The sequence below is a fragment of the Mirounga angustirostris genome, unplaced genomic scaffold, assembly GCF_029215605.1.
Source record: "Mirounga angustirostris isolate CCGP_5_RB_7025 unplaced genomic scaffold, mMirAng1.0.hap1 SCAF_16, whole genome shotgun sequence".
Taxonomy (NCBI): domain Eukaryota; kingdom Metazoa; phylum Chordata; class Mammalia; order Carnivora; family Phocidae; genus Mirounga; species Mirounga angustirostris.
This window is the reverse complement of record NW_026991724.1, coordinates 44,812,815-44,927,788: the sequence shown is the minus strand read 5'-3', so window position 1 is coordinate 44,927,788 and position 114,974 is coordinate 44,812,815. Positions and strand designations below refer to the sequence as shown.

The 114,974-nt window shown below is 38.0% G+C and overlaps 3 protein-coding genes and 1 pseudogene across 8 annotated transcripts; 1 reads left to right on the top strand and 3 right to left on the bottom strand.

The window, feature by feature from the left end:
• Nucleotides 1–4,377: 4,377 nt before the first annotated feature.
• Nucleotides 4,378–14,141, bottom strand: LOC135362853 (zinc finger protein 501-like; annotated as a pseudogene).
• A 5,030-nt stretch (nt 14,142–19,171) lies between these two features.
• Nucleotides 19,172–83,379, bottom strand: LOC135362851 (zinc finger protein 383-like). Its single transcript, XM_064581361.1, has 5 exons — nt 83,320–83,379; nt 82,395–82,469; nt 25,135–25,261; nt 24,748–24,846; nt 19,172–21,273 (listed from the first exon to the last, which is right to left on the bottom strand). Exons 2-5 carry the CDS (start codon nt 82,425–82,427, stop codon nt 19,787–19,789), a joined length of 1,746 nt encoding a protein of 581 aa, XP_064437431.1. The 5' UTR covers nt 82,428–82,469; nt 83,320–83,379; the 3' UTR covers nt 19,172–19,786.
• LOC123840378 (zinc finger protein 345) lies at nt 55,945–83,384 on the bottom strand. The gene is made up of 3 exons (XM_045870094.3): nt 83,320–83,384; nt 82,395–82,469; nt 55,945–58,643 (listed from the first exon to the last, which is right to left on the bottom strand). The coding sequence occupies exon 3, from the start codon at nt 58,562–58,564 to the stop codon at nt 57,125–57,127; it is 1,440 nt and encodes a 479-aa protein (XP_045726050.1). The 5' UTR covers nt 58,565–58,643; nt 82,395–82,469; nt 83,320–83,384; the 3' UTR covers nt 55,945–57,124.
• Nucleotides 83,385–87,812: 4,428 nt separating this feature from the next.
• ZNF790 (zinc finger protein 790) lies at nt 87,813–105,857 on the top strand. Of its 6 annotated transcripts, none has more exons than XM_064581324.1 (7): nt 87,813–87,988; nt 88,127–88,225; nt 95,771–95,852; nt 96,688–96,712; nt 97,018–97,141; nt 97,438–97,533; nt 102,094–105,857. In XM_064581324.1, the coding sequence occupies exons 1-7, from the start codon at nt 87,967–87,969 to the stop codon at nt 103,767–103,769; spliced, it is 2,124 nt and encodes a 707-aa protein (XP_064437394.1). In that variant the 5' UTR covers nt 87,813–87,966; the 3' UTR covers nt 103,770–105,857. The 6 variants fall into 6 exon arrangements, with proteins under 6 accessions (XP_064437394.1, XP_064437393.1, XP_064437397.1 ...); XM_064581323.1 differs by having other exon boundaries at nt 97,015–97,141; XM_064581326.1 differs by lacking the exons at nt 87,813–87,988; nt 96,688–96,712 and having other exon boundaries at nt 88,168–88,225.
• Nucleotides 105,858–114,974: the final 9,117 nt, after the last annotated feature.

Below are 114,974 nucleotides of genomic sequence, written 5' to 3'. Positions count from 1 at the left end.
TTCTTTTGTCTACTGGCTGTCCTTATTGGATTTGGCAATTATGGATATTGATGACAATGATCATGAATATGAGGTGATGACTGCTAAGGTAATGTTTGCTGGCATACACATCAGGGTGGGGACGCTGTTCTAGGATGGTCCAAGGTATAGAAAGAAACCACAGAGGCACTCAGGGACCAGTTGTGTGGTGTAAGACATGGGGAAGGTTGGAAAAAGAATGAAGTGATTGCTGCAGAGACTGGTGGGGGACCAATCATATAGTTGTAGAAAAAAAGGAACAACTCTCTGTGGGGAGAGAGCACTTTAGACCCTTTGAGGTCTGGGTAGAGGTAAGGACCAGTGATCCTTCTCAGCTCTTATCCCTGCCTGGCATTTGGCCAATTTATCTCAAACTGCCATCATCACCTCAACTTAACTGTTGACCAGTAAGTGATAAACGCAACTACTGACTTCAGAAAGTAAGAGCCTCCGCTTGAGATGACAGAACAAGGCTATCATTCTGGACACTGATATGATTTTCTTTAACCTGTTCTCAGACTCTTTTCTTGTTTTTCAGACTGTTGATGGTTCTAAACACTCTAAGATGAGTGGTAATGACAATTGTATTGCCCTGGACTTCCTGCCGGCCAGTACAGCCGATACGTGGGCAATTTCTAACATTTCTTGCTACAGTTGATCAATGAATAAGGAAAAACAGAGCAACCCATTTTCACCTTAGAAAGTAATGCGGCTCTCTAAGGTTGATCCTGATAGCAGCTGGGGCATATTTAGCTGACTTGGCCCCAAACTGGAAGTTGTAGTTGTGGTCACTATGTTGCTTAAGACAACGGAACATATTTGGTCCAAGCCCCTATCTGTAAAATTAATTAGAGTAGCCCATGGGGTAGCCTGCAATCCTGAGAATGCTTAGCTGGATACTGAAAGGTCAGAGGGTAGTATTGTAGGGAACAGCCCCACCATGGCAACATGGCCACCTTGCATGTACCCATGCAGGCAAAGGCTAGAAATATAGCTTATTTGAGTCTTGGCAGAATGTCTTATGATTCTCCCCAAACATGAGAGAAAGGGAAACCATTAAGGAGCTGCTACAAGATCATCTCCCATATGCCTCTATATGTCAGACATTGGGAGACTGTTTTGTGATAGTTTCTCATCACCATTCAGGTTCTGGTGAAGTATGGGGCTTTCTTCCCAACCTCCACCCCTCAGAATAGAGCTGAAACAAAACAAAACAAAACAAAACAAAAGTTATTATAAAAATATTGAACTGCTTAGCTGCAGTCTAGGACTGACTCCTCAGCAACTGGGGATAACCCATTCAGTCACCTGGCCCCTTTGGCTTAATCCAGGTGTTAGCTGGCCTTAGTTCTCACTTAGTGGATCTGGAGAAAAATCTACTTCCAAGCTCACTCTTTTTGGCAGACTTCAGTTCCTTGTGTTGCACGACTGAAGTCCCTATTTCCTTAGGCTGTGAGCTGGAGACCACTCTCAGATATTTTCCAAATGGCCCCCACAGGCAATTCACAACATGTATGTTTGCTTTCTTTCAGGCCAGCTAGAACACATCTCTCTGACTTCCTTTTTTGCTAGTAGTCAGAGAAAACACTGTTTTGTTTTGTTTTTTTAAGATTTTATTTATTTATTTGACAGAGAGAGACACAGCGAGAGAGGGAACACAAGCAGAGGGGGAGTGGGAGAGGGAGAAGCAGGCTTCCGCCGAGCAGGGAGCCCAATGCGGGGCTCGATCCCAGGACCCTGGGATCATGACCTGAGCTGAAGGCAGACGCTTAACGACTGAGCCACCCAGGCGCCCCTAGAAAACACTGTTTTTAAAGGGCTCGTGTTAGATTAGATGAGGCCAGCCCAAATAAACTATCTTAAGGTCTCTGATTAATCACTTTAAATACATTCACAAAATCTCTTTTGCCATGTATTATAACATTATCAAAGAAGTAACAGCGGGGAGTGTTTATCATGGGGTCCTTCTTAGAATTCTACCTACTGCAGCTATGGTAATCAGAACAGTGTTGTATTTGTACAAGGATAAAACATGGACAAAGGGAATGAAATAAAAAAAATAAAAAGATAGCCACTTTTTAGAAAAATACCACATTAACTCAGTGGAGAAAGGATAGTCTTTTCAGTAAACGGTGCTGGAACAATTAAACATCCACAAGGGAAAAAAAGAATCTTTATCCTTACCTTACATAGTACACAAAATTAATGCAAGATTTTCTTTGACAAAATGCCTAATGTGAAGTTTTCACTTAGCTGTAAAATTAAGATAATATAACTTTAAAAGAATACATATGTAGAAAAACATCTTCATGTTGTTGGGAAAAGGAAAGATTTATTAAACAGAACATAATAAGTATGTCCTATTATGGTTTACAAATCCATAAAAGAAAAAGTAAGTAGGACTTCATTAAAATGAAGAAATATCATTCATCAAATGACACAATGAAGAGAGTGAAAAGATAAACCACAGACTTGAAAAAGGCCTTTGTAATACATTATAGACTTGTATTATAAATATAAAAACAACTCTCCTACAAATCAATGAGAAAAAGGTGACAAACAACCCAATAAAAGTGGGCAACAGGCTTGCACAGACACTTCACTAAAGAGTATATTTAAATGGCACAGGAAAGGATGCTAAAGGTCAGTACTTCTCAGAGAAATGCAAATTAAAACTGCAATTTAATCTACTACATACCTAGTAAAATAGTTAAAATTGAAAAGACAGGGGCACCTGGGTGGCTCAGTCAGTTAAGCATCTGCCTTCAGCTCAGGTCATGATCAGGTCCTGGGATTGAGCCCTGTGCAGGCTCCCTTTTCAGCAGTTCCCCCCCCCAACCAAATAAATAAATACAATATTTAAAAAAGAAAAATAAATAAAATTGAAAAGACATTATCAATTGTTGATGGGATATGAACCAAATAGAATTCTCATACATTGCTAGTGGGAATGCAACATACTACAGCCACTTTGCAAAACTGGCAGCATGTGGAAGGCAAGACAATGTCCCCACAAAGATGTTTACAGCTTGGATGTAAAACAGGCTTCTCCAGTAAAACAGAACCACTAGAGACCATATATATATTCTGTCAACTGAGAATTTTATGCCCCAAAAATATCTTCCAAAAATTAAGTACTTATTTTGACAAAGAAAAGCTGAGATAATTGACTAGCAGGAAACCTGAACTAAATAAATGCTAAATGAAACTTTACAATCCCTATACCCAACATGTGGTGCAAACTCATCACCCTAAGATCAAGAGCCACATGCTCCACCAACTGAGCCAGCCAAGTGCCCCAAAGAAAATGTATGATGTAAAAACAAAATTATACCAAATGGGTCAACACTTTTTTTTTTTTTTTAAGATTTTATTTATTTGACAGAGAGAGACACAGTGAGAGAGGAAACACTAGCAGGGGGAGTGGGAGAGGGAGAAGCAGGCTTCCTGCCGAGCAGGGAGCCCGATGTAGGGCTTGATCCCAGGACCCTGAGATCATGACCTGAGCCAAAGGCAGACGTTCAATGACTGAGCCACCCAGGCGCCCCTGGATCAACACTTTTAAAAAGAACCTTTTGGACTTTATATTAAAGTATAGAAATATTGTTCAACTTTTTTGGAATGAACAATCACCTAGATTTTCCTGAATAGATTTGTGAATTGAAATGACCAATTTATTCAGGATGTTACACAAATATTCATATTTGTTACCGGAAGTTTTGTCTTGCCCTTTAAATGTAAAATCAAGGTTATGCAAGAGTCATAAAATTAAATGTCAAACTTGACGTTTAGATAAACTAGGAGGAGCTCCTCAAAATTTTGGGAATTTTACCTATAAAAAAGATCAGGTACAGGGCACCTGGGTGGCTCACTTGGTTAAGCATTGGACTCTTGATTTTGGCTCAGGTCATGATCTCAGAGTCCTGAGAGTGAACCCTGTGTCAGGCTCCCTACTCAGTGGGGAGCCTGCTTCTCCCTCTCCCTCAGCCTGCAGCTCCCCCTGCTTGTGCTCTCTCTCTCTCAAATAAATAAATATAATGTTTAAAAAAAAAGGCAGTACAGTTTTATTTGTATTAAGATACAAAAAAAGTAAAAATAACAAAGAAGGTACAGGTATAATTACAGATATATAAATATGTATATACATATATAAACATACACATATGAATGATATTTAAATTGTTGCCCTGAAACTTAACTTTATAAAAAAAACTTATATAAATTAGAATATATCACCAAAATGGCAGGAAAAGCAACTGGAAAGGATAAGTAGTGATAGGTTCAAAATCCTGGCAAAAAAGAAGTCAATCCAGAACTGTAAGGACAATTAACAATTTTATTTATTTATTTATTTATTTATTTATTTTTAAGATTTTGTTTATTTATTTGAGAAACAGAGAATGAGAGACAGAGAGCATGAGAGGGAGGAGGGTCAGAGGAAGAAGCAGACTCCCTGCTGAGCAGGGAGCCCGATGCGGGACTCGATCCCAGAACTCCAAGATCATGACCTGAGCCGAAGGCAGTTGCTTAACCAACTGAGCCACCCAGGCGCCCCTTATTTTTTTATTTTTTTAAAAAAGATTTTATTTATTTATTTATTTGACAGAGAGAGACACAAGAAGAGAGGGAACACAAGCAGGGGGAGTGGGAGAGGGAGAAGCAGGCTTCCTGCGGAGCAGGACCCTGGGATCATGACCTGAGCTGAAGGCAGACCCTTAACGCTTAACGACTGAGCCACCCAGGCGCCTCAAGCACAATTAACAATTTTAATGACCAGTAAATATAAGTAAGGCAAAAATACCTAGAGTTAAATTAGGAAAAGTAAAATGAAATTCTAGGATTATTCCTTGATAAATCCTCTGATATTTAAGGTTGACATGCACCAAAGTTTTCGTTTTCTTCCTTCACAGTCATAAATTCCTGATATTCAGGAGTGAACTTCTGATGATCTTCTGATATTTACTATATTCTTAGGCAATTTAGGCTGTAAAAAACAAATAAAAGGCTCTTCATACTAATTATAGGATCTAACCAGCATGAAGTCCTATCTCAAATTAGATGAAATTCATAATTAAATGCCTTTCCCATAGATTATTTTCAGAGCGTCTTACCAGCATGATCTTTCCGATATTAAGATTTGAACTACGTAAAAAACCTTCCCACATTCTTTGCATTCGTAAAGTTTTTCACCATTTTGAATTCTCTGATGTTGAGAAGGTTCTGAGGAACAATGAAAGGCCTTTTTACACTCCTTACATTCAAAGCATTTCTCACCAGTATGAATCCTCTGATGCCGGATAATGGCAGGGCTACTACTAAAGGTTTTCCCACATTGCTTACATTCGTAGGGTTTCTTACCCATATGAATTCCCCAATGTTGACTAAGGCGTGAAGGGTGATAAAAGGCCTTTCCACATTCTTTACACACATGTGGTTTCTCACCAGTGTGAATTCTCTGATGTTCTGTAAGTATAGAACTATTACAAAAAGTCTTTCCACATTCGTTACACACATATGGTTTCTCACCTGTGTGAATTCTCTGATGTTCTGTAAGTTTGGAGCTGCTACAAAAGGCCTTTCCACAATCTTTACATATATAGGGTTTTTCACCAGTATGAACTCTCTGATGTCGGTTAAGGGCTGAGCAACTTCCAAATGCCTTAGCTGTTTTTACATTCATAGGGTTTCTCCCCAGTATGAATTCTATGATGTATAAAAAAAATACAATGCACTCTTAAAGGCCTTGCCACATTCCTTACATTCATAGGGTTTTTCACCAGTATGCGTTCTCTGATGCCTTTTAAGATCTGAGGAATAATGAAAGACTTTGTCACATTCTTTACACATATAAGCTTTCTCACCAGTGTGAATTCTCTGATGTTCTGTAAGTATTGAACTGCTTTGAAAGGCTTTTCCACTCTCCTTACATATATATGGTTTCTCACCAGTGTGAATTCTCTGATGCAGAGTAATGGCTGATTTACTACTATAGGCTTTTCCACATAACATACATTGATAAGGTTTCTCACTCGCATGAAGTCTCCGATGATAAGTAAGGTCTGAGGAATGATAAAAAAAAAATCCCACCTTCCTTAACTAGACAGGGTTTCTTACACGTGTAAATTCCCTGATGTGATAGAAATACTAAGCCAGTACCAAAGGCTTTTCCACATTCTTTACCTTCATAGATTTTCTCCTTAGTATGAATACAGTATAAGGCCCTATCACATTCCCTATGTTCAGTTTTCACCAGTGAACATGATCTGATGTTGAGTATGTTTTGAACCTCTACTAATAACCTTCCCATATTCCTTATGGTTCCTGAACTTCTGGCCAGTATCAATTCTCTGATGTGTAGTTAGTTGTAAGTCATGTACAAAAGCTTTCTCACAGTTCTTGCATTCATAGTCTTTCTCTTCCATATATGATTTTTGATATGGAGATGTGTTATGACTGAAAATGTATATATTTTCATAGTTGAAAATAACTTGATTAAAATTTTTCTCATGAGATCCTTGTTTTTTGTCAGTCTTTCTTTTACATTCCCAGTCATTCTGTAACAGGAACACTCAAGTCCATGTTTTTTAAGACTTCCCAATATAAACCACTGGGGTGATTCTATTTCATAAACTTCCTTCTTCAGAGATAATTCCTTGGTTTTACACCAAGATTCATGTTCTGAAAGAAAGCATAATAGAAAACATTCACTTTTTCCCCCCTGGAAGAAACGAAACTTTTATGGTATAAATAGGGGAATTAATTTGAAATTAATGTATATGAGATGTAAATGATTTATACAGTGATCAAATATACTGGTGGAATTTGATAAATGCACAAAGCACATGAATTGATGGGAAGTCATACTGGATGATGAGGTGATTAGGAAATTTTAAATGGATAATTTCCAAATTTTGAAACAAATTAAAACTACAAGGAGGTAACATTTTTCAACCGTCAGAATGGCAAAAATCTAAATGTTTGACAACATATTCTTTCAGGAAGCTAAGGAGAAACAGGTTCTCTCATTCATTACTAGTTGGATGACAATATGGTATACCCACTGTGGAGGAGGCTTCAGCATTCCCTAACCAAATTACATATTTACTTACCCTTTTATAAACTAGCAATCTGAGTGACATGACTCAACTCTCAAGATATACTGACATAAATTTTAAAAGATTTACATACAATGCCATTCAGTGAAGCACAATTTATAATAACAATTACTGGAACCAACCCAAATGTCCATTCTCAGATAACTGGCTGAAAAAATATGGTGCATCTACTAAGTGGAATATATTTTCCAACTATAAAAAGGAATGAGGAAAACCCTTTTTTTAAAGATTTTATTCATTTATTTGAGAGAGAAAGAGAGCAGGAGTTAGCACAAGCAGGAGCGCAAGTTAGAGAGCACAAGCAGGGGGAGCAGCAGAGGGAGTGGGAGAAGCAGACTCCCCACTGAGCAGAAAGCCTGATGTGGGGCTCTATCCCAGGACCCTGAGATCATGACCCAAGCGGAAGGCAAATGTTTAACCAACTGAGCCACCCAGGCACCCCTGAATGGATGAAAATCCTTATACCTCCCTGAAGTTATCTCCCGGACATACTGTTAAGTGAGAAAAGGAAGGTGGACTAAATTGTATATAGCATGCTGCCATGAAAATAAGAAAGGGAGGTTAAGAAGATATATACAATTGCTTTTATTTAGAAAAAAAATGGAAGGGTAAACTCACTGGAGAGAGAGATGGAGAGCAATGTACAATAGACTGGGATAAAAACTAGACTTCCCTGAATATACACTATTTTATGGATTTGCCATTGGAATCTTGGAAATATTCCATATAATTATAAAACAAAATCAAAAGAAACCTCAAACTACCAAAAACAAATTAAACATGATTTTAGTTTTATAATCAATTTGGTACACTCCAAGTAGAACTATTGGTGATCATTTCAAAATTCAGAAATCTACCTGTATAGCACCAGTGGATCATAACCCATAGTTCCAACAAAGAAGCAGGATGTGAGAACTTGCATGACTAGATACCAAGCTGTGTACCACAGTCAATTTTATTTCAAACCCCATAGTGAAGAAAAAACAGTAACTGTAATTGAGCACAGAAGGGGCCTAGAAGGTACTTGCAATGTTCTATTTCTTAAACTAACAGAGTAACAAGATGGGTCTTCACTGTATTATTACTCAGACTGTGCAATTTGGTTTCAAAATTTTTATACGCATGAAAATGTTATGGGTTGAATTGTGTCCATATGTTGATGTCCTTACCACCACCACTACCATGCCCCTACTTCAGAAGGTGACCTTATGTGGAAATTAGTTAAATTAAGATGAGATCATACTGGAGTAGGATGAGCCTCTAATATAATATGACTAGTCTTCTTGTAAAGTGAATCTGGAAACACACACATGCAGAGAACATGTGAAGATGAAGACAAAGATCAGCGTGATGCAGGAAAAGACAAAGAATGCCAAAGATTGCCAGCAAGTCAATGGAAGCCAGGAGAGAAGCATAGAAAAGATTCTCTTTCACAACTCTGGCAAACAAATACAACATATTTCCCAAAAATATTTGAAAAGGGTTTTTAAAAGGAAAAAGACTTTTGAACATCTTTTTGTACCAAAAAGTAAGTGAGCACTTAAAAAATTATGTCAGCATGTTGGAAAGACCTAGAGCTACCTGGAAGGGGTTCTGACTTGCCAAACCTGGGTGGTTTAGGCACTAAAATAATTAATTAATTGTAAACCTTTGCAAAAAATACAAAACCATGAGGCCTCATCTTTTGATGAGGAATACAATATTACCATGGTGCCTCCCCACAGATGACCGATAAGTTGCAGAAAAAATAAAAACTATACAATAGAGAAAGTGGACAATATTTGGGACAGGTAATCAAAATTAACATAATCAATGAGGGGCAGAAGCAAATCATATACTTTTAGATATGATGTCCTGAGGAGGACAAAATATCACATATTTGGTATCCTGACAGGAGAAGAATAACTTGAACTTAATCATAAGATAATACAGAAAAGCTAAATGAAGAGCATTCTATTAAAAAAAGAAAGTGGAGGGGCACCTGGGTGGCTCAGTCCTTAAGCGTCTGCCTTCGGCTCAGGTCATGATCTCAGAGTCCTGGGATCGAGCCCCCCATCGGGCTCCCTGCTCAGCGGGAAGCCTGCTTCTCCCTCTCCCACTCCCCGTGCTTGTGTTCCCTCTCTCACTGTGTCTCTCTCTGTCAAATAAATAAAATCTTAAAAAAAAAAAAAAGTGGACTTTATTCTTCAAAAAATGATCATGTAATTATAAACAATGAAAGTCTAATAAACTTTTGCAACTTAAGAGAAAAGTAAAGAGACAGTAAAATGCAAAGCCAAAACAGACTGAATCCTGTACTAAATGGGGAGAGAAAATGCCCTAAAGACATTATTGGGAGAGTTGACACAACTGGAATGTGAATGGTCAATTAAATAAAAATATTTTACCAATGTGACATTTCTTAAATGTTACTAGTGATGTTTTAATAATGTAAGAGAATATTCTTGTTCTTTGGAAGTACACAAAGAAGTATTAAGGACTAAAAGGCCATGATGTTTACAATCTATTATTAAATGGTTCAGGAAAAAAATGATATGTATGAGTGTATGTGGGTGTGGAGCAAGAAAGAGACAGGGATGGGCGCCTGGGTGGCTCAGTTGGTTGAGCGACTGCCTTCGGCTCAGGTCATGATCCTGGAGTCCCGGGATCGAGTCCCGCATCGGGCTCCCTGCTCGGCGGGGGGTCTGCTTCGTCCTCTGACCCTATCCCCTCTCATGTGTTCTCTCTCTCTCAAAAAAAAAAAAAAAAAAAAAAAAAAAATTAATAAAAAAAAAGAAAGAGACAGGGATGGGGGAGGGGGAGAGAAAGAATGATAAAGTAAATGTGTTAAAATATTAAAATTGGAAAACTGCTGAGTCTAGATAAAGGATATAAAGGAGTTCTCTGATTCCTGCAACTTTTCATTGAAATTATTTTCTACAACTATGTATATACATATATACGTGTATGTATATGTATATACACATGAAGAAACACTCCTACACTCATTTAATGAAGCTAATAAAGTCTTTAAACAAAATGAACCAAAAATTGTATGAGGAAAGAAAACTATAGGCCAATCTAAGTTACCAAATAGATATGCAAAATCTGAATAAAATGTTAACAAACTCTATCCTACAATGTCATATAAAATAAACCAATATGACCATGTTAATTTTATTCTAGGAACACAAGGTTGCCATTATAAAAAGATTATTTCTAAAGATAGGGAAAATAATTTGACAAAATTGAACATCTAATCATAAAAATCAACTCTCAACAAGCTAGGAATAGCTTCAAAGACGAAAGGTCATTATTTAGGTTAGATGGAGCTTCAGTCTCAGCCCCGGTAGAGCTGCACATATTCAACTCTACAGAGCTTAAGCTTTCTCTTTGGCAACAGGGAAATGGAATATACAGGATATTTGAAAGGAGCTAAGAAATTCACAAGGGGAGGAGCAAATATCCCAGAGGGAAGACTGAATTTTTAGAGACAGGTATGCTTAGCAACTGAGATCAGGTTGTTATAGCTTTCCAAAATCACATTTCTGTACAAATCCCTCTGATCAGAATCCAGGCATCCCCACTCCTCCTGAGAAAAGTCTATAGACACATCCTTGATCACCCCAGTCCCTGAAAAAATAAATCTGTGTATTAAGGTTATAATAAAAACAAAAGCTTTTAAATGGGAGGAGAAAAGAAAAAGGTGAAAATACAGGTGATAAAGAGAGTGTTTATAGGAAAGGACAGATAGAACAAACAGGCTGGGTCTGGAGGTCTGAATGTCAGTATGATTTAATTTATGTTCTCAAACATTCCAGTTCCTGAAGATAGATCAAACCACCCAATCACAGTAGGGACATTTCCAGTATCCAAGCAGGTTTGGGATGTACAAAGGCCAGCTAAGTAGAGTTTCTCTATTATGTGAAATAGTATAAGCCATCATCTAGTCTAATAACATCTGGTATATAATTGTCAGTAATAGGTAATTCCCTCTGCCTACTGTTGACCCACCTCTACAAAATATCTTAGAATAAAATTTGAGAATAAAAGAAATTAAGAGAATATCCTTTAAAAAATTAAGACAGAAAAAAAGAGGTTATATATAAAGTATCAGAAAAGTAATGTACTTCTAAATATCACTGTTAGAATGAAGAAAATGGTATAAAGACATGTTTAGAGGAGAGTTTCCCAGCCTTAGCAATGTTGACATTTGGGGCTGAATAATTCTTTGTCATGGGGGGTGCTGTCAAGTGCACTGTTTGTTGGATGTTTAGCAACAATTCTGACCTCCACTAGATGCTGGTAGCACTCTCCTCCCAACTTTGACAACCAAAAGTATCTGTAGATGTTGCCAAATATCCCTGGAGGGGTGAGGGTAGGAGCAAAATTGTTCCTGGTTGAGAACCAGTTTAGAGTCCAGACAAGCAAAGGTTCAAAAGATTCCCCTCCTGCTTCTATGCATCTTTGCTTGGAAGTAACTGGTTGTGCTCCATAAAATCTATAGAGTAAACCATCAAGAGGTATATTAGGCATCCAGATGATGGGAAATAAGAGTCACAGGAGAAAGAGAACAAAAGAGTCAGTGTTACTGTGAAAGAAAAGTACCAGGATGACAGCTGTGTAGCAAGTCTGCAGCATAACCAATGGAGACAGGAGCAGTAACACAAAGGAAACCAGAAGAAAGTACTGAAGAACTAAATGACTGATGATTGTGACAGTATGGAAAATATTATTGATAGTCATGTGACAGTGATGTTTACACATTTTGATAGGTTAGCAACACAAATGTGGAAAACTGAGCAAATAACTTTAAAAGATAACTAGCTCCAGGGGCGCCTGGGTGGCTCAGTCATTAAGTGTCTGCCTTCGGCTCAGGTCATGATCCCAGGGTCCTGGGATCGAGCCCTACATCAGGCTCCCTGCTCTGCGGGAAGCCTGCTTCTCCCTCTCCCACTCCCCCTGCTTGTGTTCCCTCTCTCGTTGTGTCTCTCTGTCAGATAAATAAATAAAATCTTAAAAAAAAAAAAGATAACTAGCTCCAGGAAAAAAAAATTACTCTAGAAATAATATGTCTGCTTAGTATACTACTTGGCTCAGCTCTAATACTTACATAGTAATAACTACATATATATACTATAGAGTTAAGTAAAAATCATGTTATAACCCTAGTGGGGAAAAGCTAATTTACCACTCCAACACACACAGAAGCCAAGGAATAATGACTACACTTGATTCCTCCACAAATAGTAAAATGAGAATAATTGGAAATACCAGTATAAATATTGAAGGCAGTTAGTTGGCTTAATCTTTCTTCTCATTTTGGTATTTGGCACTAATAAGACCTTTAAGGTCTGTCGGTCTGGGCTCTAACAATAAGGTTCTCAAACTACTTAGGCTCTGGTATAATTCAACCTGTAACCAGGCATCACTAAACTGTAATAAATGTTCCTGGTTCCTGAGTTGCCAAAAATCTGATGAAAATTGATGAAGATTCACAAAGAGGCTGAGGTCAAATGAAGACTGAACAACACCAACTCTCATTTTGTCTTACAGTCTGTGATGATCATGATTTTCCAGATATGAGCTCCCACTCAAGTGCTCAACTTGACCTCATCACATCATAGTCCAGGTAAAACAGATTCATTTAGCAAATAATATCCTCATTTTCCTCCCTGTGCACTTCTGCTCAATCAACATTCCTGACCCCACGTGGAAAAAGATAACGATTTATAGAAAAAAAGTCGTGAACACTTGTTGCCATTCGGAAGGGGCCCCTAGGCAACACAGCTGAGTAGACGGGATGGAAGGAAATGGTCAGGAAGTCCTGAAAGAGATGTTCTTACCCAATAAAGGGTAGGATAAGGAAGGCAAATGCTCATTGTGTTTCAGGAAGCATCACCTCGGGTCATGGCTTTCAGTCTTGCCCGAAGCGCAGTCGTCCTCGGGGCTCCCCTTCTGGAAAAGGGCAGAGTCCTGACACTGCAGAGCTAGCAGACCAACGCTGGCCTCGGTTCCCAGAACAACCCGGTTCAAAGGGCAGTCCTTTACCCTGCTTCCCCATTGTCAACTCTCTCCACTTCACACAGATACACTGACAGGGATGGGAGAGAGAATGGACTAATTCCGCCCGAGACCAAGGCTCCGGCTGCAGCAGAATGGCCTCTGGGAAGCTGGCAGTGTCTGGAGAAGCGGGCACGAATGCCCCCTACCCCGCACCACCTTGCTCTGAGCATTCCTCTGTCCCTCCAGGAGCAGGACTCCGGAGACTAGACTTACAGCAGAAAAGCCCGCCTCAGACAAGACCCTGAGCCAGAGACGTGCCCCAATTCAGGTCCCATATCAAAGACCCGAGGGCGCCTCTGTCCTCAAGAAGGCGGTGGCTCCCGGAAGCACAGCTGGTCAATCCCGGTCGCCCCCACACGTAAATCAACCTCCAGATGTTAAAGGTGCAGGTCGCTGATAACTGAGCCCAACTTGCTAACTCCGCGGCGAAAAATGCACAAGCTTACCGGATATAAGGCCTTCAATCGCAAGGTTATGCTTATGCCCATTCGGACCAGTGAGCCTTTCAGCCCCAAGAAGTCCGGCGCCCCGGTGCGAAGAAGGGATTGGAGCTCAGCAGACCCCACAAGCAATGGTTTCAACAAGGCCAAAGACAAAACTGATTCCACTTTACCAAATGGCATGTGCGCCTGCGCGACTTGGAGGCGTTCGCGAGGCCTGAACTACAACCTCCAGAATCCTTTGAGCGCTCTCTACCCTTGACAGCGCCACGGCGGCTCTTGCTGCCTGTGCCTAGGGCCAGCTGCCCTCCTTGGTGAACCAGCGCTGTGGGATGGGTCGGTGTTCTCCAGAGTACTGTTGCTAATCAGAAGTTAATGTTACTTAGTGACCACTGCCTGAGTGGCAGAAGGCTGCCAATGCCCTTGGCTCACTCGATCCCATCTGGGGAATCATTACTCTGTTCTATAGACTTTGAAAACCAGAGTCAAAAAAGTTTAGTGACAACCAGAGACTAGAAACGGATTACGACCCAAGACTGATTCTTTTTAATGATTTAAAATTTTTGTCCATGGTTGATTAATTTTTGCATAGGCTAAATAAAAGATAATTATATAAGTCTTGTTGACCTTCAGGCTAAATATTTTTTAAAATTTATTTTTATTTATTTGACACAGAGACAGAGATGGTGAGAGAGAGAGCATAAGCAGGGGGAGCGGCAGGCAGGCAGAGGGAGAGGGAGAAGCAGGCTCTTTGCTGAGCAAGGAGCCCGACGCGGGGCTCCATCCCAGGACCCTTGAATCATGGCCTGAGCCGAAGGCAGCCGCTTAACCGACCGAGGCACCCAGGGGCCCCTAGGCTAAATATTTTGACAAGAATACTCCATGGGTGATATTGTGTCCTTCTTAATGTATCATATCAGAGGCCACTTGATGTCACCTTTTTCCCGTTCCCGATGTTAATTTATTTCCTTAAGGCTGTAGTCAACAGTCCTATTTAAAGCTATATCTTCTCTTTTTGTTTTTGAGTAAACTATGGAGTGGCGCTTTCAGACTGTTTGAATAAATATGGATACAAATTTGTCCTATCTTTGCCATGTGGCTACTAAAAACATCTGTTGAAAAACCTATATGTAACATATACATATAATACATCCAACTCCTCAAGATTCAAAGGATATTAAATGATCCAAAATGCCTTCATTATCATATACTATCTTTCCTATGTGTTTGGATCTATAGCTGGACTTTTAAGTAGTTCTAGTGTTCTATTATATTTTTGCTAGAGCTATACTCCTAATTATTATAGAGTTATAGTATGTCTTAATATCTGATGGTTCCAATTATCCAATTCTTCTCCTCTTTCAGAATTGTACTGGTTATTCTGATTTCTTTATTTTTCCATATAGACTTTAGAATTATCTCATATATCTAAAAAAATTCCTGGGTATTTTTAATTGAGATTGCATCACATTTATAACCTAAGGAATTATGATTTTTTAACGATGTCAGTACTGCAATCCCAGATGTTATATCCTTTTATTTTTTCATTTCCCGATTGCTTTGGAAAATTTTTATTTTCCACACTTAAAAAGTGTTAGGCAGTTGGTTAGGCATGAGCAAGGAGGGATTAGTATTTTTCCATAATGATTATGGACATTTCTATTTAATTTTATTTCTTGATAGCTTTTTTTTTTGTGACTACCATAAAAGCAGTTTTTTTTTTTTTCTATTGGATCTTCTATTTTTTAAGAATATTTGTACATGAGGGCACCTAGGTGGCTCAGTCGGTTAAGAGTCTGCCTTCGGCTCAGGTCATGATCCCAGAGTTCACATCCACTCGGTGGGGAGTCTGATTCTTCCTCTGCGCTCCATCCCCCCCCTCATGCTCTCTCTCTCGCAAAAATAAAATATTTTTAAAAATTAAAAAAAGAATATTTGGACATGGGTTTGTTGACTTCTCTATGTTAATTTTCTACCAAGGCAACTTCAGATTGGTTTCTCATCATAGTTTAATGTGCAAAAGGGTGATAAAATAGAACTTTTTTTCTCCTGGATCTAGATGAAGCCACAAAATAACTGGTGCCAACTCTGTCTGTGGATATCACTGCAGGGTATGCAACAGAGCCAATGAACACCAAGTTTTCTCCTATAATTCAATAACTGAAAGGTCATTTATGTCATAGGACTGTGCGGTATAATTTCTTGCAACAACAGAAATGTTCTATAATATGCTGCCCAATACAATGGCCACTGGCTGCATGCAGCTGTTGAGCACTTGAAACGTGCCTATGAGACAGAGAAAATGAATTTTAAATTTTATTACTTTAAATCTAAATTTAAGTAACTACATGTGTCTACTGGTTAATGTATTGGACACTGAAGAGTAAAGATGTCAAAGATGATGAAAAGTGGGACTGTCTTTGAGATAAGAATTACTTAAAACTGTTAGGCAGTTGGTTAGGCATGAGCAAGGAGGGATTAAGCAGATGCTGGGCAGACCCTCGGAGCCACCCCCAAGAGTTAACAGCCACACCTTCAGAGCCACCACCAAAGGCTAACAAAACAGGAAAGGCCTAGCCACAGAGCTGGCTCAAAAGCCACAAGGGGACGTCCAAGAACTGAGCATGAGCACAAAAGGTGCAACTTTCCGTTAAGTAACTTTAAGTTCACAGCAAAAGCTCACTAGAAACTCATACATTTGTAAATAAATACAATTATGACAGACTGCATCATGGGTAGGCACATGCACAGAAGCCAGAATGTTCTATAACCACCAGCTGTCAATCAAAGCCAAATTTACCTATGCAGAAAACAGGCTTAAAAGGATGCAGCTAGAGTTTCTCGGGGCCATTGCCACTCTTGCTCCGGGACTAGCTCGCTTTCTCTCTTGAGTGTTCTACACTTATCTACTCAATAAACTCTATCTCCCCATTCTGGTCTCAGGTTTCCCAATTCTTTGGTGCATCTGGGACAAGAACCAAGGGACCCAGTAACAAAAATTGTTGTTTTGTGTGCTGTATTCCCACTTTCACGAAGGAAAAGATGGTTGCTTTCCCCTTGCCTCAAAAACAAGCAATGAGGCCACTGAAGTAGTATCTTATCTCCATACTTCAACCCTAACACCTCCATACGCTGCTTCTAATGAATAAAATGTGGCAAAAATGATGGTATGATGGTATATCATTTCCATAATTATGTTAAGTTATATGGCAAAGGTGAAGGATTTTGGCAGATATAATCAAGGTCCCTAAACAGTTTAAGTGGGTCAAAAGGGAGATTATCCTGAATGGGCAGATTCTGAGAGATGTGCCTTTTAAAAGATCTATAGGTCAGAGACAGAAGTAAAAATGTCTTCTGCCGCCCTTGAAGAAACAAGCCAACATTACTATCGCTTCAAGGAAATTAATTCTGCCAACAAACATGTAAATTTGGAGGATGACCCTGGGCCTTCGGTGAGACACCATCTCCAACTGACACCTCAATTGCCACCTTGTAAGACGCTGAGCAAAGGACCCAGCTAAGCCAGGCCCTCACATGTACCCATGAAAACTTTGAGATAATAATTGTGTATTGCTTTAAGCTGCCAAACTTGTGGCAATTTGTTATGCAGCAACAGAAAAGTGATAAGCCCTATTAGTGGCCATAGTTCCCAGTAGAAGCTGTTGATTCTAGTTCGTAGTTGTTCCAAACTTCTCAGATCCACCTGTATCATACCTCCACAGAGACACCAGCACTAGCCAAGCTAAACCCCACTCTAGAGGCAGTCTGAGTCCCAGATACATGGAAGCTTCCTCTACATCCCTGTAGCACCAGGGCCAGATTTCAAGTATTAATTATTGTAATACATGTCTGGATTTATTTTTTTATTTTTATTTTTTTACATGTCTGGATTTAGAGTTATAAGTTCTGTGAGTAATTCTGCCCACCTCCCACAGGTTTTGCTGCGTAGGATACTCAGCAACCTTTATGTTCAAAAAATTGCAGTTTGTTCATATTTCATCCTTAGACAAATGTTGGCTTAAACATGCATTGGATCAAGAGTCAGATGTTCCTACAATCCAATATTATTTTTTAATCAGTCAGATAATGTGGGCAATAATATTCTCAATAATGTTGCATGCTGACATAAATTTTAGGATTCAACATACAAGGTTAGATACGAATAAAGGCATTATTCATTATATTCTTATGTTTTTTTTCTTCAGGATGGATCATCTCACGCCCAAGAAGGAATGAATGATGATGACTTTGCTATATTCACTAGAGGCTTAACATTCTTCTCCAATATTAAATTTCTGATATTAAATAAAATATACACCATAGTTAAGAGCCATTCCATAAATAATAAAATAGACAAAGGAAAAAAATAATTTTGATAATGGATTATATTTACTGAGCATGTTAAAGTCTTAATTATAAGCATTTGTGTAAATTAACTCATTTGATCCTTACCAAACCCACATATACTAGTGAATATAGCCATGCCATTTCACATAAACTATAATAACATATAGGAATGTGTTTTTAATATAAATATGTTGAAATGGAAATGAATTATTTTTTAAAAAATTAAATGTCCCTACATTATATTTGGGCAAAATCATTAGGAAAAACTCCACAAGGATAAGTAACATGGAGGGAAGGAGAGAAAAATGGCATAGTACAGTATGGTCAAAAAGGAAGCCAGTTTAATCTGTCATGTTTAAAATATGTACATGTCAAAAGGTATGTAGAGATTTCAAAAACAATGAAGAGAAGACAACCAAGTACAGTGTGCCAAGTAGGATGCTAAACATGGCATTCCTTACAAACAAAAAAAGTGGAGTCAGTCATATTATTTGACCATAGATGTTTGGTAAAAATAATGGTACAGTCATATATATTAACATTATTAATGCACTTAATCACATGGAATGTCCTATATGACATATCTTGTCATTAAGAAGACAATTTATGAGACAATTTGAATAATATGATTACATTTGCTTTAAAAAATTATAAAAGGATTTGTTCCAACAATTTGACCATAGTTATAGCCCCTTTGGGGGATGAAAGCTAACTTTATTGGCTTCTTTGTAGAATTAAAAAATTTAGAGAAAATTATTACAATAAAATATCACATTTATGAAATAAAAATATTAATTTATATATACAAATAATCACTTTACCAATATTAAAATATATATCTTAAAGTAATGATATTTTATTTTTAAAAGATTTTATTTTTAAGTAACATCTTCACCCAACATGGGGGCTCAAACTCACAACCCCGAGATCAAGAGTTGCATGCTCCTCTGACTGAGCCAGTCAGGCACCCCTTAAAGTAATGATATTTTAAATAAAACAGTACAGGGGCGCCTGGGTGGCTCAGTCATTAAGCATCTGCCTTCAGCTCAGGTCATGATCTTAGGGTCCTGGGATTGAGCCCTACATCGGGCTCCCTGCTCGGCGGGAAGCCTGCTTCTCCCTCTCGCGCTCCCCCTGCTTGTGTTCCCTCTCTCACTGTCTCTCTCTCTGTCAAATAAATAAATAAAATCTTTAAAAATAAATAAATAAATAAATAAAATGGTACAGATGCAAAGATATGCAGGTATAAATTTATTATAAAAAGATCAAGTAAAGAGTTTCCAAATTGGATGTCGGGGTATAAAAAGACTCATTATATCCAAGCTTATAACATTAAAAATATAAAATGTCCAAAACTGTGCATAAATAGCTTCAGAAAATAGTTACTGAATAAGTTGTGCTGTAATAAGAGTTTTGGTGAGAACAAAATAAATTCAAAAATTTAATGTACAACATAATAATATAGTATTTTAGCTATGCATAAACCGAACTACTTACAGCTATATAAAAAATAAAGTGGATTTAAAGTATTTTAAAGTATGAAAAATGCAACAAAAAAGATTTTTCACTTTTCTCCACTCATGATTAGAAAGTTTTTAAAATTTAGAAAGGAATGAGCTATTGATAGAGAACTTCCAATATTCATTTTATTCTTATGGTAGTTAAGCTGTGAAACACATAAGGCATTCTCATATTAATTATATTTCTATATTTTCTTACCAATAAATTTTAGGATTTCTCCTATTACATTTCTAAGATTTCTCTTTCATGTCATGTTACCTGAAAGACATGCTTAAAGGTCTTACAAAGCTTACTTTCATACTATTTCTTACCATTATGAACTTTTTGATGGCGATTAAGATTTGAGCCTCTTGCAAAAGCCTTCCCACATTCCTTACACTCATAGGGTTTCTCACCAGTATGAATTCTTTGATGCAGAATAAGGTCTGAAGAACGAAGAAAGGCTTTTCCACATTTGTTACAAGTATATGGTTTATTACCAGTATGAATTCGCTGATGCCGGGTCAGGTATGTTGCACAAGTAAAAACTCTTCCACATTCATTACATTCCCAGGCTTTCTCACCAGTGTGAATTTTCTGATGTTGTATAAGTATTGAATCTCTACTCAATATCTTTCCACATTCCTTACATTCATACAATTTCTCATCAGCATGAATTAACTTGTGTCGAGAAAGTTCTGATGAACGACGAAAGGCCCTTCCACATTCCTTACACTCATAGGGTTTCTCACCAGTATGAATTCTGTGATGTTGAGTAAGGTCTGAAGACTGACGAAAGGCCTTCCCACATTCCTTACATAAATAGGGTTTCTCACCTGAGTGAATTCTCTGATGTGCTGTAAGGATTGAGCCAGTACTAAAGGCTCTTCCACATTCCTTACATTTGTAGGGTTTCTCACCAGTATGAATCCTCTGATGCCGAATAAAGGCCGAAACATTACTAAATGCTCTAACACAATACTTACATTTATAAGGTTTCTCACCGGTATGAATTCTTTGGTGTTGAGTAAGGTATGAGGAATGACGAAAGGCTTTTCCACATTCTTTACATTCATTGGGTTTCTCACCTGTGTGAATCCTCTGATGTACTCTAAATATTGAAATAGTGCTAAAAGCCTTCCCACACTCATTACACTCATAAGGTTTTTCACCAGTATGAATCCTCTGATGACGAATAAGGGCTGTACCATTACTAAATTCTCTAACACACTCCTTACATTTAAAGTGTTTCTCACTTGTATGAATGCTATGATGTAGAAAAAACTGTGAGGCATTAGTAAAGGCCTTCCCACTTTTCCTAAATTCATTAGATTTCTCCCTAGTAAAATTTATCTGATGTTGCATAAAGTCCGAGTCACTATTCAAAGACCTCCTACATTCCTCACATTCATAGGGTCTCATACCAATATGCACTGAATGATATGAACTAAGTTTTGAAGTTCTACTAAGGGTGTTCCCATATTCCTTATAGTCATAGAATTTCTCACCATTATGACCTTCTTGATGTGTAGTAAGTTTTGAGTCCTGTCCATAGGCATTTTTATGTTTTTGGCATTCATAAGATTTCTCTTTGGTATTAAATGTTCGATGTAGAGGGAGAGATGTTTGCTGAATGAAAGGGGATATGTCTTCAGAGGTACATGAGATTTGGCTAAAATGTCTTTCCTGAGATCCCTGTTTAAGTCCATGCTTTGTAAATCCTTCCATTATAACCCACTGGGATGAATCTATTTTATAGTTACCCTTTTTCAGAGATAATTTCTTGTTCTCACACCTAGATTTATATTCTGAAAGAAAACACAAAAACATTCACTTTTTTGGGAGGGAGAAGACACAAAACTTAGAAAAGGCAGAATTACATTGACATCAATGTTTATAATGTAAATAGGATTTACAGTTCTTATATGGTGGTGCAATTTGAGAGATAAAGTATAGAAATTGAAAAGAGACATAGAAAGACATGGGGGAAGGGGATCAGAAAAAGACGAAGTCAATGATTCTTAAATTTTGGAATAAATTCAAAGTATACTTCGGCAAAAACCCAAAAATCTGATAACCTAATCTGTTAGAAGGCTATAGGCAAGTAACCTCTTTCACACATTCAGTGTAGCAAATAAAAATGGTACAACTACCATACGGGGATATTTGCCAGTTTCTAGCAAAATTATATAAGTATTTATCCCTTGAGCAAGCAATCCTAATTCTAGGAACCCAAACTATACTTTCTGGAAAGAATCTGAAGAGATTTATGCAGAAGGTTATCCACTACAGAACTATTTGTGTAAGAGCAAATGACTATAACAAACCCAAATAGCCACCAACTTAATACTACTTGAACTCAGTATCGTAAATGCACACAATAGAGTTCTAAGTAACTTAATAAAGAAATGAGAAGTATCTATATATTCCTATTGAATGATCTTCATGACTTTTTAAAGTAGAAGAACAAGGTAGGAGTAAACTGTATGTATATGCTGCTACCATTTATAAAAGAAAGGGGATATATGAAGATATATACATAAGGGCTCACATTAAGCAAAACAAAGAAAGGATAAATCATGAAGTTTATGACAGATATACTATGTTGGAGGGAATTAAAATGATGGGGATGAGGTAAATTCAAATATGCCACAAAAATGTAGAGGAAATTGATATTAGGTGAGGAATATAGGAACTCTCTATACTATTTTTGCAACTTTTTTGGTAAATATAAAATTATTCCAAAACTAAAAAAAAATTTTAGGGTGCCTGGGTGGCTCAGTTGGTTAAGCGACTGCCTTCGGCTCAGGTCATGATCCTGGAGTCCCTGGATCGAGTCCCGCATCGGGCTCCCTGCTTGGCAGAGAGTCTGCTTCTCCCTCTGACCCTAACCCCTCTCATATGCTCTCTCTCATTCTCTCTCTCTCAAATAAATAAATAAAATCTTTAAAAAAAAATTTTTTTTTAAAAAGAAGAAAAAGTCATGCCCATAAAAATCATGAAAAAAGATGAAAACACATAGTAGTGCTATTTCTATTGAACACTTCCTGAACAGTGCAGCCACAGCAATAAGACTAAAAGGAGTATCAAAATTGCAAGCACAGAAAAGCAAGAAACAAAACTGAAAATACTTACAAATTTTGTGACTGTCTGCTTGGAAACTTTACTATTAACAATTCCAATAATTAATGAGATATGGCAAAAATCAACACATAACACCAAGAAAGATTAAGTCAATTTTATACATCTTTTTTGTTTTTGCCAACGTATCTATATGGAATGATTTCCACAACAACTTGTTAATAATTATTAAGAGAAAACCAGAACGGGGTGCCTGGGTAGCTCAGTTGAGCATCCGACTCGATTTCGGCTTAGGTCACAATCTTAGGGTTATGAAATGGAGCCCAGCATCAGGCTCCACATTGAGTGGAGCCTGCTTAAGATTTTCTCTCTCCCTCTGCCCCTCCCCCCACTTGCATGTGCACACGCGCATGCGCTCTCTCTCTCTCTCAATCAAAAAAGAAAAAAAAACAGGACAGTAAAAAAGAGTGCAGAGAGCGCGCTTGGGTGGCTCAGTTGTTAAGCGTCGGCCTTCGGCCCCGGTCATGATCCCGGGGTCCTGGGATCGAGCCCCGCACTGGGCTCCCTGCTCCGCGGGAAGTCTGCTTCTCCCTCTCCCACTCCCCCCTGCCTTTGTTCCCTCTCTCACTGTGTCTCTCTCTGTCAAATAAATAAATAAAATCTTTAAAAAAAAAAAAAAAAGAGTGCAGAGAGAATACTATCCTATGTACAAGAGGGAAGGAGAATTGGGAATATAAATGTGAACATGCTCTATTTCTGAAAAAATAAAGGCAGAAAGGATTAATCAGACTACCTCAACCAACCCCCTCCCCCTACCACCAAATACCTAGAGTGAGGATGGCAATGAATGAAGCAGATAGGGTTGCAAACATAACTTCTCTAAGTATATTTTTATATTGACTTTTAAAGCATATAAATGTTTTATATATTCCAATTCTAAACTAAAAATAATCTAAACTTAACAGTTAAGATAAATGGTGTATTAAGGGCACCTGGGTGGCTCAGTTGGTTAAGCAAGCTAGCTTCGGCTCAGGTCATGATCCCAGAGTCCTGGGATCTAACCCCACATTGGGCTCCCTGCTCAGCAGAGAGCCTGCTTCCCCTTCTCCCTCTGCCTGCCACTTTGCCTATTGTGCTCTCTCTCTATCTCTCTGTCAAATAAATAAAATAAAATCTTTAAAAAAATAGGTCATAATACTTAATATGACTTTAAAAAAAGATAGGTATATTAAGTTGAAAATGCACAAAAAAGAATTAATCTAGCAACTTTATGAACTGTACTCTGGAAATCCTTGGTGTAACCTATTCTAAGGGAAAAAGGAAAAGGAAACTGTAATAAATCTTGAACATGACTTCAGGTAGGTTTTTCAGTCAGTAGTTGTGCTGGTATTCTAATTTTGAAAGTATTCTGTGGCATTTGGAACAGAAGGCTTGAACAAATATACTCGTGTTGTGGGAAATAGGGTTTTCCACTGTTCAAGAAAAAGTTACAAAACTGAGATGTAGAAAAGTGAGACAGAATCTTGTCTTTTGGACTTCAATTACAGTTATTAGTATGATTCACTTATAAAATATATGTTCCCTGTCTCTTTGTACTTAATAGATATAAAAGCAATGAAAATCCAGTAGCAATGAGTGCACTGAACACTGATATTGGTCAATGAACACCATTCCCTATTAAGAGAAAATAGGCTTCTTTTTTTTTTTTTTTAAGATTTTATTTATTTATTTGACAGAGAGAGACACAGCGAGAGAGGGAACACAAGCAGGCGGAGTGGGAGAGGGAGAAGCAGGCCTCCCGCAGAGCAGGGAGCCCGATGCGGGGCTCGATCCCAGGACCCTGGGATCATGACCTGAGCCGAAGGCAGACGCTTAACGACTGAGCCACCCAGGCACCCCGAGAAAATAAGGCTTCTTAATGAGCTGGCTAATTCCAAGTTGGGGAAAGAAAAATACAAGATGAGACTGAAACATATTTTTGTGCCAGAAAACAAGAAGGTCATTAAAGACTCATGCATACATGAAAAAGGTTGAAGGTGAAGGTGTGGGCATTTGGAAGTTCATGATGAGTTTACTTTTCTTAATAGTTGTAGGCCTTTGAGGGGAGATTCCTCCAAACATCGCAAAGATGTGATCTCCTTACTGAGCAGCTGGTTTATATCCTACATTCCTCTTCCTTTGTATAATCATCAATCACTTACCTAGGTACAGGCCTCTTGTCAGCTCACTGTCAAAAACACTCCAAGGCTCCTTCCCTTGCTCCAATAAAGAGATCACATCTGGCTTGGGAATGCAAAGACCTACTCATAAGAGAAGAAAGGAGACTTTTTATGTTGTAGGTGTCCCAGGACACAAAGCCTATCCTATGATCAGCAAATAAATTGGCAGGGCCACAAAAAAGGAGAGAAGGTGGAGTTTTGGCCTTAGGCCCAATGAAGCTACACAGTCCCAACTCTACAAAGCTCAAGCATGTCTTTAGGAATAGGGAGAAGAAACGCATAGGATATATGAAAGGAGTTGAGAAAATCTTCTCAGGGGAAGCATATATTCCAAAGGGCTCTAGAGTTTTTAGAGAAAGGTATACTTACCGACTGAGACCAGGTTGCTATAATTCTCCAACATTACATATTTGTACAAATTCCTTTGAGTTGAGTCCAGGCATTCCCACTCTTCCTGAGAAAAGTCTATAGACACATCCCTGAATAGCACAAATCCCTGAAACAAAAATCCTGAGTTATACTCGTGTAATGAAAATAAATGACTTCAAGGTAGAAGGAGAGATGAGAAACATAAAAGAAGAAGTAAAGGAGAGTTTTACAGGAAAGGAGAGAAATGGATCACAAACAGGTTGGGCTCAATACCTGTGATGTGGGTGAAAACTAGAGTTAGTGTTAATCAATGAGCAGGCCTCACACAACCCAACCCCTGCAGATAAAAACTCCTGTGCACAATGAGGGAATTCCAAGATCCATTCTCATTTAAAAACATACTAAATCTAATTAAGAGGAATATCCAATTAAACAGCTAACTGTATATAGTATATTCTCAGTAAAGAGAAGTACACTTATGCTTCCCTTTCCCCCCTGAAAAATCAAGTTATAAATAATTGGTAAACTCTTGGAAGTGTATCAGAGGATAAAATTTTAGAATAATAAGAATATAAAGAAGATCTTGACATTTTCAACAATCAGAAAGCAGGTCATGTGAAAGGTACCAGAAAATAGAAACACATTGCCCTGCTCAACAGTGCCCTGAAATAAAGAAACAAAACAAAATTAAAAATGTAACAAATTTTGCAATACTGAGAATGAACCCTTGACTAGAGTCATTTATCCAGCCAAAATTCACACAAATGTATGGCTGTGTAATACATTTCTAGAGAAGCAAAGAATCAAATATGTATCTCCTATGTACCTTTTCTCTTTTGTTGTTTTTTATTCTTTTATTCTTTCTTTCTTTATTTTATTTAAATTCAATTAGCCAACATGTAGTACATTATTCTTTTATTTAAAACAGATTTTTCAGCTTATTGAGGTATAATTGACAAATGGATCCTATATGTTTAAGGTATACAACGTGATGATTTGACATATGTATACTTTGTGAAATGATTACCACAATTGGGTTAATTAACACATCCATCACCTCACATGGTTACCTTGTGTGTGTGTGTATGTGTGTGTGTGTGTGTGTGTGGTGAGAACCCTTAAGGTCTACTTTTTTTTTTTAAGATTTTATTTATTTACTTGAGAGAAAGAGAGAGAGAAAGCACAAGCAGAGGGGAGGGGCAGAGGGAGAGGGAGAAGCACACTCCCTGCTGAGCAGGGAGCCCAAGGCAAGGCTTGATCCCAGGACACTGGGATCATGACCTGAGCCAAAGGCAGATGCTTAACCAACTGAGCCACCCAGACGCCCCTAGGTCTACTCTTTCAGCAAATTTCAAGTACAAAACACAGCCTGTACTCTTTGACCAGCATATCCCTATCTCCTCCAACCCAGTCCTTAGTAACCTCCACTTTATTCTGTTTGGGTGAGTTGGACTTTTTTTTTTAATCTCACATATAAGTGAGATCATTACAGTATTTGCTTTCCTCTGGCTAATTTCACTTAGCATAATGTCTTCTAGACACCATCCATGTGTTTGCAAATGGCAGGATTTCCTTCCTTCTCATGGCTGAATAATATTTCACTGTCTGCCTATCTATCTATCTATCTATCTATCTATCTATCTATCTATCTATCTAGATGTCTATAAAGATGTCTCACATCTATTTTATCCATTCATCACTCATCACTGGTGAGTGGACACTTAGGTTGTTTCCATAACTTGGCTATTGTAAATGATGTTGCAGTGAAAATGAACATGGTAGTGCAGATATCTCTTCAGTATACTGATTTTGATTTCTTAGGATATATATCCAGAGGTAGGACTGCTGAATCATATAGTAGTTCAATTTTTAATTTCTTGAGAAATCTCCACACTGTATTCCATAGCGGCTGTACCACTTTATATTTCAACCAACAGTGTACAAATGTTCCTTTTTCTCCACTTCCTCACCAACACTTATCTGTTATCTTTTTGGTAAAAGCCATCCTAACAGGTGTGAGATGATATCTCATTGCAATCTTCAACTTCCCCTAGTGATTAGTGAGGTTAAGCATCTTTTATATGCCAGCTGGCCATTAGTATATCTTTCCTGGAAAAATGTCTATTCAGGTCCTTTTCCCATTTATAAATCAGCGTATTTGGGGGTTTTTTGCTGTTGAGTTATAGAAATCCTTATATATTTTGGATATTAATGGCTTATCAGATATATGATTTGCAAATATTTTTTCTCATTCCATACATTGCCCTTTCATTTTATCAACTGTTTCCATTACTATGCAGAAGCTTTTTAGTTTGATGTAGTCCTACCTGAATTTTAAAGTTGGAAAGAAATTTCCAATTGACCCCTATTGAGGCAGTACCTACCAATTCACCCTGCCCACCAGAAGGGTGTGAGAATATTCTTCCCCACACTATAGCTGGTATAGTTAATACCTAATTTCTATATCTTTGCCAATATGAGTAGTAAAAATGGAAGTTCTCATTTATATTTCAAATTATACTGATAATTATTTTTATAATATTATAAGGTTGATTACTTCTGCCTAGTTCTTACTGCAGTTCTTATAGTATGAATTATTTTTTTTAATATTCTGGCCAATTCTTAATGAGGTTAATGTTTTTCTCTTATTGAGATTAGTAGTAAGTTATAATTTGCTACAAATGTATCATAGTTCGTCACTTGTAGGACAGGTAAAAAGTGATACTTGTCAATCTTTTCCACAAGGGACTCCTGGACTTGCATTATTAAAAAAAATTACCTTCTGGGCGCCTAGGTGGCTCAGTTGGTTAAGAGACTGTCTTCGGCTCAGGTCATGATCCTGGAATCCCAGGACTGAGTCCCACATTGGGCTCCCTGCTCAGCGGGGAGTCTGCTTCTCCCTCTGACCCTCCCCCCTCTCATGTGCTCTCTCTCTCTCTCATTCTCGCTCTCTCAAATAAATAAATAAATAAATAAATAAAATCTTAAAAAAATATATTACCTTCTATTCAAGCTCACATGGAACATTCACCAAGATAGACCACATTCTGGGCCATAAAATATACCCTAACACTTAAAAGAATAGAAATCATACAATGTCTACTCTCAAATAACAAAGGTATTAAACTAGAAATTGATTAACAGAAAGGTAGTTAGAAAGTCCCAAAATATATGAAGATTAAACAACACACTTCTGATAGGTCAAAGAAGAACTTTCAAGAGAAATTTAAAAATATTTTAACTAGATGAAAATGAAAACACAGACTATAAAAATTTATGGGATGCAGCAAAATCAGTGCTCAGACAGAAATTTATAGCAATTAATGTATATATTAGAAAAGAAGAAAGATCTGAAACCAAAAATCTAAGTTTCACCTTAAGAAACTAGAAAAAGAACAAATTAAATCCAAAGGAAGCAGAAAAAGAAAAATAATAAGAGAGCAGAACTCAATGAAATTGAAAACAGGGAATCAATATAGAAAATCAACAAAACCAAAAGATATTTTTAAAATATCAATAATATAAATAAGCCCTCTAGCTAGGCTAACTAAGAAAAAATACAGAAGACATAAATTACTAATATCAGAAATGAAAGAGGGGACAGCACTACATATTGCATAAATATTAAAAGATAATAAAATAATACTATGAACAACTATGCCCACAGATCTGATAACTAGACGAAATGGAATAATTCTTTGAAAGATACAATATACCAAAACTCATACAAGATGAAGTAGACAATCTGAATAGGTATAAATGTATAAATCAAATTGAGTCAATAATTCATAACCTTCAAAAACAGAAAGCACCAGGCCCAAATGGATTCACTGGTGAATTCTATCAAACAATTGAAGAAGAAATTGTTCCCATTCTCTATAATGTCTTTCAGAAGATAAATGCAGAAGGATTACTTCCTAAATCATTCTGAGGTCATTATTACCCTAACACCAAAACCAGACAAGACATTACAAAAAAAAGAAAACTGCAGACCAGTATCTCTCATGAACATAGTTGTAAAAATCCTCACAAAATAATAGCAATTGAATCCAAGAATATATAAAAAGAATTATTCACCATAACAAAATGGGATTTATCCCAGGTACAAAAGGCTGGTTCAAACTTTGAAAATAAATTAATGTGATCCATCACATGAACAGACAAAAAAATAAAAAAAATCACATGATCATATCAATAGATGTAGAGAAAGCTTTCAACAAAATCTAACATTCATGATAAAACTCTCAATAGAATCACAGACAGAGGAAGATGGTGGCACTGTAGGAGGATCCTAGGCTCACCTGGTCCCATGAACACAGTAGATAACTATCAGATCATCCTAAATATCCAGAAATCAACCTGGAGACTGACAGAACAAACTCCACAACTAAAGGGAGAAACGAGGCCATATTGAACAAGGTAGAAGTGTGGAGACATGCTTCATGGGAGAAACAGATCACTGGTGCTGCAGAGGGGAGGGAGCCATGATTATAAAGAAGGGTGAGAGAGAGGAGCACACAAGGGAACACATAAGGAGAAAGTTTCCCCAAAGCCATTGGCTTGGAAAACAAGAGGGGCTGAATTTCAGGAGTTCTTGCAATCAGTGGGGCTTAAAGCCTGGAGTTTTAAAAGTCAGCAGGCTTGGTTGGGATAGAGCCTGGAGGGCACCATACTGCTCCTGGAGAGAAGGCAGGCAAACAAGGCAGGGACAGACAGCATGGAAACAGTGACTTGAAGAACACCTGGGGCACAGAATGGGGAGATTATTCATTCTTCTCAGAGTGCATCAATAAGACACAGCATTCACAGAGACACCTCTCTGTAAACAAATGGCCGGTACCATTTCCCTCCCCTGCCCCTCAGCATAAACACAGAGCCAACCGTGGGAAGCACCACAGCTCTACTACTGGCTGCCTAACTTGAAAACACCAAGTCCTACCCCCTGTGCTCGGGAGAGATTGCCCTTCTCAGTCATGTCTGCCTCAGTCCTAGTACAGCAGGTCCCTCCCGCAGAAGACCAGCACAGACCCCTGACCACACCATGTCTCCCAACCAGAGAGTTCTGTAAGACATCAGCTCTGGTGGAAGTAGTGCCAGGTCTGATTTCACAAGCACACCAGGGGACACCTAATTAAAACTCATTACATTGAGGCCAGGGGCCAAACACTGCTCACAGCAGGCAAGGAGAGCCTCTGCAGATGACTGGCCTGAAGGATAAAGCAGCCAAAACACAACAGCAGCGCATACTCAGCACACCCCAGAGACCTCCCTGAAGCACCAGGCCCTAGGCACTACATGACCTCTTTCAGAAAGTCATTACTTTCAGGAGAAGGAGATATAACTGGCTTTCTAACAATGGACAAGAAGGCAGAGACCTAGACAAAGCACAAAGATAGAGGAATTTATCCCAAATGAAAGAACAAGATAAGGCCAGGGAAAGGGATGTAAATGAAACAGATATAAATAATATGCCTGATGGAGAATTTAAAGCAACAATCATAAGGATACTACTAGGCATGAGAAATGAATAGAAGACATCAATGAGACCCTTACCACAGAGATAAAGAGTTAAAAGGGAATTGATCACAGATGAAGAGTGCAATAAATGAGATTAGAAACATGCTTGATGTAATGAACAGTGGGCTGAGAGAAGCAGAGGAATGAATTAGTGATATAGAAGACAAAGTAATGGAAAGTAATGAAGCTGAACAAAAGAGAGAAGGAAGAATTATGCAACACAAGAATAGACTTGGGGAACTCAGTGAGTCCATCAAATGTAATCACATTTGTATTATAGCAGTCCCAGAAGAAGAAGAGAGAGAAAAGGGGGCAGAAAAGTTATTTGAAGAAAAAAAGCTGAAAACTCCCCTAATCTGGCGAAGGAAACAGACATCTAGAATCAAGAGGCACAGAGAACTAACATCAAAATCAACAAAAGCAAGCCAACACAAAGACATATTATAATTAAATTTGCAAAATATAGTGATAAAGAAAAAATCCTAAAAGCTGCAAGACAAAAGAAGTCCTTAATTTATAAGGGAAGACCTATAAGACTAGCTGAAGATCTCTCAACAGAAACTTAGCAAGCTGAAGCAAATGGCATGATATATTCAACATGCTGAATGGGAAAAATCTGCAGCCAAGAATACTGTATCCAGTAAGGCTACCACTCGGAATAGGAGGAGTTCTCCAGACAAACAAAGACTAAAAGAGTTCATGACCACTAAATCAGTCCGGCAAGGGACTCTTTGAGTGGAAAGGAAAGACCAAAAGTGACAAAACCAAGAAAGGAACAGAGAAAATCTCCAGAAACAATGACAAAACCAGTAATAAAATGGCGCTAAATACATATCTATCAATAATTACTATGAATGTAAATGGACTAAAATGCTCCAATCAAAAGACATAGGGTGTCAAGATGGATAAAAAAAATAAGACCTATCTATATGCTGCCTACAAGGGACTCATTTTATTTATTTTTAAAGATTTTATTTATTTAATTGAGAGAGAAACAGAGAGAGCACAAGCAGAGGGAGGACTGTAGGCAGAGGGAGAGAAACAAGCAGACTTCCCAATGAGCAGGGAGCCTAACATGGGCTTGATCCCAGGACCCCAAGACCATGACCTGAGCCAAAGTCAGATACTTAACCAACTGAGCCACCCAGGTGCTCCCAAGGGGCTCACTTTAGACCTAAAGACATGTGCAGATTGAAAACGAGGGATGGAGAACCATTTATCATGCAAATGGCTGTCCAAAGAAAGCCAGTATAACAATATTTATATCAGATAAACAAGACACTATTTATTTTTTTAAAGATTTTATTTATTTATTGGAGAGAAAGAGCATGAGCAGGGAGAGGGGCAGAAGGAGAGGGAGGAGCAGACTCCCCACTGAGCAGGGAGCCCAATGCAGGGCTTGATCCCAGGACTCAGGGATCATGACCTGAGCCGAAGGTGGATGCTTAACTGACTGAGCCACCCAGGAGCCCCACAAAAAGACTTTAAAACAAAGACTGTGGGGCACCTAGGTGGCTCAGTTGGTTAAGCGGGGTCCTTTGGCTCAGGTCATGATCCTGGAGTCCCCGGATCAAGTCCCTCATCAGGCTCCCTGCTCAGCAGGGAGTCTGCTTCTCCCTCTGACCACCCCCCCATCTCATGCTCTCTCTCTCATTCTCTCTCTCTCAAATAAATAAATAAAATCTTTTTAAAAAATTAAAACAAAGACTAACAAGAGAGGAAGAAGGGCACTATATCATAATAAAGGGTACAATTCAACAAGAAGAACAAACAATTACAAATATTTATGCACCAACATGGGAGCCCCCAAATACATAAAATAATTTATAACAAACATAAAGGAACTCATTGATAACAATACAATAATAGTAGGGGACTTTAACACCACACTTACAGCAATGGACAGATCATCTAAGCAGAAAATCAACAAGGAAACAATGGCTTTGAATGACACACTGGACCAGATGGACTTAACAGATATATTCAGAACATTTCATCCTAAAGCAGCAGAATACATATTTTTTCCACCTGCACATGGGACTTCTCCAGAATAGATCAAATACTAGGTCACAAATCAGGCCTCAACAAGTACAAAAAGATTGAGATCATACCATGCATACTTTCTGACCACAATGCTATGAAGCTTGAAGTCAACCACAAGAAAAAAAATTGGAAGGACCGCAAATACATGGAGGTTAAACAACATGCTACTAAATAATGAACAGGTCAACCAGGAAACCAAAGAAGAAATAAAAAAATACATGGAAACAAATTAAAATGAAAACCACAGTCCAAAACCTTTGGGATGCAGGAAAAAATGGTCCTAAGAGGGAAGTATATACCAATACAGGCCTACCTTAAGAAGCAAGAAAAATATCAAATAAACAACCTAACCTTACACCTAAAGGAGGTAGAAAAAGAACAAACAAGACCCAAAGCCAACAGAAGGAAGGAAATAATAAAGATTAGAGAAGAAATAAATGAAATAGAAACCAAAAAACCCCACAGTAGAACAGATCAATAAAACCAGGAGCTGATTCTTTGAAAAAATCAACAAAATTGATAAACCTTTAGCCAGAGTCATCAAAGGGAGGGAGGGAGGGCAAGGGGAAGAGAGAGAGACAGAGGGAGAGATAGAGAGAGAGAGAAAGAGAACTTAAACAATCAGAAATGAAAGAGGAGAAATAACAATCAATACCACAGAAATATGAAGGATTGTAAGAGAATATTATGAAAAATTACATACCAACAAATTGGGCAACCTAGTAGAAATGGATAAATTCTTAGAAACATATAACCTCCAAGAAAGAAAGAAGAAAGAAAGAAAGAAAGAAAGAAAGAAAGAAAGAAAGAAAGAAAGAAAGAAAGAAAGAAAGGGGGGAGGGAGGGAGGGAGGGAGGGAGGAAGGAAGGAAGGAAGGAAGGAAGAGAAAGGGAGCGGAACCTCTCAAAACTGAATCAGGAATAAATAGAAAATCTGAATAGACTGATTACCAGCAAAGAAATTGAATCAGTAATCAAAACTCTCCCAACAAAGAGAAGTCTAGGACCAGATGGCTTCACGGGTGAATTATACCAAACATTTAAAGAAGAGTTAAAACCTACTCTTCTCAAACTACTCCAAATAATGGAAGAGGAAGGAAAGCTTACGAATTCATTCTATGAGGCCAGCATTACCCTGATACCAACATCAGATAAAGAAACCACTAAAAAAGAGAACTACAGGCCAATATCCCTGATGAACATAGATGCAAAAATTCTCAACCAATACTAGCAAAGTTGATCCAACAATACATTAAAAAAATCATTTACTACGATCAAGAGGGATTTATTCCCAGGATGCAAGGGTGGTTCAATATTCACAAACCAATCAACGTGATACATCACATCAATAAGAGAAAGGATAGATACTATATGATCATTTCATTAGATGTAGAAAAAGCATTTAACAAAGTACAATGTCCATTTATGATAAAAAAAAAAACTCACAAACTAGGGTTAGAGGGAACATACCTCAACATAATAAAGGCCATATATGAAAAACTCACAGCTAACATCATCCTCAGTGGGGAAAAACTGAGTTTTTCCTTTAAGATTAGGATGTCCACTCTTGCTACTTTTATTCAAGATAGTACTGGAAATCCCAGCCACAGCAATCAGACAACAAAAAGAAATAAAAGCATCCAATTGTTTTTTTTTTTATTCTTATGTTAATCCCCATACATTACAACATTAGTTTTAGATGTAGTGTTCCATGATTCGTTGTTTGTGCATAACACCCAGTGCTCCATGCAGAATGTGCCCTCCTCAATACCCACCACCAGGCTAACCCATCCTCCCACCCCCCTCCCCTCTAGAACCCTCAGTTTGTTTTTCAGAGTCCATCGTTTCTCATGTCGTCTACCCCTCCGATTTCCCCCGCTTCATTCTTCCCCTCCTGCTACCTTCTTCTTCTTCTTCTTTTTTCTTAACATATATTGCATTATTTGTTTCAGAGGTACAGATCTGAGATTCAACAGTCTTGCACAATTCACAGCACTTACCAGAGCACATACCCTCCCCAGTGTCTATCACCCAGTCACCCCATCCCTCCCACCCCACCCCCCACTCCAGCAACCCTCAGTTTGTTTCCTGCAATTAAGAATTCCTCATATCAGTGAGATCATATGATACATGTCTTTCTCTGTTTGACTTATTTCGAAAAGCATCCAATTGTTAAGGAAGAAATAAAACTTTTATTCTTTGCAGATGACATGATACTATATATAGAAAACCCTAAAGACTCCACCATAAAACTGGTAGAACTGATAAATGAATTCAGTAAAGTCCCAGGATTGAAAGTTAATATCGACAAATCTGTTGCACTTCAATGGAAGTGGAAAAAATAACAACAGTGTAGCAATACTTATATTAAACAAAATAGACTTATAAAAAAAAAAAAGACTGTAACAAGAGACAAAGGAAGGGCATTATGTTATGATCAAGGAATCAATCCAACAAGAGGATATAATATTCTAAATATGCACCCAACATTGGAGCACCTAAATATATAAAGCAAGTATTAATGGACATAAAGGGAGAAATTGATAGTAATACAATAATAGTAAAGAACTATAACACCCCACTTACATCAATGGACAGATCATCCAGACAGAAAATCAATAAGGAAACAATGTCTTTAACAGTACATTGGAACAGATGGACATAATAGATATATATAGAACATTCCATCCCAAAACAACAGAATACACATTCTTTTAAAGTGCACATGGAACATTCTCCAGAATAGATCACAAGTGCTGGTGAGACCGCGCTGAAAAGTAAACCCTTATACATTGTTGGTGGAAGTGTAAATTGATCCAACTACTATGGAAAACAATAAGGAGGTTCCTCAAAAAATTAAATATAGATTTACTATATGATCCAGCAATTCCACTTCTGGGTATACAGCCAAAGGAAATGAAAACAGGATTTTGACTGTATATACACAATCCCATGATTACTGCAGCATTATTTGCAATAGCCAAGATATGGAACCAACCCAAATACCCCTCAATAAATAAACAGATAGAAAAGATGTGGTACATATACACAATGGAATATTATTCAGTCACGAGAAAGGATATCCTTCTATTTTTTTTTAAGATTTTATTTATTTATTTGACACATAGAGAGAGAGACAGCGACAGAGGGAACACAAGCAGGGGGAGTAGGAGAGGAAGAAGCAGGCCTCCCACTGAGCAGGGAGCCTGACACGGGGCTCGATCCCAGGACCCCAGGATCATGACCCGAGCTGAAGGCAGACGCTTAACCGACTGAGCCACCCAGGTGCCCCAGGATATCCTTCTATTTGCAACAACATTGATGGACCTTGGGCACATTATTCTAAGTGAGGTAAGTCAAAGACAAGTACTGTATGATATCACTTTTATGTGGAATCTAAAAAAACTAAATGTGTAAAAAACAGAGTAAAATGGGTACAAGGGAATGGTGGGGGTGGATAAGAACAATGATGTTTAAGGGTACAAACTTCCAGTCAGTAGTAAATAAGCCACAGAAATCCAATGCATAGGGCGCCTGGGTGGCTCAGTTGGTTAAGTGACTGCCTTCAGCTCAGGTCGTGATCCTAGAGTCCCTGGATCGAGTCCCGCATTGGGCTCCCTGCTTGGCAGGGAGTCTGCTTCTCCCTCTGTCCCTTCCCCCTCTCATGTGCTCTCTCTCTCAAATAAATAAATAAAATATTAAAAAAAAAAGAAATCCAATGCATAGAATAATGAATATAGACAATATTATACTATAATTATGTGATAGATATTGCTACATTAGCCATCATATTACAATATATAAATGTATGAAAGTAATACACTGTACACCTTAAACTTAGGCAATATTACATGTCAAATTTATTCAATAAAAAAAGATCAATGGAACAATATAGTCCAGAAACAGTTGCACATAAATATAATTGCCAATCTTTGAGAAAGGGGCAAAGGAAATATAATGGACCAAAGACAGACTTTTAAACAAACGGTGCTGGAAAAACTACACATCCACATGCAAAAATGAATCTAGATAGAGCACCTTGCACAAAAATTAACTAAAAATGGGCAATAGATCTACATGTAAAATGTAAAACTATCAGACTCCTAGAAGTTAACATAGTAGAAAATCTAGAAGACTCTGGGTTTGGTGATTATTTTCTAGATACAACACCAAAGATGTGGCACATGAAAGAAATAACTGATAAGCTGGACTTCATTAAAATTAAAAACTGTTCTGTTGAAAGATGATTTCAAGAGAATGAGAACACAAGCCACAGAGTGGGAGAAAATATTTGCAAAAGATACATCTGATAAAAGACTATTGTCCAAAATATTTTTTAAAACACTAAATTCAATAGGAAAATAAACAACCACATTTAAAAATGTGGGCCAAACCTTAATAGAAATCTCATCAAAGAAGATAGGCAGATAGAAAATAAGCCCATGAAATAATGCTCCACATCATAAGTCAACAGGGAAATGCAAACTAAAATAACAATCAGATACTACTACACAGTTATTACAATGGACAAAGTCTTGAACACTGACAACACCAAATGCTGGTGAGGATGGAAAGTGACAGGAACTTTCATTCATTACTAACGGAAATGCAAAATGGTTCACACACTTCAGTGGTTTCTTATAAAATCAAACATACTTCTAATATATGATCAAGAAATTGGACTCTTGGGGGCGCCTGGGTGGCTCAGTCGGTTAAGCGGCTGCCTTCAGCTCAGGTCATGATCCCAGAGTCCTGGATTGAGCCCCGCATTGGGCTCGCTGCTCAGCGGAGAGCCTGCTTGTCCCTCTCCCTCTGCCTGCTGCTCTGCCTGCTTGTGTTCTCTCTCTCTGTGTCAAATAAATAAATAAAATCTTAGAAAGAAAGAAAAGAAAGAAGAAAGAAAGAAAGAAAGAAAGAAAGAAAGAAAGAAAGAAAGAAAGAAAGAAAGAAAGAAAGAAAGAAAGAAATTGGGCTCCTGGGTATTTACCCAAAGGAGTTGAAAATTTATGTCCACACAAAAACCTGCAAATGGATGTTTATAGCAGCTTTATTCACAACTGCCAAAACTTGGAAACAACCAAGATGTCCTTCAGTAGATGAATGGGTAAATAAATTATAGTACATTAAGACAATATAATATTATTCAGTACTAAAAAGGAATGAACTATCAAGACAGGAACAGACATGTAGGAACTCTAAGTGAATATTACTAAGTGAAAGACTTAGCCAAAAGGAAAAGACTTTATTCTGTATAATTCCAATTATATGACATTCTATAAAAGGCAAAACTATAGAGACAGTAAAAATATCAGTGATTACCAGGAGTTGTGGCAATGGGAGAGAGATGAATAGGCAGAACACAGATTTTTAAGGCAGTGAAAATACTCCATAGGATGCTGTAACAATGGACATGTGTCATTATCTATTTGTCCTAAACCACAGAATGTACAACACCAAGAGCTAACCCTCATAGAAACTGTGGACTTTGGGTGATAGTGATATGGCAATGTAGGCTCACTAATTATAATGAATGTTCTACTCTGGTGAGGGATGTTGATCATGGGGGCAGCTATGCATGTACGGCAGGAGAATATATGGGAAACATCTGTACTTTCTTCTCAATTTTGCTGTGAATCTAAGACTGCTCTAAAAAAATAGTCTTACACACACACACACATGCACACACACACACACACACACCCCAGCAGCAATAGGTGGGTGTGAATCTATGAAGAAGCCATGTGCCAAGAAATAACAACTCAAATTTTGTCACCGTAAGACCTGACTTACAAGAAATGCTAAAGGAAGTTTTACAGTTTTAATGAAATGATATTAAAAAGCAACATGATACAAACATAATGATTCGAAGGGGCACAGGGACCCCAATGTTTATAGCAGCAATGTCCACAACAGCCAAACTATGGAAAGAGCCCAGATGTCCATCAACAGATGAATGGATAAAGAAGATGTGGTGTGTGTGTGTGTGAATATTATGCAGCCATCAAAAAATGAAATCTTGCCACTTGCAATGACATGGATGGAACTAGAGGGTATAATGCTAAGCAAAATAAGTCAGTCAGAGAAAGACAAATACCATATGATTTCACTCATATGTGGAATTTAAGAAACAAAACAGATAAACATAGAGGAAGGGAGGGAAAAATAAAATAAGATGAAAATTGAGAGGGAGGCACACCATAAGAAATGCTAGACTCTAGGAAACAACCTGAGGGTTGCTGGAGGGGAGGGGATGTGTGTGTGTGTGGAAGGGATAATTGGGTGATGGCCATTAAGGAGGGCACTTGATGTAAGGAGCACTGGGTATTATATGCAACCGATGAATCACTAAATTCTACCTCTGAAACTAATTTTAAAAAGCACATGAAAATGTAAATCTCACTGGAAAAGACAAAGACAAAATATTGCAATACTGTAATGGTGCCATGTATATTTTAACACCAGTAAAATAGTTAAAAGATATAATAAGTATTAGAATAACCATAACAGGGCGCCTGGGTGGCTCAGTTGGTTAAGCGACTGCCTTCGGCTCAGGTCATGATCCTGGAGTCCCTGGATCGAGTCCCGCATTGGGCTCCCTGCTCGGCAGGGAGTCTGCTTCTTCCTCTGACCCTCCTCCCTCTCATGCTCTCTGTCTCTCATTCTCTCTCTCAAATAAATAAACAAAATCTTTAAAAAAAAATAGAATAACCATAACCACATAAATTTGCTAATGGAAATACAATATAAAAAAAGCAAAATCTAACATCAATTACATAAAGTGTGTATGGAGAGAATAAAGTGTAGAGTTTATGTATGCAATTGAAGTTGTTAGTAGCTTAAAATAACTGTTATAACTATAAATTATTTGATTTAAGCCTCATGGTAACCACAGAGGAAAAACTTATAGTAGATAAACAAAACTTAGAGAGAAAAGAATTATAGCATATCAGCACAAAAAATCATCAAACTACAATGAAGAAAACAAGAGAGGAACAAGAGAACTACAAAACAGACAAAACATTAACAAAATTAAAAGAAGTCCTTACCTATTAATAATTACTTTAAATATTATGTTCAGTTAGCCAGCATATAGTATTAGTTTTTGATGTAGTGTTCAATGATAATAATAAAATAATTTAAAAATAATAATTACTTTAAATGTAGATGGACTAAACTTCCCAACCAAAAGACATAGAGTGGCTGAAAAAACATAGACTGAAAAAAAGAAAAAGAAAAACAAGACCCAAATAAATGCTGTCTGTAAAAGACTCACTTCAGAATGAAGGACACACATTGGCTGAAAGTGTGAGGTGAAGAAAGATATTTCATGCACAGGGTAACAAAAGAAAGCAGGGGAGACTATACTTATATCAACAAAATAGACTAAGACACAAATGTTCACAAGAGATAAAAGGGACAATACACAAGAATATATAACAATTATAAATATATATGCACCTAATATCAAAGCATCTAAACATATAAAGCTAATATTGACAGATCTATAGGGAAAAACAGCAATATAATAATCATTGGAGGCTTCAACATCCCACTGTCATTAATGGATAGATCATCCAGACAGAAAGCCAATAAAAAAACGAACTGAACAACAAAATAGACTAAATGAATCTAACACAAGTATACAGAGCATGCCACCCAACATCAGCAGATTACTCATTCTTGTTAAGCATATATGTGACATTATTCAGGATACATCACATGCAGTCATAAAACAAGTCTTAATAATTTTTTTTAAAGATTTTATTTATTTATTTGACAGAGAGAGACACAGTGAGAGAGGGAACACAAGCAGGGGGAGTGGGAGAGGGAGAAGCAGGCTTCCCACTGAGCAGGGAGCCTGATGCGGGGCTCGATCCCAGGACCCTGGGATCATGACCTGAGCCGAAGGCAGACACTTAACGACTGAGCCATCCAGGTGCCCCTAAGTCTTAATAAATTTAAGAAGGTTGGAAATTATTCCAAGCATCTTTCCCTATTACAATGGAATAAAACCATATATCAGTAATAGAAAGAAAATGGGAAAATTTATAAATACATAGAAATTACAGCCAGTACAATCTCTATCAAAATACCAATGGCATTTTTTACAAAAATAGGAAAAAAACAATTATAAAATTCATTTGAGCCACAAAAAACACTGAATAGTGAAAGCATTTTTGAGCAAGAACAACAAAGCAGGAGATATTAAGCTCCCTGACTTCACAACACATTACAAAGTTACAGTAATCAAAACAGTATGGTACTGGCACAAAAACATGTGCATAAACCAATGGAATAGAATAGCCCAGAAATAAACCCTCACATACACGGTCAAGTAATCTCTGACAAGGGCACCACAAATATAACATGGGGAAAGGATAGTCTCCTTCAATAAGTGGTGTTGGAAAAATTGGATATCCACATGCAAAACAATGAAACTGGACCTTTGTTTTACACCATAGACAAAAAATAACTGAAAAAGGATTAAAGATTTAAACATAAACCAGATGGACTTAACAGACATACAAAACATTCCATTCAAAAGAAACAATGCACATTCTTCTCAAGCACACATGAAACATTCCCTAGATCATATGGTAGACCACAATACAAGTCTTAATAAATTTAAGAAGACTGAAATCATATCAAGCATCTTTTCTCACCACAATGTTATGAAACTAGAAATCAATTACAAGAAGAACACTGGAAAATTCACAAATATTATCAAGTGGGATTTACTCCATGGATACAAGAATAGCTCAACATCCAAAAAATCAATGAGAAACACCATCTCAAGAAAATAAAGGATAAAAATCATATAATCATCCCAAGAGGTGCAGAAAAAGCATTTGACAGAATTCAACATCCATTTATGATAAAAATTCTTAATGAGGGGGGTATAGTGAAGAAATACCTCAACATAATAAAGGCCATACACATATACATAAAATATAATTTCTCCCTATTAATTCAAGATATGTGATTTTATTTTTGTATAGATTATAAATTTTTAAACTTAATTCTAATTGTATTAATATAATTGACTATAATACTGTTTAAGGTGTACAACATATTGATATGATACACATATATTATGAAATGATTAGCATCAGGGTTAGCTAACACCTCCATCATGTAACATAATTACCATTTCTTTTTTGCAGTGAGAAATTTACTATCTACTCACTTAGCATCTTTCAAGTATATAATATAGTATTTAGTTGCCAAGCTGTACATTAGATCCCTAGAACTTATTCATCTTATTACAGAAAGTGTGTACCCTTTGACCAACATCTCCCCATATCCCCCATCACTCTGTGGTAACAACCACTATACTGTTTCTATGAGTTCACCTATTTCAGATTCCACATATGAGTGATATTCTATAGTATTTTTCTTTCTCTGGCTTATTTCACTTAGCATAATGCCCTCAGAGTTGATCCAAGTTGTCACAAATAGCAAGATTTCCTTCTTTCTCACAGATGAATGATACTCTACTGTATATATACCACTTCTTCTTTATCCATTCATCCATTGACTGACTCAGGTTGTTTCCATATCTTGGCTATTGTAAATAATGCTGCAAGGATATGGACGTGTACATATATGGAATTTAAGAAACCAAAGAGATGAACATAGGAGAAAGAAAAAAAAGAGAGAGGCAAACCATAAAGTAGACTCCTTTTTTTAAGATTTTATTTATTTATTTGACAGAGAGAGACACACAGAGAGAGGGAACACAAGCAGGGGGAGCGGGGGAGGGAGAAGCAGGCTTCCCGCTGAGCAGGGAGCCCGATGAGGGACTCCATCCCAGGACCCTGGGACCATGACCTGAGCTGAAGGCAGATGCTTAATGACTGAGCCACCCAGGCACCCCCATAAAGTAGACTCTTTAAGTATAGAGAACAAACCGAGGGTTGCTAGAGGGGAGGTGGGCAGGGAAACAGGCTAAATGGGTGATGGGTATTAAGGAAGGCACTTATTGTGATGAGCACTGGGTGTTACATGTAAGTGATGAATCACTAAATTCTACTCCTGAAACTAATGTTACACTATATGTTAACTAACTTAGGATTTAAATAAAAATTTGAAACAGAAAAGAAATATAGCATTAAAAAATATATATAGCATTTAAAAAAAAAGAATATGGAAGTATAGATATCTCATTGATATCTGTTTTTATTTCCTTTGATATACCCAGAAGTGGGATTGCAGGATCATACGGAAGTTTTATTTTTAATTTTTTAAGGAACCTCTATACTCTTTCCCATAGTAGCTGTACAAACTTACATTCCTACCAACAGTGCACAAGGATTTAGTTTTCTCTACATCCTCACCAACACTTGTTAACTCTGGACTTTTTTTGTTTTTTAAGATTTTATTTATTTATTTGACAGGGAGAGACATAGCGAGAGACAGAACACAAGCAGGGGGAGTAGGAGAGGGAGAAGCAGGCTTCCTGAAGAGCAGGGAACCCAATGTGGGGCTCGATCCCAGGACCCCAGGATCATGACCTGAGCCGAAGGCAGACGCTTAACAACTGAGCCACCCAGGCGCCCCTAACTCTGGACTTCTTGGTAATAGCCATTCTAACAGGTGTGAGGGAATATCTCATTGTGGTTTTGATTTGCATTTCCCTGATGATTAGTGGTGTTGAGCATCTTTTCATGTACCTGTTACCTATTTTATGTATTCCTTGGGAAAGTGTCTCCTCGATTCTGCCCATTTTTTAGTTAGATTTATTGGGTTTTTTTAACTACTGAGCTGTATGAGTTTATATATTTTGAATATTAACTTATTTTGAAATATGATTTGCAAAAAAATTTTCCATTCCATGGGTTGCTTTTTCATCTTGTTGACTGTTTCTTTTGCTGTGCAGGAAACTTTCACTTATTTAGTATTCAATAAATAAATATATTTATTTTTGCTTTTGTTTGTGCTTTTGGTGCCATACCCAAATAATCATTACCAAGACCAATGTCAAAGAGGTTTTTTCTGTTTTATTCTAGGAGGTTTAGGATTTTAGTTCTTATGTTTAAGTCTTTAATCCATTTTGAGTTAATTTTTGTGGGTGGTACAGATATGGGTCTAATTTCATTTTTTTCCCATGTGAATATCCATTTTTTCCAACACTATTTATTTATTTATTCATTTAAAGATTTTATTTTTTTGACAGAGAGAGACATAGCGAGAGTAGGAACACACGCAGGGGGAGTGGGAAAGGGAGAAGTAGGCTTCCCGCAGAGAGGGGAGGCCGATGTGGGACTCGATCCCAGGACCCTGGGATCATGACCTGAGCCGAAGGCAGACGCTTAACGACTGAGCCACCCAGGCGCCCCCAACACTATTTAATGAGGAAACTATCTTTCCCCCCAGTGAATATTCTAGGCTCCCTTGTCAAATATTAGCTGACTGTATATGCAAGGGCTTATTTCTGGGTTCTCAATTCTGTTCCATTGGAATATATGTCCATTTTTATGCCAGTACCAACCAGTCTTAGTTACTATAGCTTTATAGTATAGTTTGAAATTAGGCAGTATGATGCCTTCAGCATTGTTCTGCTTACTCAGGATTACCTGGGCTATTCATGGTCTTTTGTGGCTCTATACAAATTTTAGGATTGTTTTTCTATTTCTGTGAAAAATGCCAGTTGAATATCGATAGAGATGGCATTGAATCCATACATGGCTTTGGGTGGAATGGACATTTTATTTTTTTATTATTTTATTTTATTTTATTTTATTTTATTTTATTTTATTTATTTTATTTATTTTATTTATTATTTTATTATTTTATTTTATTTTATTTTATTTTATTTTATTTTATTATTTATTTTATTTTATTTTATTTTATTTTATTTTATTTTATTTTTATTTTTGACAGAGAGAGACAAAGCGAGAGAAGGAACACAAGCAGGGGGAGTGGGAGAGGGAAAAGCAGGCTTTCCGCCGAGCAGGGAGCCTGATGTGGGGCTCAATTCCAGGACCCTGGGATCATGATCTGAGCCGAAGGCAGACGCTTAATGACTGAGCCACCCAGGCGCCCCATGGAATGGACGTTTTAACAATAATAATTCTTCTGATCCATGAACATGGGATATCTCTTATTTGTGTCTTTTTTTTTTTTTTAATTTTATTGTTATGTTAGTCACCATACAATACATCATTGGTTTTTGATGTGGTGATCCACGATCCATTGTTTTCGTATAACACCCAGTGCTCCATGCAGTACGTGCCCTCCTTAATACCCATCACTGGGCTAACCAATCCCCCCTCCCCGCTCCCCTCTAAAACCCTGTTTGTTTCTCAGAGTCCATAGTCTCTCGTGGTTCATCTCTCCCTCCAATTCCTCCCCCCATTATCCCCTTCCTTCTCCGAATGTCCTCCATGCCATTCCTTATGTTCCACAAATAAGTGAAACCATATGATAATTGACTTTCTCTGCTTGACTTATTTCACTTAGCATAATCTCCTCCAGTCCCATCCATGTTGATGTAAGAGTTGGGTATTCATACTTTCTGATGGCTCAGTAATATTCCATTGTCTATGTGGACACATCTTCTTTATCCATTCATCTGTTGAAGGGCATCACAGCTCTTTCCACAGTTTGGCTATTGCGGACATTGCTGCTATGAACATTGGCGTGCATATGGCCCTTCTTTTCATTACATCTGTGTCTTTGGGGTAAATACCCAGGAGTGCAATTGCTGGGTCATAGGGTAGCTCTATTTTTAACTTTTTGAGGAACCTCCACACTGTTTTCCAAAGTGGCTGTACCAATTTGCATTCCCACCAACAGTGTAAGAGAGTTCCCCTTCATCCACAACCTCTCCAACATTTGTTGTTTCTTTCCCTGTCCATTTTTGCCATTCTAACTGGTGTAAGGTGGTATCTCAATGTGGTTTTGATTTGGATTTCCCTGATGGCTAATGATGATGAACATTTTTTCATATGTCTGTTAGCCATTTGTATGTCTTCTTCAGAGAAGTGTCTTCATATCTTCTGCCCACTTTTTGACTTGATTATTTGTTTTTTGGGTGTTGAGTTTGAGAAGTTCTTTATATAGGTCTTGGATACCAGCCCTTTATCTGTAGTGTCATTTGCAAATAACTTCTCCCATTCTGTGGGTTGCCTCTTTGTTTTGTTGACTGTTTCCTTTGCTGTGCAGAAGCTTTTTATCTTGATGAAGTCCCAAAAGTTCATCTTTGCTTTTGTTTCACTAGCTTTTGGAGATGTATCTTGGAAGAAGTTGCTGTGGGAGATGTCAAAGAGGTTACTGCCTATGTTCTCCTCTAGGATTTTGATGGATTCCTGTTTCACATTGAGGTCTTTCATCCATTTTGAGTTTATCTTTGTGAATGGTGTTAGAGAATTGTCGAGTTTCATTCTTCTGCATGTGGCTGTCCAATTTTCCCAGCACCATTTATTGAAGAGACTGTCTTTTTTCCATTGCATGTTTTTTCTGCTTTGTCAAAGATTATTTGACCATAGAGTTGAGGGGTCCATATCTGGGTTCTCTATTCTGTTCCACTGGTCTATATGTCTGTTTTTGTGCCAGTACCATGCTGTCTTGGTGATCACAGCTTTGTAATATAGCTTGAAATCGGGCAACGTGATGCCCCAGCTTTGTTTTTCTTTTTCAACATTTCCTTGGTGATTCGGGGTCTTTTCTGATTCCATACAAATTTTAGGATTGTTTGTTCCAGCACTTTGAAAAATGTCATTGGAATTTTGATCGGGATGGCACTGAAGGTATAGATTGCTCTGGGTAGCATAGACATTTTAACAATGTTTATTCCTCCGATCCATGAGCATGGAATCTTTTTCCATCTTTTTGTGTCTTCTTCAATTTCCTTAGAGTGTTTTGTAGTTCCTAGAGTATAGATCCTTTACCTCTTTGGTTAGGTTTATTCCGAGGTATCTTATGGTTTTTTGGTGCTATTGTAAATGGAATCGTTTCTCTAATTTCTCTTTCTACAGTTGCGTTGTTAGTGTATAAGAAAGCAACTGATTTCTGTGCATTGATTTTGTATCCTGCCACATTACTGAATTGCTGTATGAGTTCTAGTAATTTGGGGGGGGGGGAGTCTTTTGGGTTTTCCACATAAAGTACCATGTCATCTGCAAAAAGAGAGAGTTTCACTTCTTCTTTGCCAATTTGAATACCTTTTATTTCTTTTTGTTGTCTGATTGCTGTTGCTAGGACTTCTAGTACTATGTTGAACAATAGTGGTGAGAGTGGGCATCCTTGACGTGTTCCTCATCTTAAGGGAAAGGCTCTCAGCTTTTCCCTATTGAGGATGATATTCGCTGTGGGTTTTTCATAGATGGATTTTATGAACTTGAGAAATGTTCCCTCTATCCCTATACTCTGAAGAGTTTTAATCAGGAAAGGATGCTGTATTTTGTTAAATGCTTTTTCTGCATCAATTGAGAGGACCATATGGTTCTTCTCTCTCCTCTTATTAATGTGTTCTATCACATTGATTGATTTGCGAATGTTGAACCACCCTTGCATCCCGGGGATAAATCCCCCTTGGTCGTGGTGGATGATCCTTTTAATGTATTGTTGGATCCTATTAGCTAGGATTTTGTTGAGGATTTTGGAATGCATATTCATCAGGGATATCGGTCTGAAATTCTCCTTTTTGATGGGGTCTTTGCCCAGTTTGGGGATTAAGGGAATGCTGGCTTCATAGAATGAGTTTGGAAGTTTTCCTTCTGTTTCTATTATTTGAAACAGCTTCGGTAGAATAGGTATTATTTATTCTTTGAATGTTTGGTAGAATTCCCCAGGGAATCCATCAGGCCCTGGACTCTTGTTTTTTGGGAGGTTTTTGATCACTGCTTCAATATCGTTACTGGCTATTGGCCTATTTAGGTTGTCAATTTCTTCCTGTTTCAGTCTTGGCAGCTTATAGGTTTCCAGGAAGGCCTCCATTTCATCCAGATTGCTCAGTTTATTGGCATATAGTTGTTGATAATAATTTCTAGTAATTGTTTCTATTTCCTTGGTGTTAGTCGTGATCTCTCCCCTTTCATTCATAATTTTATTAATTTGGGTCCTTTCTCTTTTCTTTTGGATAAGTCTGGCCAGTGGTTTATCAATCTTATTAATTCTTTCAAAGAACCAACTTCTAGTTTCGTTGATCTGATCTACTGTGTTTCTGGTTTCTAATTCATTGATTTCTGCTCTAATTTTAATTATTTCTCTTCTAATGCGTGGCTTAGGCATCGTTTGTTGCTTTTTCTCTAGTTCTTTAAGGCGTAGAGTTAGTTGGTGAATTTGGGATTTTTCTATTTTTTTGAGTGAGGCTTGGATGGCTATGTATTTCCCCCTTAGGACCGCCTTTGCAGTATCCCATAGGTTTTGGACCGATGTGTTTTCACTTTCATTGATTTCCATGAATTGTTTAAGTTCTTCTTTGATTTCCTGGTTGACCCAAACATTCTTGAGCAGAGTGGTCTTTAGCTTCCAAGTGTTTGAATTTCTGCCAAATTTTTTCTTGTGATTGAGTTCCAGTTTTAGAGCATTGTGGTCTGAGAATATGCAGGGAATAATCTCAATCTTTTGGTATCGGTTGAGACCTGATTTGTGACCCGGTATGTGGTCTATTCTGGAGAAAGTTCCATGTGCGCTCGAGAAGAATGAGTATTCTGTTGTTTTAGGGTGGAATGTTCTGTAAATATTTATGAGGTCCATCTGGTCCAACGTATCATTCAAAGCTCTTGTTTCCTTGTTGATTCTCTGCTTAGATGATCTGTCCATTGCTGAGAGTGGAGTATTGAGGTCTCCTACAATTAATGTATTGTTATCAATATGACTCTTTATTTTGGTTAACAGTTGGCTTATGTAGGTGGCTGCTCCCATGTTGGGGGCATACATATTTACAATTGTTAGATCTTCTTGTTGGATAGACCCTTTAGGAATGATATAGTGTCCTTCTGTGTCTCTAATTACAGACTTTAGTTTAGAATCTAATTTGTCTGATATAAGAATTGCTACCCCAGCTTTCTTTTGAGGTCCTCTGGCATGGAAGATGGATCTCCATCCCTTCACTTTCAGTCTGGATGTATCTTTAGGTTCAAAATGAGTCTCTTGTAGGCAGCATATGGATGGGTCCTATCTTTTTATCCAATCTGCAACCCTGTGCCGTTTTATGGGAGCGTTTAGGTCATTCACCTTGAGAGTGATTATTGAAAGATGAATTAATTGTCATCATGTTGCCTGTGAAGACATTGTTTTTATAGATTGTCCCTGTAAATTTCTGTTGTATATCACTCTTGGGGTCTTTCTCCTTTTATAGAACCCCCCTTAATATTTCTTGCAGGGCCGGCTTAGTGGTCACATATTCTTTCAAATTCTGCCGGTCGTGGAAGCTCTGCATCTCTCCATCCATTTTAAATGAAAGCCTTGCCAGATAAAGTATTCTTGGCTGCATGTTCTTCTCATTTAGTACCCTGAATATGTCTTGCCAGGCCAGGCCTTTCTGGCTTGCCAGGTCTCTGTGGATAGGTCTGACGTTATTCTGATGTTCCTCCCTCTGTACGTAAGGAATCTCTTCCCCCTAACTGCCCTTAAGATGGTTTCCTTGGTTCTAAGATTTGCAAGTTTTACTATTACATGCCAGGGTGTTGGCCTGTTTTCCTTGATCTTGGGAGGGGTCCTCTCTGCCTCTAGGACGCGAATGTTTGTTTCATTCCCCAGATTAGGGAAGTTCTCAGCTACGATTTGCTCAAATACATCTTCTAGTCCTCTCTCTCTCTCCTCTCCCTCCGGGATTCCAATTATTCTGACATTGGAATGCTTCATGGTGTCACTTATTTCTCTGATTCTATTTTCATGGACTCTGAGTTGTTTTTCCCTGGCCTCCTCTTTTCCCTTTTTATTATATTGTCTTCCAGGTCGCTTATTCGTTCTGCTGCCTCAGTTACCCTAGCTGTTAGATTATCTATATTGGATTGGATCTCATTGATAGCATTTTTAAGTTCTGCCAATTCACCTTTTATTTCTGCCCTTAGAGACTCTATGTTGCCATTAATTGATTTCTCCATTCTAGCCATTGTCTTCACAATTGCTAGCCTGAATTCCATCTCCAACATCTTGGTTATATCTGCATCCATTTGTAAATCTGCAGCATAAGTCATAATCTCTGAGTCTTTTCTGTTTTGGGGGCTCCTCCTCCTAGTCATTCTGTTGATGGGTGTTTGAGGGAATGTATAGCGTCCAAATTATTGACCAGAACCCAAGCAAGATGCACCTGTTTTCTTGGGACCTTAGGGTTGCTGGCCTCTTGTTTTCCCAGCCTGTCTTCTGCGGGAGGGGTCTGCCGCGCTGTTACTCAGGCAACCCTGTTTGGGTGGAGTTGCCCTGCCCCCCTGTGGCGGGGGATGGGCTCAGTGGGAATCAGTCTTTGGAGCTCTTGTTCTCTGGCGGCTTTCCCTGGGGGCTTTCCGCGTCTCTTGCGCGAGTCAGAGCAGAAGAGACCGTTTCCAACCCTCTGCCTCAGAGCAGAGAGATTGCAGTCTGTTCTTCAGTGAGCTCTCCAGGTCACACCGTCTCTGCTTCTGTCCGTGCTATAAACTGCAGCGTCCTGCGTTGTGCACCCATCCGCAGCACTCCCAGTCCTGCCTCCAGGTCGGGGCATGTCTCTGCCCTTTGTGCTTCTAAAACCGCCAGCCGCTCCCAGTTCGTGCACGCCCGCAACCCCGCCTCTCTGGCTTTCTGTCCCAGCGGCTGCCCAAAAGTCCTTTCCCCACTGCTACCGGGCTGTGAGTCTGTGCCCCGTCCACAGCGTGCGAGCCTGTTGCTCACCGGCTGTGTAGGATCCCCACGGCCAGGTACCCTCCCGCTGCCGTTTATCCTCCGATATCTGCCCGCAGAATCAGGGCTCCCTGCTTCATACCTCAAAACCAACCACCTGCGATATTCTGTTTTTAAAGATCCAGATCTTCTTACATCTCAGGCTGGTTTCATGGGTGCTCACAGTGGTCTGGTAGATATCCAGCTCAATTCTGGGGACCAGTTGAAATAGGGTCCCCTACTCCTCCGCCATCTTTCCCCCCCGCCCTTGTGTCTTCTTCAGTTACTTTAATCAGTCTTGTAGTTTTCACCATACAGATTGTTCACCTCATTGGTTACATTTATTTCTACATATTTTATTATTTCTGATGCTATTGTGAATAAGATTTTTTAAAATTTATTTTTCAGGTATTTTGTTGCTAGTGTATAGAAACACAACTCATTTCTGTATGTTGATTTTATATCCTGCAACTTTAGTTTTTTCTTAGCTCTTAACAGTTTTAAGGTGGAGTCCTTAGGATTTTCTCTATATAAGATATTATCTAAACAGAGACAATTCTACTTCTTCCCTTCCGATATGGATGCCTTATACTTATTTTCGCATATGATTGCCCTGGCTAGAAATTCCAGTACTATGTTGAATTGGAGTGGTGAGAGTAGACATCCTGGTGTTATTCCTGAACTGGAAGGAAAACTTTCCACCTTTCACTGTCAAGTATGATGTTAGCTATGGGTTTGTCATATTTGGCTTTTATTGTTTGAGGAATGTTCCTTCTATACTCAAATTTGTTGAGTGTTTTTACCATTAAGGGATGTTTCATTTTGTCAAATGCTTTTCTGCGTCTGTTGAGATGATCATATGATTTTTTTTTTTAAGATTTTATTTATTTGAGAGAGAGAGAATGAGAGAGAACACATGAGAGGGGGGAGGGTCAGAGGGAGAAGCAGACTCCCTGCCAAGCAGGGAGCCCGATGCGGGACTCGATCCAGGAACTCCAGGATCATGACCTGAGCCCAAGGCAGTTGCCTAACCAACTGAGCCACCCAGGAGTCCGATCATATGATTTTTATTCTTCATTCTATTAATGTGGTATATCACATTTATTGATGTGAATATGTTGAGCTATCCTTGTATCTCAGGGATAAATCCCACTTGATCATGGTGTATGATTCTTTTAATGTCCTGCTGAATTCAGTAAGCTAATATTTTTCTTGAGAATTTTTGCATTTATATTCATCAGGATTATTGGCCTGTAATTTTTTTCTTGTGGTGTCCTTGTATGGTTTTGGCATCAGGGTAAGGCTAACCTTTTGAAATGAGCTTGGGAATGTTCCCTCCTCTTCAATTTTTTGTAAGAGTTTGAGAATTGGCATTCTTCAAATGTTTGATAAAATTCAACAGCAAAGCCATCTGGTGCTGGGCTTTTCTTCATTGGAAATTGGTCTCTCCAGATTTTTTATTTCTTCGTAATTCAGTCTTGATAGGTCATATGTTTCTAGGAATTTATCCACTTCTAGATTATCCAATTTGTTAGCATACAAGTGTTCATAGTAGTCTCTTATGATCTTTTGTATTGCTGTGATATCAGTTGGAATGTTTTCTCTTTCATTTCTGATTTTATTTGGGTCCTTTTGCTTTTCTTCTTTTTTTATATATAATGTGTTGTTAGAATAATTTTATTTATTTTTTTAAGATTTTATTTATTCATTTGAGAGAGAGTACAAGTGGGGGTGGGGGAGAGGCAGAGGGAGAGAGAGAAGCAGACTCCCCACTGAGCAGGCCCGATGTCAATCCCAGGACCTGGAGATCATGACCTGAGCCAAAGGCAGACACTTAACCATCTGAGCCCCCCAGGTGCCCTTTTGCTTTTTTCTTAGTCTAGCTAAAGTTTTGTCAATTTTATCTTTTCAAAAACAGATTTTAGCTTTGCTAATCTTTTCTATTGGTTTACTAGTCTCTATCTCATTTATTTCAGCTCTGATCTTTATTTCCTTCTGCTAACTTTGGGCTTAGTTTGTTTTTCTTTTTCTAGTTCCTTGACATTTAAAGTTGTTTATTTAAAATCTCTCATTTTCCCTTACACATGCATTTATTGCTATAAACTTCCCTCTAAGAAATGCTTTTATAGGCGCCTGGGTGGCTCAGTCGTTAAGCATCTGCCTTCAGCTCAGGTCATGATCCCAGGGTCCTGGGATCGAGCCCCACATCGGGCTCCCTGCTCCGCGGGAAGCCTGCTTCTCCTTCCCACTCCCCCTGCTTGTGTTCCCTCTCGCGCTCTCTGTCAAATAAATAAAATCTTAAAAAAAAAAAAAAAAGAAATGCTTTTATAGCATCACTTATGTATTTGTCTGTTGAGTTTCCACTTTCATTTGTTTGGGGATTTTTTTTTTTTTCCTCTTGATTTCTTCCTTGGCCCATTGGTTATTCAGGAGTGTGTTGCCTAGTTTCCACATATTTGTAAAATTTCCAGCTTTCTCTTGTTTTTTGATTTTTAGTTTCATACCATTGTGGTTGGAAAAGATACTTGGTATGATGTCAGTCTAAATTTCCTAAGAATTGTTTTGTGACCTATCAGATGATCCATCTTGGATAGATGTGTATTTGAGAAGATGTGTATTCTGCTGCTGCTGTTGAGTGGAATGTTCTGTTAGGTCCAGTTGGTCTAACGTATGATTCAGGTCAAATGTTTCTACATTGATTTTCTGTTTGAATGATCCATCTGTTACTTAAAGTGAAGTATTGAAATCCCCTACTGTTCTTGTATTGCCTATTTCTCCCTTCAGATCTGTAAGTATTTGCTTAACATATTTAGGTGTTCCAATATTGGGTGCATAAACATTTATGATTGTTTTATCTTCTTGATGAATTGACCTCCTTATCATTCTATAATGACATTCTTTGTCTCATAATAATTTTTGGCTTAAAGTCTATTTTGTCTTATATAAGTATGGGCCAACCCTGCAAGGCCAATCCCACTTTCTGCTTCCACAGAATATCTTTTTCCATCTCTTCACTTTGAGCCTATGTATGACCTTAAAGCTGAAGTGCCTTTTGGTAGGTAGCATATAGTTGAATTTTATCCATCTGGCCATTCTATGCCTTTTGATTGGTAAATTCAATTCATTTACATTTAGAGAAATTATTAATATGTAGACTTACTAATTCCATCTTATTAATAACTCTCTGGCTATTTTGTAGTTCCATTGTTCTTTTTTCCCTCTCTTTTCCCTGGTGGTATGCTCTGACTCCCCTCACTTATCTTTTGTGAATCTAACAGATTTTTGCTTTGTGGTTATCGTGAGACTTACATAAAACATAGGGGCACCTGGGTGGCTCAGTCAGTTAGGTGGCCGGCTCTTGATTTTGGCTCAGGTCATGATCTTGGGGTCCTGGGATCGAGCCCTGTGTCAGGCTCTGGACTCAGTGAGGAGACTTCTTGAGAATTCTTTCTCTCCCTCTCTCTTTGCCCCTTCCCCTGCCCTCTCTCTAAAATAAATAAATCTTTTAAAAAATCTTTTAAAACAGTCAATTTTAAGCTGATGGATAGCAACTTTAATCACATACAAAAGCTCTACTCTTTTACTGCCCCTTTTATGTTTTTGATTTTACCATTTTTTTACTTTTTATATTCTGAACAGTAGTTATTTTTTATATTCTTGTTTGTTTTATGGTGTCCCACACATCTTGTAGGCTTTCTTCACTCTCTTTCATTCCTTTTTTCTTTGTTCTCCTCTGACTGGGGTATTTCAAAGCCCCCATCCTCTATCTCTTTGATTTTATATTTGCTTGGTCTATTCTCCTGTTGATGTTCTCTATTGCATTTTTCATTTCATTCATTCTTCAGCTCCAGATTTGTTGGTTTGTTTTTATGATTTCTCTTTGTTGAATTTCTCATTTTACTCATGTATTGCTTTCCTGCTTGTTGAGTTCTATGTTTTATTGTAGCTCATTGAGTTTCTTTAAAACAGCTAATTTGAATTATCAGGTAAATCACAGAATTCTGTCTTTGAGTTCAGTTACTAGAGGATTATTGAGATCTTTTTGTAATGTCATGTTTCATTGATTCCTCATGTTTCTTGGAGTTTTGCATTGCCGTTTTCTCATTTGAAGTAGTCACCTCCTCCAAATATTACTAGATGCCTTCAGGTCAGAGATACTTTTTATTGGTCCTGCTTATAACTGAGGCTTTCTCTGTCCTTGTAGGAATACATGTGCTCCCTGCTTCTTGCCCCCTTGTGGCAGAAATCTTAAGCTTCTTTGTCTTCTCTCAACCTTACAACTCACCAGGTTGGCTGCTGGAAACCTCTTTTGTTTTTCCTAAGATAATACTATAGCTCGTTTGTGATTTCTCCCTCACCACAGACTCTGGCCTGTTTTCTGCATGCTCTCTGTCTACCAAAACTGGCCCTTACTGCCATACTTGGGAGCATACACAAAGAGCTAGTTGAAGAATTGAGGGAGCTGTGGGCTTAACGTTTGGGGCACTGGGGGTGCCTGCAAGCCAAGTGGGGGATCCTTGTGCAAGGTTTTCCCAGCAGCTTGTGGTGGGCTTCCTGCTGGCATCCTGGATGCAGCTGGTAGGAATTGTATTTCTTTAATACATTCTGATATTCTTATATCCTCATCTCCTCTACTTGCAGTCATGCAGGTACTGTCTCAATACTGTGGGTGCTGCAGGAGAGAAACAAGTTTCTTTAGCAGTATCCTATACAGGTTGGGAAGCTGGGCAATCACCCACTGTTTTCCCCTACAGAAGAAGTCATTGCTGGCTAGTTCAGCTCCATGGTATGCCACCTTGGGGAAGGGGTGGCATTGGTAAAGTTCATCTTACCCCCTCCTTTTTTTTTTTTTTTTTTTCTTTTTCTCCAACACAGTGCTAGACTCTCTCCTCAGGAAATCTGGAGTTCTACAAAGGCTCTCTCATTTGTGAGTGGCTGCTCAAATCAGCATTCTCCAGATTTGCCCTTAATGCAGCCAAAAGGGGCTGGGGCTGGTTCAGACTCCTGCTGGTTTCACAGCCTGTATCAAGGACTGTCAGCTTATTACTTGATGTGGGTGAGACTCCTCTCAGGGCTTATGGTGTTGGATCCCACAACAACCACAGAGGGGCCAAATGAGGGTAGGCATCTTATGCTGTCATGATGCTGATGTCTTTCCTCAAAATTCAAATTTCTATGAAGAATTTTTATTTTCACCTTGGTATGAATTTTTCCTTCTTACACTTTACCATCACATATTTTTCTTTAAGATGAATTATCTCTTGTCATAAGAAATACATGTTGGTCAAACTTTTCTTATATTCATTTACATGAATGTCTTTTTTCCATTATAATGTCTTCGATGTTCAGTAAAACATGGATACTAGTTAAAAGTTTTTCCATAACAAAATTGAAAAGATAATAATAATGACAAAGGCTAATACTAAGCAAGTTTTATTATGTGATAGGCACAATTGTAGAATCCACATAACAAGCCTCTGAAATGAGCTAATTATGCCCACATTACCATAAGCACATTATATATGCATATAAAAGGACCTGGAAGAATAAGTAAGTTGGTTAACATTGGGGAAATAACTAGGGTCACGAATGTTGGTCAAGGGAAGCAGAGCTTATACATTATGGTATAAATCTTTAAAAGCAGAAAAGACCCCATACATTTTCTCTGAAATGAACAATAAAAAATAAAGACACATTTAAAAGGAGTCATCAAGGTAACTTTATAATGGCAAAATTTTCCATATTTGACAAAATAGGGGCTTGAAAAAGACAGGTGAATACCTTCAAGCCAATAGAAGAGTAACAATATATTTACAAAGAATATTAAAGGCTGATTATAGTATAGCAGAATCACACTTTCTTTCAAAAACCATGACATAGTCTTAAAGGGTTTGCTACAAAAGTTCGACAGTGATTGTCTATGGTTGGTATGATTACAGATAACTATTTTTGTTCATATCTACATTAATATAGAGAAGAACTATTTTGCAAAAAGAGTATAGACTTTATAAAAGTAAAGTAAAACAATATTCCAAAACAAAAGATACAGATCCACAAGATATTAAAGGATACTTAAAAGTAACAGTAACAACACAAACAAAATGGAACACAGATACACAGATATGCAAATTTAGAAAACGAAGACTGACCTGATATCCATGCTTCATATGTATAAAAATATAACTCATCATCAAACAGGCAATAAAAAATACAAAAATAGATATGGTTATTAAATAAATGGTATTCAAATGAGAAACAGGGAGGGACAAATTTAGACCCTCAATAAATAATTTAAAATAATTTTGAGATGGATCAGTAAACAAAAGTAGCAGGGTGAGCCCCCAAATGAATTTTTTGATGTTTAAAATAAAGGCAAAATACAATAAGCAGTTTTTTAATTTTTAATATTCACAAGTATGAATTTTCTAAAAATAATGAAAGAATGAATATAGATAGAGTTCTTCAGAATGGTTTTTCTTTTCCTGTATAAATTCTCTCAGATGAAGTGGTAAAGCACAAGTAAGGCATCTGTACCTTAGTTACATTTGTAGTGACACTCCCTAATATGAGTTTTCTTATGTGTCCTTCCTTAACCACATAATTCTAACATAAATTTCCAATTCACAGAGCTACTCACCAGTATGACTTTTTTTATGTTGCTCAATCTCTGAACCCCTCCCAAAAGCCTTTCCACATTCCTTACATTCATAAAGTTTCTCACCACTATGAATTTTCTGATGTTGAGTAAGGCTTGAGCCAGTACCAAAATTCTTCCCACATTCCTTACATTCATAGGGTTTTTCACCAGTGTGTATTCTCTGGTGCCGGTTAAGAGCTGAACCACTACTGAAGGACTTTCCACATTCTTTACATTCATACGGTTTTTCACCAGTGTGAATTAGTTGGTGTTGGATAAGTTTTGAGCCACTACCAAAGGCCTTGCCACATTCTTTACATTCGTAAGGTTTCTCACCAGTATGAATTCTCTGATGTTGAGTAAGGTCTGAACAACTACTAAAGGTCTTCCCACATTCCTTACACTCATAGGGTTTCTCACCAGTGTGCATTCTTTGATGCTGAATAAGTTTTGAACCACTTCTAAAGGCCTTCTCACAATCCTTACACTCATAGGGTTTCTCACCAGTGTGAATTCTCTGATGTTGAGTGAGATCTGAGCCACTATTAAAAGCCTTCCCACATTCCTTACATACATAAGGTTTCTCACCAGTGTGAATTCTTTGATGTCGAGTAAGGGCTGATCCAAAACTAAAAGCCTTCCCACATTCATTACATATATATGGTTTTTCACCAGTATGAATTCTCTGATGCCGAGTAAGGGCCGAACCACTACTAAAAGCCATTCCACATGCTTTACATTCATAAGGTTTCTCACCAGTATGAATCCTTCGATGTTGAGTAAGGTTTGAACCACTGCCAAAGGCCTTCCCACAATCCTTACATTCATAAGGTTTCTCACCTGTATGAATTCTGTGATGCCGAGTAAGGGCTGATTCAAAACTAAAGGACTTCCCACATTCCTTACACTCATAAGGCTTTTCACCACTGTGAATTATCTGATGTCGAATAAGGCCTGATCCAAAACTAAAGGCTTTCCCGCATTCTTTACATTCATATGGTTTCTCACCAGTATGAATTCTCTGATGATGAGTAAGGTTTGAGCCACTACCAAAGGCCTTTCCACATTCACTACATTCATAAGGCTTCTCACCAGTATGAATTCTTTGATGGTAAGCAAGGTTTGCACCACTACCAAAGGCCTTGCCACATTCTTTACATTCATAAGGTTTCTCACCAGTATGAATTCGCTGATGTCGAATAAGGACCGATACAAAACTAAAATCCTTCCCACATTCCTTACATTCAAGGAGTTTCTCATCAGTATGTATTCTCTGATGCTGGGTATTGAAAGTGGGCATGTCTTCAGAAGTAAATATCATTTGACTGAAATGTCCTTCCTGAGATTCCTGTTTTCTCCCAAACTGGCTTTTACATTCCCAATCACCTCTGAAACTTGAACACTCAATGCTGTTTTTTATAAGTCTTTCCATTATCTCTCATCAGGATGATTCTATTCCATAAATATCCTTTTTCAGAAATAATTTCTTGGTCTCAACCTTGATTCACAGTCTGAAAGAAAATATAAAAGCAAACATTCACTTTCTTTGTGTTCTGGGAGAAAAAAAAACTTTAATAGAAATGAAAAGACTTAACTGAAACTAATTTTCATAAAAAGTGAGTAGCTTATACAGTTCTCAAATATGATTGGGCAATTTGATCAATTGAAAAGCAAAGTAAAAAGAAGTCACACTGGAAGGTGAAGGAGATATTTAGGAAAACAGATTAGTCAGTTGTTCCTAAATAGTGATTTAAATAAAAATCCCCTTCAAACACGGGGAGCTTGATAAATATAAAGACATCTAGGCTCTACCCCAATTTTGTTAGAGAATAAATCTAGTGTCATATACATTTTAAAATGAGGGTAATTACCATTTAACCCATTTCTTAGGGTTGTTTGGAGCATTAAGAAACTACAACTAGAAGGAAAAATCTAGGATAAATAATCAAGCAACAAACATAAATTGCATATATATATATCTGAAGGAAATAGAAGAGACTGTTACTCCAGATATAGCAGTATCCTGATGAAAGATTAATGTGATGAATGAGCACTGCAGAAGGAAGAATCTATGGTGGTTAGAATGTGGCTTATTTATGCCATTTCATAAAATCCACGTTTGCCTAGGAAGTCTATGAGGCTAAGCTTGGGAGAACAAAAAAGGGGACTCAGCAAAAGCTACTGTAATTGAGAATCTAGTTTTAAAGTCTGAGAGAAGGAAAGAGCAGACAGAGGTAATGTGATACTATTGGCAGACTGCAAGGACGCAAACAGATAAGTATTCTGAACCCCAGCTCCAATGATTATTGAATGATTCTGAAATCACACAAAATATATTTATGTAGTTGTATAAAGTAACTGCCACAGTGTTTAGTAGCTATTATTTTGGAAGACCTTTGGAAGATCAGAAAAAAGACTAGGAAAAAGAATGGATTTAAAAATATCAATTAAGTCCTTGAGCAAATACATCAAACCCCAAAGGTGAAAACATCTGAGCTCCATTCTCCTCTTATAACACTTACACAGCAAGATTGTTTGGGGTAGGCCTAAATATGTCCTGAAATTGTTCTTTCCATCTCCACTGTCAACAGATGATCCAGGCCAAAATTGTCTTTTATTTGGGCACAAAAGCAGCATTTTATTTAGTTGACTGCCCTTCCAGTTTTACACCCTTAGCAGCCAGAGTGATCAGCCCGGCACTGTTCTGTTAAAAACGCTTCAGTGATTCCCCATTGTCCTTAGGATAAGATCTGTATTCCTTAACTTGGTCTTAACAATTCCTCAGTAATCTGCCTCCTGCCTGCCTCTTCAACCTGATACTTCTCTCCCCTCAACAATAAGTTATAGCTACACTGGTCTTCTCAGTTTTTTAAATGCACTAAACTGTAATACTTCCCCCCACACACACATACACAAAATGATTTCCTCTACCCTACATATTAGTCCATACTCTGGGCCTTACCAGTTCCTAGACATTGTTCAGGTCTCTGCTACGTGGCATATCCTAATAAAGACCTTTTCTGAATACTCAATCTTAATTATGCATATCCCACCATTACCTCTCAAAGCACTTTCCCCCCTTTTTTTCCTTCCATTCTTTGTATTTTGTTTTGGTAAGGGTTGATTACACATTTGTCTCCTACAATTGCAAACTTCATATTTGAATGTTTGCTTAATGTCTGTCTGCTACAGTAGAGCCAGCCTTCAGGAAGGAAGGATAACCAAGGTCTGTTACTTTAATCGACTTGAATTCTGGCACATGCAAAAAGATCAAGATACATTTAATGAATGCCTAATATAATAAATTAGTTTCAAAAATCATTATCCTTGAAAATAAACATGTAAAAACAAGATTTCTCTAGAAAGAGAATACTTTCTCTCAAAGAGGACAAGTGGATCACATACAGTTTTTCCTGTCCTTTTAAAAGCTTCACTAAAACCAATGAAATGGATTTTTAAAAAAGGACCAAATGCTTAGGCAAAGAGAATTAAAGAGGAGTTAGAAGCAACAAAACTTCTGAAGTTCGAAAAATAAATGACTAACTTAACAAACCAAAGAATGATGAAACCTAACTCAAAAAGTAAAGAAAACCCAGAGGAGGAGGATTTATGCTGCAGAACCCCCAGAAAGGCTTAAAAAATGGGGGCACTATGTACTTACGGAAATTTACCAGTTGGCATACAAAAAGTTAAGTCAGGTTCATAATGTCTGCTCTAAACTACAGAGAGGCAAATACCATCACATATTTAAGGAAAACCTATATGTAAAAAAAGATTAAATAAACAAACCCCAAGGAACGTAGAAGAGAAACTACATAAGAAAACAAGAAAGGGGCGCCTGGGTGGCTCAGTCGTTAAGCGTCTGCCTTCGGCTCAGGTCATGGTCCCAGGGTCCTGGGATCGAGCCCCGCATCGGGCTCCCTGCTCAGCGGGAGGTCTGCTTCTCCCTCTCCTACTCCCCCTGCTTGTGTTCCCTCTCGCTATGTTTCTCTCTGTCAAATAAATAAAATCTTAAAAAAAAAAAAAAAAGAAAAAGAAAACAAGAAAAATTTCAGAAACCACTATTAATATCCTAAGAGGGACGTGAGAAGTTATTTTACATGGTAGAAAAATAGGATGACATAAAAGGAATGAGATAAAGAAAGAATCTTAGGAAATGAAAATATAATGTGGGAATAAAAACAAATAATTACAAAGATTAAAAGATAAATGAAAAATCTCTTTAGAAAGTACAAGAAGATATGGAAATGGAAAACAAATGAAAATTGGAAGGTCATGCAAGGCAGCTCAATATCTAATGGAAAGAGAACATTTTTGTAAGTGTGCTAAGCATCTGCCAAGTGTCAGGCAGGGTGCTAGAAGGAATCAAGAAATCTGAAAATTATTATTTTGAAAACACCAATCTAATCTAATCTAAACACTAATTCAGGCAAGGATTCTCAGTAAATCCTAAAACCAGAAAGTGAATGGTTGTTGAGAAAAAGGATACTCACTGGTCTCATAGTATCACTCCACAGGCTATTTACTAATTGTAAAGGGAAAAATATACCTTTATACTGGGAAGATTTAGTATTCACTACCTTTAACCTTAAGTTAAAAAAACTGGGCATCACCAATAGTGCAACAACCTGTGTCTCCCAATGTAATGCAATAAAAGGTACACCATCCAACATCCTATGCCTGCCAAATACTTAAGCTGAATCTAAGCCTCCGATTTCCATGAGAAAGCCATCAGACAAATGGAGGTTGTTAAGACAATCTATAAGACAACTGTCCTGAATTGTCTAAAACATTCAGTGTCATATTAAACAAACAAACAAACAAAAAATGAAAGCCTGTTCTAGATTAAAAGAGACTAAAGAGACCCAACATCTAAAATAATACATGGGGCGCCTGGGTGGCTCAGTTGGTTAAGCGACTGCCTTCGGCTCAGGTCATGATCCTGGAGTCCCGGGATCGAGTCCCGCATCGGGCTCCCTGCTCGGCAGGGAGTCTGCTTCTCCCTCTGACCTTCCTCCCTCTCATGCTCTCTGTCTCTCATTCTCTCTCTCTCAAATAAATAAATAAAATCTTTAAAAATAATAATAATAATAATAATAAAATAATACATGAATCTTGATTGGATCCTAGATCAAACAAACAAGTGACCAAGTAAATGAACAAAAAACATTACACCAGCTAAAAAAAACTTTTTTGGGAACCACTGGAAATACTTGAACATGAAATGTTTGAGGTGATATTAATGAGTTAATGTAAATTTTCAGATTTGCTATGTCATTGTTATTGCTGGAAAAATGTCCTTATACCTAGGAAATGCATGCTAAAAGTATTAAGGGTAAAATGTCCAGAGTCCCCAACCTATTTTCAGATGATTCTGGGGGGTGGGGAATATGTGTGTGCGTGTGTGCGTGTATGTTTAGAAAGAGCAAATGTGGCAAAATGTTAACAATTGGCAATTTTAGGTGATGACTAAATAGGGTATATAGGGTACACTGGAATATTCTTTCAATTTTGCTGTCTATTAGACAATTTTCAAAGAAAACAGAAATTACAGATTGTTTTAGAAAGTATTTAAGAAATTTTCCAGACTTGAAGGACATGAATCTCCACATTTAATGGACTCACTTGATACCTAGAATAAAGAACAAAAATGATTCACACTAACATAGATGTTACATTGGGTTCCAGGACACTAGGAACAAAGAAAAGACCATAAAAGGTTCCAAAGATTAAAAATAGGGCATAAATAAAAATGCAGGAATGAACATGGCTTTGGAGTTCTCAATATTCTAAGCCAGAAGTCATAACTACAAAATTCTAAAGAAAAGTAATTTCACGTAGAATTCCTATCCTGCAAAAGAACCAATGTACTGGGTGAAAAAGCCCTTTTCAGATATACTAGAACTCACAAGTTTAACACATTCATCCATTCTTATATGCCACCTATATCAAAAACCAATTTTTGTAAAAGACTTTATTTGAGAGAGAGAGTGTGTGTGTGCACTAGTGGGGGGTAGTGGGAGGGACAGAGGGAGAGGGAGAAGCAGACTCCCCATTGAGCAAGGAGCTTAACACAGGGCTCAATCCTAGGACCCTGGAATCATGACCTGAGCTGAAGGCAGACACTTAACCGAGTCACCCAGGCACCCCAAAACCAATTTTGACAATTGAAGTTTTCTTGGAGTCAGTCAAAAAACAAGAAGACATGAAATCCAAGAAATAAAAACTCAACACAGTAGATGAACACAGAATTCAAAAAGGCAAAATTTAAAATAATAGTTGGCAGAAAAGAACAAAGGATTGTAGGAGGGCTGTCTAAACTCAGGAACCTGACAGATTTACCAAAAATTTATTTTCTGAAAGACTTTGAGTATAAATTAGAGACAGTTATATGGACAACCAGGAATCACCCTCCCTTAAAAAACAGGCAATATTAATTACTTAGAAAATAAAGTTGTAGAACAAAGTACACACGACTCATACCTCAGTTATGAATAAATCCATGATAAAGAGTAAAGAAATAAGCCTTATAATGGGAGAAGATATTTATAAAATAGTTATCAAAAACCTAGTATCCAAAATATAAAGATCTTTTTCAAATCATTAATAAGAAGCTAAATGATCCAAGAGAAAAGGAACCACTAAATAAATAAGAAGATATCTGTTATATAATAAAGAATTTGTCTGGTCTTTGTCCCAGGTTTCTAGATCATAGTTTCTAAAACCCTTGGAATTTCCCAAGTGATAGAAGTGTCTTTGTTATTGGATCACACCTGAGTTTATGCTAATGATGTAACTCATGGTGTGCCTGTGTAGGTAGCTTGAGCACTGGAGGTGGTCAACCCAACCTCTGGGAGAGGGGAGTGAAACTGCAGATTGAGTTCAATCATGCAGCCAATGATTAATCATTCATGTCACATAATGGAGCCCCAATAAAAAGTCTGGACACTGAAGCTCTGTAGAACTTTCTGGCTGATGAACACACTGATGAACCAGAAAGGTAATGTAATCTAATTCCACAAGAAAATTCTACAGAAACTGTATTTGGGCTCCTTCCCAACTTTGCTTATGTATCTCTTCATCTACTCCTGATTTATATCCTTATTATTTATAATACAACTTTAATTTTGAGTATAGTGCTTTCCTGAATTCTAAGAGTTATTCTAGTAAACTTATTAAACTTGGTGGGAGGGGGAAGTCTTTCTTTTTCTTCCCAACCAGATTTGTAGCCAGCTGGTCTAAAGAAGGGAGAGTAAACAGTTAAAACCTGTGGAGTCTGACACTAACTCAGGGTGGTTAGTGACAGAATTCAACTGAAGTAACCACTTGGGGTTAAAACAGAATAATATCCTACATGCATGGACTGGAAAACTTAGTAGTGTTAAAAGATGGCAAAACTCAAAGCAATCTGCAGATTCAATGCAACCTCTATCAAAATTTCAATGGCGTTTTTGGAGAAATGAAAAGATGATCCTCAAATTCACATGGAATGGGCCCTGAATAGCCAAACAATATTGCAAAAGAAAAACAAAGTATGAAGATTACATCCTGATTTCAAAACTTACTAACAAAAAGTTATAGTAATCAAAATATTGTGATACTGACACAACTAGCATAGATATATAGACCAATGGGATAGAACTGAGAACCTAGAAATAAACCTAAATGCCTATGACCAATTGATTTTCAACAGGATGACAAGTCCATTCAAGGGAGAAAGAAACATTTCTTTAACAAATGGTGCTAGGACAACTGGATAAACATATGCAAAAGAATGAAGTCAAACCCTCAATCTCACTTCATATAAAAAATTAACTCATGAAACTGGACCCACTTTCTTAACCTATACACAAAAATAAACTCAGCATCGATTAAGGACCTAAATGTGAGGCCAGAAACCATAAAAATCCTAGAAGAGAGAACAAGCATAATTTCTCCAACATCAGCCACAGCAACATTTTTCATGATGCTTATCTCCTGAGGCAAGGAAAATAAAAGCAAAAATAAACTACATCAAAATAACAGCAAAGTAAACAATCATGAGAACTAAAAGACAACCTACTGAATGGAAGAAGATATTTTCAAATGACATAACCAGTAAAGGGCTAGTATCCAAAATATATAAAGGACTTACACAACTCAACACCCCAAAACAAAATAATCCAATTAAAAATTGGGCAGAACCCATGAACAGACATTTCTCTAAAGAAGACTTATAGATGGCCAACAGACACATGAAAAGATGCTCAACATCACTCATCATCAGGGAAATGCAAGTAAAAACCACAGTGAGATATCATCTCACACCTGTCAGAATAGCTAGAATCAGTAAAAAAGAAACAAGTGTTAGCGAGGATGTGGAGAAAAAGGAACCTTCGGGCACTGTTGGTGGGAATGCAAACTGTGCAGACACTGTGGGAAACAGTATGAAGATGCCTCAAAAAAATTAAAAGTAGAATGACCCTATGATTCAGTAATTTCGCTACTGGGTATTTAACCAAAGAAAACACTAATTCAAAAAGATCTATCACCTCACACTAGTCAGAATGTCTAAAATTAACAAGTCAGGAAAGGACAGATGTTGGCGAGGACGCAGAGAAAGGGGAACCCTCGTACACTGTTGGTGGGAATGCAAGCTGGTGCAGCCACTCCAGAAAACAGTATGGAGGTTCCTCAAGAAGTTGAAAATAGGGGTGCCTGGGTGGCTCAGTTGTTAAGCGTCTGCCTTCGGCTCAGGTCACGATCCCAGGGTCCTGGGATCAAGCCCTGCATCGGGCTCCCTGCTCCGCGGGAAGTCTGCTTCTCCCTCTCCCACTCCCCTGCTTGTGTTCCTGCTCTATCTCTCTCTGTCAAATAAATAAAATCTTAAAAAAAAAAAAAAAGTTGAAAATAGAGCTACCCTATGACCCAGCAATTGTACTACTGGGTATTTACCCCAAAGATACAAATGTAATGATCCGGAGGGGCACCTGTACCCCAATGTTTATAGCAGCAATGTCCACAATAGCCCAGATGTCCATCAACAAGATGAATGGATAAAGAAGATGTGATATACACACACTATAGAATACTACTCAGCCATGAAAAAAATTGAAATCTTGCCATTTGCAATGACGTGGATGGAACTAGAGGGTATTATGCTAAATGAAATAAGTCAATCAGAGAAAGACAATTATCATATGACCTCACTTGTATGTGGAATTTAAGAAACAAAACAGAGGATCATAGGGGAAGAGAGGAAAAAATAAAACAAGACAAAATCAGAGAGGGAGACAAACCAAAGAGACTCTTATTCATAGGAAACAAACAGGGGTGCTGGAGGGGACAGGGTGGGGGTTGAGGTAACTGGGTGATGGACATTAAGGAGGGCACATGATGTAATGAGCCCTGGGTATTACATAAGACTGATACATAATCACTGACCTCTACCTCTGAAACCAATGATACATTATATGTTAACTAATTGAATTTAAATTTAAAAAAAATAAAAAAGAAAAGGAAAAATAAGATCTATGCACTCCTATGTTTACTGCAGCATTATTTACAATAGCCAAATTATAGAAGCAACCCAAATGTCCATCAATAGATGAATGGATAGGGGCGCCTGGGTGGCTCAGTCATTAAGCGTCTGCCTTCGGCTCAGGTCATGATCCCAGGGTCCTGGGATCGAGTCCCACATCAGGCTCCCTGCTCGGTGGGGAGTCTGCTTCTCCCTCTCCCTCTGCCTCTGCTTGTGTGCTCTCTCTCTCCTTCTCTGTCAAATAAATAAATAAAATCTTTAAAAAAAAATAGATGAATGGATAAAGATGTGATATTTATATATATATATATATATATATATATATATATATATATATAATATTACTCAGCCATAAAAAAGAATAAAATCTTGCCATTTGCAACAACATGGATGGATCTAGAGAGTACAATGCTAGGTGAAATAAGTCAGTCAAAAACAAATACCATATGACTTCACTCATATGTGGAATTTAAGAAACAAAACAAAGAAAGAAAAAAAGAGATAAACAAAAAAAGACTCAAATATACAGAACAAACTGGTGGTTATCGGGAGAGAGGTCAGTAGGGGGATGGATGAAATAGCTGAAAGGGATTAACAGTATATTTATTGTGATGAGCACTGAGTAATGTATAGAATTGTTGAATCACTATATTGTACACCTGAAACTAATATAACACTGTATGTTAATGGTACTAGAATTTTTAAAAATGTAAAGCCCTCTTTCATAAAAATTGGCTTAACATTAAAAAAATTAAGCCAAAATGGATCAATAGTGTAAATATAAGAGCTAACCCATAAAACTTTTTTTTAAGATTTTATTTATTTATTTGAGAGAGAGAGACAGAGAGTGCGAGAGAAAGAGAGAGCACAAGCAGGGTGGAGGGGCAGAGGGAGCGGGAGAAGCAAGCTCCCCGATGAGCAGGAAGCCCAACACGGGGCTCGCTCCCAGGACCCCGGGATCAAGACCTGAGCTGAAGGCAGACACTTAACCAACTGAGCCACCAAGGCGCCCCCTATATCAAACTCTTTTAAGAAAACACAGGGATTTATAAATCTTTATGACCTTGGAATTGGCAATATATTCTTAGTAATTATACTATTACAAGTACTTGGTAAGTATTTCTTGTACTTTTCAAAGTACAAATAATAAAAAAATACATTTTAATTCATCAAAGTTAAAGGTTTTGTGCTTCAAACAGCTAAGGGTGTTTTATGGGGTGAAGAAAATTTTTAAACTAGAGAGAGCTGATGTATGCACAACATTGTGAAGACAGGTTAAATACCATGGAATTTCCACTAACTACAACTGAATTGTATACTTTAAAATGGTTAACTATTATGTGAATTCACCTAAACAAGAAAAACCTTTGAAAAAAAGAAGCCAAAAGAAAACTGGAACGAAAAGATGCTGTTTCATTACTAATTAAGATATTGTAAATTAAAACCATAATGACAGATCACTATAAATATATCGGATAAAAAGTGTAAGGATTCCAAATCTTGGCAGAGATGTGAAGCAGTAGGTAAACATACATTGTTAGAAACAGAATCTCAGAACCACTCTGAAACAGTTTGGTATTATTTAGGTTAATATACGTATTCCTATGATTCAGCAGTTACACTCCTAGGAAAAACATACACTAGAATGTTGATAGCAGCAACAGTTTCTATTAAGAGCAAATAGATGAAAACCCCAATATCCACAAAAAATATATATTGGATAAAGTAAAGTACGATATAGTCATACAGCTATTGAAATGAAATAGCATGCAACAGTGAAAATAAACAAGATACATCTAAACTATTCCATATGAATTAATTTTAAAAATATTAAACAGGGGCGCCTGGATGGCTCAGTCGTTAGGCGTCTGCCTTCGGCTCAGGTCACGATCCCAGGGTCTTGGGATCAAGCCCTGCATTGGGCTCCCTGCTTGGCCGGAGGCTTGCTTCTCCCTCTCCCACTCCCCCTGCTTGTGTTCCCTCTCTTGCTGTGTCTCTCTCTCTCTCTCAAATAAATAATCTTTAAATAAATAAATAAATAAAAATAAAAATAAAAATATTAAACACAAAATTAATAAAACACACAGTATGATTTAATTTATATACAGTTTAAAAGCAGGCAAAATTATAAAACATTCCTTAGGCTGTCACAAAAAGTTGGTAAAATGGATGTCTATAATAGCAGAGGAATTATTTTTACAAAAGTCTTTTTAATGGTTACATCTCAGTAGGAAATAAAAAAAGATTAATTTTGTTTGGGCAGGCAGAGGGATTTGAGGTAACAGCAAAGTATTTTTTAAACTGTGTGATGGTTATATGGGTTATTATTTTAAAAATATAGTTTTTGGCCAAATATTACTGTTTCTTTTTTTAAAGATTTTATTTATTTGACAGAGACAGAGCGAGAGAGGGAACACAGTAAAGGGAGTAAAGGGAGAGAGGGAGAAGCAGGCTTCCCGCGGAGCAGGGAGCCTGATGTGGGGCTCGATCCCAGGACTCTGGGATCATGACCTGAGCCGAAGGCAGACACACTACTGAGTGTCTCTGTGAGGGTGTTTTTGAATGAGTTCAACATTTAAATAAGTAAATTGACTTGTGAGTAAGTGACCGAGTAAAGCAGATTGCTCTTCCTAATGTGGGTGGGCCTCATATAATCAACTGAAGGCTTGAACAGAACAAAAGTCTGATCCCCCAGTGAATAAAGGGAATTTCTCCTGTACGACTGCTTTCTAGCTCGGCCATCGGTTTTCCTCCTGCATCTAGACTCAAACTGAAACAGTAACGCTTCCCAGATCTCAAGCTTGCTGGCCTTTGGACTGGAACTCTACCATCAGCTCTTCAGTTCTCTAGCTTGTGGACTGTAGATCTTGGGGCTTGTCAACCTCCATTATTGCATGACACAATTCCTTATTATATATTTATATATTTCCCATTGGTTCTGATTCCTTGGAGAATCCGACTAACCCACCCCATCAAAGTATATATACACAAATTATATATCCACATATATATGTGTGTGTGTGTTGTTTAAGTAAGAATCATTGTACGTGTACAGCACTATTTAGCGAGACTAATCTCACTTTTCTTAGTACAACTGAAAAGAAGAGTTTGAGACAATTCAAGAAAACTGCCTTTCCCTAAGTGAGAATAAACTTCCATTTTGTCCATGATATGTTAGCTAATTTTATTTTTTTATCTTTCCTGGAGATTTAGATCCAAACTATCTTGGTTAAGATCATTGGCTCTGAAGTCTGACAAACCCAGCTTTCAATCCAGGTCCTAAAATCTAGGTCCCAACACTTACATCCTTGGGTAAATTATTTGCCCCACTAAAACTCAGTTTCCTCCTCTATAGAATATCGGCAAAAAAATTCAGTTTCTAAGGTTCTATATATAGTACCTTACACATAATAAAGCTCAAGAAATGGCATTTTCATTTATCAATTATCCCTATCTTATTATGCTATACAGTTATTTTGTGTAAGTCCACAAAATTAAATAAAAAGTGTTATGTTGGACATTTCATCCAGTGAATTGTCAGATAACCTATTACTTTTTTGCTCCTGATTCTCTATTATAATTGTATCAGAATTTCATTTTAAATCTTATTGTTTTAAGATATCACAACTTTATAAAATGATTTAACATAAACATAAGTGGCAATATATGACAAGCATACCAATATTGGGGAAGGGAGTACGACATTCTTCTTTTATGTTCAAAATCTACATATGATTTGAGAAATAGAGACACAAATTCCTCCTGAGGTAAGTCATCTTTCTTGGATGTCTCTAAACTCCTCTTTCTGACTGCACCAATAAGAGCCAAAAGAGGTTATTCTCTATAAATGGTGCTGTATCTCTAGAGTTAAAAATACATTGCCTGAAGTTGTAATGGGTCATCACTGTTGGCTTCTGTCCCAGAGACCTAGATCTATGTAACTTTTTAAAAAACTTTATTTATTTAAGCAATCTCTACACTCAACAACTCAAACTCACAGCCCCAAGATCAAGAGTCTCATGCTCTTCTGACTGAGCAGCCAGGTGCTCCTAGATCTATAGAACTCAGAAAAATCAGTTGGTGTTCATTGGTTCAGCTAGTAAGGCTCTCAAATGTCTTATCCTTCCCAAAGGTCCCATCTGATTATACAATAATCAGTGAACAGAGATTGATCTACTTTTTTTTTTTTTAAGATTTTTTATTTATTTATTTGACAGAGACACAGCGAGAGAGGGAACACAAGCAGGGGGAGTGGGAGAGGGAGAAGCAGGCTCCCCGCAGAGCAGGGAGCCCGATGCGGGACTCGATCCCAGGACCCTGGGATCATGACCTGAGCTGAAGGCAGTCGCTTAACCAACTGAGCCACCCAGGCACCCTGATCTAGTTTTAAATTAGCATCATATCATGATGTATTTGATCTTTTTTTTTTTTTTTTTTTTTGCTTTTCAGAGAAAAGCACAGCCAACTTAACCCGGTCTATTTGTATAATATACTTTAAAGAATTATCCTTTATTTTTTTTTAAAAAAGGCAAGATGAGTATTTAGAAAATTATTAGAGCTTACTACACTTTCCTTTGTCTTTTTGCAAGAAGTAGTCATGTTATATATAAAGGACACCCTCCTGGGCATATTTCATGGTCTCCTGGACATAGCACTGTGTTGTTGAAGGTGCACTGATGGGCAATAAAGACAGTGCTCCATATGTCACATTTATCTTCTCATCTCTTGGAGACCTGGGGGGAATACACTCTACTAAATTCAAACCTAGAATATATTTTATACATGCCTGAATGTACAAAACTTTTAACTTCAAATAAAAAAAAAGAGAGTACATTCCCCAATTTATCTGCTAAAACTAGTATAGCCATGATGCCAAATAAGAAAATGACTATAAACATAATAAAATTTTAAAAATAATAATAAAAAAAGAAAATGACTATAAAAGAGAATAATTTCAGGCTGATTTAACTTATGAATATAGATATAAATATTGAAAACAAAATTCTAGCAAACAATACAGTAAGAAATAAAAAAGAAAAGATTATAACTAAGTTTATTTTATTCAAGGAAGATAAGATTCCTCTAACATTAGAAAACATATTAACATAATTAACTTTGTTAACAGATTAAAGAGAAAAAGCACAATTATCTCCAATAAGCAGAGAATAATTTGATGAAATTCAACATCCAATTATTTTTTTTTAAAGATTTATTTATTTATTTATTTGACAGAGAGAGAGAGATAGCGAGAGCAGGAACACAAGCAGGGGGAGTGGAAGAGTGAGAAGCAGGCCTCCTGCCGAGCAGGGAGCCCGATGTGGGACTCAATCCCAGGACCCCGGGATCATGACCTGAGCCGAAGGCAGACGCTTAACGACTGAGCCACCCAGGCGCCCTCAACATCCAGTTATTAAACAGAAAAAAAAAAGAACTTAAAAACCTGTGAGTAGAAGGAATTTTCCTTATACTGATGAATGGTACCTACAAAATACAGGAAAGAACATACTAAATGATGAAAAAGTTAAGTGCATGTCCTTAAAAGTTATAGCAAGTAAAATATATAAACCACTGGAAAGCAAGAAACAAAACTGATGTTTGCAGATCTTATGATTGCCTACAAGGAAAAAATGCAAAAGATTCTCTAACAGATTGTTATATTTAGTAAAAGATTTTGCAGAACTCTCAGAAATAAACCAGAAAACAAAGGTCAACTGCATCTCTACATACCAGCAACAAAGTTAGAAAAATACATTTTATTTAGGGGTGTCTGGCTGGCTCAGTCAGTAGGGCAGGCAACTCTTAATCTTGGGATCATGAGTTTGAGCCCACATTGAGTACAGAGGTTACTTTAAAAAAATAAAATATAGGGGCGCCTGGATGGCTCAGTCGTTAAGCATCTGCCTTCGGCTCAGGTCATGGTCCTAGGGTCCTGGGATCGAGCCCCGCATCAGGCTTCCTGCTTGGTGGGAAGCCTGCTTTTCCCTCTCCTACTCCCCCTGCTTGGGTTCCTGCTCTCACTATCTCTCTCTCTCTGTCAAATAAATAAATAAATAAATAATCTTTAATAAAATAAAATATGAAAATGAAAATACATTTTATTACAAATAGTACCAATGCAAAGTACTTAGAAATGTGTAATATGTGAACAGAATTATAAAAGTGGACTGAGATATTAAACAACACCTAAATACATGGAAATGTCATTTCTTATTAAAAAGAAGCATCAATTTTGTAAAGCTATCAATTCTCCTGAATAATCTACACATTTACTGCAATTGTAATAAAAATCACAAGTTTTTCATGGACCTTGACAAGATGATTTCTAACTTACATATAGAAGACTAAGGGACACTCCTTAAAAATAAGCTGGAAGGACTCACTCTATCAGATGTCACAACTTACTAGGAGGGCGCCTGGGTGGCTCAGTTGGTTAAGCCACTGCCTTAGGCTCAGGTCATGATCCTGGAGTCCTGGGATCGAGTCCCGCATCGGGCCCCCTACTCAGCAGGGAGTCTGCTTCTCCCTCTGACCCTCTCCCCTCTCATGTGCTCTCTCTCTCATTCTCTCTCTTTCAAATAAATAAATAAATAAATCTTTAAAAAAAATTTTTTTTTTAGGGCGCCTGGGTGGCTCAGTTGGTTAAGCGACTGCCTTTGGCTCAGGTCATGATCCTGGAGTCCCGGGATCGAGTCCCGCATCAGGCTCCCTGCTCAGCGGGGAGTCTGCTTCTCCCTCTGACCCTCTAACCCTTTTCCTTCTTGTGCTCTCTGTCTCTCATTCTCTCTCTCTCAAATAAATAAATAAAATCTTAAAAAAAATTTTTTTTTTTTTAAAAAAAGACTTACTAGGAAACAATACTCACTGACTGTGGCATTGGCACAGAGAAAAAATTAGAAAACTATGGCACAGAAGACTGAGCCAGGAATACACTCACAACATATGGAAACTTATGATCGGACAATCCTGGCACTGCAACTCTTCCAGATTAAAGAAGACTAAAAGAGAGGTGATACTAAATTCAATGTGTGATCCTAGACTGTATCCTGGACAGTGCCTGGGAACAGAGAATGAGGGCACAGTGAGTACTACAAAAAAACATTATTGGGACCAGTGAAAAATCTTGAATATAGACTGTTAAGTAAGAGTACTGTAATTGTTTAAATTTCTTATTTTAATAAGTGTACTGTGGTCATGTAAGAGAATATTCTTGTTCTGAGAAAATAACACACTGACATGTTTAAAAGTAAAGAAGCAAATTTCCACAACTTATTTTTTTTTTAAAGATTTTATTTATTTATTTAACAGAGAGAGTGAGAGAACATAAGCAGGGGGAGCACCAGAGGGAGTGGAAGAAGCAGGCTCCCCGCCGAGCAGGGAGCCCAATGCGGGGCTTGATCCCAGAACCCTGGGATCACGACCTGAGCTGAAGGCAGACGCTTAACCAACAGCCACACAGGCACCCCTCCACAACTTATTCTTAAATAGTTCAGGTAAAACGTGTGCATTGCGTATGTGTGTGTGGGCACATGCATATATAGAGAGAACTACAAGCACATACAGGAATGATCATGCAAATAGGGCAAAAGTAACTGTTGGTGAATCTGAGTAAAGAGTACACAAGAATATTATGTACTATTCTTGTAAGTTTACTGCAAGTTTGGATTTAATCAAAATTTAAAAGTAATCCAAAACAAGACATATTATTAAATAATTCTCAAGTTAAATATGAAACTAAATAGAAATATAAAATACCTAGAAATGAAGTGAAAAGGAGACCAATATATTTTTTTTAAATGTTGATACAAGAAAATTACAAAGAAAAAATTAATAACATTAAACTTCAAAAAATAAAATAAAACTAATCTGAATTCAATATTGTAACAAAATGGCAGGAAAGGATATAAAAACAGAATACAAAAGTTTTAAAATTTGTAAGTCACAAAACTCAAAACTTGCTTTTGAAAAGCATGAAGACTGCTGATAAAACATGAAAACTGATGTTTTATGTTTTCTCCCACAACACCACTAAAATGACCAAACAATGATAGTTTCATAATATTAATTGCTGGCAAGAACGCAGGTATGACAGATATTGTTGCCTGCCTCCTTCAAACTCATCCCTCCTCTACCTACTTGCTACAGAATGGTTTTGGTTTTGGTTTTTTTGATAGTTACAGTACTCAGCTCTAGAAAATGAATCATGATTGGGGCGCCTAGGTGGCTCAGTCGTTAAGCGTCTGCCTTCGGCTCAGGTCATGATCCCAGGGTCCTGGGATCGAGCCCCACATCGGGCTCCCTGCTCTGTGGGAAGCCTGTTTCTCCCTCTAACTCTCCCCCTGCTTGTGATTCTGCTATCACTGTGTCTCTCTCTGTCAAATAAATAAATAAAATCTTTAAAAAAAAAAAAAAAAAAGAAAGAAAATGAATCATGATTTCCCTAAGTCAGTGGTTCCTAACTCTGACTGCAATTAGAATCAACTGGGTAGTTTTCAAAAAATTCTAGAGCTTGAACCCCACTTCAGACCAATTAAATCTCAATGTTTTTTCTTGTCACTTTGTACGAGCATTTAAGTCATTAATTCACAACTGTGCATACTAGAATCATCTGGTGCTCTTTTAAAAATGATAATGCTCAGGCCATATCCCAGATGAATGAAATCAGAATCGCTGTGGGCATGACCCAGACATCAGTAACCAAGGTTAAGAATCACTAGCATAAATTAAAAAAAAAAAAAGCAAGTTCTTTTTTGCACCTCATGTAGCCATAAGTAAACTAACTAGAAGTGGAGAAACAGGTTCTGTCAGAGAGAGTTAGGTGTACTATGAAGTGAACAATCTATTGTGAAGTTTAACTTGTAAATATTTACTGAAGTTTAAAATATGTGTATTCTATTGTCCCCATAATTTCACTTTCAGTATATACCTTAGAGAAGGCCTATACATAAATGTTTATTGGAACAGTGATTGCCACAGTGATAACTATATGAAACTAAATGTTTAAAAACCAGAAAATGATTAAAGATACCACAGTACTATAAAATATGGCCTTACATGAAGCAATTAAAGTGAGGTAGTTCTATACTTATGTGTACAATTCCTCACACAGAATGAAAAACCAAGTTTCAGAATAGTAACAATAACTACCAAATGACTGACACTAAGTGAACATTCTGAGTGAATGTTCTAAGAATCCTGTTCTAAGGATTTTACATGAACCAACTCAAACCTTGGACCAACCCTATAAGGCAGTTACTTTCCACATTTTGCAGCCTATACTTATTATTCTCTTTATATAGATATACTTTTATGTGACAAAACAGTACCATATACATGTGTGCATATATTTAAATGCATAGAATAAAGGTAAAAAGGATAAATAATTAACTTAGGACAGGGGCTACCTTTGGGTACTTCGGGTAGATACCTGGGAATGGGGACTGTGGTCACATGGGATGTGAGCCCCTCCATGACATATAGACTATTTTTATAAGAAAAATACATAATTAGGATTTAACTAAAAATAAAATTAAAAAAGGAAAACACTAGCATTCAGGCTAAGGAGATACCTGTACATAAAGGCAACAGTTTGGGGGCGCCTGGGTGGCTCAGTCGTTGGGCGTCTGCCTTCAGCTCAGGTTATGATCCCAGGGTCCTGGGATTGAGCCCACATCGGGCTCCCTGCTCAGCAGGAAACCTGCTTCTCCCTCTCCCACTCCCCCTGCTTGTGTTTCCTCTCTCACTCTGTCTCTCTCTGTCAAATAAATAAATAAAACCTTTAAAAAAAAAAAAGGCAATAGTTTGTAAGCAAACCATATTCAACAAAAGGGGCTTGATAAAATGCTAACATTATGAGACCATTACAACTCATGATAAAGATAAATATGTAAAAGCATGACAGTTGTTCATAATGTATTTTGGCATGATAAAGATGGGTTACAGGTCAGTGGCCATAGTATGATCACATTAAGGAAAGAATTCTAAGCATTTGCTCTAACAATTTGACAGCAGTCTTTAATTGATAGGACTACAGATGGCCTTTGTCTTTTATTTCTGCTTCTCTGTATTTTCTAAATTTGTTGTAATAAAGAATTATTTTGTAATGAAAGAAACAGAGAATACAGCTATTTTCAGAAAAAAAAGTGACATATTTGATCAGGTATTCAAAGATTTGTAAGAGGAAATGATCTTAACATGGCACAGGTACAAGCACAGAGACATAAATTTTTTAAATATTTACTAGATAATACAACCTACTTAAATAATATAGCACCAAGTAGACAATGCAAAGTAATGGAAAAGGAAATAAGTTATTACTAGACAAAAGACACTGGAACAATACTGAGTAAATGAAAAAAATGATTCAGATCCCCAACACACAGCAAAACAAATTTAAAATGGGTTAAAAGTTACGTATATAAGAGAATTAATATGTATAATCCTGGGTCTCAATGATTTACAAAGCATTTGGGGAGCAAAATTTGCCTAAGATCCTTTGGATAATAAAGCTGGACACATCATGCTCCCTGATTTTAAAGTAAATTATTGTTTTGATATAGTAATCAAAACAGTATGGTATTGGCATAAAAACAGACACACAGATCAGTGGAATAGAATACAGACTCAGAAATAAACCCACGGACCACAAACCCAGAAATAAACTATGGCCAATTAATTTCAACAAAGGAGCCAAATATATACAAAAGGGAAAGGACAGCCTCTTTAATAAATGGTGTTGGAAAAACTAGACAGCCACATGCAAAAGAATGATTATTATCTTACACCATACAAAAAATTAACTCAAAATGGACAAAAAGGCTTGAACATAAAACCTGAAACCATAAAACTCCTAGAAGAAAACAGAGGCTATTAGCTCCTTGACACTGGTCTTGGATATGATTTTTTGGATATACCTCCACAAGCAAAGGCAACAAAAGCAAAAATAAGTGAGTGGACTATATCAAACTAAAAAGCTTCTGAATAGGGTGCCTGGGTGGCTCAGTCGTTAAGCATCTGCCTTCGGCTCAGGTCATGATCCCAGGGTCCTGGGATTGAGCCCCATGTCTGGGCTTTCTGCTCAGCGGGAAGCCTGCTTCTCCCTCTCCCACTACGCCTGCTTGTGTTCCCTCTCTCGCTGTGTCTTTCTCTGTCAAATAAATAAATAAATAAAATCTTTAAAAAAAAAACAAAACAAACCTTCTGAATAGCAAAGTAAATCATCAACAAAATAGAAAGGTAACCTACTGAAGGGGAGAAAATATTTGCAAATCATATACCTGATAAAGGGGTATATGATAATATCCAAAATATATAAAGAAGTAATACAACTCAATAGCAAATAAACATTCTGATTTAAAAAATGGGCAGGAGTTCTGAATAAACATTGCTCCAAAGAAGACATACAGATGACCAACAGTAGATGAAATGATGCTCAACATTACTAACCATCAGGGAAATGCAAATTAAAACTACAATGAGATATCATCTTACAACTGTTAGAGTGGCTATTATCAAAAAGATAAGAAATAATGTGTTGAGAAGGATATTGAGAAAAGGGAACCCTTTTGCCCTGCTGGTAGGAATGTAAATTGGTGTAGTCACTATGGAAAACAGTATGGAGGTTTCTCAAAAAATTAAAAATAGAATACCATATGATCCAGCAATTCCACTTCTGAGTATTTATCCAAAGAAAATGAAAACATGAACTCAGAAAGATATATGCACCCCCATGTTCACTGCAGCATTGTTTACAATAGCCAAGATATGGAAACAATCTCAGTGACCAACAACGGATGAATAAAGATTATTGGAATATTATTCAGTCATAAAAAAGAATGAAATCTTGCCATCTGTGACAACATGGATGGACCTTGAGGTCATTATGCTAAGTGAAGTAAGTCATATAAAAGTAAATACCATATACTTTCACTTATAAGTGGAATTTAAACAAACAAATAAAAGCCAAGCTCGTAGACATAGAGAACAGATTGGTAGTTGCCAGAGACTGGGGGTGGGAGTGTGAAATGGGTAAAGGGGTTCAAAAGGTACAAACTTCCAGTTATAAAACAAATAAGTCATGAGTAGTAAATAATACTGCACTGCATATTTCAATGTTGCTAATAGACTAAATCTTAAAAAATCCTCATCACAGGAAAAACTACATATGGTGATGGATATTAACTGGACTTACTGTGGGGTCATTTCAAAATATATACAAATATCAAATCATTATCTTGTACTTCTGAAACTAATATAATGTTACATGTCATTTGTACCTCAATTAAAAAAAAATCCTTTGGGAACCACCAAAAGGCCTTTAGTTAAGTGCTTTATACTGTAATTGATATAGAGGTCCCAAGAATGAGAAGTAAAGGAGAAAGGGAGCTAACATTTCTTGAACTTCTGATGTGTACCAAGTGTTCTACACATGTCTTATTTCATTCTCAACATTAAGTGAGAATAAGAACCTCTCATTTACAGGTTCAACAGCTCACAGGTGGTGCAGCTGAGATCAGAAGCCACATCTGATACTAGAGCCCATGCTTTTTATACCATGTTACAGAGAGACCAGCATAGGTAAAATAATCTGAGAGATGATGTTTCTTTTTTTTTTTTTTATTCTGAAGAAGCCTATATTTAAACTAAAGAGAATAGATGGCAAAGATGCAAAGGTAAAAACTATCTGACAAAGGACAGCGGAAGGTAGGGGGAAGAGGAAAGGACAATTAAAAAAGAAATATAATATGGAGAGAACAGTAAAAGGTAGCATAAAAAGCAGAACTGATTGGACCAGAATGTTATTAAAATAAAACTTTTAGACAATAGATATCTACATCTGTACCTAAGGCTATACCTATTTTTTTTTTAATTTTTAAAGATTTTATTTATTTATTTGAGAGAGAGAACGAGAGCACAAGCTGGGGGAGAGGCAGAGGGAGAGAGAGAAGCAGGCTCCCTGCCTGATGCAGGGCTCAATCCCAGTATGCTGGGATCATGACCTGAGCTGAAGGCAGACGCTTAACCAACTGAGACATCGAGGTGCCCCCTTTTTTTTTTTAATTTTAAGTAATTTCTACACCCAACGTGGGGCTTGAACTTACAACCCCAAGATAAAGAGTTGCACGCTCCACTGACTGAGCCAGTCAGGCGCCCCCTACCGAATTTTTATATCCCTACTTCCAAAAATGTATTTGAGGAGGCTAAGAATTAAAGAAAAAAAAATTTCTAATCATACACAATGGTCATAGGTAACGGGTACTCAATATCATAAACACAGGCTAAAATTATTACTATGACTGATCATTATTTAAAGTGTTCAGATTCCTGAGAGTCAATGCAAAAGGGAAATACTATACAATGGATTATATGGTTCCTATTTGCATAGGACTATTTACAGGAGATAAGCAAGACCTTGTTGAGAAAACCTTAAGAAGACTAAAACAACTGAGAGTTTCATGTTATTAGAAGATTCACCAAATTTCTACTCACACAATTATAGATACAATGCAATTCAATCTAAATCACAAAAGATGCTTGAGTGGAACTAAGCTATTTCAAAAAATTTATATGGAAATGCAGAGGAACACAAACAGCCAAGATACTCTTGAGGAACAAGAGGTAAGATGACTTGCTCCAAATATTATAAAGTCACAGTGAATAAAATATCATGATATTGCTGCAAGGAGAGAAAAACAGAATGGAACAGAATATAATGTCCAGAAATAAACGTAGACATATATGATCACTTGATTTTTACTAAATGGCACTACAGATCAGTGTGAAAAAGATGAACTTTACAATAAATGATACTGGAACAAGTGGATATCCATGTAGGGGATAAAATCAAATTACATCACTACCTACAGAAATCAATTCCAGGTAGTGTAAAGACCTACATGTTAAAGCCAAAGAGTGGAAAGCTTTTAGAAGAGAACATAAGAAATTTTCATTACCTCAAGGTAGCAGAAAATTTCTTAAACAAACACTAACCACTGAAAAAGATTTTGTAACATTTAAATCCCAAACCTCTATTCATCAAAAGGCAACAGAATGAAAAACCAAGCCAGAGCGGAAGAAAATATTTAGTCACTATTATACAGAAGATACATATATACATATACATATATATATATATATATATATATATATATATACACACACACATATATATATATCTGCTTTAATCGGAGAAAAGCAACCCAATTAAAAATTGGAAAAACATTTCAACAAGCATTTTACAAAAGAGGACATCCGGTTGGGCAAGAATTTGTGTTCAGTTTCATTGATAATCAAGGAAATATCAATTAAATGTGTAATTAATAACATTAGACATCCACCAAATTGGCAAAAATTTAAAAGTACGATGATGCCAAGGGCTGGCATGGATGTGGAGCAAAAATCTTTATAAACTGCTGATACAAGTAAAAACTTGCACAGTATCTTTATTTTTTTTTTAAGATTTAGTTATTTATTTATTTGAGAGAAAGAGAGAGAGCACACAGAAGGAGAGGGAGAAGCAGACTCCTCACTGAGCAGGGAGCCCGATGTGGGGCTCGATCCCAGGACCCTGGGATCATGACCTGAGCCAAAGGCAGACCGACTGAGCCACCCAGGCACCCCTTGCACAGTATCTTTAGAGAACAGTTTGACATTGTCTAGTAAAACTGAAGACATACAAATTCTATCCCTCAGCAATTTAAACACAATTTTAGCATATATGCTAAAGAAATGCAAGCACACATGTACCAAAATATGTGCAAAATATTCACAGTCACATGGCTTGTAACAGTCAAAACTGGAAGCAAGTCATATATCCATGAAAAGTAGACTGGATAAGCAGTAAATTGTGATGCTATCATGCAAGATAATATATATACAGCAATGGAAAAAAATGAACTGTAGTTACAGGAAACATGAAGCTCATATTAAATATGAAAAAACACACAAAAGAATGTCTATTCATACAAAGAAAACACATAAACTAAACCTATGATTTTGGAATTCATACACTAAAGTTCTAATGAAAGGCAAAGAAATGATCACAGTGGTCATCACCAGAGGAACACAATTGTTTGTGATTGTGGAAGGGTGCAACAGAGGTTTCTTTAGAGATGGCTGTATTCTATTTCTTAGGTACTCCCTATTGTGAGTCTTTATAATTATGTATTAAATGGCACAAATGAGTAGGATATACCATTTCTGTATCTAATTTGAGAGAGAGAAAAAAAGCCACAGGCATTCAAATAAATATGAACTTCTAAAAATGTTTCAAATACTAAATCACGTGGGAAAATACTTAAATATAATTTTATGTAAAAATGTAGGTTATAATGGTAAATGTTGAATGAATTCAATTTTTAAAAATCACATTTTATATATATACATAAAACAGACCAGGAAGAAAATACAAAAAAGTTAGCATTAGTTTTAGCTGGGAATTGAAATTTTCTTCAAAAGATGTACTTCTGAAATTATTTAAAATAGTCATGTCTTATTTTTATAAATAGAAAGAAATAGTATTTTTTTAAAAAGACAGCATAAAGGAAAATTAAACCATTTGACAAATTAGTAAGAGAAAATCAGGTGCATGTGAGGGCTTAGGGTTTGCAGCCAATCACATTTTCTCGAAGGGGAAATTCCAGGGATCAAATCACTTGATGGGCAAGAATTTTCAAGAGGAGAAAAGCAAGTCAAGTCCTGACAAAGAAAAGGGGATTTCAGGAAACAAGGGGAAACCACAAACTACCTTGCAGGAGCCTTGTGGATGTTCAACAGCCATTCTTTACTCCACTCTGGAAGCCTCTGTGCAAGCAAAGCAGAGCTGAGGAAGAAGAAACGAGTCAGGAAACATCAGGTTCTTCTGCGAGCCTAGGTCAACCACCGCCCGCCACCTATAAATGTAGGTCTAGGTCATGCAAGACTAGGGCGTCCTGTTCAATACCGGCATCAAGACAAGAGTAGGGTCACTGCAGTTCTGGGCAGAATCTGTCCCTGAGCTCACAGAGGTCCCCCGGGAGCAGAGCGCTGGAGTCACAAAGGCAGACAAAGGCGTCCCACACTACAGTGCTATACGGACACACAGTCCCACAAACTCAACCACGGGGACACAGGCACCCCCAAACCTAAACACAACTGGCTGCACATGGTCACACAAGCATACACACCACGGGAACAGACACAGTCACAATCGCAGTCATAGGCACCCCACACACTCACATTCCCACTGCCACACTTCATGGGGACACAGTGACAACAACGAATTGACACGCACCCTACACCAATAATATCACAAATACATACACCATGGGTAAACACAATCACAGATCTCACAGGTAAGGCATCCCACACCCACAGTTCAACAAATGGTCATAAACACACACGCACCATGAAGACACCCAGTTTTACAACCGCGGTCAAAGAACACTACACTCGCAAAAACCCGGTCACACAATTAAACCTCATCACACATGAACAATCATAACAGCAAATCAAGCCCTCCTCCCCGCCCTCACAGTTCCGTACACAGGCTCACACTGACACAGAGACACAGTCACATTTAGACACACACCCTCCTCACAGTCTCCCCTGCTCAGCTGGCTCCCCTACACACCCCGCACAGGCCGGAGGTTCCAGACACGCCGGCCCCAACCCCGGGTTCCGGGCCACCTCACCTATGCCTCCTTCGGTAGGGTCGGCACCCCCTCTACTCTACTTGGAACAAGTCGAACGCGACAGCTCCCACAGCGCCCGGAGGCCGTTTGCCCCAAGCCGCCAGAAGATCCCGCCCACTCCTCAGGAGAGGCGCTAGTTCTCGCGAGAGGGATACTGAGCCTAGAGGCATCTGGGAGATGTAGTACAGATGTAACGACAGGTTGCTAAAACGCGGTCTCCTGCCTATCTCGACTCCCCGGTGGCAAAGAGCCTGGACTCACCCCAAACTGTGTCTTCCCGCTGAGCAGCGCACCGGGGGCTTCCGCCAGTGTCAGCTGACTAGGATTCCGTCGACCAAACTGTAGTCAGGCTCCTCTGAGCTCTCTTCTTGACTGGGTCTCGTCCTTGACCTGCTGACTGACCCTAGTTCAACAAGAATCCCAAGGCTTTTGATATTTCACCAAGCTCCTCTTAGTAATTTTCTATCCACTGACTCCCTCACCCTGCCCCTTGGATATAAATCCCAGCTACTGTTATATATTGACTCGAGTTCAGTCTCTCTTCTCCACTGCGACAATCTAATAAAATCTTCCTTACCTGTTTAACTTGCCTGGTGCAGTTTTTCATTGACAAAGCCTCCAGTGCGGCTCTCTCGGGCTGTGACGACTCACCCTGCAACATACTTGGCCCTACGGCCTCCTGGGAAATGCAGTCCTGGACTTCTCCAATGGCCTGATGGACCAGGCCAAGGTAAGCTGTGTCCTCTAGGCACTGAGGTGAGGCCTGGCCACACTTAAATGCCCTGGAGGGTGCTCGGAATTCTGCTTTGCCCTGGGAATACAAAAATGCTCTTGAGTCAGGCTGCTGCGGACCTTGTCAGAAGAACGAACCCATATGTGGACCTGAGCATCTGTGACCAAACCAGCCTGGGGAGTTTGAAAGGGAGGAATCTTCAAGCCCAGTCATGTATGTGAAAGTGGACAAAGGAGGTCCCATCATGGGACAGTGGTGAGATTACATGTGGACAGGTTGAGGGCGGAGGGAGGATAGTTGAGTGAAAGAGAAACTGCATGCAGGTAAAATTGATGAGTGGGACAGAGTGGGATCAAGATTATGTGTGGCTTTGTGAGGCTGGAGGGTCACATCATGGGTGTGTGCGTGGTTGTACAGCTAGTGGGGCAAGAGTGTCTGGATCCCTGCGGGTATGTGTATGAGTATTTATGTGATCACCTGAATGTAGGTCATCTCAGCATGGGTGCCTGAGATGGTGGAGGAATCTGAATCCTGCAAATCTCATTTTCTCCTCAAGCTGATAATAAGGGTATGTCTTCCTGGAGCTCTGATTTTAAGAGGGAAAAGCTACATTTTAATTTATATAACAAATACCTTGTAGCATTTTTATAGAAACACTTAAGTTTCCAACCATTTGTTCTGGAATAGAATAACAAATCAGTATGACATATTAAACAGGGTATATTTTGCTATAGGAGTACCTGTTTTGTCTACAGTCTTGCCCCCAGACATTTACTCTTTGTAGTAATTGGTAGGGCAAATTGGGGTCAATGGTAGGGTAAATGTTTGGAGATGTAATTGCTCAATTCAAGCAGAAGTATCAACCACAAAAGATGTTCAGAGGAAGCTGTAAGGGATGTGATGCTGGAGAACTAGAGCAACACAGTCATATTAGACATGGATAGCTCTCTGTATAATCCAACTTTTGAAAATAAAGTGCTGTCTCTTTTCCATTTCTGAAATATTTAGAAACTTTACATGGCATAATAGATTCAGCTTTGAGATAACAAGTTTCAGGTATTCTCAAACCCTCTGCCATATGATTGCATATGCTCAACCTTTAAGGTAAAAGGTTATTTACTTTGTTCCTCTTTATGTGTTAACTTCCTTAAAGGCCCAAGCTCGGTCTGATTTAGGGGATGGTGCTTGAATTAAAATTCAGTCTTATATCACTTTCCTATATATAGGCTATCACATCACCAAACTGGATAAAATCTTTAAGTTGGAACAAGAAGAGAGGCCATGGGTGGTGAAGAGAGGAAATGTAAAGTAGGTTCTCTCCAAGTGAGTGAGTGAGAACCAGGCAGATGTGCTTGGGGTAAGGCAGAATACAGATGTTCAGTGAGAGAGCTGACAACAGCCAGAAGTGCCTGAGGAATGTCAACATATCCTACCGGGGACTTGGGGGTGGGACGGTGTCAGCTTGTGCTTTGTTCTCAGCTTGCCTTTTGCTCCCTCATCAACCTTACTTGGTAAAAGGATCTTTGCAGATGCAATTAAGTTAAGGATCTCTAAGTGAGTTCATCCTGGATTATCTGTGTGTGACCTAAATCCAATGACAAGTGTCTTTATAATAGAAGATGAAAAGACATACAAAAGAAGGCCATGTAAAGACAGAGGTAGAGAGTGAAGTTATGCAGCAAAAAGCTAAGGACACCTGCGTTTACTTCTGTTTTGTTTTGGTTTGGGTTTTTTGGTCTCTTGGGAGCATCTTGATTTTTTTTTTTCCCTTGCCTTTTCATATGCCTTAAATTTTTGTTGTTGTTGTTGAAAGCCAGACATTTTGTTTAGGACAGGAGTGTGCAGAAAAGCCTTAACATAGCCGACCTGAGAATTCTTTTTTTTTTTTTTTAACAGAGAGAGACATAGCGAGAGCAGGAACACAAGCAGGGGGAGTGGGAGAGGGAGAAGCAGGCTTCCCGCAGAGTGGGAAGCCCGATGTGGGACTCGATCCCAGGACCCCGGGATCATGACCCGAGCCGAAGGCAGACGCCCAACGACTGAGCCACCCAGGCGCCCGACCTGAGAATTCTTATCTTTAGAAGGCCTGCTTGCACAGTTGGTGCTTGGCTTGCATCTAGAACTTAGTTTTCCTGAGGGGGGGTCCCGCTATCCTAATAAGAGTGGCTCACAATGCTTGTTTGTACAAATCAATAGTTTATGTTAAACACCTGCTTTCCTTCTGAAAGTCTAGTATGCACCTGGCAGAAGCTGCCTTTGTGACCAGCCCACAATAAAATCTCTAGGTACTGAGTCTCTAGTGAGCTTCTTCCCTGGTTGGCAACATTTCAAGTGTGTTGTCACAACTCGTTGCAGGGGAAATTAATATCCTGTGTGACTCCACTTGGAAAGGATCCTTGGAACTATGCACCTGGTTTTTCCTGGACTTTACTCCATGCACTTTTCCTCTTTGCTAATTTTGCTTTGTATTGTTTCACTGTGAGTTCTTCTAGAGAATCATTCAACCTTAGAGGGAGTATTGATCTTGGGGTCCCACAACACAGTACTAACTGAGGAAAATAATTTTCATGCCTGAATGGGCATACTTTTCCTGCGGAGTTTTAAGTTAATTCAATTAGGAGTTTTAACAACTAAGCAAGATAAATTCATGCAATTTGATTTGCATTTATATAAATTTGAAAGATAGATAACTGACAACCAAGATATTTGTGGAGTCCCCCAATCCGATGGGAGCCACCAAATGTGGGGTAACCTGAGCTGGTGGAAGCCTACTACACAGGCAGTGAAAGAATTCACCCAAGGCAGAACAAGGGTGATAGAAGTTTATTGACAGCAAAGCAGAGACTGCTGCGAGGCAGGTGTGGGGGGCTGTGGTTAAGGGGGGAAGGTAAGAAGGTATGGGAAGTATGGAATTTTTCTTTTTTGGTACCTGTGTCTACCCACTGGTCAGCTAGGGCTTATGATTCTTTTGAGGTGGGTCTCCTAAAGGGCCTGTTCGTATTCAGCCAGGGGGTTTCTGTGGGCCCTTCTACCTTACTGAGGTTTCCACTGTTCAGGTTGATTGCCTAAAAGCGGCCTCTACAATATTATTACCTTAACAGTCAGGCGGGATAGTGGTCAGCTAGGGACTGGGGATCAGAAATATCACATGCATAGGTCGTTTCTTCTTGAAATACCAACAATGTACTCTTCATTAGTATTGAGTAAAACTGAATGTACACATTCTATGCACTTTTCGTCAGGTATTTCCTATTTTACAATAAAAATATTTTAAAAGAAATTCTTTTTAAAGGCTGAATTTGAAAGTACTGAAAGAAACTACTCTGTCAGAAAACTTAGACATACCGTCCATCTAAATGATGAGCTCGGAGAAAAGGAAGCAAATTTTAAAAACTGGCACATATTAACTTCAGCAAAAAAAAAAAAAAATGGCCAAGATATGGATAACATTTACAAAACACTAATGTAAGCTTGAATATTAATTTAAATCAAACTCTTTAAGGGTAATTGGAAAATGAGACTAAGGTAAGTATTTGAGGATGTGAGAGATACCACACCTCCGTTAAAGAAGGAGCTCCCATGGCTTTGCAGAGAAGGGACCCTCCTGGGGCCGGGCCCCTTCATCCTACCCCCAGGTCGATGCTAGGCACTGCCTAACGGGACCTTTCTGTCACACCATATCTTTCAGATGCCCAGTCAGAGAACTCAAGCCGCGAAGAATTACACCCTTCCTCTGAGGTACTTTGGCCTACGGCCCTGAACTACATTTCCCAAGGGCCATCGCGTCCAAGGCTACTTCCGGTAAAGGCAGCATTTGTTCGTTTGTCCAGGTGCCCAGACTGGGGCACACGTTTGTGGAGGAGCAGCGTGGCGGCCTTAGTGGAGTCTTGCGTTCTAAACGCGGCCTGGAACTAATGGAAGCCCTCTGCCACGCATGTGAGCAGTTATGAGGGCAATGGTCTTTGTCGCGGGAAAGGATGGGGGCCGAGGCCCAGGCCTGTGACTTGAGATTGTCGGCTCTGGGCTCTGAAAGGCTGTCCAGGCTCTGACTACGTTTTCCAATGCCCACCATAGCCGAAGCCGCTTCCTGGCCGCGCGCTGACGCTTTCAGGACCGTAGGAAGCATCGCGCCCGAATCCCAGCGGAACATTCTTGTAGAGACCGCAGGGTCAGGTAAGAAGAGAGTCTTAGACCCAGAAGCGGCATGACTCCTGAGGGGCCAAGGCCACTGGGGAGGGCAGTGGGCAGTGAGGGACGGATGTTTTCGGAGTCTCGGGCTTTGCCAGCAACTGGGTGTGGGAGGGAAGGTGGTAGGGAGCTGTGTATGTGTGTGTCCGCTCCCGCGCGATCACGGATGGGATCTGTGGGTGCTTGTGTGAAATTGTTACGGGAGGGGCGCCTGGGTGGCTCAGTCGGTTAAGCGACTGCCTTCGGCTCAGGTCATGATCCTGGAGTCCCGGGATCGAGTCCCGCATCGGGCTCCCTGCTCGGCGGGGAGTCTGCTTCTCCCTCTGACCCTCCTCCCTCTCATGCTCTCTGTCTCTCATTCTCTGTCTCAAATAAATAAATAAAATCTTTAAAAAAAAAAAAAAAGAAATTGTTACGGGAGCGGGATGTGGGGGTCATCGCTCAGGAGCTGTAGGGTTGGGGGTGTGTATGTGTGTGTGTTTGCATGCGCACGATGGTGAGGGGAGCTGTACGTGATTGTAATGACCGTTTAGGTGTGACTGTACATGTATATGATTGTGACTGCACCATTGTGTGCCTGACCGTTTGTGTAAATGTGGTAGCAGCAGCTGTGGAGCCAGAAACAAAGAATATTGCATTTAGTAACAATCATAGTTATTCGTAAATGTGTGGAGAGCAGTTTCTGTGGTGGCCGTTAGTTGGGTTGAGTTGGGTCATTGTAGAATGTGGGGAGAGGAATAGGAGACAGTGTAGAGAACATATCCCAAGAATTTCTCTGTAAATATGAGCAGAGAAATAGAAATAGAGAAATAGGGGAAATAACAACGTTGCAGTATATTGGTGATAATGAGCCACAAGAGAGGGAAAAGTAGAAATACAGGTGAGAATGAGTAAGCAAGGCTCATCTGTGTGTATGCAGTGCAACTCCAAGAATAAAAGAGGGTAGTAGTGTTGCAGAGAATGAGCCATGAGCTCAGGTTTTCAAAAAACAAGGGGAAATATCCTGTATTTGGTAGATGTCAGCAACAGTGAGGTGTGGTGAATTATAAATAATCTCATGGCATGAAATTCCAAGCTAGAGCTTTTTCGGAGGAGGAAGAGAGAAAAGTCTGAAAGCAGTAAGAACAAGGAGGGTACCTGCCCTGCTTCCAGACCCAGTGGCAAGAAGCTGTGGCGGGTAGGAGAGGGAGATATTGAAAAGGCTGCAGAGTCCTCTGGGGAGAGCCAGGTTTCCCTTAGACCCAAAGGTGAAGGGAATATTCAAAAAGTGGTTGGGGATAGAAGAGGGGTTTGTTATTAATGAATTATGAATTCCAGAGGGCATACTAGAAAGTGTCAAGATTTGGGGAGGGATGAGAAGGGGGTACATTCAACTGATTGGGAGTACAGTGTCTGAATGGAGAGATTATCAGGAATCTAAGGCTTCTTATGATGGACATAAACATGGATACAGGGGATATTGATGCTTATCCTGGTTGGATTCAAGACTGTTGGAGAGGAAGTGATGGGATAGAAGGAGGTGGATTTCTGAGTACCCATCAGAAAGAGAGGAGCCAAGGATAGAAGCTTTAAAGGTGGTTGGGGTAGGCAGAATAATGCCCCTGCAAAGATGTCCAGGTCCTAATCCCTGGAACCTGTGAATATTTTGCTTTACAGGGCAAAGGGGACTTTGCAAACAAGATTAAGTTAAGGACCTTGAAATGGAGAAATTATCCTAGATTATCCAATTAGGCCCAATGGATTCTCAAAGTCAGTAAACCTTTCCCAAGGGTTTAGAGTCAGAGGGAGATAGAATCAAAGAAGAATGGTCAGAGATATGCAAAATTACTGGCTGAAGGAAGGGAGCAATGTTGGTGGCCTCTAGACTCTGGAGAACATAAGGAAATAAATAATTCTCCCTTAGAGCCTACAGAAAGGAACACAGCCCTGCTGACACCTTGATCTTAGCCCAATGAGAACCATCTCAGACTTTTACCTAACTGCCTAAGTGTAAGGTAATAAATTTGTATTATTTTAAGCCACTGTGTTTATGCTAATTTGTTGCTCAGTAGTAGAAAACCAATATAGTGGTATAGTGTCTTAGCCTTAGTGCTATGGAAGGGTCTTGAGCCCTGTGACATGAAGGGAACTCAATCCCTATTGATAAAATTGAGGAATTCAGGTAAGGCACAATAGGCCCCCTCTTTGCTTGTAATTTCCAGTTTTGCTGCATTATGATATATTTTTTAAATGTTTTAATTATTTATTCATGAGAGTCAGAGAGAGAGAGAGAGGCAGAGGGAGAAGCAGGCTCCCCGCCTAGCAGGGAGCCTGATGCGGGACTCGATCCCAGGACCCTGGGATCATGACCTTAGCCGAAGGCAGACGCTTAACCATTTGAGCCACCCAGGCACCCTGCATTATGATATTTTTTGAATTTTTCTTAGTGATCTAATATATGGCCAGTCTATAGTGCTTGTTTTCCACTTGATTTGTCTTTGATTGACAAAAATGTATTAAAATACTCTGTGAATGAAGTTTTATCTTACATAACCTGTAGCTTCTGCTTTATTGAAGTTGCTGCTGTTAGTTGATATATGTTCATCATCATCATCATTATTATTATTATTATTTTTAGAGAGAGGAGTAGGGGGAGAGGCAGAGAGAGAATCTTAAGCAGGCTCCATGCCCAGTACAGAGCCTGACGCAGGACTCTATCTCATGACCCTGAGATCATGACCTGAGCCCAAATCAAGAGTTGGATGCTTAACCAACTGAGCCACCCAGGTGAATCTAGATATTCATAATTATTTTTATTGTGAATTGGAGGCTTTGGTATTTTAGCATGCTCAAGATCATAGCCCCTGTTAATTTTTTAATAAACGAATTGCTTTTCTTTTTTTAATTTATTTTTTAATTTTTTAAGTAGGCTCCACACCCAGCATAGAGCCCAATGGGGGTCTTGAGCTCACAACCCTAAGGTCAAGACCTGACCTGAGATCAAGAGTTGGACACTTAACCAACTCTACCACCCAGGCGCCCCTGCTTATTTTTTTGTTTGTTTGCATTTGCCTTGTATATATTTCTCCATAATTTGTAAAATGAACTTTTTATTGAAATTTGTCATATATATATTCAAGTGTATAAATGATAATACGATAAAAAATTTCCTGAAATTTTCTCTATTCTCTCTTTAAAGGCAGAAATATGTCCTCTAGTAGTTTAGAAAGCACCCATGTGAGTAATATTCCCTAAGCTCTTGGAGCATAGAACTTTTTATATCCTTTATATTTGAAGGACAGCTTGGCTGCATATAAAATCTTCGATTCTGTCATTTATTTTCCTACAAGTATATTGGAGAGACTACTCACTATTTGGGGCTCTGAATTTAGCAGTGGAGAAGTCTAACAACGGAATTTCCTTTTTCTCATAGGTAACTTGATATTTTTATCTTGATTTCCCAGGGGTTTTAGGTTAATAATTTTATTAGGAAATGTTTTGGTACTGACAATTCTGAATCATTTCTCCCTGCAATATGGTGTGTGTCTTTTCATTATGTATATTCATGCTTTATTTCAGGAAATTATTTTTAATGTTAAAAATGTAATTTTTAATACTTGTTCTCTTCCTTGATTTGGATTTCATCTGTAGGGGTCTGCTTATTTGCAAGTTGGATTATCTCTGACTTGCACTGTTTTCTTCCAATAATTGTCATCTCTTTCTTTGTTTTATTTTGCTCTGCTCCCTAATTTCTGTATTCTTTGTCCATGCACTTTCTGTGGTATTTGTCATACCTTGTGCTTGTTTGTTCTTCATTTCTAAAGTGATTTTGCCTATGTTCTCTTTCACTTTTGAATTCAACTCTCACATGGAGTCTGCTCATCACTTCCTTCCCATTCCTGAAATCATTGTAATATTTGTGCACGTAGTCTTGCCTCAGAGCTATGATTATATCAGAAATTATTTTTTAAAAATAAATAAATAAAAATAAATTATTATTTTACTCATACTGGAATGTTGGATAATAATTTTAATCTTCTCCAGTGTCTTTTAGGCAGTTTTCTTTATACATAGGGGAATTTTGGCACTCTTTTCAAACATATCTAACAATATCTTGGGACACAATGGTTCTAATTTTATTTTTTTTGAAGGTGATAGATTATCTCAGAATAGCTGTCACTGGTGCTTTCCTGTGAAAAAGTAGTTTTTAGGTTCTTCTGCCCAAGAGTTCTCTCTCCTCTGTTACTACAATGGGAGACATTTTCTTTAAAATACAGTTCCTCTGGGGCGCCTGGGTGGCTCAGTCGTTAAGCGTCTGCCTTCGGCTCAGGTCATGATCCCAGGGTCCTGGGATCGAGCCCCCGCATCGGGCTTCCTGCTCCGCGGGAAGCCTGCTTCTCCCTCTCCCACTCCCGCTGCTTGTGTTCCCTCTCTCGCTGTCTCTCTCGCTGTCAAATAAATAAAATCTTAAAAAAAAAAAGAAAATACAGTTCCTCTGCGGAGAGAGGGGAACAAACCCTCTTGCACTGTTGGTGAGAATGCAAACTTGGGCAGCCTTTGTGGAAAACAGTATGGAGGTTCCTCAAAAAGTTTAAAATAGAGGATGCCTGGGTGGCTCAGATGGTTAAGCGTCTGCCTTCGGTTCAGGTCATGATCCCAGAGTCCTGGGATCGAGTCCCACATCGGGCTCCCGGCTCAGCGGGGAGCCTGCTTCTCCCTCTGACCCTCTCCCCTCTCATGCTGTTTCTCTCTCGCTCGCTGTCTAAAAAATAAATAAAATCTTAAAAAAAAAAAGTTTAAAATAGAACTATCCTGTGACCCAGCAATTGCAATATTAGTTATTTACCCAAAGGATACAAAAATACAGATTCAAAGGGATACACACACCCTGATGTTTTTGGCAGCAGTATCAATAATAGCCAAACTATGGAGAGAGCCCAAATGTCCATCAACTGATGAATGGATAAAGAAGACGTGGTTTATACACACACACACACACACACAGGAATATTACTCAGCCATCATAAAGCATGAAATCTTGCCCTTTGCAACAACATGGATGGAGCTAGAGTGTATTATGCTATGTGAAATAAGTCAGTCAGAGAAAGACAAATACTGTATGATTTCACTCATGGGTGGAATTTAAGAAAGAAAACAGATGAATATATGGGAAGGGGAAATGAAAAAAAGGAGAGTGAAACAAGCTATAAGAGACTCTTAACGGGCGCCTGGGTGGCTCAGTTGGTTAAGCGACTGCCTTCGGCTCAGGTCATGATCCTGGAGTCCCGGGATCGAGTCCCGCATCAGGCTCCCTGCTCAGCAGGGGGTCTGCTTCTCCCTCTGCCCTCTTCCCTCTCGTGCTCTCTGTCTCTCATTCTCTCTCTCTCAAATAAATTAAAAAAAAAAAAAAAAAGAGACTCTTAACAATAGAGAACAAACTAAGGGTTGATAGCGGGAGGTGGGGGAGGGATAGGCTAGATGGGTGATGTGTATTAAGGAAGGCACTTGTTACGATGAGCACTGGGTGTTGTATGTAAATGATGAATCATTGAATTCTGTTTCAGAAACCAATATTGTACTGTATGTTAACTACCTAAAATTTAAATTAAAAATAAGTAAATAAAATAAAATATGGTTCCTTTGAACAGCCAGGTTTTCTTTGTTGTTCAGAACATAACCTGGTTCAGAAGGCCTCCTACTATCAGTTCTGAGTTCCCCAGTGTCTTCTCTGCTGCAATTAAAGATTATAGCCAGGGGTGCCTGGCTGGCACAATTGGAAGAGCATGTGACTCTTGATCTTGGGGTTGTGAGTTTGAGCCCCATATTGGGTATAGAGTTCACTTTTTTAAAAAATTTAAAAAAAGAGAGGATACAGCTAAGATCCCAACCTATTTGATGAAGCCGGTATTAGCCAGATACCAAAACCAAACAAAGCTTATCTCATAAGAATTTGAGCACAATAATCCTCAACAAAATATTAGCAGACCAAGTCCAGCAATGTATAAAATGAATTATACAACATGACGAAGTGGAATATATCCCAGGAATGCAAAGTTGTCTGAACATCCAAAAATCAGTTGATGTGATACATCATATCAATAGAATAAAAAACAAAAATCACGTAGTCATTTTCATAGATACAGAAAAAGCATTTGACAAAAGCCAATACCTTTTCATTTAAAAAATACTCTATAAACTAGGAATGAAAGGGAATTTCTTTAACTTGGTATAGGGCACCTACAGAAATCCTATAGCTAACATATTTGATAGTGAATCTCTGAATGTTTTCCCCCTAAGATCAGGAATAAGACAAGAATGACTGCTTTTGCCACTTCTATTCAGTATTGTACTGGAGATTTACAGAGCAGTTAGGCAAGAAAGAAGAAATAAAAAACAACTAGGAAAAGAAGTTAAACCGTCTCTATCTACACATGACATGATTTTTTTTAATATAGAAAATCCTAAGGAATCCACATGCACAAAAAACCTATTAGAACTAATAAAGGAGTTTAGAGAAGTTTTAAGAGGACACCTGGGGGGCTCAGTCAGTTAAGCGTCTGCCTTCAGCTGGGGCCCTGATCCCAGGGTCCTGGAATTGAGTCCCAACCGCAATAGGCTCCTTGCTCAGTGGGGAGCCTGCTTCTCTCTCTGCCTGCAACTCCCCTTGCTTGTGTGTGCTCTCTCTCACTCTCACTCTCTGACAAATAAATGAAATCTTAAAAAAAAAAAAGTTTTAGGGCATAAGATGAATAGATAAAAATCAAGTGTAGGGGCACCTGGGTAACTCAGTTAAGCATCCAACTCTTGATGTTGGCTCAAGTCATAACCTCAGGGTTGTGAGACCAAGCCCTGCATTAGGCTCTGCACTGGGCATGGAGCCTGCTGAAGATTCGCTCTCTGCCTCTCCCTCTGCCCCTCTCCCCAGTCAAATGTGTATTTATACCTTTGCAATGAAGAATCCAAAAATGACATTTAGAAAACAATTCCATTCACAATAGCATCAAAAAGCATAAAATATTTAGGAATAAATTTAATAAGTGAAGTGTAAAACTTGTACTCTAAAAACCAAAAACAAGTATTCGAACATAAAAACTTGTACACAAAGGTTCATAGCAGCATATTTATAACAGTCAAAAGGTAGAAACAACCCAAATGTCCATTAATGGATAAATGGGTAAACAAAAATGTGGTCTAGTCATACAATGGAATATTATTCAGCTATAGAAAGGAATGAAATACTGATACATGCTACAACTTGGATGAACCTCAAAAGCATTATGCTAAATGAGATAGACTAGTCACAGTAAGTTCATATATTGTATGATTCCTTTCATATGAAAGTCCAGAATAGGGAAATCTATAGAGACAGAAAGTGAATTAGTGGTTACTTAGGACTGGGAAAAAGGGAGGGAGAATGAGTCACTTGGGTTTTGGTTTGGGCCAGGATTTCTGTAGACTCCCTCTGATCTTTCTTCAGGGAAGAAAATGGAATTCTTAGTCCATCTGAAAGCTCTGAGGTAAACCTGACCTCTCCTGATTCCTTCCTTCTAGCTCTGCTTTCTCGGGACTCTGCTTCACCAGGAGAGGAGTCTAGAAGACTGATTGATTCTTGGAATTTTAAGTCATGGCCCATGTGAGTTGGAATTGCCTCTCTCCAAAATTATAATCATTTATATCACATCATATGAATACTTTTTTATCCTTAAGCTGCTTACTTGAGTACTATTCATTGTGGTAAGTGATAGCCGTGAACAGTCCACTGCCTTCCTAGATGTCCCTCTTCTCTCCAGCACGGCATTCAGCACCTCCCATGTCCTAATACTTTGGCAGAGCACTGAAGGAGGAGAAATATTTTTCCTTAGAGGAAATAGTAGAGACTTTCTTTTCAAATCTGTGGCTTAACAAGTTGGAACTGAGTGGGTCAAAGGGATACTCTACATGAAAGCTTTTCTTTACTCTGTAGAATGGGGTCTTTCAATTAGTAAAGGTGAGAGTTGGTGTTGGTTGGTGTTCCGTTTTATTAGTTGGCAAAGTTCAGAGAGATCTGGGATCTTGCCAGGAAATCAGTGAGAGATTAATATTATTAACAAGACATGTGTTGATTGTCAGCTACTTATCTGAGAGCCCAGAGATTTTATACACTCCCACAGAAAATGGTATTCAGTTAGGAAGTGTGTCTTCTAAGAATCCCTTCAACTTCAGCTAACAGAAAATTCAACTAAAAGTAGCCTAAGGGGGAAAAGAAGTGTTTGTCACATAATAAATCTGGAGTTAGTCCTGTAAGCCTGGCGTGGCATCCCAGTGGTATCAACAAAGAACTCTTAATTCTGGGCTGCCATCCTATTGTCTGGTGTTTGTCCCTGGGAGGTCATAAGGATGTTGTGACTGAACAACAGAAGATTTGAAGAGCATATAGGCACTCAGCTTCAGTCACACTAATTTCCATGTCATTTCCCCCTATACTACAGGCAGCCAACTTCAGTTTTTTGCTCAGTGAGTATACTGCTTCCTACAGTGCACGTTTTCATTTCTTCTCCCTTCTATTTAAAAGATTTTTTAATTTCGGGCACCTGGGTGGCTCAGTCGTTAAGCGTCTGCCTTCGGCTCAGGTCATGATCCCAGGGTCCTGGGATCAAGTCCCACATCGGGCTCCCTGCTCGGCAGGAAGCCTGTTCTCCCTCTCCCACTCCCCCTGCTTGTGTTCCTGCTCTTCTCTGTCAAATAAATAAATAAAATCTTTAAAAAAAAAAAAGGTTTTTTAATTTCACTGTTGATGCTTGGGTTGTTTGTTTCAGCAGTTGATGATGTTCAGGGATGTGGCTGTAGACTTTTCTCAGGAGGAGTGGGAATGCCTAGGCTTGGAACAGAGACATTTGTACAGAGATGTGATGTTGGAGAACTACAGCAACATGATCTCACTGGGTAAGATTCAGAATCTAACCCCAGAAGTTTCTGATTTCTACATTGTGAATTTTTGAATTGTCTTTTAAGTGTCTAGGGGAATTCCTGACTTCTTTCTGGGAAAATGGTTTATGCTTTATAAATTTGGTAATAGTCATCATCAGTGGGAACCTCTATCTTCTCCATCCTTTAGAAATACTTCATGCCTTTTTCTTGCTCTTCCTATAATTGTCTCTCTTCCTTCATAACCAAGGGACTAGTTGCAAATTTTGAAATCTTTACCACATGGTCATTTCCTGTTTCTTATCTCTGATCAGGACTTTGCATTTATCAGCCAGATGTGTTCTCTTTACTGGAGAAGGGGAAAGAGCCCTGGATGGTTTTACAGGATGAGACAAGAGGACCTTGCCCAGGTGAGTGAGGGCTGAGCCAGCACAGGGACGCCATCATTGTAGATAAGAGCCCAGATGTTTAGTGAGGCCGCGGCATCTCTGAAATACTGGCCCCGAGTCTCCTCCTCAAGGGATAAAAACCTATGGATAAAGATCTGAGACCTAGAGTCAAAAGTAACCTTTCACCATGAATTTCCAAATGACCCTTCTCTTCACCTCCAAATACCACTCTAATTCAGTACTCTTCAGATTCTTTCCCTCATGTTATAAAAAGGTAAGTGTCATTCTTTTTCTCCAGTAGTCAGTTTATCAATGCTTTGACTCAATTTCTTTCTATCTCTCTTTTTTTCATTTACATATTTGTAAATTTCTCCCTAAAAAAACTTTTGACCCCGTTTTTATTCTGCCTACTGTATCTTGAATTTTTCTTATTTTGCCTAAATTTCTCCTTGTTTCTGCATTTCCTGCACTCACTAATTCGTTCTTTTAACCAACATTTGTTGATTTTCCAGTTTCATTTTGGGATAAGAAGAGTTAACAGAGTATATAACCTATTAAGAAACTTGTATTCTTTTCTGTGACTGGAACATGTCCATAAATTTTGGCAAAATAGGCTCTACATTAAGAGAAGGCCTGATAGGCTGCTTAGTTGAAAATCAGGATAATAGGTGAAAATGGCTTCTGGTTACAGTGAATAGTAAGCAGCAAAAGAGAGTTTAAGGCCAAAGAAGGACAACAGGGGCGCCTGGGTGGCTCAGTCATTAAGCGTCTGCCTTCGGCTCAGGTCATGATCCCAGGTCCTGGGATCGAGCCCCACATAGGGCTCCCTGCTCAGTGGGGAACCTGCTTCTCCCTCTCCCACTCCTCCTGCTTGTGTTCCCTCTCTGGCTGTGTCTCTTTCTGTCAAATAAACAAATAAAATCTTAAAAAAAAAAAAAAAGGCTAATGGAGGACAACAAAGAGACTGCAATGTCATAAAAGACAAGTCCAGGCTGTCAAGAGGAAACAAGGCACATATTTGGCAAGTTGAGGCTAATTGATGAATTTTCTATTATGGGCAGAACTCAGATTGAAGTAACGTATTCTTGGAGCTTCTTTTTTTTTCCCCCACAGTATTTGTTAGTTGTTTATTTAGGAGTTTGTGGGGTTTTTTTGAAATATCAAGGAAAAAGGGCGCCTGGGTGGCTCAGTCGTTAAGCGTCTGCCTTCGGCTCAGGTCATGATCCCAGGGTCCTGGGATTGAGCCCTGCATCGGGCTCCCTGCTCCTCAGGAAGCCGGCTTCCTCTCCCACTCCACCTGCTTGTGTTCCCTCTCTCGCTGTGTCTCTGTCAAATAAATAAATAAAATCTTAAAAAAAAAAAAAAGAAATATCAAGGAAAGAAAATAAATTTTATTTCCTATTGGAATTATGGTTTTGAACTCCAGAGGTTATATTTGTGTTCTGAAATCGTTCTTTTGGGCGCCTGGGTGGCTCAGTCGTTAAGCATCTGCCTTTGGCTCAGGTCATGATCCCAGGGTCCTGGGATCGAGCCCCACATCGGGCTCCCTGCTCAGCGGGAAGCCTGCTTCTCCCTCTCCCACTTCCCCTGCTCATGTTCCCTCTCTCGCTGTGTCTCTCTCTCTGTCAAATAAATAAATAAATAAAATAAAATCGTTCTTTTTCTGAACTATCGATAGCTAAAACAACTTAAATGAACCTCCAGGATATTGTGCTGAATGAAAAATGCCAAAGGTCCCATGCCAAATGAATCCAATTATAGAATATTTTGGAAATCACTAAATTATAAAGATTGAAAATATATTAGTGGTTGCCAGGGCTTAGGGATGGAAAGGGGAGTGGTGGTCATAGTTATGGCTATAAAGAGGTAGCACAAGAGGTAGAATCTATGTAATAATGATTTAGGTCTATATCTTGATTGTGGTTGGTGGTGGTTACAGGTATCCACATATGTGATAAATGACATAACTATACATATTCATTGTGCCAATGTCAGTTACATGATTTTGATACTGTGCTTTAATTATGTAAGATGTATTCATCAGGCAAAACTGGGTAAAGGGTACTCTTTGCAACTTATTGTGAATCTATAATTACAGCTGACCCTTGAACAACTTGAGGGTTTAGGGATGCCAACCTTTGCACAGCCAAAAATTCATGTAGGGGCACCTGGGTGGCTCAGTTGGTTAAGTGTCTGACTCGGTTTTGGCTCAGGACATGATCTCAGGGTCATGAGATCGAGCACCGCTTCAGGCTCTGTGCTCAGTAGGGAGTCTGCTTAAGATTCTCTCCCTCTCCCGGGGCGCCTGGGTGGCTCAGTTGTTAAGCATCTGCCTTCGGCTCAGGTCATGATCCCAGGGTCCTGGGATCGAGCCCCACATCAGGCTCCCTGCTCCGCGGGAAGCCTGCTTCTCCCTCTCCCATTCCTCCTGCTTGAGTTCCCTCTCTCGCTGTGTCTCTCTCTGTCAAATAAATAAATAAAATCTTTAAAAAAAAAAAAGATTCTCTCCCTCTCCCTCTGCCCCTCCCCCACTTGCTTGAGCACTCTCTCTCTCTGTAAAATAAATAAATCCTTTAAAAAATTAATGTATAAATTTTAACTTCCCAAAAACTTAACTACTAGTAGCTTACTGTTGACTGGAAACCTTGCTGATAACATAAATTAACATATACTTTATATGTTATATGTGTTATGTAATGGACTCTTAAAGTAAGCTAGAGAAAAGAAAATGTTATTAAGAAAATCATAAGAGGGGCACCTGGGTGGCTCAGTCGTTAAGCATCTGCCTTCGGCTCAGGTCATGATCTCGGGGTCCTGGGATCGAGCCCCGCATCGGGCTCGCTACTCCGCGGGAAGCCTGTTTCTCCCTCTCCCACTCCCCCTGCTTGTGTTCCCTCTCGCTGTCTCTCTCTCTGTCAAATAAATAAATAAAATCTTTAAAAAAAAAGAAAATCATAAGAAAGAAACCATAAATTTACAATGCTGGAAAAAAATCCATGTGTTAAGTGGACCTGTGCGGTTTAAACCTGTGTTGTTCCAGGGTCAACTGTATTTCAAAATAAAAGTTTTTATAACATAGTACATTTTCCCAATCCTCTCGATAAATCTCTTTAAAAAACATATTAATATCTCTAATGTCATACAGAAAAATAAGCACTCAGTCAAGCTCAGTAATTTTCTCATAACCTAAAGATGGTGTTAGTAAACAGAACTGAGCCTGAAACTGTAGCCTGTCCTTTTTCTGCTACAATACACTATTACTTACACATGTAAATGAACTGCCTTTCAACTTACTCTGTCACTGCTAGAGTACTTGCTCCATTCCCGGCTCTACTCCCAAGAAAAATTTATAACATAACCACATGACAGTTTCATCAAATCTGGCACATATCAAAAATGAGTCACAGAGTGGTCCTTCTTATTCCTAGCTCATGCCAGACTCTTTGCCCTTGGCAACTTCTCAAACTATTTTCCTTTTTCAACTATCACCCAATCACACATAATTATGTCCTTTAACCTAATGCAACACACCTGTGTTACTGAGTTCCTGTCTATTAACTCTAGACTAGATTACTTCCCACATATTAGACTGATACTCTATCAGTACTGATAAAAACAGTACCCAACATTACTGTTTTTAAGCTCAGAATTATATAAGACATTCATCATAGTATCTTCCATAGTACTTGAAAATTTGTAGATACTTTCTGCAATATTTTCAGTGGCCTTGCATAGAAGGGAAAGGAAGAGGAGACCTAGGGAAGGGCTTGAAAGCATAAAGCAGAATGGATGAGCAATACTATAAACTCAAGAATAAAGAAAACAAAAGCACCTTGGTTGGAGTCATGTGACAAAAAGATGGCTTGGCTATGCACCGTGGAGGAAATGAGCAGGGTGAAGTCTTTGCAAAGGCAAATTGAAAATGATTAAGTAGGCATGATTACATTTCTGCATATTTGTCTTTGAGTTAGTTTAGATACGCTTTTGTTTCCTCCTATCTGTACAGAAAGTAATATGGAAGCAGTTTATGTACTCATTACAGTAAAGATGGAAGCAACTAGACAGTGAGGTGTATTACATTATTATATGATTAAATGATCCCAGTTGTGCTTCCTGGTACTTGGTTTTTGTAAGATCCTTTACTCCACCCTAAATTCCCCCCATTTCTTCCCTTTTTTTTTTTTTGGTCTTGTATTTTTTACAGAATTATGTTTTTAATGCCTAATATATGCTAAGGGTTGATTTACCATACTGAGTGAAACAGTCTTATCTTTACATTGGCATTCCATGACTGGGTGGTACCTGAATAACCTTTTTTTTTTTTAAATTGAACTGCTCAGATGAATTTGACTAAAACAAAGCTTTTATATATCTAATCACTCACCTCAACTTTTATTAGTTCTCTTTAATTTCTATTTATTTTTTGCCCCTTTTTCATATTGCCCGGAATTTGAGAATTTCTTAAGTCATTCACTTCTTGTGTGCCTTACATATTTTAGGATTTGCTTTTTATATCTACATTGGACATTTTGATTCTTTTTGAACAGTAAAACAGTATGAATTTATCTTCTTATCTTTCAGACATGCAGTCCAGATGTCAGAGCAAGAAGTTATCACAAAAAAAGGTCACTTTTGAGAGAGAATTGACTCAATTGGAAATTTGTAAAAAACACAGCCTTGAATATTTGTGTTTTAGGGGTGATTGGGAAAGCAAAGGTCAGTTTGAAACACAACATGAAAATCAAAATCAGGAAGAATGTTTTAAGCAGGTTATACTCGCTGGTGAAAAAATGTCCACTTCTAAACATCACACAGCTTTTAATGTACATCACAAACAGAATACAGGAAAGAAACTGAATGAATTTAAAGAATGTGGGAAAGCCTTTCCTTCTGGTTCAGACTGTACTCAACATCAAGTAATTCACACGAGGGAGAAATTTTGTGAAGATAAGGAATATGAGAAGACCTTTCTTTCTGATTCAGAACTTACTCAATATCAGACAGTTCACACTGCTAAGAAAACTTATGAATGTAAAGAATGTGGGAAGGCGTTTAGTTTGCGTTCAAGTCTTACTGGTCATAGGAGGATTCATACTGGTGAAAAACCTTTTAAATGTAAGGAATGTGGGAAGGCCTTTAGATTTCATTCACAACTTAGTGTCCATAAGCGTATTCATACTGGTGAGAAGTCTTATGAATGTAAGGAATGTGGGAAGGCCTTTAGTTGTGGCTCAGATCTTACACGACATCAGAGAATTCATACTGGTGAGAAACCCTATGAATGTAATGAATGTAGGAAGGCCTTTAGTCAGCGATCACATCTTACTAAACATCAGAGAATTCACACTGGTGAAAAACCTTATGAATGTAAGGAGTGTGGAAAAGCTTTTACTCGTGGCTCACACCTAACTCAACATCAGAGAACTCACACTACTGAGAAATCTCATGAATGTAAGGAATGTGGAAAAGCCTTTATTCGTGGTTCAAATCTTGCTCAACATCAGAATGTTCATGTTGGTAGGAAACCCTATGAATGTGAGAAATGTGGAAAAGCCTATATCTGGAGTTCACACCTTGCTCGACATCAACGAATTCATACTGGTAGGAAACCACATGAATGTAAGCAATGTGGGAAGACATTTATTTGGGCCTCATATCTTGCTCAACATGAGAAAATTCATAATGAGAGGAAAGTCTATGAATGTAAGGAATGTAGAAAGACCTTTCTTCATGGCTCAGAGTTTAATCGACATCAAAAAATTCATACTGGTGAGAGAAACTATGAATGTAAGGAATGTGGAAAGACCTTTTTTCGTGGTTCAGAACTTAATCGACATCAGAAAATCCATACTGGAAAGAGACCATATGAATGTGAAGAATGTGGAAAAGCCTTTCTCTGGGGTTCACAACTTACTCGACATCAGAGAATACATACTGGTGAGGAACCTTATGTATGTAAGGAATGTGGGAAATCTTTTATCTGGGGCTCACAACTTACACGACATAAGAAAATTCATACTGATACAGATTCCTATGAATGTAAGGAAAGTAGCCAGATCTTTGGTCACCATCCATATTTTACTGAACAGAAAATTCACAATGGTAAGAATCTCTATCAATGGAAAGACTATGGGAACACCTTTAGTCAGGACTCAGACTTTGCTCAACACCAGGGTATTTACACTTTAGAGAAATCCTATGAATATAAAAATTTTGAGACATTTTCTCCAAGCTCTCACTTTATTTCACTCTTATAAAATCTTATGATATAAAAATATTCATGACTCATTAATTGATGTCTGTTAATTTCTTCTTTTGAGAAACCCCACAAGTGTAAGTAATCCTGGAAGACTGTCAGAGCACATAACACACTCAACAGCAGAGAATTCGTAATGCAATCTGTATTAATACAGGAAAGCATTTACTGAATAATTTTCCATTTGGAATACCAGAGTAAAACCCTATGAATAAGATGACACTGTGACTCTCTTTTGAATCATTCTTAAAGCATTCTCCACATCATTGATATTATTCTGCATAGAATTTAAATCTAACTCGTGTAGGGCAACCTTCCATCACTTTTTAAATCTTCTTACACTTTCACAGAATTACACTAAAGGTGAATTTCTGTTACGTAATTAATCTTGGAAAGCCTTGAGCTATGTCATACAACTTCTTTGGTATGCCTTAGTTCCAACATATCTGTATTTTTTGGAAAGTAACTCAAATCTGTGTCTGTTTCCTTACTTATTTGATTATAAGGGTTAAATGAGCTTGACAACTTAAATGATGTCATGACCATCATTAATATTAGTATTAGACCATTTCTATGAGATAAAGACCTTGACAATATAATGAATATAGACAAATATGCCATCTGTATATGTATCTTATTGAACAGTAGGATAATTCTGAAGAAAAACCAGTAAAACAGAATGAAGGGAAGAAAGCTTTGAATCAGTATTCATTTGCTGTACCAAAAAATCCGTACTGTAAAGAAAGCCTTACGGTTTTAATGAAAATGGGGTAGTTGAGTGCTCAGCAATGTTTTTTGTTTTGTTTTTGAAGGCATTTGGAAGTGATTTGTCTCTAACAAATTTCTAAAGCCAAATGTCCTATTCATTTTATCACCACAGTTAAAATTTAGAAATTAGAAAATGGCCAAATGAATCCTGACCTCTTGGAAATTTATCAATAATTATCAAAGTAATAAGCAAATCAAAAAAATTACAGGCTATTTAGTTGTGAATGATAATGAAACTCCTATATATCAAATCCTATGAACATGACCGTGGCAGTTCTCAATGGAAATTACTCTATGTAGATAACTAAAACAATCGAGGGCAGTTTACCTCTTGTCACCATTGTATCTCCACACTTATGAAAGTGCCTGTTACGTTGTGGAGTCCAAATATTTGTCAAATTAAATAATGATTACTGAACTAAACAAGCTAATGCCCCAATGGGTGTTTGAATTAATGGAGAGTTTTAATGAAAATAAAGCAAAAATCATGGAATAAAGAACAATACAAAAGGTTTTTTTATTTTAGGTCAAAATGTTTCTTTGACGAAAACTATTATTACTAAACTTTGGCAATGCCTTCACATTATAAGAAAGAATTCTGATATATGTTTTAGAGGATATTTTTAATGGTAATATAAATAGATGTAAGCCTTATTAGATCCAACTTTTAAATAGAGTATGGTTTGTTTTCTAGGAAAACATTTTAAATGATTAAATTTCAAGAGTAACTGAAAGGGGCCAAAAAAATTTAACAATTGGAAAAAATAATCTTTAAAAATCATGTAGGAGCAGATAATTGTACAGGCTGCCCCCTGAAGGAACAGAAAATCCTATGGAAAAATTGCGAGCAGATGCTAAAGACTAACATAATTCTGATTAATAAAATGAGATGTTAAGTAGCCCTTGAACAACAAATTCCAGAATAATTTCACTCATGAACATACATAGAAAAAACTAACACAGTAGTCAAATGACATTTACCCAGGATGTTTAAACTCTGATCTGGATGGGTGATAATTCTGTAGTTTACACATAACTGCAAGATATCAATGATGAAGATGTACCTTATCAGTTCAGTACTTGATTTATTCTAAGAGTATTTTCTTGGTACCTTTTAGTATTATGTAAGTTAAAGAATGCTGAGCTTATATACATGTATTTAGCACAGTTATAATTTGGTTCTTTAACAGTAGCTAAACAGTATTAGGGAACAGTAGTTCCCTCCCAAATTACTGTCTTCTGTGGAATTTCTCAACTCACATGGGAAAAATGAATTTTTTTTGTTATATTACTTTGTTGTAATAAACCAGCCATTTTCATTCATGCTGACTATTTCTTTTAAGGTGATGAATCCACTGAGAAAAATAACTTTCTGGACATCCATATACAGATAAATATGGGGCATTCCTTTTCCCTTTTGCCTTGACTTCTGTGTTGAGTTTAGTATCAGTGTGCATATCAGGTACTCCTTTCTCCCTCATTGTGAATTCCTGGATCTCCTTGAATGCCTACGGTACATGTTTCTTGAACCCCTTTCCATTGGTATGTTTGTGAATTTTGATAATGTCTTCTCTAGTCTACCTTAGAGATGACAGAACATTCCTTAGTTTTTCCCTAACCACCTTTCTTGGCAGGAACCATTCTGCTAGAATCATTTTGAGAAAGAATTTTTTTTTTTTTAAGATTTATTTATTTATTTGAGAGAGCGAGAATGAGAGAGAGTACATGAGAGGGGGGAGGGTCAGAGGGAGAAGCAGGCTCCTCGCTGAGCAGGGAGCCCGAAGTGGGACTCGATCCCGGGACTCCAGGATCATGACCTGAGCCGAAGGCAGTTGCTTAACCAACTGAGCCACCCAGGCGCCCGAGAAAGAATTTTTCATTACTATTAGCACAGTTGGATAAAATTTATAGGAAAGAAAATTAGATTCATCCCTGGCAGTGTAACATAAGATGAATTCCCAACAAATCAAGATATCTAAATGTAAAAAAATAAAAAGAAGGAAACTTAACAAGTACTACATGGGTGAATTCCTTTATAGCCCTGGAATGGAGATATCAATAAGCATGACTCAAAAATCCAGGAGAAATAAAGAAGAAAAAAATAATTTTATAGGACTAAATGTTAAAGGAGAATGACAGGAGGAGATATTTGCAACTATATCACAGACTAATATCCTTAAAGAGTCTAAAAATTGAGACGAGAATGCAAGTTACACACACTGAGATACCACTTCATCCCAATTAAATGGGCAAAATTCAAAAAGTGTATTAATAAACTCCATTGGCAAGACTGGAAAAACAAGGACTCTCAAATTGCTGATGAAAATGCAAAATAGTACAGTTCATATAGGGGGGATCAGGTAATGTCCATGTGTAGTCTCATGCATTTACCATAAGACCAGCACCCTTCTATCCCAAAGATACAAAATGTGGTATACACAAAGGAATTTTTTAAAAACACTCTTTGTAAATGCAGCAAACTGGAAATAACACAGATGCCCAGCAATAGACTGGCTGAATTAATTATATGAATGTACAGTGGAATATTGTGTACCTGTGTTCTAGGGAGTGACCTTCAGGATATGTTAAATGAAAAGTAGGTAAGTTCAGAATGATACATATATTATGCTAATATTTGTGGAAGAAGAAAGGAATATAGTATATGCCTGTATTTTCAACAAGAAATCTCAAGATGAAACAACAGGAGAGGGCAAGGATGAAAGAGTTATTTTTGGTTATACTTTGATTTCTATTTTGACTTTGGATCCATATAGATACTTTACATATCATCTTTTATTTTAAAAATTAAGTCAGGGCAGTTGGCTCAGTTGGGTTAAGCATCTGACTCGATTTCGGCTCAGGTCATAATTTCAGAGTCGTGAGATCAAACCCCGTGTCAGGCTCCATGCTCAGTGGGGAGTCTGCTTGAGATTCTCTCTCTCTTTCTCTCTGCCCCTCCCCCCCATTCACACGCTCTCTCTCTAAAATAAATCTTTTTTAAAAAATTAAGTCAAAGGAAAATAGCAAACCTATATATCAAAACCAATGAATTTGACTCTACATCATGTTATAACATGACAACATAAAGAACAATAAGTTCAAGTGGTGTTAAAATATTTTGACTTACTGGGGTGCCTGGGTGGCTCAGTTGGTTAAGGGTCCAAGTCTTGATTTCAGCTAAGGTCATGATCTCAGGGTTGTGTGATCAAGCCCCATGTTCGGCTCTGCACTCAGCACAGAGTCTTCTTATCCCTCTCCCTCTGCTCCTCCCCCGCTCATGCTCGTGTTCTCTCTCTCTCAAGTAAATAAATAAAATCTTTTTAAAAAATATTTTGACTGGGGCGCCTGGGTGGCTCAGTCGTTAAGTGTCTGCCTTCGGCTCAGGTCATGATCCTGGGGTCCTGGGATCGAGCCCCGCATCGGGCTCCCTGCTCCGCAGGAAGCCTGCTTCTCCCTCCCCCACCCCCCCTGCTTGTGTTCCCTTTGTCGCTGTGTCTTTCTCTGTCAAATAAATAAATAAAATCTTTTAAAATATATATATATATTTTGACTTACTATTAGGAGAATATCTCAAGAATATTCTGTATCTCAAGGACAAAGAGAAATAGAAATCTAAACTGCCTTTACTAGTATTGTTTTTTGGTTTTTTGGTTTTTTTTTAAAGATTTTATTTATTTTTTAGAAAGCGAGCGAGAGAGAAACAGCATGAGAGGGGAGGGGGTCAGAGGGAGAAGCAGGCTCCCCGCTGAGCCGGGAGCCTGATGTGGAACTTGATCCCAGGACCCTGGGATCATGACCTGAGCCGAAGGCAGACGCTTAACCATCTGAGCCACCCAGGCGCCCTCTAGTATTGTTAATGGTAATACTGGTATTGGGTGTGTCCAAAATTAATTACATAACTTAATTTCATGAGGAATTAAATTTTTTCAAAAGAAAATCATAAAGAAGTAAAATACCATATAGTCTTTCATTTGAATTGAAAGTATGTATTTCCTACCTCCGTCTACCAAAGGATTTAAAAGCATTCATGACACAGAAGCAGTGAGCTCCCCAAGTATCCAGACTGTAGTTTTCAAATTCTTTTCTATAAAAAAAGAAGCAAGGGCTCCTTGAAGAAATGAGATAAGACAGGTCAAGGGTAGGAAATATATATATGATTATCATAAAACATCTTATTGTACCTAAAAGCAATAAAGCTATCAAAGATCATAGGATCAGGGCACCTGGGTGGCTCAGTTGTTAAGTGTCTGCCTTTAGCTCAGGTCATGATCCCAGGGTCTTGGGACTGAGCCCTGCATTGGGCTCCCTGCTCTGCAGGAAGCCTCCTTCTCCCTCTCCCTCTCCCCCTGCTTGTGTTCCCTCTCTCGCTGTGTCTCTCTCTGTCAAATAAATAAAATCTTAAAAAAAAAAAAATAAAGATCATAGGATCACCAACCAAAAGGAACTGACCAAAAATAGAATAATTTAAGCCTCAAAAACTATTGCAGTGTGTTGAAACCGTGATTGTAGGTAAAACTTCTTAAATTCAAAATGAAAAAAAAATGATAGAGCCCTTTATGGAGTTTGCCAGAATACTAGCTCATTCTGAAATTTCAATAAGTAAAGGAACAGAGCCAAGTATTTATCATGATTTTTCTGTACAAGCTGTAATTAAATAGTGAGAGGAGATTTTATTATAAAAGAATTAGCTAATATATTCAGAAAGAATGACAGACTTCGATTTAGCAACAATCCATAATAAATGGGTGATTGGGAATTTCAAAAGGTAACAATCAGGTTGGTGACACCTGAACTAGTTGGCCAATCTTAGCAACATTAAATAGGAACAATATGGAATTAATATGCCTCCTAATATGATGCCATAGGAAGTAGAAAGTACTACTTAAGATATATTTCCCATCATTGAACCTTAATTACTTTAGCCACTTGATCTAATCACCAGTTGATAGGAAATAAAATGAATTTTAAAAACCTCTAAGTGGTATAGTGAAGATCACAATTGGCCAAATCAGAATGTGGAAAATTCTACAGGACAAGTAACCAAGTTGATTAATTACAAAGGTAGCTATGCAGAGCCCTGGGGAATAAACACCTCTTCAATAAATTGCTCTAGAACAATTGAGTACCCATATAAGAATGCAATTGGGCAACCATGAAATAATACATGAAAATGTGTTTCAGGTGGATTGATGACTTTACAACAAAAGACAGAATAATATTTTTAGAACACAGCTAAGAGTATTTCATAACCTCAGGGTACAGTATATTTTCTAGAGAAAGTATTTTAAATTTAACTAAAAAGGAAAAGTGTCATCTATTTGCATTAACTTCATTAATTCTGTTAATCAACAGTCAACTTTAAAAGAGTGAACAGTTGATTGCTTCTGGCCAAGATGGAGAAATTGGCCAAATAACTAAAAAAATGAGTAAAATAGATGAAACCATGGTTTTCAAAACATTGAACATCTTGAAATGTCCAATTCCAATGAAGGACAGTGATCCCTGAGAGAAGAACGAGGTGAGCCCTATGATTGCCCAGCTTATGAATAGGAGGGTAACCAGGCAGAGCCCAGTTGTTTCTTACTGTTGAGATGAGATGATGAGGCCAATGTGGTCTGAGTTTACAGAACAGAACACCAAAGATGTCCAGAGATCAGCAGAGGATTTCCCTTAAGTTCAGCTAAATACTCATCGATACATTTATGTGAGGAAACTTCCTGAAGCCAGGGGGAAATCACCACCTGAAAGAACTGGAGGGAAAAATCCTGAGAGCTCACAGAGGTCCAGGTATAATTCCTGCTCCCAACAGCCAAAATGGACAACCTTATTTCACATAGTAGAGTACTCAGAGGGTTTTACCTTAGTTGGGGAAAATTTGCCACAGACTAACCACTACTCTGATCCCACATAACAAAGCTTAAAAACAAACTCCAAAAGAATCAAATTTTCTAAATAACAGTATTCCAAACAAAGACCAATAATATTTTTAGGAATACAAAAATATGCAGCACCTAATGGCAAAGCTTATGTCTGGCAACCAGTAAAGAAGTATTGAGCATCTAACATCCACTAATGAGAAGACATCAGCTAAGAAAAAGAGAAGGGGATTTCCTCAACCAATAAAGAGTATCTGAAAAATCTACAGCTAACATCATACTTAATGGTGAAAGACCTAAGATAAGTAGCAAGAAAAAGATGTCTTTGTCTCAACACTTCCACTAAGTATTGTACTGGAGGCTCTAGCCAGGGCAATAAAGTGGGGGAAAGGATGGGGGGGGTATCCAGATTGGAAAGGAAGACCTAAAACTATCTTTATTAACAAATGAATGTCTATGGCATCTACAAATAAGCTACCAGTACTACTAAGTGAGTTTAGTGAGGTTGCAGGATAAAGATCAATATACACAAATCAAATTTTCTTTGTCCTAGCAATGAACAATCTGAAACTTGAACTTTAAAAGTGCCACTTATAACACCACAACGAGCATGAAACACTGAGTGATAAATCTAGAAAAAGAAGTGCAAAGAATTATGCCATAAAAACTAAAAAGCACTGCTGAGAGAACTTAAAGACTTAAATAAACAGAGATAAACCATGTTTAGAGTTTGGAATAGTCAATATTGTTATGATGTCAATTCTTTCCAAACTGACCTGTAGATTTGATAAAGTACCAATCAGAATATCAAGAAGCTTTTTTTCTTTTTCGTGGAAACTGATTCTAAAACATATGTAGACATGCAAAGGACCGAGAATAGACAAAACAAACTTGAAAAAGAACAAAGTTGAAGGACATGGACTACCTAAGTTGAAGAGCTATTATAAAGCGAAAGTAATCAAGACTGTGTATTTTTTTTTTAAGATTTTATTTATTTATTTGAGAGAATGAGAGACAGAGAGCATGAGAGGGAGGAGGGTCAGAGGGAGAAGCAGAGTCCCTGCTGAGCAGGGAGCCCAATGTGGGACTCGATCCCGGGACTCCAGGATCATGACCTGAGCCGAAGGCAGTCGCTTAACCAACTGAGCCACCCAGGCGCCCAAGACTGTGTATTATTGCCATCAAGATAGACAAATAGGTGAATGGAACAGAATACAGTCCAGAAATAGACATATACATATATGGACAACTGATCTGTGACCAAGATGAAAGGCAGTTTAATGGGTTAAAGATAGTCTTTTCAACAAATAGTGCTTGGATGAATTAGCTATGCATATGCAAAAAAATAACTTTGATTTATATGTCACACCATATAAAAAATTAAGTAAAAATATATCATGGGCCTAAATGTAAAGCCTAAAACCACAAAACTTCCAGAATGTAGGGTTAGGCAGAACTTTTTTTTTTTTTTTTGATGTTCTACTGAAAGTGTGATACTTAAAGAACAAGTTGGTAATAATTCATGAAAATTGAAAACTCTTCACAGACACCATTAAAATGGAAAGATTAACCACCAACTGGGGGAAATATTTTCCAATCATATCTGATAAAAAATTTGAATATAAAAAAATTTTTAACTCAATAATAAAACAAATACCCCAATTTTAAAATGAGCGAAAGATTGAACAGATATATAACTAAAGAACATATGCAGATGTCAAATAAGCACATGAAAGGATATTCAACATCATTAGTTATTATAGAAATGCAAATTAAAGCAAAATAAGCTAATAGTATACACCTATTAGTATAGTTAGCATTTAAAAAGCTGACTACCCCACATGTCGGCAAGGATGAGGAGGAGCTGAATTTCATACCCTGCTAGTGGGAATTTAAATGGTAAAACAGCTTTGGAAAACACTTTGGCAGGTTTATTTTTTTAAGTTACATGCATTAAAAAAAAAAAATTACAGGGGTACCTGGGTGGTGCAGTTGGTTAAGCATCCTATTCTTGGTTTCAGCTCAGGTCATGACCTCAGGGTCATGGGATCAAGCGTAGCATCAGGCTCTGTCTTCAGCATGGAGTCTACTTGAGATTCTCCTTCTCCCTCTTCCCCTCCCGCTGGTGCTCTCTCTCTCTCAAATAAATAAATGTTAAAAAAAAAAAAAGTTGGGATGCCTGGGTGGCTCAGTTGGTTAAGCGACTGCCTTCGGCTCAGGTCATGATCCTGGAGTCCCGGGATCGAGTCCCACATCAGGCTCCCTGCTCAGCAGGGAGTCTGCTTTTCCCTCTGACCCTCTTCCCTACGCATGCTCTCTCTCTATCATTCTCTCTCTCAATAAATAAATAAAAATCTTAAAAAAAAGTTACACATATAAGTTGGAACAAGAGTCTCATAACCTAATACTCAAAATGTCAAAAACTAAAAGTTTTAATGCTCATTAAACAAAGAACCAGGAAAATCAAAACTTAAATCAGAAAAGACAGTCAATACATGCCAAGACCAAGATGACACAGATGTTGTAATTATCTTATAGTAAGTTTAAAACAGCCATAATAAAAAATGCAACAAGCAATGGAAAATGCTTTTATATCAAATGAGAGAGAGAATATCAGTAAAGAAATAAAAGATATAAGGAAGAACCAAATATAAACATTAAAACTGAAAGATATAACTGATTTTTTTTAAATCACTGGATGAACACAAGAGCAGAATGGAGATGACCGAGAAAATAGTTAACTTAAAGATAGAGCAACAGAAATTATCCATTCTGAATAAACAGAGAAAAATAAGCCAGGAAAAAAAATTAATGGAAGTTCTTGGACCTTAGTGACAACAAAAATCTAACATTCATATCAGTCCCAGGAGAGGAGAAAAAGCAGAGCTAAAAATATATTTGAAGAAAGTGTCTGAAAACTCAAATACGGCAAAAGATATAAACCTAGATTCAAGAAGATGTGTAAATATAGGATAAATCTAACAAAATCCATATCTAGACACATCATATTCAAATTTCTGAAAACTAAAGACAAAAAAAATCTTGCAAGCATCCAGACACAAAAGAAACCTATATAACAAGGCTTTTGAACTTTGGCATTAGTAACATTTTGTGTCAAATAATTCACTGGGGAGGGAGGGGGCTTTGCTGTGTCTTCTAGGATGTTTCTCAACATCCCTAGCCTCTACCCAATAGAAGCCAATAGCAACTCCTAGTTGTGACAGCCAAAAATGTCTCCAGACATTGACAAATGTTCCCCCAGGTGCAAAACAGTTTTCAGTTGAGAACTGCTGCTATAGCGCAACAGTGATTTGATTGTCAGTGGATTTCTCATTAGAAACTGTGGAGGCCAGAGAGAAGTAGTGGAACTTTTTTTTTTTTTTTTTTTTTTTTTGCTGAAAGAAAAGAACTTTCAACCCAGAATTCTGACCAGTGAAAGTATCATGCAGGAAGGAAGGTAAAATGAAGACATTCTCAGATGAAGGAAAAACAAGAATTCGTCAGTAGCAGTTCTGCTCTAACAGAATTCATAAAGAAATTTCTTTATTCGGAAAGAAAATGATAACAAGAAAACTTGGTACCTCAAGAATGAAGAAAAAGCAACAAAAATTATAAACATATGGGTACATATATTAGATTATCCTCTTTTAACATTTTAAAATATTTGTTGGCTGAAAATGTGGTCTGATACGGTTTTCAAAGTTTGTAAAGATAATGTTTAAAAGAAGTATATCATAAAGGGGAAAGTGTAAAGTAATCTAACAGGTAGTACTGTTTCTATATTCCACTTGAAGTGGTAAATGTTGACAGTAATATAATATTACTAATAAAATATCTGTGCAGATATATATCCAATAAAATGATTACACAGACATACTAAAAAAGATACCAGAAATGTTCAAGTAATCCACAGGCAGGCAAGAAAGGGAAACCAAGGCATAAAAACCAAAAAGTATAAGCAGAAAACAGATGAAAAAATGGCAGACTTAAATTCTAACACATCATTAATTACATTAAATATAAATGACCTAAACATCAGTTAAAAAGAGTTTGGCAAAATGGATAACATATCCCAACCATATACTGTTGACAAAAAAAAAAAAAAAAAAAAAATCACTTCAAATGTGATAGAAATAGGTTGAAGTAAAGGGATGGAAAATGGTATACCATTCAAATAATAATCAAGAAAACTAGAGTGACTATATTGATACCAAAGTAGAATTCAGAGCAAAGAAAATTATGGACCAAAAAAGCACATTACATAATGATAAATGGGTCAATCCCAGAAGACAGCAATCCTAAACTTATATATACCAAACAGCACAGCTACAAAATATGTAAAGCAAAAACTGATAGAACAGAAGGATTAAATAGGCAAATCCACAATTATAGTTGATTTAGGACACTTCACCCAACAACAGCAGAATACACATTCTAAGTGCCCACAGAACATACAGCAAGATAGAATACATCCTAGACCTTCTCGTCAAACCTTAACAAGTTTAAAAGAATTGAAATCAGGGGCACTTGGGTGGCTCAATCAGTTAAGCATCTGCCTTCAG

Bases quoted from the DNA above. Each gene is read 5' to 3' on its own strand.
- LOC123840378 (XM_045870094.3), bottom strand. From the start codon at position 58,564: ATGGAAAGACTTATAAAAAACAGCATTGAGTGTTCAAGTTTCAGAGGT.
- LOC135362851 (XM_064581361.1), bottom strand. From the start codon at position 82,427: ATGGCTGTTGAACATCCACAAGGCTCCTGCAAG. The intron at 24,847-25,134 runs GTAAGTATACCT...TCTTATGAGTAG, and splicing joins TAGCAACCTGGTCTCAGTCG to GTCTTTGCATTCCCAAGCCA. The intron at 21,274-24,747 runs GTAAGTGATTGA...GTTTTCTTTCAG, and splicing joins GACAAGAGGCCTGTACCTAG to AATATAAATCTAGGTGTGAG.
- ZNF790 (XM_064581323.1), top strand. From the start codon at position 87,967: ATGGAAGCCCTCTGCCACGCAT. The intron at 96,713-97,014 runs GTGAGTATACTG...TGTTTGTTTCAG, and splicing joins CAACTTCAGTTTTTTGCTCA to CAGTTGATGATGTTCAGGGA. The intron at 97,534-102,093 runs GTGAGTGAGGGC...CTTATCTTTCAG, and splicing joins GACAAGAGGACCTTGCCCAG to ACATGCAGTCCAGATGTCAG.